Below are 144,179 nucleotides of genomic sequence, written 5' to 3'. Positions count from 1 at the left end.
CACTGTGGGGATAGACATTAACTCCTATTTCTGCAAAGGACATCCACACTGGCTTGCGGGAAGAGTCTCACAGTCACCACTGCAAGGCAAGAGGCTCTAGCCCCACTCTCACAGTCTGCCTGTTTAGCAGCTTTGTGTGCAGGAGGATGTGGTGGGACCATGGCAGATGGTCAAGAGTGCAAGGGATAGGGACTGTCCCCCCAGGGATATAGGTGGTTTCTTCATACACACCAAAGAAGAGACAAGAGATTGAGCCTTCCCTCACTCTCTAAAGAAGACACTGAAACTCATACACAAGGAAAGACTAAAGTAACCCCAACCCAAATTGGGCTGCCCTGGGATAAAACAAAAGGAGGGAGAAAAGAGCATCTAAATTCCTATTGGGCAACACATACAATTGTTAAGATTGCCCTCACCCACTAATAGTGGCATGATTCATCATTGGGCCACTACTGCACCATGACCCAGACCAATTCTCATGGTGGGGGGCTATTTTTTTCAAGAAACAGTTTTTTCTCTAAAAGGATCTGTACTACAGAAACAAATATGTGATTAAAACTGTCTAAGTGGGTACCCCTGTTTTTTTAATATGGGCTCCACTTGGCATGATTAAAATTAAACGGGTATCTATGTCTTTTTTGCCCAATTAATTTGTACCGACATGTTTCAACCAAATCCAACTGCCACTATGGGTCAGATGGCCTTCCTCAGGATAAAGGTCCCTTATGATCAAATCTCTCCTAATCAATCATTCAATGGAAGAAAAAATATGGCAATACTCACCCTCTGTAGGCACACTCTGGGTCATGCCCGAGTTTAGCTATTCATTCTCCAAATACGGGAGCAGAGTTGGGACCTTGCCCTGTAGTCACAGTTTTTTCACGGTGCGATGTTACCTGAATTGGCCTCTCTGCATCTTCTTACGAGGTCTGGGAAAGCATGCAGGAGTAAAGGATATTCACCCTTAGTGCTGTGACATCTCAGAGACTGGCTCTGTTGTAAATCAATCAATCAGTCAATCAGGGAATTGTGTAGCGTGCTAATCACCCGTGAGGATCTCAAGGCGCTGGGGAGGGAGGCGGGTGCAGCTCTGAGTCAACCAAAGAGCCAGGTCTTGAGGCTCTTCCTGAGGGTGTGCAGAGTGGGGGAGCATCTGATGTCGATTGGGAGCTCGTTCCAGGTCATTGCCATGATGTAGAAGGCTCTTTCACCCACTCTGGCTCTGCGTACGCCCAGGCTTTCGGCAAGGATGTGGTCGGCGGAGAGGAGGTTTCTCTTGGGTACATGGAAGGAGACTCTTTTGTTGAGGTATTGGGGTCCTGTGTTGTTGAGGGATTTGTAGGCGTGGGTGAGTACCTTGTAGGTTAATCTCTTCTTGACAGGGAGCCAGAGGAGGTCTCGCAGGTGATGGGTGATGTGTTCATGTAGTGGGATGTCGAGGATGAGTCTGGCCGCTGTGTTCTGGATGGTCAGGAGTTTGCAGAGCAGGGACTTGTTGTTTCAGGCATAGAGGGTGTTTCTGTAGTCCAGTCTGCTTGTTATGAGTGCGAGGGTGACAGTCTTTCTGGATTCAGTGGGGATCCATTTGACGGTCTTGCAAAGGATGTGGAGGGTATTGAAGCAGGTGGAGGCAACGGCATTGATCTGTTGGGTCATGAAGAGGAAGGAGTCGAGTATGATGCCGAGGTTTTGGGCATGGTCTGTGGGATTAGGGGGGTTGCCGAGGGTGTTGGGCCACCAGGTGTTGTCCCATACAGAGGGGGTAAATGCTGCTATAATCATTGCTATTGATTGCATCATTGTAATAGAAGTGTTATTTGGGTGTTTAGTTTGTATGGTTATTAACTATTTTAATAAATGCCTGAAACTGTTTACATTTGATGCTTAAATTTTATAATTGTCATCTTTGTGTGAAATTGTTGATAACGCACAAACCTTTTTACCCATGGCAGAGTAGTGGTGTATTGTCATTGATTTAGGTGAGTTGGATGGGGGCATGGTCCAAACTAGGGGTCTGCCGTCACTAATAAATCAGCCGTAGTTCTGCTTCGGTACAAACAGTCCAGCTGGAACTACCATTCCAGTTCCTCTCCAGACAGGAACACACGTAATGCCAGACCATGCAGTTAATTTGGAAAACAGCACAACAGAATGCTAAATAATTTGTTTGCATGGCAAGTCAGACAAGTAATGCCAGGGGAAAATCTGATAACGATGTTGGATTTCCAGGTTGTCACCTTTGTTCTGGTGACTTACTGAACAGATAACTATGCTACTCTCTCACAGCAGATGGATGTTGCCCAGCCAGCCCTCTACCAGACCAGCCTCACATATGAACACAAGGATCGGAGCACCTAGAGCCACAAACCCACTTTGCCTGTCGCCAGGAAATACATGCACCTGCTGCATGCCATTGTCTCACCACGCTTGCACTGTGACTCTTAAAAGCGTTCAGGGTTTGTGCGTCGAACTTTTGATGTCTGGAGAAGGTAATTTGTTCAGGATCACAAAATAAATTTGGTAACACAGGTGTTGCAGCATAAACCTTTTACTCAACTTCAACCTAGCAATCCCAGTGGGCCCTTACAGGTAGGATTTCACTCATAGTCTATACTTCAACTCAGAGGCGATGGTCCTCTGATGGGTCTTTCTTCGTCGTAGTGAGGGGTGAGAAATCAGGATCTCCCTCTGTCTGCCACCCAATGAAGACCATTAATTGGCAGCCAACTCACAAATACAAACCAATAGCTACACAGAACAAGAGCAAACGAACCTGATGTTCTGGAATTAATCTATGACTCTTTCTATTATACATTTAAAATCAGATAATGGTAGGCACAGTTTCTGTGGAAAAACATTGAAACAAAATAAAAGGTTCAGGCAATTTTAAATAAGTTGGTTATTGTATTTAAGATCTAAAATCAATGCATATAAGAAGCTCAGTCATGAGTTTTACAGCTCAAACTATATTTTACACATTTAGCTAAAGTAAATCTATGTCTAGATACAGGCATCCATAAGAGGATGGTTCCAATCGTTAGAGATTACTACCACCTACACCACCAACAAAATCAGGAGGATGGTTCACATGGGTTCCCTTAGCATGGGCAAAGGGATTAAGTTAAATTCCACTAGGGAAAACTCCATGGGCATGGACAAAAGGAATAAAGTTAAAATACACTAGGATAAAGTCCATGGGCATGGACAAAGGGAATGGAGCATACATCGGAAAAGTTCAAGTCTGGTCTCTCACCAAACTGCTCCGAATTGTCCAACAGGCAAGTTCATCAGCAAGGGCATGATAGAGAAAGTCTGGCAGTCAGTCGACAATCGAGGAAAAGAAATGCAGAAGGGGATGCCTCCCTCCTCTTAGGAAAGTCACTTTTTATAGTCCAAATTGTCCATGGTGACATCAATAGTTACTCTACGATGGCCTGATGATCATGTGACCATTCTTTTCGTTCTCCAGGTACAAATTGATAATCGAGCATACTTTCCCATGCTCATCATGAGAGACAACTGTCCATACCGTCCTCACAGGTTAGTTGATAAAGAGCTTACTTACTTTGATGCTCTCCATGGATATAGTCAAACTTTCAGTTTCCCACCATTCACGCACAAAGAGATGCTGTAAGAAAGTCTCTTGTGGCTTAACGAATGTTGCCTGAACAAGACCAAATAAAGCAACAGTTGGGGAACTGTATCAAAGTCCATTTCACAAGGCTATGAAATAATGCAGCCTAAGAAGAAAATCAATCCAAATGCTATTTAAGGTTAAGATTCCTGATTTAGTCAAATAAACTCCTAATTAAGTGCAAGTATAATGAAATATATACGAGCATTTTGTAAGGTTGTCAGTGATTGTAACACAGAAATGTTCAACTCTCATTGTGGCCTACTACCACAATTTCAAAAAGTAGCAACATGTACACTATTTCTAAAAATCATTAAAATAAAATTCTTTCTATGATGGAAACATCTTTATAAACTTATGCACTTATACTGAAAGTTTCAATCATATAGCACATTATATGCATGAGTTGCACCAGTGTCGAGTTTGTTATGGCGCTCTACAATGAGATCAATAAAATGCTAAATTTCATCATTAATTTTCATGACATCTTTGTTAAGAATATAAAGTAATCGGTTACTAAACATCTCAAATTAACTATTTGATTAATTCTACTGTTTCTACATAGTCAAGCACACTTTTACGGTGCTGGCACTTCAACTTCTCTCAGTTTTGATGTCATTTTTCTAGTCGTGTGCAAAGTGCACATTTGTGTTTTCATTGTCAAGATTGGTTTATGTGTCGTGTAAAGCATAACCAGATTCTTTTGCTGCATCACAGGCAAGGTCTGATTTGAAGCTAGGTATTCTGGTTCAGACGTTTGCAAAATAGTCACTAGAACGCAACTCATACTTAGACCACCAGAATAAGCAGAGACTGGTGACATTCAAGTCTTCTTGGAGGAATAATCATTCTTCATATTCAGAGGTTTCAAACATTGCACAATGTGGTCCATGTTGAAAATATGCCCCGAAATTGGGGCAGGAAGACAGGGAACAGGAAGCTTCAGCTTGCTCTTTTGTTATTTGAACCACATGTGATGTGATGTTTATCATTGATTCAGCCTCTTTCCTGTTTTTTATGCAGGGGAAATTGTATTTTTTTCCACTATATGAGGTCCCAAATTTTTTTGTAAATTCTGCAGGAAATTGCTAAAAAACACACTTATAAAATGTAATTATATTTCTTGGGTGAACAGGCTGGTATTTGCGTGATACACATTTCAAATAAACTATAGATGAAAATGCAAATAAAATCTCGTACTTTTGATGGAATGAAGCTCAAACAGTGCATTGAATTGGCCAAGTTAACTGCTAAAATTGATTGGTAAAATTAAAAATAATTATATTCTGCTTGGAAGTATTACACCCTGGGAACCTCTCCTTGTAGAAATAGCCATGAAAAAACTAAGCACTATGTATATCGCTCAGACAGGATAGTGAAAATTTAGTAGAGAAACTTCCTATTTCTTGTACTTTAAAATCCTTAGGAAAGTAACAAAAATTCTTAAGTACATTGCTTACCAAATTCAAAACTATGATCTGCGGTGCAGGTGGTATGGTTTGGAAAGCAACCAGTATTTGCTATACTCAATCCTTCTCTAAAGGTACAGGCATGAGAAGGAACCTGTAGCTGTTCACTCAGTTTTCCATTCTCTTTTATCAATTGTCTGTACTTTATTTCTGGTTACCTGCAGGAAGCCTTTCATGACAATATGCAATAGATCTTTTAGGTAAAGTGTTTTTAGTTCTCAAGAGCTGTCTGTTTGAGACATTTGGTTTTGTATCAGTGGGCTTAGAAATTGATAATTGCATACCATTGATTGGCTTTATTGTCACTCTCATTTGATTGCTTCTTATTGATCATCTTCTGTAGGCTTTGTCCCTTCCTTTGAGCATGGAAGCATTAGTCGCGTCCTTCCACTGGTCATTTCTTTGGGCCCTACTTTTTTATTATTCTTTAGGCACCCTACCAGAGTGTGTCTATTTTCTGCTCGCTCCTTCCTGTACTTCTCCCCCTCCGTGATCATCTCCTATATTTGTTGCTTTCCCCCACAAGCTCTCTCCTTCCATTGTCCGTATTCCCTTGATTCCACCCTCCCTTCCATTGGCCGTGTTGACTTGACCTAACTCGCCCTCCAGTTGTTTTTGATGGCCCGGTGTACTTCTCCCCCTCCATGATCCTCCCTTGTCCGTGTTGGCTTGCCCCCACAAGCCTCCTTCCTCCAGTTGCCAGAGATGCTTCGCCCTCTCTCCCAATGCCTCACATACTCGTAACCTACTGGCTTTGCCAGTGCTTGTTTAGATGTGATAATTGAGTTAGCTCTGTTCTTAGTAGCTACTAAACATTATTCAGTGTGCGTGTGTTAACTTTTAAAGTGTATATTTCAATGTTTTATGCACTTCAAGACTTAAAGTTTATTTTACCACTGAAAAACTTTGTTTTAAAAAGCCTTAGCCTAAGACTTATGCCAGTGAGCACGATGTTGGAAGGAAATGGACATTATGGGCCAGTTTTTTAATTCTACGTCGCTGTATATTATTTTTCTCGGCGCTTTAAAAAACTCAAAAATAGATCAACAGCTTTATAGATCAAATATGTGCATTTATACTTGTCAGAGTTTCTCTCAACCTTGCATTTATTGCTAGTGCATTTCCATCATGCAACTCACTCCCGGTCGGGTAGGCTCAGTGTTGTCTGTGAGTTTACCAGTGTTGAGAGCTGAACCCGAGGTTGAGAGAGCACTCCTGGGTATCACTCCCTATGAATGAGAATTGACAGCTGCGCCTCCCAAAGTGTTTCCATCTGTCGGGATTCAAGAGACATTTTAAATATTACCATCAAGCAAACACCTCTTCTGCATGTCAATGACAACAGGCAATTAACACATAAAGCATCTGGCAATTAAATGTAAACAATTAACACGGGCCCCGAGTAATTAAAACCATGGTGTGCTGTCCAAATGGAATAAGCAGCAACGCGGGTTATTTATACACAGGTCTCTGCCTCATATGCTGTGGCTAAGTGCTAATTAGTGGAAATAAATAGAGGCGATGATCCTTTGTGGTGAGCGCATGTGCGCAGAACACTTATAAGGAGGTATGGTCTGACTTTTTGTTATGCACGTGTGAGAGAGTGCTATATTATCTATTAACTGGGTCAGGCAGGCAGTGGATTGGGAATGTTGAAGGTAGAATGGGAGGAAACAGGTGAGGTTTTATTTCTTTCCTGAAGAGATGCAATATAAGAGAGATTCTGGGGTCCTGGGGTAGCTTGCTTGCACCAGGAGACGGGAGGAGTCCAGAGGGAAAAGTGGGCTCTGTTCCAGGACCCCAGCCTTTCATAGGGCCCCCTGATAGGCTCTGGCCCAGGGCCACAGACTATCATGGGGCCCCCTGATAGAGCCAGCTCTGTTCTGCAGAGTCTTGTTCTGATAACCTTGAATATTTTTTAAACAGATTGTTTTAAAAACGTTTTCCTTTAAGTATTTTTAATGTGGAGGATGTGTGGGATTCCATTACAGATATTTTGCAGAGAAATGTTGTGTTTGTTTCAAGTAAAATACATTTAAAAAGTTTCTTTTAGATCAAAACAGGGCCAGACATTTAAGAAATGAGAGGGTGTCACAGAGATTATTTTCAGTACTATTAGTGAGCTTCTGCTGTGTTACAATATTGAAAATACACACCACTATCCCTGAATATTACATGTAAACACATATAGAAATTGACCAGTGTTCTATGCCGTAAGTAAGTAATACTTTATTGTACATGGTTATTTAAAACCTTTACAATGTTAATAAAACAAAGTGTTCTATGCACTGTCCGTGACCTGGCCAAAGAGGGCATGAAAGAGCTGAAAGTGGATCATATATTCAAAGCTGTTCTGAAAAAGGGGAGGACGGCGTAATGAGATAAACAATCACTGCCGTGGATGTTAAATTAAGTTTAATGTAAGAGATACACACCTAAGCTTCTAGGCGCTATATAATGAAACTTAATAACTCTTAATTAAAATAAAGACATATGGCAGACAGAAAGTTTATCTGAAAATTACTAATTACAGAGCCATGTTTTCCTAAAACAAGTAAGGCTAGTTTCGGAGAACAAATACAGAAGCATAAACTGTCCAAATCCTGGGTGCAGTGGTGGTAAAAACTCTTTATAGCCACAAGAAGAGACTCTAGATTTGGATATCCATAAGGAAGGGGTCCCTAGATCGCAGCCTTCCGTAGGGTCTGAACTGCCAAAATTTAGAGGCCAACATAGCAAGGATGATCTGCAGTTTGCAAGGTCGAATCTCTGCAATACCACAGGAGCAGCCCGTGCAGGTAAGAGCGATAGGGTGGGGGGGATTGGGGGCGATTCAACAGACGCCAGCAGAGGGGAAATTAAATAAATAATTAATTTTCTCCAGTTGTCTTTTGTCCAATCCCACTACCCTGCCCTACCGCTCTTACCTGCATGGGCTGCTCCTTCAATACCAACACAGTCTTCCATCGTTCCGTAGCTGGTAAATTTAGCATTGTTAAATTGCGTAATACTAACAACTGTTATTTTGTAGTGGTTAGATATGCCAGAAGTAGTGCATAAACCAAAAAAACTAAAAATCCCTAGATTTCAGGTTAAGATAAGCAAGCACTGGGAAAGCTAATAGGTTTCGTCTATGCAAGATTTATTGGCTTTGTCAATGTTTTTTTAGACGTTGCACAGCTGCGTGGGCTGCTGTGCAACATGACTTAAAGTACAGAGACAAAGCGCCATGACGCAGGAAGCATTGGCTGTGTCATAGCACTTTTTACTCTTTAAGCCATATTGCACAGTAGCTCGTGCTGATGTGCAATACGTCTACAAAAGTGCTGGGGGGAGGGAAGGAACAGAAACAACGAATGCAGTTGGGGGGGGTGCAACACCAGGGAGGGTGTTTGGGAGGAGGAAGCGAGTAGCTACGGACAACAGGAGGTGAGTGTGTGGGAAAACAACATGAGATAGTTTCAGGGGAGGAAGAAGGAGAAGCAACAACAGACAGTGGAAGGAGGGAGGTGAGGCTGGGGGTGGTGAGACAGTACAGTGCCGTTTACTGCTGTACAGCACACAGAATTTTTTTTTTTTAAGTATCTGGAGTACTGTGAGGCAAGTGGAAAGACACTAGCCACAAACAGGAAGCTGTCATGGGTCCATGATCAATGGCAGGGACAGAAGCCCTGAGAAGAAAGTAGGAGGAGGTGAGTCACCTGGAAGAGCAGGAGGCATGATAAATAAGAAGCAAGGAAATAATAATAATCCACATTTGTAAAGCGCACAATAACCCGTAAGGGTCTCTAGGCGCTGGGGTCAGTCGGGAAGATTAAGCAAGCTATTGCCCAGAGTCAAATGGTGCTGGGCTAATCTGCCGCCAGTGCCGGGGATCGAACCGTGATCCCCAGATTCCAGAGTCAGTCGCCCACGCGCAGCGCCACACCTCTTCCATGGAGTGGTGTGGTAGCCAACCTTTGATAAGTATTGGTAAGTAGTGGGCGGGTTCTAAACCTGTTTTTTTAATAACAATTGATTTAGCTGATATTGCATGCATTCTGTTCAGGAGAAACCGAAAAAGAGATGTCTGCAGTTAGCAAGAAGTCATGAAGTGCTTGACTCACTGATCCACATGGTCTGCTGTCAATGATTGTATATTAATGAGTTCTTGTGAATGAATTCAAATGCACGTTTGCGGAATGGGATGTGTTTACACATGCCTATGGGAAACACATTTTGGCTCATTAGTCCTTACACTTTACTGATCATTGAACACACCAATTTCAATCAGTGAATCTTTCCAGATTCACAAAGTGATTCACCTGGCTTTCCTTTGATTATATTGTTTCAATAATGTACAGATATGCACATGATTGATTGAACTGTACATATCCATCACTTAAATGACTCACATGTGAGAACATACTATTTTTGTAAGTGCACAGAATAGGTTTAGATCAGGTTTAGATCATCATTGTACCTTCTAACGACTAACCTAGAACATCACATTAAGATTTCTGACCGAAAAGATATCCCTAAAACAGTAAAAGGTAATAGGTTGAAATGCCTGTACCAACATTGTATTTCATAGTGCAATAGCTCATCTGTGTCAATTTTCTGCTATCTCCTCTTTTATGACGATTAATGTGACCGATGTATTAAGCATTTTTACTGTCATGAACAATCCAATTTGCTGTTTGTGATCATTAGAATATGTTTTGTGCTAAAACCATTTTTGGAGTCGGTAAACTTTTAGCAACTCTGATACTGACTTGCAAATTGGAAGGGGCACTTTGTAGGCATCTCTTTTTAAATTGTGAGTCCGTATTGGATGTATCAATGTTTTGCAACTGTGACCCAGTCAAAAAACTTTGAAAAATGATTGTCTCTGAAGTTGGGGAGGTATGCCTGTTCGCAAGACAGAAGGGTCCTCCTGGACACCTCTCCCCTTTATAAAATTCGACAAAAAGTTTGTTGGGGAGTAGGCACTGGCTCAGGGGAACTCTCAAACTAATTGTTTTTGTAGTTTTTAAAAAAAAAAATGCAGTACAATTTCCCCTAAGAAAACGGGGCAATTTTTTTAAACATCTGCTTTATTAAAAGTAGAATATAGACATGATGGTCTGCTAACTTTACCAGGCCATCACCCCTATAATGGCTATCAATTAGACTGAGACACAATTTGTGATCTACCTGTTTTATAATCATGAGGTAGGTCTGATTGCTACCCACTCTGAAATTGAATTTTACGAACTGACATATTAGTACCTAGGTTCATTTGTAAAATTCTTTACTAGTCACAAATTGCCAGATTGGTGCAACCAGAGTGTATAGTACATTTGGATCTAAGAAACCTTTCTTTTGTTCCCAGAAAAGAGCAGGAAGATATATATTAGTAAAAAAGCTAAGTAATTACACATGACTACTTTTCAGTGGAGTGCAGCTGGATTTATTGCTCTTGAGACCTTGCACATCACCTTCTTGTAAGCAGAACTAATCACAAATTTTGTTTTCAAGGGCACGGATGAGATAATACAGTACGTGCTCTCTGTCAGTACGGTTGGTGTTTTCTGGTTCCAAGACATCAGGATCCTGATATTATCTGCTGTGTGAGTTGTTAGATTTCACAGATTTCATAGGAAACCCCAATCTTGTTGTCTTATGTGTATCTTGTCTATCAATACCCCTAGCACTATTCTACAAAACGGACAACTCTCCCATTGCTATCTAGTCCTCTCCAATAACTTCACTAGAAGTTCTTTCTTGTGTACCGCTTTGAAAGAAAGTGCCTCAAACACCATATTGAACGTCTCATTAGGTGAGCTATTCCATTCTTCACCACTCCTCTTGACAGATGTCACTGTGTTTGTGCTCATAGATTTATTCTTTCTCTGGTACAGCAGTTTGTACCTGATATTGGTCAACCAGATCTTAGCCTCATGGTCTAAGAGCAATTGTTTTGTGGAATAGAAAGTGTGTCATATTGAGAAAACCGTATCTGGAAGCATTGTGTGATGGGGTGGGACTGGTTCAGAAACTATTCAGGAATTGGTACAGAGATATTTGCTATTGAGTCCTTTGCTATGATTCAAAGCTTATTAAAATGCTGTTTGACTCTCTCCAGCTCTCCATTCCCCCTGCCACCAATACATTATTATCTTGGGTGTGCTTAAGGATGAGTTATAAAATGCATTAACTGAAAGTTTTCCCTTAACATAGTGGACCGATGTCAATTTACAACTCAGCTGGAGTCCCAGTGTAGCCACCAATTTCTCAGTCTGTTTATGATGGTTACTATGGCTGTGGATGGTAAAAAAGCAGGCTCAGTAGAAGAATCCATCCATTATGTATAGGTCATTTTGAAGAAAACTGAGCCTACTATGACGTTTTGTATTGTTGCATAATGAAGCTGGGCTGTAAATGGCATTTGTTATCCTTCGGTGTGCCAGTCCTGTGGTATGAAATGCAAGAGGAGTTCATTGACACAGCCAGTGTGTATGTTCCATCAAACTATATATTTTCTCTTAGAATGGCTTTTTATTTGACTGTTTGATGGAGGCTGGTTAGGGTATAGTTTACTATCCTGAAAATTATATTGCTTAGAAAATTTTATTCAGCAGCAATCTGTCTTCATATCATGACCGTTTGCAGGCAATTTTTGACAAGAAAGCTCATGGTATTGGGGGTTTCTGTTGTGTGCTATTTTGCTAAATAACAGCTCTCCAGCAGTTACTAAGTAGATCATATATGGCAATTTCTCAGTAGGCATAGACAGAGGAGTCGAACATCAGCTCTGACAGATTAATTTCCCTAGGTTTTGATGACTCACAGAAGAAAACAAATATTTATACCATTCTTTGGAACTGACCTGCATGGTTTTCTTGGGACAGCAAACCTGGGGTACCTTTATTGGACTCCTGCTAGGTTCTCTGAATCCGACCAGGCCACTGCATGGAAGTCAACATCCTGCAATTTCAACATCCATATTTGAAGGCAGGTTCGGGGTGTTGTGCACACTGGAACTTATGAATTTTGGAATGAGTGGTTTGTCATTTGTCCCTGTAGTTAAAGGCTACCTTCCCTTTGTAAGTTAAAAAGGAATCAACTTCATAATATCACAAAGGCTTGCAACTCAATTTGAGAGTACTCTTTTTCAGTCTGCTTTAGAGTCCTGCTAGACTAGTGGCCCTAGAATCACCACCTCAGATACTTGTGCTATCACCACCCCAAGACTGAATACATCTGCATCAATAATAAGGTTGGTGCTTATGACTGGGCCAACACAGACTACCTTAATATCAGCCACAACCGCACCTATTACTTCTTGAAATACCTTCAGCTGAACTTCATTGTCAACCATACTGCCCATCATTGTAAAAGTGTCCTTGATGATTGTGTCTCTGTTGCCTGATTGGAGAGTCAAACGACTATAGAAGGTGGTTATTCCAAAAAAAGCTTCATAGCCCCGGAACTAAGGAAGGCAAAGCAGCATTTGGGAGGTGCTAGAACTTTTGAGTATTGGTTTTAATGTATAAAACAGAAAGTGTGACTGACCGGAGTAAGAGGACCCGAACAAAGTGTTGAATTGTTAACAATGGTTAAAGTTATAACAAAAGTTTTTTTTCTATAAAGGACTTGAGACCCTCACACACACATTGTTTGCTGCTTACCTCAGCACGGCGGTATAGAGCACGGAGGGGCTCCTTTATTAGGGACTGCACCTGCACCCAATCCATGGGAAAAGATCACCTGGAAAGAAACCCCATACAGGTATATTAATTCAAATACTATTTAATGGATTCTCCAACCCAAATCGGTCATACGTTTTGTTTATGCAATACTGATAGGGAGGCTGTATGATTGACATTAAAAAATACCCTCTCTCCCGGTTGGCCAGTATAATATTGTTTTTTTATCCCCAGAGTGCTGAAAACAAACGAAAGAAATGCAGTGTGACATGCAGATATTAACATTTTGTCATGAAGTATCATGCATTTATCCTGTATTCTTTGGAGCACAGGCCTTGAATGAACATCGTGTTTGAAGATGGTCTGTGTCCCCAACAGAATTTACGTCACTGAGATTTAGTAGACTTTGAAATCCTGTTGATAAATGTGTTATGATGTTCTGTAAAAAATCAGCTTCCAAGAATGCCTGGACACTGAGACAGAGAGGCTAACATGATTGGAAAATGTTGCCATGTACTAGGAACTAGGTGCTAGTTCCAGGTGGCCATATCCACATTTATATCTAGCTTAGGGAACAAACAGGCACCCATCAGATTGACTATGATGTTGTCCAGCACCACTTTCAAATAGCATTCTTCCAAACAGATCTGTTCACCACACACATATTATGTGCCTAATCACATGTCTGAGATTTAGGTAAACTATTCTGCTAAAATGGTCCTTGAAGTAATTGTGCAGGTGTTGCACACTGTTTTTCTTCATGTAGAAAGTGATGAAGAATGAGGTAGCTTTTGTGATGTGTTAGTGCTTGTGACATTTTAATGAGGCTATCTTGTCAAAGTGGCATAGAACCTTTAGAAGAACACCCTCTCAAAATGCGTATGCGAACCAGGTTGGGTGTTAGCCTCTAGCTAGAGAATTGTGCTTTTGCCTTAAGCTTGACCCCTCATTTTCATGGATGCGGTCATTTCCATGAGCTCTGGAATAGACATGCTCTGGAGTAGCACCACACATCTAACCTCTCATCTAACATATTGTGGTGTGTAAAGACCTGCGGAGATAATACATATTGGATCTTCAGGTGCCTCTTTGTAGAGAGTGGGATGGACTCAGCCCATGATAATGTGCTGGACAGGAGCCCACACACCTTCTATGCACGGCTTGAATAGGTCAAGTGGAGCAGATGGGGTTTTGTGTGCAACATCCTGACAAAATAGTCCCAGACTTAAAAGTTCAATTGTGAGGCTGTTGGCATCCCCTGAATGTCCCCAATCCAAACAATTGTTGCACCAGCCATCTCTGTGGCTTGGTGCTGCATGAGCAGTGGCTAGTTGTAGTGTTGCATACAACTTCGTATTGCCCTAGCTTGCCATTGATATTTCATATGAGTCAATTGCGTAATACATGTGCTGTCTTTTGGGCCTGGTTGCTTTCTTTATCTCTGCATACGAATATGGAGGCATATGTGCTCAAACCTTGTAAAAGATCTTCTGGGACAGATCAGATATGTGCAAGATCTGGGGCCGTATTACATAAGTTCCACTAGGGTGCAAAGGGCATTTGCACCCGCTTTGCGTGTCCTGGGGAACTTTGATATTACAGGAGGGGCCGCAGATGCTTGTGTGGCCGCTTCTGTAATACCGATATTGCTGGTGCACTTAAAGCACCAGCACTATCTTCAGGGGGTGTGCCCTCATTTGCATGGGGGCGTGCCCCATGCAAATGAGGGAATCTCTTAGCCTCTGTCCCCCGTGCAGTATTATAGACACAGGCCCAGAGGCAAAGACGCTAGAAAAGCAATGTTTCCACAGCGGACCAACCGAAAAAGCACCTCAAACTTCAAGAAGTCGAATGCAATATTAAGTCTCTTGTGCTGTTCAACCTCCGAGACCTGCTGTGGTTAGGTCCCACTTGGTTCCCAGAAGAAAGTTTTAAGACACGTGGAGGCAGCACCAAAGTCAAAGTAATTTGCAGAGGCGAAGAATAATTTATAAAAATATTTTTCATTTTATTCGTTTTTTCTTTTTTCTAGGTGCACAAAACAGCCAACGCGTTTCGCTCCCCAGCCTTGGGAGCTTCCTCAGGGCAGAGAAAAATTGTATAAGTGACTGAATAATCCACGTGTGTGTCCAAATACGTCAGGGGGGCCGTAAGTCACCACAGTCAAAAGATAATAATATGCAGAAACCTGTAGAGGTCACATGTATTAAATATTCATATTGGCCAATGTGGGTGACATCATGATGATAAGCAGTCCTTGATAAGCTGCAGTGTGTATTGAGTCTCACATAAAGATGACAACCGGACAGTCCCCCGTGAAAAACACCAACCAGAGGCAAAGACTCTCTCAGGCGGTGTACTGACATTGTGCCATCTAAAAGGTGGCGCACTGTGAGTGCGCCCCCTGATGGCAGTTCTCTGGAAGGTGGAAAGGGGATCCCATGGACCACCCAGAAATCCCCTGCACTGTGAAAATATGGAGCGGCTCAATGCAGCCGGTCCGTTTTTTATAGGAGTGTGGCCTTTACATATAAGGGTTCCTGATGTACTAAATTAGTTTATTATTACACTTGAACGATCGGATTTTCCTCATCTATGTTGAGATGTTGGAGGTCCATGTGATGACTAGTTGACTCACAAGACCAAAGAACTTGCCCACTGTCTCTAAGCTTAACCCTTTTCATCTGGAAGCGGTCAAAGTCTACATTAACACATCCGACTTGAAGTACTATTTCTTGTGTTCTGGTTTGCTCTGAAATGTCCAGCTGGTCCTCATTGCAGCATGTGGACCAGCTGAGCTTGTAGTTATGAGCTGAAATAGGCACGTTCTCAGGTAGATTATTTCCTTCTCCTTCAAAACTGTTCTTTCCTTCAGTCCTGGGCTTTGTTACTTGTTCAGATGAGAGAGCCAAGTTTCTGGTCTCAGGTTCAATCTTTTTCTGTGTACAAAACATATCACAAACTGTATAGTGAGCTGGCAAACACTCAGCGAAGGCTCCTTGGCTGCTTTCAACTACTGATTGAGGTATTCAGGTATTAAAATGTTATTATTAACGTGAAATGTTTTAACAGGCAGTATTAATGTTTCCACATCATGGACTGGCAATTTACACCTCTATGCTTTTTGAAAAAAATAAAAAGAAATTAAAAGCACCTCAAACGGGATTCTTACTTTTCTTTTTATGGAATGACCCTTACAATAGACATATTTAAAATAAAACACTGTTTTGGCCTTAGTGTGAGGACAGAGTAAATCTGAAACTGAAGATGTGTACTATAACATAATTGGGACACACAGAATAAAATAGGCACACCATTTATTGTATTCTGGGAGTTAAACAGAACAGTGCGGATAGATCGGTGCTCCCATGCAAGTCAAAATCATTATTTGTTAGTGAGTAACATTTTTGACAATACCTGGTAAATGTGTATAGCTATTTCTAAAGAAACGTTTGCATTGCGTTGTAATCCCCTTTATATCAATGTTTATTAAAATGATGAAATAGCCAGATAACATTAAAAGAGAAAGTGGCACATATTGTCACACACTTTGCCTTTTCCTGGGTTCTAATTTAGTCTAGCCCTAGAGGATAACTCTACCCACGGTGGGATATCTGTAGATAATTATGTAAAGACAGGGGAAAATGTGTAAGAAAAACCTCAACTTGTCCAGAAAACCCATGGAATGGAGCAAGGAACCAGGTGAAACATTTTAATAAAGCTTTTATTTTTAATAAATTGCTAAACCAATTGTAATCACTGCAATTTGTATATTACTCAAGAGGACGAAATAATTTAATACGCGTATTAAAAAGAAGGAGAACTAGGTGGAAGTTAGCACAGTCAAAAGATCAGGCAGATAGAACTTGGGTTAACATTACAGGAGCAGTGAAACAACAAGCATTTACAATGCAATGGTCTTGGCAATATTATAGGTAGAGCTATTGGCATTGCTCATTATTTTTTGATTTTTTTTGTATCCCTAAATAAATGGCATTGTCATTTATATTGGCAATAGCTTAATTGCTTCCATATGCGAGACCTATTGCATTAGCAGAGAGAGAGTGAGGTAGTGAGATAGAGAGAGTGAGGTCGTGAGATAGAGAGTGAGGTGGTGAAATAGAGAGAGAGTGAGGTAGTGAGACAGAGAGTGAGGTAGATAGAGAGTGAGGTAGATAGAGAGTGAGGTAGTGAGAGACCGAGAGAGTCAGGTAGTGAAAGAGTGAGGTAGTGAGGGAGAGGGATGTTCTGAGGTAGTGAGATAGAAACAGAGTGAGGTTGTGATGTAGTGAGATAGAGAGAGAGTGAGGTAGTGAAAGGGAGTGAAAGTGAGTTAGAATAGTCGGGGAATAGATGGCGGGGAAGCAATGGACGAAGTTGGGGGGAAAGATGAGGGAGCAACAAGGAGTGCATGGGTGCGGTGTGTGTTTAGAGGAGGGGAGCATTGAAGCAGGACACGAGAGAAAGAAATCACAAGTCTTTCCAGGCTTTCCAGAAACCAATCAAATCTATCCCATTTTGTGTTGAATTTCTAGAAAAGGCGTAAACGATGGTAACCGAGTACTAGGGCACACAGAGATGAATAAACCAATCCTGATTCAGACTGGAAACTCCCAAACCTATCCCTGTAACGTATACTAAGAGTCTGACGAGTACGAACGAGCTACCAGAAGCTGTAGCAGTAAGCAAAATGTGTGAGTGCATACCAGATCCGGAGGGCTATCGCAATGGGACCAACTCTTTGCTAATTCTGAAACTGCGATCGAAAATGCAAATCATAGTAGGGGTTCATTGTGGATGCTAAATAGAACAAACACTGACAGTAATAGGCGGTCTCAATGCACGTCACCCTCGGAGAGCAGTGAGCAGTGCAGCGACTGCACCAGTGTACAATGACACACCATCCTGCTCGGAGCACCGCGCGCCACTGGGTCCCCCCAAGGGGGACATGGCTGCGCCTCTCAGGGCTGCTCACCTTAACGAGCCACACAAAAACAAAATCCAAACCTTTATGAGAGCAATGTTAGAGTCGTGACTCCATTAAAATGCTCATTTTATATTAAAGCAAAATAATTGTGACTATTAGAAACATATATGGATCTGCATTCTATGATTCATTATAGTATGTGAATCTAAGCACACATTATGGTTTCGAGTTTCATAAGCATATTCCCTTATGCGCCATATTGCGCATCACTGCGGACATTTTGTTCACCACCATATCATTAAAGTTGTTGATAGTTAGACATTTGGAGTATAGAACGCTGTACAGGGCATAACTTTTTCGTTTTAACTGCAACGTGAGTTTTTTTAACTTCCGGTGAAGAGGACTACTGCTTAGGACGCAAACTATATCAAACTACTGTAAACTCAGATGGTAAATTATTGTTTTAAGAAGGTGTTGTAATAAATCCGAGCTGTTTATGCTTACCAACACAATCTATTGTTCCCGTATTTTTTCAGCGACTACAGATCAATTGTTCACGATCAGAACTAGAAGAATATATCTACTGTGGATTCTTAAGTACCTCGTCTGTGTTTAAAGTACTCGGAGCTATTGGTGCATGTCATAGGGCACATAGAGATGAATAAACCAATCCTGATTCAGACTGGAAACACCCAAACCTATCCCTGTAACGTATACTAATAGTCTGACGAGTACGAACGAGCTACCAGAAGCTGTAGCAGTAAGCAAAATGTGTGAGTGCATACCAGATCCAGAGAGCAATCGCAATGGGACCAACTCTTTGCTAATTCTGAAACTGCAATCGAAAATGCAAATCATAGTAGGGGTTCATTGCGGATGCTAAATAGAACAAACACTGACAGTAATAGGCGGTCTCAATGCACGTCACCCTCGGAGAGCAGTGAGCAGTGCAGCGACTGCACCAGTGTACAATGACACACCATCCTGCTCGGAGCACCGCGCGCCACTGGGTCCCCCCAAGGGGGGACATGGCTGCGCCTCAGGTCACAACATAATTTTAAGGAGGCGGCAGGGAGAGGTGGGGGCCGGGGAGCGGCAGAGCACGATGGAGGAGGAGAGCTGCGGGGGGGGGGCCGAGAGCGCGACGGAAGAGGGAAGGGGGTATCCGAGCGGAGCAGGGAGGTCATAACTTAATTTTAAGGAGGCGGGAGGGAGTAGTGGGGGCCGGGGAGCGGCAGAGCACGACGGAGGAGAGCTGCAGCAGGGGGGAGGAGGCAAGAGCGCGACGGAAGAGGGAAGGGGGGAGGCAAGCGGAGCAAGGAAGTCACAACATAATTTTAGGGAGGCGGGAGGGAGGAGTGGTGGCCGGGGAGTGGCAGAGCACGACGGAGGAGAGCTGCAGCAGAGGGAGGGGGGGAGGGGGGGGGGGGAGAGGCGAGAGCGCGACGGAGGAGGGCAGAGGGAGGAATACATTTAAAAAAAAAGAAACTTACCCGACTGCCCGTGTCCGCGTCAGAGCAGAGGAAGCGGCTCCAGTGTGGGTGGAAGGCGGCAGCGTCACCATGTATCCTACTAGCGGACAGACACGAACAGCGGGAGGGGGCGGGAACAGCGGGAGGGGGTGGGAGGGAGGACAGCGGGAGCCACGAACAGCGGGAGGGGGGACAGCGGGAGCCACGAACAGCGGGAGGGGGCGGGAGGGGGGACAGCAGGAGCCACGAACAGCGAGACCATCCTCATAGGAAGAGAAACCAAATAATGGCCGACGGAAGGTTCCAAATTTTTTGGATTTGGGGGCGTGTTCGGTGGGCGTGGCTAAAAAGTGGAAAGAAGAACACCGAACACACCTCCAAATGCGAAAAGGACGGAGCCTATTTGGAGTGGCGGCTCTCCCCTCCAATGGCTGGCCTCCATTTAGGAAGCCAGCCAATGGGAGAGAGCCACAATTAGAGGAGGGATGAAGAGCCCCTCTAAGAAACATAAGATCTCGCTACTTCCGGTTCTGACGAACCGGATAGTACCTCGACCTAAAAATGAGGTGCAGGGCAGGTGGTGCTGAAGAGGAAGTGCTGGGCAGTTGGGAAATGTTGAGGATAAGCAGAGGATGAGATGCTAGAAAGGATGTTAGCTGAGGGGAGAAGCCGAGCAGATCTCTCGTGTGTAGAGCCACTCCGTGAAGAGACAGGGTGTGCAGTGCTAGAGGGCAGTGCAGCGGATGAGGTGCTGGGCATTTATGCGGTGTGTACGGTACAGATGTTCGCGGGAGCCAAAAGCATAACCACACACAGTACAGCGACTCAGTTGTGCAGGGCGACCTCTAGGCTCATGAGTGGGCGTTTTTGGCTATGAGGTAAACTACCACCCTCGTCCCCTGTGCTACCCAACACTCTTACAGCCGCTGCCCCTGCGAAGGCGGGTGGTCTGTCCCCAGTCTCGTCCCCTCCAAACAGGGCCGGTGTACCACCCGCCAAATATTAATCGGGTGCAGTACATCTCGAAGAAAAGTTCAGACTGGCTAACATTTCAGTGTCAATCGCAACCTCAGTACAACGACAGAGAAATTAAACCACGATACAGGCTCCACCATTTCCACGCAGCACTCCCACCCCCTCCCCCCAGCTGACGCCAGCACAACAAACATACAGACACTACTTTTTGAGACTATGTACTGCTCCACCACAGAACAATAGAGCATCTACCGCTGTGGACAGAGCCCCTTTCGCTGCATTCCCCGGGCCTGTACCCCGCACCCTACATACATAGGCCCTCTCACATACAACAGTGTTTCTCACACATCGCATACTACCCACACACAAATAGCGCACTGTTCTCGCCATTCACAACAGCTCCCACACAGCTGCCGAGTGCGCCCCATGTCACGTGTGCTACCTTCAGCCGGTCACGTTTATTAGGTCTGGCTTGACAGAGCGGTTGTCTCCGTGTCTTATTGTTAGCAATTCTTTAAAACCCACCTAGAGTCGCATTTGGCTTCTCTCACCTTATGCTATTGGCTCTTTGGTGTATCACCTGGCTTTTTAGTGAGTGTTTCTATTGGAATGTACGAGGGACTATTTTCCAAGTGAAAAGTACACGCTCAAAAATCACACTGTCACATCCAGTTCCTGACCACCCGTACGCATTCTGTACACAAACCAGACGGGCCCTATTGGTATTTCTTACAAATATACAGAAATTGGCCTTTGGCGCTACCCACGTAAATGGCTGTCTCGCTCATACCTCTGTGAATAGTTTGCTGTATCATTCCAGCAGTTTGTAAATATGTTCACTGGAATGCATGGATGTACTTTCAGATGTAAGAATAGTCAATCACCACACTGTCACAGTCAGTTCTCGTTCTCCAAATACATTTTATACAGAAATCAACAGTTCTTTCTACTTTATCCCAGTCTTGGTTAACCCAATAGGCCTGGCTTTAATGTGCCAAATATGTGTTCTTGCAATTCGTGAAAAGCTCAATTCCACATTCTTGTATTTGCATAGATTAGCACATTAACGCCGACTACCGTTGGCAATGCTTTTTTTTTTTACATCTCACAGCACTGTATGTTGAGATTTTAGAACACGTACTTGAAATATTGAAAAATAAACTAGAACTCCGGGAATACAACAATGGTCTAAAACTCCAGGACTGGCTCAAGTAGTCACGACGCCACTCTGCAGCTCAGCGCGCATGCTCACCACACAAACATCCGTTGTTCCTATGCATAGCACAAGCTCTCCTCACACATGCAATACACTCCTAATTTACATATCAAACAGATTCACACCTCTGGTTGCCCCCTCCCCCCCCACAGTTTTTCGCACGCTATTGCCACAGGCACATTGCTCCCACAGAGACAGCACATGGTGCCCCCCACCCCCCTTGGCACACAGAGCACACGCATGAAAACACACACAGATCACAGGGGGCCCATTGCCATGTGAGACACTTCCAAGTGCTGATGGTATAATCCACATGCTGGCGCTCCCTTTATGCTTGTCCTAAACATAAAACTGCAAGTCCCGGCATGCAACCACCGCTCGCTGCAAATCCTATAAAGGTAAAGATAGAGCACGTGACAAGAGGTCACATGGCGGGTATGCACACCAAAACAATGTCCCTCAAAAACAGACTCTCATACCCCCCCACCGCCCCCCACACACAAAGGACGCAACTACCTGGCAACACAGTAAACATCTGGTCGCAGCTCGAGGCAGTATGACTGAACGTCATTATTGTAGATGGAACTTGCTGTACCCTTGTATTCTGCTACTGTTGGAAAGCGCCCTGATGCCTTCGAGCCATGTCCGCGCTATATAAAATTGTAAGAAATAAACAAAACGCCCAATGCACGCGGGACACTCACCCAGAAGATGATGTTGAAAGCGAAGAGGGAGTACTTGACGCAGCAGCTCACTTCGGGCCCCCTGTATGGCTGCTGCTTGCTTGACATAGTGCAGGGTGAGATGCGGGGGGCAGGGGGAGGTGGGCGGACACAGGGGGCAACCAGCGGGCACATACAATGACCAGTGAAGAGATCGGGGGCACACGGTAATGTGGGCAGCAGCAAAGCTCCGTGGAGACTGCAGGGCCCTGGGTGGAGTGCCAGGCTCTGCGGGAAATAGCTGGGCTACAGTAGGAGTGAGAGTGTGCCAAACTATAGAAGCTGAGAGTGTTAGGAGGGGATTTTGCCGGTCAATAGAGGAGGAGAGTGTCAGGCATAGAATTTTAGATTGCGAGAGACGTCCGTGTCAGGCTTCAGGGGTGAGTGTCATTTTCTTGCTGGGATGTGAGGCTTGAGGCGAGAGTGTCGGCCTCTAGAATAGAGTGTTACTCCAAACGGCAAACGCATCAGGGAGTAAGAGAAGGCTTGCCTATAGTATAGTGGTCCAGGCTTGGAGAGAAGGAATGTGAAACTCAAGAGGTGTTGCAGTGGGGAGAACTAATGCCAAAAGAGAGCACCGGATGCGAGGGAGAGGGTGTTGGGTTCGATTAAGGAGGCGGGAGGGAGGGGTGGGGGCCGGGGAGCGGCAGAGCACGACGGAGGAGAGTTGCAGCAGGGGGGGGGAGAGGCGAGAGCGCGACGGAAGGGGGGAGGCGAGCGGAGCAGGGAAGTCACTTGAAACTCAAAGAAACCTTCCTACTGCTGCCGTGCAATGTACCTGGCTGTGCTTTTCACGAAATTCCTGTGCCACTAAGGAAAGTTCAAGAAGCGAGCTGCCGGCTATGAGGGCAGTAGATACACTCGTACTCAAAGCTAGGAATAAATGGGAATGGCAAACTCGTCAAAAAAACGTGTTCATATGCTGATAGAAAAATAGCTGATATAAAAAACTGCGCAAATGGTAAACCAAACACTCACCCGCTCTTGATAAACGGTAGCATGTGCCTATACCAAACATCTAAGTTGCTGCAACCCACACTACTGCCACTTCCAATGTACACGTCTTTAAATGTGCACCAGAGTATCCTGAAATAAAGAAGTAGCTATTACCACGCTGGGGAACTACCATACATGATACGAAGTACGATGCAAAAACTAACGACTATAACAAAAAAGCCAACTCACCCACCTAATATCGAAAGGAATTTCAAGCTCAGTAATTCAAGAACCATAGCGTCGCCACGCCTGGAGTCTCACTTGTGATATCAACCGCAAATCCAATGGTGTTATAAACATAAACGACCACCTCGCGTCAAACAACCATAGGCGCCATCTTAGATCGGTCCAAAACCCCTGAAACTACTCGTAAACAAGCGAAAACAAACTTATAGTGGCTATGATACAGCGAAAAAAATGAGGAAACCACAAGGGGATCGATGGAGCCATCTGCTTGGGAGTAAACAACTCCCAAGCAGTGCAATGAGCATGGAACAAGCTCAGAGACCCAGTGTGAGGCGGACTGCGGTAGAACCAGCAGGCGCTATCTTGGAATGGTGGATTCAACAAAAATGAGTGGTGCCCGTCCCAAAGGCAACAGGAGGATGTAAAATTAACTGCTAGTTTGCTAAATATGCATGGGATAAACTACACCCTGTCTAGCTAATACAAATATCGGCGAGCTACTACACGCTTCCTATGAATTGTGAAACAAATAAAAAATGGAGGGGGGGGGAGATGACGGCGAGACGGCAGAAATGGCATGGCTCCTCACCACACGCCCAGCAGTGTAGAGAGGAGAAGGCAGTTCTTCCCGTGGTGGTCAGGCTGAAATGGCTTCAGCAAAGCTCCAAGATTTTTCGGATTTGGGGGCGTGTTCAGTGTTCTCAGAATGGGCGTGGCCAAAAAGTGGAAAGAAGAACACCGAACACACCCCCAAATCTGAAAAGGACGGAGCATATTTGGAGCAACGGCTCTCTCCTCCAATGGCTGGCCTCCATTTAGGAAGCCAGCCAATGGGAGAGAGCCAAAATTAGAGGCGGGATGAAGAGCCCCTCTAAGAAAGATAAGATCTCGCTACTTCCGGTTCTGATGAACCGGATAGTACCTCGACCTAAAAACATTGTAGACTCTTTAGGACACCACTAAACCTAAAGTTAATAATATTCCTTCTTCAGAAAGGTGCGCCTATATTTCCTCCCTTTATGCTACATATAACCTAAAAAATTATTCCATGGGCACTGCCTCTCCTGATACTGGGCCTGGGTATATAGAAAGTCTTATCACTTTTTGTCCAATGAGGTCACAGGTGAAAGATCTACTTAGTAATGCTAGGAGTACAGGTGCAAGAGGCCCTGACCAATTGCCCATTAGAGTCACAAAGTTAGAGCTTGAATTATGGGCTAGATATATGACAACTAGGTCAAAGGGAAATCCCTGGGTATGCAATATAGCTACTGTTTACTATATTGCTATCTAGTTTCTAACAAATCATGCAGTCATTCATTCCCGCATTTTAACACAGGCAGAAATCTCCAGTACAAGGGAACACTAGGTAAAGAGTTCCACACTAAAAAGTGAACGTTCACAATCTGTTTATTTTTTTTGTATAAAGTAAAAAATAAAATATAAAAAGCTCCTGATGTACACCAAATTACACAAAGTTCCGTTAAAAATCCAAAGACAACTCTTTGAACGGGTACAGTAAAATGTAAACAAATAAATCACAGTTCATTGCACGAAGAAAACAATATCACAGTCAATAAAGTTATACAACACAGGAGAAGAAAAATCATTACTGGTACAATACATAAGCAAATAAATCCTATTCACAAACCCCCTAACACTGTGGCCTTAGGATATTCCTGCCACTTGTCTACATCCACTGGCCCTTTCTTAAATATTGGTGGTAAAGTATACAGTGTTGAAGATACAATAACATCTGCTACTCCCTTGGCCCTGTTTGGATTTTTGGAAACAAGTGCGTCGACGCGTTTCGGTGTTGTACTATTCGATTTTGTACCACCTTCATCAGAACATGCCGTCTTTTTGGGGTCACCGGCTTGTAGATATATATTAAAAATCTCCCTGTTGTCATTGTACCCTGTTCCCTGGTGATAGTGGGGTACTCTCTCTCTTGTTTACTAGATATCTGACAGCCTTATTTAAATACTGCTTTGTAACTAGAGTGATACCTGATTCTTGGAGAGGAAGAATCCTCCTCCCACTACATACAAAAAGGTTCCATCAGTGTCCCTAGTAATTATAGGAAAATTACGTCACCGGATGCCACAGGGAAAAGTGTGTCTTATATAATCTACATTTTTGGGTAGAGGAAAATAAAATGGTGCCTTTGGAACAAGCTTATTTCAGGCCAATTGCTTCACTTTGGATTATATAACTGCGCTCCAGCTAATCCTGGAAAAGTATGTTCAGAGGAGGTGTATGCCTTTCTATGACGCCTAAATTGATTTTTCCACTGCTTTCAAAATTGTCGACAGGCCTCCCCTGTGGAAGAAACTTAGGGCGATTGGGAATCCTGGAGGGTCATCTTAAGCCTATCATTGTCTTACATTCTTTTACATGGTGCCATGTCATGGTTGGAGGCAGCCTGGCGTTACATCAAAAATAGATACTGGAAAAGGCTTAAACCAAGGATGTATTTTGGCTCCTCTTCTTTGTTCGTTATACATTGCTGCCCTGCCGGAATTGGTGGGCCAGGTAGGCAGTGACACTCCTAAATTGGTGTCTCATTCTTTGGGCACATTATTAAATGCGGAAGACATTTTCATACTAGATCTGACACCAAAAGGATTACAGATCTGTCAACATTTTCTGTCCGCCTATGCTGAAACTCATTTTTTAAAGGTGGATATAAGTTAAAGTACGATTGTCATATTTAGTACAAGGGGCTGTCGTGCATCAATCTAGGTAGTATTTTATTTTATTTATTTATTTTTTGATATAGCGCAAACTTTACCCGACGGTGTCAGAGCGCTTTACAATAGAAGCAGTTAAATTACATATGGACTTCAGAGTACACGAATTACATAAAATATATTAAACAGATAAACTCTAAACTCAAAAAGAATGGTAGTCAGTACATATGGCTCCTACAGATACTTGTGGTTATGGTTGCATATATACAAGTTGCAAATTCACTCAAGATTACATTTTAAGAAAAGTTGAAACAATTAGGGTTGGACAAATATATATTACATATTTACAGAGTAAGATCTTCTTGTCATTGCTGGGGTTCTAGCGGTGCTCGTTCAGTCGAAGGCGCCTGTGCGGGATGGGACGGGATGGGACGAGACCCGTACAGGATGTGACGGGACCTGTGGCAGTGGAGTCAAAGTAGCGGGGATCCAGTCCAGACCGGTGAGGAGGATAGGGGGAAGCTTCAATGCCAGGGGTTAGTGGGCTCACCGCAGTGTGCACTAGCAATACCCTCCCTTCACAGTAATCTCTACATTCCATTCCTCACTCACCTGGGCCTAGTCTGCAGGGTATTCGAGAGCGAGGGGGTTTTGGGCTCCATACAGGGAAGGCTGTCACCTCCTTCTTCACACCCACAGCGGTCCCTTAGTCCAACTTGCCACTCAGCACTGGTGCAGCTGGGACTGGTTGAGTAACATCGGCCACGGTTAGTCGGGAGCGAGGAGGCAGCAGGACACCTCTCTACCAGTCAACTCCAGGTTGAGAGTGGGGCTGACCTGGTCACGGTATTCCGTGGGTCTTAGGCACCACTCACTTGTAATGAATCATGGGGTTCTCTGCACTGTAGGTGCTGTGGGTCATTGTTAATATCAGCTCGGACCCAAGACCTTCGTTGCGTCACAACGGCAATATGGGATCTTAAAATCGATTCCCTAGGAACTCGACGGGTGTGGGTCTAAATGGGGGGTGGCCTTTTCCCCAGGATTTACACCATATGGCGGTCCCTAGCCTGGGAGCTCTCATTAAGCAGTTAAATCCTACCCCTACCTAGGGAAAATCTTCCCTTCTAATTTAATTGATAGTGAGCATATAGCACATTTGATAAATAGAGCGACGGCCCATGCAAATGCACCTAAAGCACTTTATAGAGCAACGGGTCGAAGGCATTTTAACCACCTCTTAACTATCTATAAAATGAAAATTCCTATGACTCTGTTATACAGTAGAGAGACAATAAACGTAAACCACTGGCACTTTATGCATAGGCTTGAGTGCAAGACATTGTGTTTTATTTACACCTTAAATAGGATGGCACTAATTGAGGCACTGCGATTAGAAATGGATTTAATTAAGCACATTTGTTAGGGGTTTGGCAGCTGTAATTCGTTTGTTAGGGCTATCGTCTAATACACTCAAATGAGGACACTTTCCGGAAGCTATTACCTACACAACGTTTTACACCTTTAGAAGGTGTATTCAACAACACATTTTAGATACGCACTTAAGCATGTTAGCCTCAATAAGGAAGACGTACGAAATTTAATACCATTACCAACTTTAAAAATATTTGAAAGTATTTATGAAAAATTGCTCGATGGAAAATGATATTAGACTATGTAGTAAGAATCAGAGGTTTAGTGAAGTAGTACAATCTGGTCGAGTTGCAGTACCTCAACCCTACCTAAGCTGGAATTTAAATCACAGAGTTCGTAGATGTATATTATTGTGCATGCTAAACTGTTTTTTCCTCTAATTAGTATGACTGATGCTTAGCGGCATGTAAAATGGGAGGACAGATTATGCACTCTATGTAATGAAGCTGTACAAACATCAGACCATGTTTTATTTATGTGTTCTGCTCTTTAATCACCGAGAGATAACATTCTAAAGACACCCCTTCATAACAACAAGCACTGGCGTTGCCAATAGGTTTCGCATTTTTTAAAGTTGGAGCTATTGGTTTTGTAAATTACATTTTATATTTATATATCGTTATTGGCATTGTCAATAATAATATATAAATATAAAATGTCATTTACAAAACCAATAGCTCCAACTTTCCAAATGCGAAACCTATTGGCAGCGCCAGTGCTTGTTTTTTATACGTGCACAGGCAGCGCTGCACGAACAGCTCTTAGGATTGCCTTGCCTGTGACTATGAATTGGCTGTGCATGCAGGGGCAAGCCTGAGCTGAACCCTAGTATCACATAGTTCAACCCTAATCTAGCCACAATACATACTAGTTGTTAAACCGTATTCCACTGCGGTTCTTTTTACATCTGATCCGACTCATGATACATCTTTTTTTTGGGAGAGGACAAACAACTTTAAACACAGAAAGAACACTTAGGGTGCTGCAGTGGCAAACTGTGTTTGTGGATAATATGGTAGTAGTAACCTGAATCTCTGGCATGGTCATCCTCTATCCTTGGCAGTTGATTTTTGCATCCTTCACGCTGTGCCGGGGTGTGTGCACTTTCGAAAGTGAATTACAGTGACAAGCAACCACTCGAGATAAGATAACACCAGCAAGAAATTTGCCAGGCCTCATTGATGGATGCCAGACGTCGCTCTATAGCTGCCTTCTGCTCGTGGGAGTTAATGTAAATGTAAATGTTTAATCCTTGTAAATACAGCCCGATTAAATCATAGGACAGTTCATCACATGTGTTGATGCTAATTCATCAGGGGGGGGGGGGATTTTCTGGGAAGTAAAACAAATGAAATACGTGTCTGAATCCAAGAAGACAGATTGCGAGCAAGACAAAAATAATCAACTGTAGCAAAATGCAAAGTCTGGGTTGAAGAAAACAAAACTACAGCAGTAAAAGACTCTAGGAGAAGGTGCAGAGTAGGGCGCCCCGTGATGCGCCAAGCGTGTGGGTGAAAATACTAGATCTAAAAAATACCCGCGTGAATTCACGTGTTCAGAGGCATTTATGCGCGGAAAACAGGAGAAAACGTAATGGGCTTAAGACACACGAACGTGAGGGTTAAGAACTTGAATGGATCTGAGACACTAATCAGTGAGTGAGCTCTCGAAACAAAGAGAAGGAATTTTGCTGAAAAAAGCAAACGTCTCTTTAGATGTGTGACACGGACCAAAAAAAAGTGACCTATGGACGTGGAAACAAGCATTATTAAAATGTAACCTAGCCTAACAAGAAACAGCGTGGCAATCAGTGCAAGTGATGCCGCACATTAAACCTGCTGGTTACCGAGTTAAATACGGGTGACCGAAAGTGATCGGTGAAAACACATTGCTCCAAACAAGTGAATATGCAAGAGTTAGCGCAGTTCTCACATTGCCGAAGCCAAGCATGTCGGTGTTTAGTAAACGCCGTTGGGGGTGAAGTTAGCGGTGTGGTGACTACAAGAAGTACTCCAAAACCCAGAATGCAGCCCCGGGGTCACAAGAAGTAGAAAAAAAAACAGCCAACGCGCTGCCGCGGCGTCTAAGAAGAAAGTGAGAGCTGTGGGGAAATGTTAAGAGCATAAACGTGGCGGTGAAATGGGATCCGCAAGGGTGGAAAAAAAATTGACACAAAAGAATGCATGTGCCATGAGCGCTGTGAGGGGGCTGGGCAAGCGTACCAGTATTCACGAGCAGATGGTCCTGTTTACCTATGGACGTGGAAACAAACATTAGTAACATCTAACCTAGCTTAACAAGAAACAGCACGACAATCAGTGCAAGTGATGCCGCACATAAAACATGCCGGTTACAGAGGTAAATACGGGTGAACGTAAGTGATCTGTGAAAACAGTGCTCTGCACAAGTGAATCGGTAAGAGTTAGCGCAGTTAACAATTTTTGAAAAGGACCTAACACCACGCTGTTGCCTTTTTAGTATTGTTGGAACGCAAGACTATTCCGCCATGCTCGGCTCGAAAAAGCAAATGGCCGGATGGGGGCGGGAGAGCCTGGTGGGGGGGCGGGAATGCGTGCGAGGGGAGAAGTGTGATAGACAGATGGGCCGGATGGGGGCGGGAGAGCCTGGTGGCAGATGGGCCGGATGGGGGCGGGAGAGCCTGGTGGGGGGGCGGGAATGCGTGCGAGGGGAGAAGTGTGATAGGCAGATGCGCGGAGGGAAGCCGGATGGGGGCGGGAGAGCCTGGTGGGGGCAGGCGGATTAGGGAGATGCTCGTGCGTGTGTGGTCACGTGACCCGCTTTTGTGGTCACGTGACCTCACATGCACTGTAAAGAAACCGCAGTGGAAACCGCAGTGGTTTGACTATTCGATCGAGCCCATGAATTTTCGCCATTCCATTCGCAAGCGAATGGTAATAGGCGAAACCTAAAAATGGGACATAAATTAGCAAAAGCAGTGATTCAACTGTTGTACTATCCAGTAAATGAAACAACGTGTAATAAAATGTTTTTAAAAGTTACTCTTTCTTAAATATGTATTAAGAGACAAATTGAGTCTTAAAATCAATTTGTGTGTTGTAAAATTTTAAACTTTTGTTCTCCCTTCTTGAACGCATTGAATGAGTCGCTGATGCATACTTTTATCTTCCACTGCTGCATGCCTCTAGTGTCCTTGTGTGTCATTTTGTCCTGTGGCTCAATTATTTCAAAATGTGAACCATGACTCGGTTCTTCTGTAATGGCAGACAGGGGTAGACAAAATATATATTTTTAGCTCTCTCCTACCAGAGAGCGCAAGCTGTCTGGTTGTCAAAGACCTATTGTGGGCTTATCCATTAGTTAGAATTGGCTAGCTTCCACATTAATTTGAATGCTTCTTATTTACTGGGCTTCCTTGTACCATCTTGTCCATCTTGTGTTTGTCCCTCCCGTAGTACATAGTCTCTTTATAATCCTGTTGCTTGGCTGACTAATCAATCCTGCCACTGCTCACTTTAGAGAACTATTATTTTGTTTTTTTTGTTAGGCACTCAATAAGAGTACATGTGGGTGCTCCAAGCTGTTCTCCCACTAGTATGATGCTCTTCTCTCTCTTATGTGCTTCTCCCCTACCCCAGAGCTGCTGTCTCCCTTAATTACTTCTCTCCTGTGTTACTCTCTTCCCCATGTTCTGCTTTGTCCTACCTCATGTGCTTCTCCCCACTGCCCCCACACTGCTCTCTCCCTCGTGTGCTTCTCCCCTGTTACACTCTACCTCATATGCTGTTCCTCCCTTAATTGCCCAGCCCAGCTTGTTTTATTCTCTGTTGCTACCCCTTACCTGCTTCTCCATAACCTGCTTTTTTGCAATCTTGCTGCGGACAGCAGACAGAATTGTATACTATACTCTACAGAGATAATCCTCACTCAAGAGTGGATGGCTTTCTTGTCAATCTCATTTGACTTGCTGTAATTTGTGGCTTTTCTTCCTTTACATTTTTGAACTGCTCTCAAAAGCCTTTATGCTCCACCTCTGGTAGATTCATAATTTGCTTGCTCTGAACGCACCATTGCATCTAAGAAAAAGAGCCCCTTTTAAACACCAGATTCCTGCATTTTAGTGCTAGCAAGAACAATTCCAACAGAAATGTGGAAATAGAACATCAGTCTTGACAAACATTGAAGAATACTATAAACAAACATTGGGCATGTCAACCACTTGCACTTGTTATAAAGGTGAGCAAAACCGATTGGCACTGCTAATCCTTGTTTCAATGTGTGTAAGCAGATATGAAACTGTGGGCGACTCTGCCATTTCTACATCCGCCAGGTCAGTATTGAAAAGCAGGAGGAACTCAACTAAAATGCCATGCAAAACAGGAATGCCCTGTTACATGCATTGAGCAATGCACAAAATGACCCATTCCTGTGCCACCCAGCACTGTCAGAGGCTGGCCACTGTAGTTAACTTAATGGTAATAACATTAAGTTAACTACAATGACATCCCTGGCCTTCACTCTTCAAAGCAAATTTCCCAGTAGGTGAGATTTTGTGCTCCGCTTGCCTGCCAGGCGGACCCTGTAGACAAGCATGGCACTTAGACAAGAGAAGTTGCAATGAAGTGCACTTTCATGGGTCGGGGCAAATGTATTTACCTTAATGAAGTTAGCTTTAGGTAAACAAATTGCCTGCTCCATCACAGTGCTTTTGAATAAAAAAATTGCCAATATTGTTGTATTACATTTGCTATGCGGATATTTCACCCAATGTTAACAGTAGGCATTCCATAATGTTCACTGTGTTTGTGTATCTGATATAGACACTCACACAGCCAGTCAGTTACCATAAGTCAGTCCCTCTTGAGAGAACTAGATAAAGGATGAGTGTAATAGGCTAGTTACCCATTTAAAAGGGTTTGGTGTTTTGCAGTTGCCCTACCATTGGCCACAGTGTTTGGGCCAGGTGTTCTTTTTTCTGAGGATGCAGGCTGACCTGATAGACCTAACATGATCCAGGAAAGGAAGACACAAAGACATCCTTCTGCTCCATTGAGCAAGATGATGCAAAAACAGATATTCAACTTCTGGCCTACGATGACTGTTGTGATGGGAGTGCTGAAAACCAAAATGGCAGGCTAACCAAAGGACACACCATACTTTTTGGCTACTACTACCACTATGAAGCACACTACAGACGTGGGCTAATTAAGACCAGAAAAAAATTCATTCTGGAGTATCTGAATCATTATGTATTCAAACATCCTTTAAATACATATCTTACACTCATAGAGAATTAAGGATTGCAATCATGTTACCCTAACCAGATTTAACCTCAACCTTTGGCACCCCTCCACTACCAATATGCTGCCACCAGTCAATGTTGTCATGACCTGGTGAAGAGGGTAGTAGTCGTCAATGTCAAAGGAGTTCCACTTTGGGTTGAACCCCGCAATGATCAGGTTTATCACCACCCACTTGTGGTCATTGTGTCCGCTGTAAGCGTCCCAATGTACTTCCATAAAATAATAACATTAATAATAATAATCTATGTTAAAATTACAACTAATAATAATGTGTCTTTGGAAAAGCTATTCCTGTTTCGAACGTATTTTAGTGTTACACAATTTAAGGGTAGTGTATTTATCAAAATTGGATTGCAGATTGCAGAATTGGCTCTGCAGTAATTTAAACTTGTGCTCTTCAGGTCGTAAGAGATGTTGCCAATTAACACTTAACTCACTGAGTGATATTGAAATTTTGATGCACTAAAGGATCACTGACATAATATCGATGCATATGATATCTAAACACCAAAATGGCAGGAATTAAACATCACTTACAAAAATATTGACATCCTAAACTTAACTATAAATATATAGAAAACAAAAATATCAGAAACAAAAATATTGTAACCTTTACCTAAAGACATAATATGGATCTATGACAGAATATCGAAAGACAGAAAATCGATCTACAGAAACATCGACGCTGGAATTTCGAAGGCAAAGTACAAAAATATCGATACACAAATATAGATGTTAAAAATATCGTTATTAAAAATATAGTTTTTTATCTGTTAATAATAATGGGTAAAATAAAGTAAATAATACTTAAAAATAAAATAAACATAGTAAAAGATATTTAATTTTGTTTACAATTAATAAATAATACATATATAATAATAATACATTAATTAAACATAAACAAAAAATATATATTATATTTTTACTTAACAATAGGTTTTAATAATAATTTTAATTACTTATAAATTATTTAAAAATACTATAAATTACAAATACATCTACACACATAAAATAATAACATAAAAAAGTAAATGATTATATTTAATACATTAGAAAAATATGTATACTTTCAATATTTTTAAAATTAATTAAATACTACATTATTTAAAATAATATAAAAATATTAAATAGAAAAATAAATAAACTACTATTTAAAGTAAAACAAAAATACAATAATGAAAACATTGGATAGCGTAGGACGTAAAATTACTATTTCCACTCCAGAAAATGCAACAGTAGGGAAAGTATTAAATAGAGTGGGGGTAAAAATTACTATCCACACTCCAGAGAGTGCAACAGTAGGGAAAGCGTTGGACAGCATAGGGGTAAAATTTACTATTTCCACTCCAGAGAGTGCAGCAGTAGGGAAAGCATTGGATAGCGGGTGGGTAAAAATTACTATTCCCACTCCAGAGAGTGCAACAGTAGAGAAAGAGTTGGATAGCGCAGAGGTAAAAATTACTATTCCCAATCCAAAGAGTACAACAGTGGGGAAAGCGTTGGATAGCGTAAGGGCAAAAATTACTATTCCCACTCCAGAGAGTGCAACAGTAAGGAAAGTGTTGGATAGTGGGTGGGTAAAACTTAATATTCCCACTCCAGTGAGTGCAACAGTAGGGAAAGCGTTGGATAGCGGGTGGGTAAAAATTACTATTCCAACTCCAGAGAGTGAAACAGTAGGGAAAGCGTTGGATAGCGTAGGGGTAAAAATTACTGTTCCCACTCCAGAGAGTGCAACAGTAGAGAAAGAGTTGGATAGCGTAGGGGTACAAATTACTATTCCCACTCCAGTGAGTTCAACAGTAGGGAAAGTGTTGGATAGCGTAGGGGTAAAAATTACTATTCCCACTCCAAAGAGTGCAACAGTAGGGAAAGTGTTGGATAGCTGGTGGGTAAACCTTACTATTCCCACTCCAGTGAGTGCAACAGTAGGGAAAGCGTTGGATAGCATAGGGGTAAAAATTAATATTCCAACTCCAGAGGGTGTAACAGTAGGGAAAGCGTTGGAAAGCATAGGGGTAAAAATTACTATTCCAACTCAGGAGGGTGCAACAGTAGGGAAAGCATTGGATAGCGTAGGGGTAAAAATTACTATTCCAAATCCAGAGGGTGCAACAGTAGGGAAAGCGTTGGATAGCGTACAGGTAAAAATTACTATTCCAACTCCAGGGAGTGAAACAGAATCGAAAACGTTGGATAGCCTAGAATTAAATATAACTTACTCATAAAAAAATGTATATTTAAAATAATGAATAATTGAATTTTACATACATCTACATAATTTACAAACAATTAATAATTATTAAAAGTAATTACAATTGAATAATTACTTAACAATAAATTATACCCAAAAATATTAATTAATAAATATTACTCACCAAATAATAAATAATAAACAATCACAATATTTTTCATTACAAAAAATATTAATTATTTAAAATTAATTCACAATGAAATATTATTAAATAATAACATTATTTTTCATACCAAATAATACTTTTTATGAAACATTGATTACCAATTAATTAAAAATAATTTCCAATTAATAAAAAGTAATTACCAATTAAAAATATTAATTGACAGTTAACACAATAATTTATTAATTACAAAATTAATAGTCAACTGAAAAAATTAATTAACAATTAATAACATTCATTACCAATAAAAAAATTAATTATCAATTAAAATAATTAATTGCCAATTAATAACTAATTATAAATAAAATAATTATCCATACCAATAAATAAATATAGACTAGCTTTGAAAGGCAAGATGGCGCCTGCATGTCAGGCGTGTTTGTGAGAGCTCCGTTTGGGCGGCCTGACAAACCCTACCTGAGCTTTGGCGGCGGCGTTTTTCTAGTGATTGCCGAGGGTGTTGCAATGAGTCTTTGATTTCTGACTCCTGATTGCCGTTGTTTCGCTGACTCTCCGGAGTCTTGCTGTGGATTGCCGTGCGGAGGAGCCCCTTGAGAACCTGAGCTGCTGTGTTCCCGGACCACGTTTGTCGGAGTCCTCTGCCCCGTACGGGAAGCACTTGCTGGGCTGGACGGGCGTGGAGGCGTGGAGGTTGCAGCGCAGCGCCTTGGACGAACCAGGGAAGGGAAGGGCTGCACGCTGATTTTGGTGCAGCGGGGCTGCTCGGCTGCTCTGCTGGGAGACGCCTGTCGTGTCGGACGGGAGCGGCGCCTCGGACAGACCGGGGAAGGAAGTTGCACGCTGATTTGGTACAGCGGGGCAGCTCGGCTGCTCTGCTGGGAATCGCCTGTCGTGACGGGCGTGGACGTTGCAGCACCTGGGGAGAAATTACACGCTGATTCTGGTGCAGCAGAGACTGAGCGAAACTCACGGAATAGAGACCTCCCAGGGGGAAGAAAAGAAGAAAAGAACCTCGAATAATCGCCAAGTAAGAACTATCTATAACCTCAATAATCTCAGAGACTGAAAATAAGCAGACTTAAGTTAGTGGAGACAAAAACACCTGAATAACCACTTATTTTTCTTTAAAAAAAAAAAAATTCGGATTCTGAGGGGGCTAAGGGATTCAAGGAAGCCTTAGAAGGTCTTAGGCTCAGAGACTCGACAAGTGGGATTTTTCAATATGCCACCAAAAGCTGCACGTGGTGGGAAAACCAGACCCAGCGGTGACAATCCGATCAGGACTCGTGCTGCACTTGCGGCAAAATCAAGGCAAGATAACAGCAATAATGATCCGCATAACACCCAACTGGGCACCCCAAAAATTCCACAAATGTTCTCCAAGGGAAAAGTAACAACAATAATTATTAATACTGACCCTCAGAATAATGGAGGGAGTCAGGGAAAGGGCGGTGTATCGTCGGTTAACGACCAAGATGAGACGCTAGTAGCTGCATTGGAACAGTTGATTGTTTCTCCAACAACCCCTTTGGCAATCCCATCTACAAGCGCCTCATCACCTGACCCTCCCGTATTATCAGAAATACAAAATGATCCCGCTCTCAATGGTAATGATGGAGGGGTTATAGAATTGGATCCACCCCGATTTGAAGGGGTAGAAGGCGAAGGCGATGGTGACCCCACTGGCAGCAAAGACTGTGAATTTTATTCTCTATCAGAACATTCAGAGGGGTCCGACCTGGAAGAGGATCTGGATGAGGACATTGAAAATGCAAGCAAGGAGAACACATGTAAGGAAGCACATGCTAGTGCTACAGATGAATTGCGAACAACTAGGTCTTGGAGTGAGGAAACCTCAGAAGGAGACCCAACCATTATAGATCAAGAAATAGAGCTGGATCTAGCAGACTCTATTCAACAAACCAGTTCTAGTCCTGGACCTCCTAATCAAATGCCTATTGATATTATACTGAAAGCTATATCGGAGCAACGACTAGAGGCAAAAGCAGAGCACTTGAAAACGCATAATGCGTGCAAAAAACTACAGAACACGGTACGACGCCTACCCAAATCATGCAATGATTTTACAGATAGGATGGCAGAAGCAGAAGGACGTATATCCTCATTGGAGGATCAAGTAACACACATAAAAACCAGCCTTGACGATTCAAAAGGGTTGAAAGAAGATGTGAACTCTAAACTGGTTGATTTAGAGAATAGACTCCGTCGTAATAACCTACGAGTTTTGGGTGTTCCTGAAGGAAGTGAGGGGCATGATGTACGACAGTTTGTTATTGAACTCTTTGAGGAAGCCTTTCCCGATGTCAAAGATTGGGACTGGTTTATGGAGATCCAGAGGGCACACCGCTTCCCTTCTCGCAAACAAACGGCACGGAACACGCAAACAAGGCAATACCCTCGTGCCATCTTGATATCCTTGAATAACTTTTTGGCGAGACAGAAACTGTATGATCTGGCTAGGCCGGACAAGAAGCGCTCTGGGAAGGGTATAGAATTTTTTGTACGCCCTGGTTACTGCCACTCTACGGTAGAAAATCGTTGGAGAATGCGCCAAATGATCGAACCATTCCAGAAAAAGGGAGCACAAGCTTTTCTGCTTCAACCATCCACGCTTAAAATTGTGTATAAAGGTCAAAATAGATTCTTTACCGCTGAAGCTTTAGCAAAGGCTTATCTGAATACACTAGAGTGAGAAGTAAGACTTGAAGATTAGTAGATCAAATGTATAGTACGGTATAGACTCACTCTATCTAATGTTTGGACTTATGGTCACGCCCAAACATCTGTGGCGCTCTCACATACATCACCGGGGCAATAGGCCCCTTTGCCTTAATGTTGGGGAAGGGTCACGGGGTGGGTATCAGTGTTGGGGGTGGGGTTCGGGGTGGGTGAGTTGTTCACGGGGGTGTGCTCAGGGGGAAAAAGGGGGAAAAACTCAGTCAAAGTCATGGAATATTATGTTGAAATGAATAGCTTTTTTGATGTTGCTGGAATGGTACAATGGTATAAATTAATATCTGCAATGAACTTCTATTTTTTTCATGGCAAACTCTAATTTTCGAATATGTTCTTTTAATGTATGTGGTCTCAATAATGTGCAAAAGCGTAAACGTGTGATGCATGAAATTCGGTTAATACAACCTGATATAATATGTATTCAAGAGACGCATATACCATGGGTGAAAAGGCAAGTATTAACAGATCTTGGATTCATTGTGCTGGCTGCCTCACAACAATCAACTACGAATAGAGGGGTGGCTATCTTAGGTCAACGCTCTGTAATCACGACGGGGAAGGTTAAAGTAGATAGTGTAGGACGTTGGGCAATTGTGGAATGTGTAATTGTCAATGTTGTGACAACGATTTGTACAGTATATGGATCCAATGTGGATGACACTGCAGTTATAGAATATTTAAATGTAGAACTAGCCCTATGGAGTACTCCACTATTTGTACTGGGTGATTTCAATATTCATGGGGAACTGAATACATGGGATCCAAACTTTTCTAGATATCTAGGTAGGAAGCCCAAGGTTTTTAAGGCACTACGTCAACTATTATCCCAACATGGGTTGATTGATGGATGGCCTGTGACCCATTTGAAAGATCCTGGATATACTTATTTTTCTTCACCACATAAGAAATTCGTCCGAATAGATTATATTTTCATACCTAGATATATGGCACAAGGATCCAACATGTCTGTTAAACCACGCATCACCTCTGATCATGCCCCAATTGTTATGGAGTTACCTATATCTAATACACATAGAACACAAAGACCCTTCCCTTTTAATAAGAAATTGTTATTAGATGAAACATATGTGAATCAAATTATGGATTGGGCCCAGCAATTTCTCGATCATAACAGAGCCTCTACATCGTATGCAATGGTATGGGATTGCTTTAAGGCAGGGATACGCGGTGAAACTTCTAGTTATAGCTGGAGTATACAAAAGAAAAGGAAAAATATAATGATAGAATTAATACGAGATTTAGCTAATGCAGAGCATGATTTAGTCCGCGATATTAGATTACAACGCAATAGTGAAACATCACAAAATGAAGTCGCGAAACATAAAGCGAAGATAAACGGGCTTTGGAGTCAGGACATAGCATTACAATATAAGGCGTTTTGCGCAGAAAGATATGAATATGGGGAAAATAAGGCAGATGTTTAGCACAGAGAATGCGCGGGAGACAGAATATGCAGCGCATAAATTCTATAGAAAATAATCAGGGAATTCGTGTAGAATCACCAGAGGGGATACTACAAGTGTTTTATAAATACTATACAAATCTTTATACCCAAGAAGATTCCTCTTCTGACTTACTTAATCAATACATAGATAATTGGGAATTGCCCCATTTAAATTCAGTACAGCAGGAACAATTAGAGATGCCTATCACAATTGAAGAACTTGAGACCTCACTGAAAGAATTAGCCCTCGGGAAGGCCTCTGGTCCTGATAAACTACCATTGGAAATTTACAAAATCCTATTCCCTATAATTAAAACAGACATGCTTGCAACCTTTCTAGAAGCTCAAAAGGGCCATCCTCCACCATCATGGGAAGATGCTAGCATAGTTATATTTCATAAAAAAGACAAACCTTCGCATTTACCTGGGTCGTACCGCCCCATCTCCCTTATAAATGCGGACGCAAAAATATATTCTAAAATCTTTGCTAATCGATTGAGCCAAATTGTCCCAACTTTAGTTTCTCAACAACAACACGGCTTTCTTCCAGAACGCGGCACTATTAACCATATACACCGGGTTATTGCAACACTAGACTATGCTACTGCACAACACAAAGACATCGGATTGGTGCTTTTAGATGCTGAAAAAGCATTTGGCCGCGTGTCATAGTCATTTTTGTGGGCAGTTATGGGGAAAATGGGATTTGGTTCACGACTTATATCTTCGCTACAAATTATGTATAGGCACCCGAGGGCCAAGATCTGCATATCTGGACAAGAATCTATGGCAGTTAATATCACGCGGGGCACACGACAGAGTTGTCCCTGTTCACCCTTATTATTTGCTATTTATATAGAACCCTTGTTAAAGGCATTAACGTCATCTGAACAAATTCAATCCATGGCTCTTCCAGGAGGCGATATAAAGGTGTTAGCTTATGCTGACAATATCGCAGTGGTAACTTCTGATCCGGAATCTGCACTAATTGAAATAGAAAATCTGACAGGCGTGTTCGGCAAGGTGTCTGGATACAAACTTAATAGCCAAAAAACTCAGGTTATATGCTCACCAGGCCTATGTACTAATGATAGCAGGGTTACTATAGAGGCTAAATACTTAGGTATTAAAATTAGACTCATGCCACAACAGTTAGTCTCGTCAAATTGGGCAGATATATTAGTGTCCCGGTCTCTATAGTTCAGGAGCTTGGCTATTATGGGCCTTGGGGAGGCTCCTGGGCGCGGTCTGGGGCCCAATGAGCGGTGTTCCCTTTCCACTATGAACATGTTTGAGAATACCCCTTCCCCTAGCAAGGTGGTCAGAAGCTTCTAAACAAATAGCCCCATCTTACCGGTTTGGGTCGTCTCCGGGACCCCCGTAATTCGTATGTTGGATCTCCTGGAGCAGGCTTTCAAATCCTCCGATTTGTCCTGAATCACCTGTAAGAGCTTTGCCATGTGTTTGCGGTCTTTATCGAGTTTCATTTGCCCCTCTTCAACTTCAGTGATCCGCCTTTCAGACATGTCGAGGCGCTCCGCATGTTTATCGACCCTTTCCTACATCCTGTCCATGCGGTAAGTGAGTGCATCGATCTTCGTCCCGATCGACGCCATGCTGTCTTGTAGGCCCTTTTCCATACTGACCAGCAATTCCTTTATACCGGAGTAGATCGAGCTGTCTTGCGCCGCAGGAGGCTGCCCATTGTCCGGTTCTCCTGAGTCCGGGGCCTTGTTGCGCCGCTGTTCGAAGGGCAATTTAGACTGCGTTTTATCCCCTTTCCCCATCTCGCAGCGCTGCTGTTCCGCCAGGCATCTCCGCGCAGCGCAGCTCCGGGGGAGAGATGGTCTCAGTGGCTTTCGTGGTACAGCTCCTGTTATGTCACCCAGGATCCCCAGCACGTCCCTCGGCGCAGCAGCCACTCTTGTCAAGTTGGAGAGGCAGTCGCGATCAGGCCGCCGCGGTGGGGGCACCCCAGGACAGCCCCGGGCAGCTCCTCAGCATGTCTATCACAGCAGGGCCCGTATCGTCCGGTCGAACACTCCCTCTATCCCACCGTGCAGGACTCGCACAGTGTAGGGGTCTATCTCCCCGTCAGGGAGGAGGTTGAAGTAGGCCAAATTGGCACACCGCCAGTAGACTTTTCAGGGCTCTGGGCCGCCTCCGCCTCACTATGGCCGCCACAGTATTTTTCCCCCGGGGCCAATCACTCTCACCCGCCTTGCAGTCTGTTGGATGCAGCAAGCTGCTGCACCGTGGAGGGGGGGATGTACTTCTGCAGTCAGGAGCCGACACTCGGGCAGAGAACGCGCAGGGCCCAGCAAGTCTTAGGCACCGGCCACGCAGTGAGAATGCCCAGCGCGGTCGAGAGCTGATCTCCAGTCCCAGGAGGCGCGCTCAGCTCCCCGAAGTCACCAGGGTCTCACCGCAATCCACCGTCCGCTCGGGCACGGCCCCCGCCCGGATGACGCAACCCGACAAGCGCCAGTGTCAAGCGGACCGCCCGCTCACCTTGTCTATTTGGGGCCTCAGTGTTCAATGTAGGCGACTCCCCGTGCTGGGCGCCGCACACCGCAGCTCCTAGCTCTCACCGCCACTGCCCCCGCGATCCCGATCCCAGCTGCAGGATCCGGGCTTCTGACCTCCGACCTCACCGGGCATGGGTTGTAGCGCGCACCGCACATCGTGCCACGCACTCCGGGGTCAGGTCCACGCGAGGCCGCGGCTTAGAGGGCTTCAGTCCCGACTTGCCAGCTCGCCGCTTTCGCTCTGACTCAGTGTCGTGTGGCTCTCGCTTAAGGCCTCGGGGGTGCCGATGGTATTCAGGGGTGGTGCGCTGTCCTCGCCAGTCAGCTTACGCCGTGTAAACAAGATTATTGCAGGATTATTAGGGTGATGTGGCGGAGGTACGCTTTTAAGCGTACGCCATCGATGCCGGCAAGCTCCGCCCCCGCCCCAATAAAACAAAATTACAAGCAACTTTTACCAATAAAGTCAAACAAATTAAATCAACAATATACATGGCACACTAATTTAAACAAGAAAATGCTTCAAAAACGACAAACGCTGCAAATCGAGGAAACTCTGCCAAATTCTCTCAATGTTATTAAATTAAAAAATGGAAAACAGCACACTCTCCAACGTTTATCTCTTTACATATACTTCCGAAAAGAAAGAACTCAAGACTTGAAAACTGATTAACTGCCAGAAAAAAAACAACTATAACAAACCAGTTAAAATATATAAACAAGCACTGGCGTTGCCAATAGGTCTCGCATTAGGAAAGTTTGAGCTATTGGTCTTGTAAATGAAATTTGTTTTTATTCATGTGTTGGTTTTGAAAATAGCTTAATTAATCGCTTTGCCATTACAATTTACAATGCCAATAGTTATAACTTTCGCAAATGTGACACCTATAGCAAAGCGCACACACACACACACACACACACATACATACTGCAGGCATTAGAGATGTTAAACTGCAATCCCAATGACGGATGTTCTGACAAATTCATTTGTGTGTTAAAAGGTGAATGCAAGAAGAATGTTAAGCCACTTTAGAAACAAATGACAGATGTGACCACCCTACAGACTGGGTAAAAGTTTATTTTAAAAGTTACTTTGCACACAGTCAAACTGATGTTTAGTGGCATTTATCATTTTTTAACTACTTATTAAACAGATGGAATAAAGCTCAAATCCCAAAGCACCATTGTTGAGGTCCGACCTATAAAGACCATCTCTCCGCGTTGCAACCAGAGTTGGGAAGGAGTGGAGGGGGCCGTGATTTGTCCTTCTGGCAACTCCCCCACGACCCCAAGTGCTGTATTTTGCCTATGCAACAGGGTGTGTGGGTCACTAGAGATTACAAGATCATCATAGTACCCAAATGCAAGCTGGAGTACACACGAATGTTACCTCCTCTTGCCCCGCCTTCGCCCCTTGCCCCACATGAGCACATTTTACACGTAATGGAATGAGAAATAGATTATATTGTTAAACCGCGCTAGGTTAGCGCACAATGTACCTTTAGTTTACAATGGTAGTCTGGGGTATGACCTTCCAAAACGTTTCCACCAGTGGAAACGTGCAGTCATGCCGGGGCTTTGCAGAATCAAAACACGATGGGGTCACAGCCAGAACGCAGCACATTTCAGATTTAAAACTGACGCTTGACAGCTGCTCTTAAGTGCCTGCAGAGCAATGGAATATGCATGCAACACGCATTCAAACAAGATTGAGAGCACACCACCTGTAAAAGCATGTCTAAAGTACTGTTTTAGTATTTTAGCATTCATGTTAAAATATTAAGAAATGACGAAGTACCCAGCAGTGTCAGATGCATGTATAATTTAAGAATAGCAATTAGAGAGAAACCACGAGAGAGGAGGGAGATTCTGGAAGCTGAGGGCAAGCAGCAGAGAGCAGTCACCAGGAAGAGGCGTGAGGTGGGCCGAGGGGAGCATGGGTGAGAATACTGGGTAAGTTGAGGGCGAGAGAGGAGGAGCATGGGTCAACGGAGAGGAGTGAATGCGGGAGTCGGCTTGATAGAAGGCAGAAGGGGACTGAAGAGGATGAGAGGAAAACATGGGCAGAATGCAGGAAAAAAGCGAGGTGTAGCAAGAGAGTGAGTTTGTTTAGGGGAAAAAAGGAAATAGGTTTTGCAGGACAGAGGAGAGTAAGACATTAACAAGGCAGAGAAGGGGAGGGGGGAGGAGAAATCCGACACGGCGGGCATGGGAGGGGGCCGAGCGGCAATGAGGGTGTGAAGCAGCAGGGGCCTGGGGGAAGCTGGCTGGGGAGGGGGAGGAGAAGTGAACAGATGTCCGTGAGGTGTGGGAGGAGTGCCTGATGCCGGATGGGTGCGGGAGAGCCTGGGAATGCGAGAGGCTGGGCTTGCATGCGATGCCTGGGGGAAGCTGGCTGGGGAGGGGGAGGAGAAATGAACAGATCGACCCAGCGGTGTAAAAAGCTGTGGAAACAACCTTGAATATGTACTTTGTTTTAGATGTGAATTTCGGCGTACAATGAGAGCTTGGCTAATAATCAAGGGCTGAGAATGTGCTCTCCTGACCCCACCACACGCAGGCCACCAACCCTGATATTAACAGATTGTAAGTGTCCCCTCAATGGAAGTACATCAGCTGTAAACCTTACATGAGGTGCAATGGTTTAATATGCATTGGAATTCAAAGAGTAAAGCGACCCAGGAGCACAAACATAACGCACAATGTGCAGCAAAGAGCTCTATACATTGAAGGAGAGGGACATGCTGTGTTTGGATGGACCTGCCTCCCCTTTGCTATTCATACCGTATCTGCGTGGAATGATCCTGTAGGTCAGTTCTCACGTTAGCTGGGGAGTGCTTTTTCAAGTCTCCTGGTGCAAGGAGCGCGGCTCGGGTGCAGGCAGCAGGCCTTTCTCCTGAGGGGGAAGAAGGAGGCAGCTCGAGCCACGGAGAAAGTGGGCGGGGGTCATGAACATCAAGCATGGCATGCTGCTGCCTAAGAAAGTTTAATTTTCAATAAAGAAATGGTTTGGGGAGCCACAGTAGAAGAAAGGCACGCAGGCGTGATTCTTGCAAATGAAATGCTGGGAGTGCTTTTTCAAGTCTCCTGGTGCAAGGAGCGCGGCTCGGTGCAGGCAGCAGGCCTTTCTCCTGAGGGGGAAGAAGGAGGCAGCTCGAGCCACGGAGAAAGTGGGCGGGGGTCATGAACATCAAGCGGCAGTGCGGCAAGGCTGTGATTGCGTGGAGAGAGAGGGGAGGTGCTGGTGTGGGAGGTGCTGGTGTGGGAGGAGTGCTGCTAGGGAAAGGCTGTGATTGCGTGGAGAGAGAGGGGAGGTGCTGGTGTGGGAGGGGGGAGGTGCTGGTGTGGGAGAGGGCAAGGCTATGTTTGCGGGGAGAGAGAGGGGTGGTGCTGGTGTGGGAGGGGGGAGTTGCTGGTGTGGGAGGAGTGCTGCTAGGGGAGGAGAAGCCTGATGCCGGATGGGGGCGGGAGAGCCTGGGAATGCAAGAGGCTGGGCTTGCGAGAGGCTGGGCTTGCATGCGATGCGCGTGCATGTACACGGGAACTGCATGAAAACCGCGGGGCTGAAAGCCCTTTGGTTTGAAGATGTTTTCGCCACTTGAATTCTCGCTCCGCTCGATGCGCTTGCGCACATCGATAGGTCGCGAGACCTAAAAAGTAAGCATATATACATTGATAAAAACGTATAAACTCCCCCAAATAACAAGCAGAAATAAACCTAATGCCCTCAGCCTCAAAGTACCAATAAATGTACATTTAAAAAATGAAAAACATTTTTTTCATCCAACAGAAAAGAAAACGCTTGCTCCACATTAGAACAACCCCCCAACAGAAAAGATGTAAAACCATGTGAAACGTCTAAATGTAACATACACGTAAGTATACTAAATAGAAGTTGTTGGATTTTTTATATGTTAATAACAAATGTGCAAAAGTTACAATATAATATTTATTCATACCATTGCACTACTTTCACATACAGTGACAGAGGCTGCCAAATTTATCACTTCACAGAAGAAACAAAACTGCTACTAAATCACATGGGCTACACCTAAAGTCAAGAGTCATCATCAGAAAATATAAACTGGAAATGTAGTAAATCTTATTCTAATGCATTCTATTGAAGGGCAACTACAAGATATGATGTTGTAATTCATGTAAGAGAGCACAACCACCACCCAAATGTGAGTACGAGAACTATTGCAGGATATAGGAGAGGCAAGCAATAGGTCCCAGGAAAAATATGCAACTTAAAATCCCCAAACATATCAGGGCAACCACCACCTATACCCACTTTAAAACGTTTAATTGCACAAACTAAAAAAGCCACCAGTGATACTTCACCTGTCCCTAGAAGATAACAAGACATACACGAATGTAAATATTTTACAATAACACATAATGAAGAACCTCTCCTTTTATATGACAATGTAAAAAATTAGAAACAAATCCTAATATCCTTTACAGTAGACACCTTAATAAAACGTGCCCATTGTCAAACCTGGATGATGGATGGAACCTACGCCATTCACTCAGATATACACCACACATGATGAATATCATAACACAAATATTCCTTTTATATATACACCCTACTACCAAATAAACAAAGCTTCACTTACTACAACCTCTTAAACCATATAAAATGTAAAACAAATAACTACTGCCCCCAAAAAATAGTCATAGACTTTGAGCAAGCCATGATCCAAGCCATTCTAAAATGTACCCCCACATAGCCATGCAAGGCCGTTACAATCATTTCAATCAAAGTATATAGAGAAACCTCCAAAAATTGGCACTAACTTTAAGATATGCTGCAACAGCCAAATTGCATTTGAAATTAAAAAAATGACAGCACTAGCCCATGTCCTTGTCACAGAAGTAGCCAACCACTTAAATTTGCTAATAGAAAACCCTTTCTACCAATAAAATGAAGACAAACTTAGGGCCCAATTACGACTTTGGCAGTCTCACCTCCGCCATCAGGACCGAAGTTTCCCGCCGATGGCAAAAACACAGTGGTACTTGTGGTCCGCTAGCAACGGTTCCCCAATGGCGGTAGGCCACTGCTGTACGTTCTCAGAAAAGCACCAGAACAGTGCCCATTGAATGGATACAAAAGCAACACAGCTGATATCCAATGGCCAATAGGACGCACCTGCAAATCACACTATAAAACAAATGCCATCCCAGACAATGATCCTTTGCCGCCCCACTGCATACAAAACAATAGAGAAGCAATTTTGGTCACATAGGGTTTCCCTTTTTTCCCCATCCCATTTAACACTATCCACGCACTATTTTGCATTTTTCACTAATATCCCTTGGTGTCTTTTGTTAGTCATTGTCACCCACTTTAGTTTAGAGTTATGTTATGTAAAAAAAAGTCCTTGTTTATCACAGGCTGAGTTGTCAAGGTGGATGAAATCCTAAGAGTAGAGCCGCAATTGTTTGGAGCCCAAGTCACACATACTCCTCTCAGTAGGAACATTTAAATGTGGTCCAGGATAGTCGTCAAAGTGAATGCTGTAGGTACCACTCTGTGCACAATGGAGGAAATTAGGAAGAGACCTAAGGGTGAAGGTGCATTCTCTGGCTTTCAAGCAACACCTGGAGTCCCAGAAGACTGGTGGTGGCCCCGCCAGCACCCCATTACAACTCTTTCCCTGGGAGGAGAAGGTCTTGGCCACCCTGCATTCTGAGGGCTTGACAGAAATAGTGGAGGGGGAGTGGAGTCTGATAAGTTACACCTCACTAACTGTCACAACACTTCCTGTCCTGTTTCCTTTCATCTCATCTCAGCTTTTGCTATTGTGTTCTCTAACTACTCTCCTAAAATGCAGTGCTCAAAGTATCAGATATGTTTCATTGTCAGACAATGTGTATTGTTGCATATAAGATCACATGTATCAAACTCCATTACATGGCACATGTTAAAATGGTGTCTGAAAGTGTATTACTTCAAAACTATCATTCTGAGACTCATCATATGTGTCAATATGTAAATGAGGCCCGGGTTTCTGTAACCCAAAACAAGATGAATTTGTGATTTCGCCCATTCTCACTTGTCTGACATGTTACAACGTATGTTCATTTCTTATGGACAGAGCAATCTACATACAATGGTCTACTCAGAGACATTTCTGCCTACTTAGCTTGATGTTTCCTGATCTCCTTAAACAAAACTATTGATGCCATGAGTAACACCATAGTGTGTTCCTGAAATATTTGCAAAGAGTTAAGGTAACTCAGCTGTTTAGAAGTGGCATGTGACCCATTGACTCTGCACTGCTCACATGATGACGAATGCTAAATATACAACCAAGTTGGGTGATTGCCTGTTTTGTGCACACCTATGCCTTGGAATGGTAAAATGCACATGTTACATCTCCACTGTGCTGCCTTCAATGTTTGGGGAATGTTATGTTCATTCCTTAATCAAAATGCAACATATCAGCACATCTAATGAGCTGCTCTATTCTAGTGCATGTATATGAATGTATCCAAATGTCTTATTAACAACTTCTATACCACGGAAATATATCACAGTAGTAATCTCTACCTACTTTGTTTTTCCTAGGTCTCTACTTACTGTGACACAAAATATTTGGATCTAGATGCCATACTTTCACCAATAACAATGTTCTCTATTTCTCAACAGGTAGATCTGGCACAGCACCTAAGTGGAGCTTGGCCACCAAACAGATTACCACTCCACCCTCGTATGAAGCCCTCAGTGATGACAACACTCCTGGGCATGTGGAGGTGGATGACCGTCCTGGCACTTCTGGTCAGCCTTGGCAGATGGCAACAGTGAGTCTCACTCTGCTCCCAACAGCTACCACTCCAGATGCAAAACCTCAGGCAACCCTTGTCCCTCCAACCTGTGTTACTAGCAAAGTCAACACCATCTTGTGCCCCCAGTCCTGGATCCTGAGGTGACAATTACCAACGTAGTCACAGGGGAACAAGTGGGAGAGGGTACCCTGGGACAAGGGCACAGGCCTGTGGGGTTAGGGTTCATGGGAGAGTAACTATGGGCCTGCTGAGTGAGGCCACTGGGTTGACTTATACCCAGCCCACCATCGACCAATTCTTGGGACCCTATCTGGGCTCCCAAGACGTGATGAGCCAGGTATTGATGAAAATCCGGGAGATGAAGTAGCTGCAGAGGGACATATACCAGGAGCTGGCCACCAACATGGGCCAACTCATTGGGGTGCTGCAGGGCATCAACACAACCCTCTGCAGAGCTTTTCCACCACCATCTACCTCTTACTGTGGTCTAACTACATCCGGGCCAGCAGAAGACGGATTGGTGTCAGTACAACGCGATGTATTACAACGCGTTCCGTTACAACGCGATTTTTACATTGCAAATACCATTACAATGCATGCCATTACAACGCATGGCATTACATAGCAGATACTTTTACAACGCATGGCATTACATCGTAAGTATAGGTAAGTATATCTTTTTTAAAAAAAAATGTAATAAAGTTAATTAAATTAATTTAAAAAAATAAAAATAATATAACATTTTTAAAACAGTAATTAATTTAATAATAGTAATTTAATTAATATTAAAATTGATATTAATTTAATATATTTAAAATAATATAATTAATGAAATATAATGAAATATAAAAAATTTATAAATAGTAAATAATATAATGTAATTAATTACAATAAAGATAATTATAATTATAATTATAATTTAATTAAATTATAAATAATACATAATATAATTATATTTAATATAATTAAAAGAATTTAATCAATTAAACATTTTTAAATAATATAATTTAATTATAATCGTTTATTAATACAATTAAATTAATAATTGTAAATATAGTTATAAATGTAATTTATTTAAATAAAATTAATTTAATTAATTTAATTTATATAAAGTCGTAATACCCCTGTACCCCCAAAAACAAACCCAGCCCTAAAACATAAAAACACCCCTGTACCCCAAAACCCAAACCCTGCCCTAAAACCTAAAAACACCCCTGTACCCCAAAACCCAAACCCTGCCCTAAAACCTAAAAAAACCCCTGTACCCCAAAACCCAAACCCTGCTCTAAAACCTAAAAACACCCCTGTACCCCAAAACTCAAACCCTGCCCTAAAACCTAAAAACACCCCTGTACCCCAAAACCCAAACCCTGCCCTAAAACCTAAAAACACCCCTGTACCCCAAAACCCAAACCCTGCCCTAAAACCTAAAAACACCCCTGTACCCCAAAACCCAAACACTGCCCTAAAACCTAAAAACACCCCTGTACCCCAAAACCCAAACACTGCCCTAAAACCTAAAAACACCCCTGTACCCCAAAACCCAAACCCTGCCCTAAAACCTAAAAACACCCCTGTACCCCAAAACCAAACCCTGCCCTAAAACCTAAAAACACCCCTGTACCCCAAAACCCAAACACTGCCCTAAAACCTAAAAACACCCCTGTACCCCAAAACTCAAACCCTGCCCTAAAACCAAAAAACACCCCTGTACCCCAAAACCCAAACCCTGCCCTAAAACCTAAAAACACCCCTGTACCCCAAAACCCAAACACTGCCCTAAAACCAAAAAATACCCAAAAACCCCAAAACATATACATCAGTACCCCAAAACATATACTCCTATACTCTTACTTATTTTAAAAAATACTTAAATTAATATATTTAATTTATAATATTTAAAAACGAAATAAATATTTTTTTATAATTAATAATAATTAAATCAATTATAAAATATTAAATAAAAAAAAAAAAAAATTAAATACTTACCAATACTTACGATGTAATGGTATGCGTTGTAATAGCATCTGCTATGTAATGCCATGCGTTGTAATGGCATGAATTGTAATGGTATTTGCGATGTAATAGCTGCGTTGTAACAGCATTACGTTGTAAAAGATGCGTTGTAGCAGTAACACACCGCAGAAGACACATCTGCAGACACCCCTTGTTTCAGCAGCAGCAGATCCCTCCCCCGCAAGAGGCTCCTCAATGCAAAAATCCAGGAGGTGGAAATGGCAAGACACCACCTCCAGTAAGAAACCTCAGCCTTGAATTCATATACATAACAGTTAGCCATCAAAATATGACTAACATTACACAATTTAACATAACATAATGAGACATTACTAGAATAGTGTACAAAAACGCTAAACAACAAACTAGTGAAAAACAGAAATACATCTACATACACAAAAAACCCACGAGCAACACTATAACTAATTTCTAGTCCTCCCTCCTAAATTCCCCCTAAGCTCAAAACCCTTAAAAAAGGGCTTACTGGTTTCAACAAACAGCAGCACTTTACGGCGATCTGGTTCTAGGAAAATAGACTAAAAGTTCACAAATAGATTACAAAATAGAAGGTAGCGGTAAAAAAAATGGCATCGAAATGAAACAAAAAAAGACTATCTCCCTATAGACACAAAGGAAAAATATTGTAAAATGTTCATGAATTGTTTTATAACATGCAAAAAGTTAATACACATATAAAACATATCCAACAATGTTATAAAAAATATGAAAAAATTGTAAAGTATAAATTAAATAATAGTATACAAAATTTACAAATATTTAATATATACTGATAAAACATATGCAAAAAGTATGTATATAACAAGGTTATGAAATACAAAATTGTTAATGGAAAATAAAAGTTGAATATGTACAAATGTATATAAATATAATTTACATGTTTTCTACTAATATAAATAATGATAAAATGTGTTATTTATAAAAAATGTATTTTACTTGAAGTATATATGATTACAAATTTAAATATATACAATAAATAAAAATTAAAAACAAAGATAGAACAATGTGACGTCTTTATTTTCTAAAAAAATTTGATTAATAATTTTATTGCTTACAAGCCTACTAATTAAAAAAAATATTGCTAATCACCAACAATAATAAAAAAAATGACACAAGCATTTCTAATAGAGGCAAATAAAAGCAAAATAAATGTTTTTTGAATGAAACTATAACATTTAATTATTGCTCTCCAAAAAAATCATTAAAAAATGTGTTTGGCACAAAAGGGGTGACATTTTCTATTCCCAGTCCAATTTATCCACATTGGAGGAAGGTGTTGGACTCTAAAGGGGTGATATTTAGTATTCCCACTCCAATCTAAACCAATTTGGCAAAGGGTTTGGACACTACAGGGGAAACATTTACTAATACTACTCCGAAAAAGCCATGTTGGGGAAGGTGTTGGACATTAAAGGAGTGACATTTAATATTCCCACTCCAATCTAACCATATTGAGGGAAGGTGCTGTATACTAAAAAGGTAAAACTTACTGACCTCACTACAATCTAAACTAATTTTGGCAAGGTGTCGGACACTAAAGAGGTGACATTTACTATTCCCACCCCAATCTAACCACATTGGGGGATAGAGTTGGACACGAAAGGGTGACATTTACTATCCCCAATCCAACCTGAACTAATTTGGGTAAGGTGTTGGACACTAAAGGGGTGACAGCTACTATTCCAACTTCAATCTAACTATATTGGGGGAAGGTGTTGGGCACTAAAAGAGGGCCATTCACTATCACAACTCCAACCAAAACCAGTATGGGGAAGGTGTTGGACACTAGAGGGGTATAATTTACTTTTCCCACTCCAATCTAAACCAATTTGTGGAAAGCGTTGGACACTGAAAGGGTGAAATTTACTATTCCCAGGCCAATCTTACCATATTGGGGGAAGGTGTTGGACAGTAAAAGGGTGACATTTACTGTTCCCAGTCCATTCTAAACCAATTAGGGGAAGGTGTTTTTTACACTAAAAGGGTGACATTTACTATTTCCACTGTAATCTAAACCAATTTGGGGAAGGCGTTGGACACTAACAAATGTTTTTTACTATTCCCACTCCAATGTAATCATACTGGGGGAAGAGGTTGGATGACATTTACTATTCCCACTCCAGTCTAAGGCTATTTGAAGAAGGTGTTCGATGCTAAAGAGATGAAATATACAATATGTACTTCAAAATAAAACATTTTATACAAGGTAATACATATTAAAAAGCTCTCATACACACTCAATACTTCATAATCATACATTTCATTTTATATAAAACTAACTAAAATTTCATGCAAAAACACACTAATCTAAACTACAAACTTTATATACATATTTAAAATGTAATAGATAAAATTAATATTTGAATGAATATTGAAAACTAATGTACTGTTGAAAACATTTACTACCATTCATAAACTTTAAAGAATACACTGAAAATAAAATCAAAATACAAAATTAACAGTCATACATTAAAATAATTGAAATATATTTTTTATTTTAAAACATAATTATCACAAAAAAATTAAAATGTGATTCTAAAATGTGATTTATTACACGCTTTTAAATATTTAAAAAAATGCTTTTTAAAATTGCGACATATTTTCTAAAAAGTCTTTAAATTAAAAATATTTTAATAGGTTTTTACATTTTATAATATTATTATAATTCTTTAATACTAATAATATATATTTTAATTGACATCACATTAAAATATGTGTAAACAATTAATATAAAAAATAACATTAAACATTATTAACTTGTATATCTTTATAATTATATACGAAATATTTATTTTTAAAACATATTTTCTTTAAAATCTTGACACCCTTAACCCCTAAAAGCGCAATATTCCGCTACTAAAAAAAGTATTCAGCAATCAAATATATGCATTAATACAACTAAAATCAAATTAAAAAAGTCATAACTAACAAATTATATAACTAAAAACATAAATAAAAAATAATACACATATACAATAAATCACACTACAATAAATTAATACTAATTAACACAAACTATATCATATGCAATGATATTTTGTACACTGATATTTTTTGCAACGATATTACATCATACCCTTTTGTATCGCGTTGTTCGCCCTAAGTTGGCAGGGTATGCTCAGACGTGAGCTTGATTTGCATATGGCCATGTCTGAACTGGGGTGGCGGAGTGAGCTAAAGAATAGTGTTGGATTAAACCCAGATCAGTTGACTGGGGTGAGTGTTTGATTTGCTCAAACGCTCTGTCCACCATCCCCTTTTGTATCGCTTTGTTCGCCCTAAGTTGGCAGGGTATGCTCAGACGTGAGTCCCTTGCTCACTTTGCCACTGGATTCAAGATAGCCTGGCTGATGAGGATTATGAATCCGAAAACAGGCCCAGGATGGTTGTTTCCGGTCCAGGAAAGACATGGCTTGGCAGTTTGGGCTGGACTGTTCCCATGAGGCACAGTGTCAGACTGATTTGCATATGGCCATGTCTGAACTGGGGTGGAGGAGTGAGCTAAAGAATGGTGATGGATTAAACCCAGATCAGTTGACTGGGGGTGAGTGTCTGATTTGCTCAAACGCTCCGTCCATCATCCCCTTTTGTATCGCTACGATATTACAAATAACACTAAAAACGATGGGCCTGATTATGATGGCAGTCAGACTTTACCCCACTGCCATCCTATCGGAGATGGAACAGCCCGACAGGCTGTCCGCGGTCCCGCCATAGACATTAGGATGCCACCCCCACCACAACGGTCGCAATGCCTATATTTTGCATTGCGGTGGGTGCTGCAGGCTGCAGCGCAAGCCGCAGCACAAAAAGGAGACACTACACATATCCCTGCAATACGTGGCAGGCACCATGGGGTGCCTGCCACATGGTGCAGGATATGCGGGCACTATAGGTGCCCCCCAAAACCCACAGGTGAGGGGCAAGGGGGGCCCACTACAGGCCCCCAATATCCCTTTCCACAAGCCTTTTTCATGGTGGGTAAAATGCCATAAAATGGCTGGCGCAGAAGGACATCATAATCCCTACGGTGGTGCCTGGCATGCAGAGCCACCATTGTAGGGATTGGATTTTCCTGGGACAGTCCAACAGGCTCCTTGAGCCTGTCAGATTTGTTGCAGTCTCTCTAACCACTAACCATCCGCACGCCTTCCTAATATGGCGGGCGGGAATCTTACTTACAATGGCGAGCTGTCGGTGGCAGTCCCACCGTCATCGTAATCAGGCCCTATATTTTTAACCTTGATATTCCTGTTGACGATATTACTTATATTTTGATATTCTTTACATTATATTTTTGTATCATAATATATTTTTCCCAATATTTTGGCCATTGTACTTATCTGTTTAACAACTCCCTTATTTCTCGTAATGAAGAGACATTTTGCATGTGAGATTCTCAAATACAAAATGTCTGTCAGCACTCACATCCTTAGGGTACTAACTGATTTGACAGGAGAAAAGTGAGCATTTAAGCGAGGCAGTTGATTATTTTACTTTCATTTTAGAGGCAAACAGGGTCTCTCCATCCATTGTCTAGCTTCACCTGCAACTTTCAACTTAAAAGATATGACTAAATCATGCTTTCAAAAACCCATGCTTCCCAAATAGCAAGGGGCCAACATTGAACCCTGCTCCTGGAAAACGAAAAATGTATTGGATTTGGCTTACTTGTTTTAAGACTTTAAAATCCGATTTTTTTCCAGTCAACTTTGTTTACAAAATTTAGTTGTGTTCCTCCTAACTATGTCAAACATTGAGTGCCACTGTTTGCTCTTTGACCTTCAAACTGTACTCATTACAGAGTCAGTAATAACCTTTTTCCGACTCTGAGGCCAGGGGTTGCAAAGGAAGTGTCACAAATAGCAGGGAGCGAACTAGAATGTGCAGCTGCGACCCCTGAATACCCCTAAATGACTTCCATGCTGGAAGGTCTGCACAAGCCCTACTGGTTGTGTACATTCAAGCATGTGTGATCCGTCTGTGAGCTTCCCTCTCACCCTGAATTTAGGTGCATTCAAAATCCTATGAAAAAGACAAGGAGGCCAACAAATCCTCCCCCTAATTTTACTCCTACTCCTGTGTAATAACATTGGTTGCTACCTTGGCCTAATATATATCTGAATAATAAAAGTGTGCCAAGTTGTGTACCAGGGTTTAGCCCAGGGATTTAGGATCACAGCACCAGGGGTTTCACCTATACATAATTGTTAGAATGTAATCCCACTCTTATCTCAATCAAGTGTGCTCACCATGAAACTGCAGAAAGAATCAGAAAAGGGGGGAATTGTGGGTTCTTTCATTACATCACACTTAGAGGTTGTGGTTTGTTCCCCACTGGGCATGGTTCCTAAAAAAGAGCTCAGGCAATTTAGGCTTATCCATAATCTTTCTGCCCCAATAGGAGCAGCAGTAAATTATGCCATTGATCCACAGCACAGCTCTGTTCAGTCAAGCGTGTATCTGTTGTGCCATGCTATCAGGAGATTGGGCTGGGGCTCTCCTGGCAAAAACTGATATAGAATCCACATTTAGACTTTTACCTTTTGATTCATCATATGATTATCAGTTGCTGGGTTTTTAATTCAGGAATGAATACTGTTTTAACAAGTGCATGCCAATGGGCTGCCCACTCTCCTGCACTTAGTTTGAGCAGTTTAGTTCTGCAATAGAGTGGATATTTATACATAATCCTGGATCCTAGAACATCATTAATTACCTAGGTGATTTCCTGTTCATGGGTACAGTAGATTCCACCAAAGGTCCACCTGCATGATTTGAAGTACACAAAAAAGTGATGGATGGAATGGTTGAATTAAACTCAACCACTGGTAATTAGGCCATCATTAATATGCACACTATGACACTTTAGTTTGCACCCAGTTATTCGCAAATCAGTCTTGACACTTCTCCAATAGGAGCACTCCACCCCGAACTACCAGGCCAATTCCTGCCTGAACCAGAACACAAGCAACCTAAGACAGTTATGAGCATTCCTGTCACTGTGAGGAATATAAAACACTCTTCCACATAATAGTTGTTGGTTCAATGGTTATGAGAATTCACGAAGAGGAGTATCATACTCCAACTGTGTGAATCAAACAAGAAGACATTGAGACTATTAAAACAGCTAGCTGATACTCCTATGCATGATGCTTAATATAATGTTTATAGCTAGACATGTTCTGGAGGTTTACAATAATACTGTTGATGCTGTATGTAGCTCCAAGCGACAGGATTTCCAGATCTTCCTCCAAGAAGCAGAGGAGTGGATGTCAGAGTTCCCAGAAGAGCTGTGGAGGATTGGTGCCCTGCATTACCGTCCTAGGGGCAGCATCTCTCGTTAAGACCACATGAGTGGCTTACAGGAACGTTTTCAAAATTACAGATCTTTCTTACCAGTGTACCAGACCAGCAAAATTTGTTCTGTCAACTTACTATGTCTTTTCCTAGGAGTGCTGCAAAAACAGGGCAGTGTGGTTTCATATTCCAGGGTACAAGTGTCAACAATATGCTTCTTTGCAAAACAATTATGATGAAACAGCTTACTAGTACAGGAAGAATTAGCAGGTTGGGCCAGTTTGATGCCCCTGGGAAAGATTCCAGGAGACCTCTAGACACTCAAAATTGAGAGCAATTTTATCACAACTTCGCAAAGTTCAATATACAATTTGAAGTTGTTTGATTCTGCTTTCTCTATCACCTTTTGGGGGGGGGTTTATATACTGCAAACATTATTCAAAGGTATCAGAGCACCTTACATGAGCACCAGTTGCATTACAGATGAACACATTCATTTTGTTAGGCACTAGGTGATTAAGTGATTTGCCCAGGATCACAGGATTTTGAGTGTCTCTGCCAAGACTCAAACCCAATTCCCCAGCCTCTCACTTTTAAAGCTGGCAAGGTCATGAGAAGGTCTAAGCAGGATGACTTAGGGAGTCCACAGTATCATGACATACATGTTTCATAGAATAAATTGTCATCATGCTATACAGGTCAAAACCAGACCTTTGCGGGAAAGAACCATTCATTGAACCGCAGGCAGCCCCAGCAATCTTAATCTGAACATTGGCACTCAGGAGGGCCTATTTAGATTTCCACCCGAATTTAGGGTGTTCCAGACCAGGGAATGTCACCCTAAAGGCAAGCTAAATTACCCCATCACATTTTTCATCCCATTCCGTTCGAATAGGTGCAGCCAGGGTGACAACTGAAGCAGGGTTTACCCAAGACCCAATGAAATGCATTAGAGAACTGATCTTCTTCTTGCTTCAAATGCTATGTATGCCTTGGACTTGTGTGGTGGCTTCTTTGTCCCCGTGCACACTTCCTTCTCTTTGTTTTCTGAAAGTAGCCATGTGATCAAAAGCCTTTTGGGTGTTACTTTGTGCGGTGGGTGGGATACTGGTTGAACCATCTCCATAAGCCACAGCCAATAGCCTTGAGTAATGTGTTCTTCAGATGTTGTGAAGAGGGAGGCCTGAGGATCACACAACTGTAAGAGATAGTAGAGGATTTAAAGAGTTGTGAGGTACTCTAGTCTACAGACCTCATTGTCGTTCACCTGGATGGTAACAATCTGTAAAACTTGAACGCAAAAATTCGGAGAGAATGTGTCTTAGCAGAGTTTGCATGGTTGGGCCAGGTAATTTCAGAGGTTTGCACAGCCTACTCAAATATTATACCTAGACGAATGAGGTCTGTAGCAAAAGATCTATATGATTTATGTTTCTGGAACAGGCACCTTAAGGTGGCCAAACGTTTGTAAGAGGCCCGATCGCTTGGGTCACATCCCCCATAAGTTAACAAGAGGGGAGCAGTTGTGGTGCAATTGTCCGATATGGTGATTGACGTTTTCAGATGACACCTTGCTGGCAGCATCTGCTTTTTATGGCTCGGGCGCAGGGTGAAGAACCTTGTTGGCATGTTTGCACTAGTGGTGGGATTGGGACACACATCCAAAAATCATTCAGACAGATACATTCTTCACAATTTCTGTTTGAGGCAGCACCAAGGTGACAGGTCAGAATCTTTATTCTGCAGGGATATTCACACTGGGTTGGGAGAATAGCTTATAGTTCAATAGTGTCACCCCTGATTTCTTGGCATTGTGGATTCTCTTTTTTTATCCTTGGTACTGGAGGGGCAGGCCAGGGCGGATACCCAGTGGCTCAAAAATAGCGACATGTACCTTAGAAATGTAGATTGTGTAATCTGTGTGGCCTGTGTAGATGGAAGAGAATGTTAAACTTTGTGCTACAATATCTTTCACAGAACAAAATGTAATATAAATCTATTTACAGTGTGTTTGTGTGACTGTAGACTGCTGGCGTTGACGGTTGTTGAATACTCCAGTAGTTTGGGCCAAAACATCATTGACAAAGTCTCAAGCCATTGGCTGAAATACACTGGTCGAAGAAATCCAATGTTTGAAATGGACAGATCCAAAGCCAACTGTACCTATGTTGTTTATAACAGGTCTGTAAGACAGGTGTGCTGTAATACCCAAACCTAAAAAGATGAATAGGGGGCCTCTGTGTAAGTGAAACAGTGCACAGGGCATGATCATTGGCCCACAATCTACAGGGCATAAGATGTGGCCTTGTCATTTGTGAACTATAGCCTAAGATTCTTCCCACAAAGCATGGATGCATGCCATGGCCTTGTGTGTAGTACCTGCACGGCATGCAGAGAAAACTAGGGAAGCAGCGGCCTCAGCTTGATGAATGTGTGACTACAGGGAGTCGGCCTTGCTCCCATGCCTTTTTAAGCAGCATCGACGGTGAAACTCAAGGCCTCATTCATAAAAGCTGTCACATCGCTGCGACAAAACAGCGATGCAACAGTGTTCGCTGCGCTCTCCTTGCGACACAATGGATGCGCCGTATTAATGTATGGCACTCCATGTCACAAGGATTCACAGATACGTCCGTATTTCTAACATATCTGTAGGCACAAAAGTGACACATTGTTGGAATGTGTCTGAAAACAGACACAACTTCAGCAATGTGTCCATTCACATGCGAAAGGGCCTGCATCAATCTTACGTCGTCTGTGAGGCAGGCATAAGATATAGACGCAGTAGTGTCCTAGAAGTGAGATCAATGCGCCACTTTTACAACCCTTTATTGCGGGGGAATGCCCACTCTGCACACATTATACCTGATACAGGTAAAATGTAGAGCAGGCTTTTACAAAGTGACACATCTGCTTAGATGCGTCACTTTGTTAATATGGCGCAATGTGGCGCATTATTTATGCTGCCACAGCGCCGCAAAAAGTGACGCAATAACAGCATAAAAGTGTTGCAGGCCTTCATAAATAAGGCCCTCAGTACTACTGAAATGTGCATTACAGCCCAATTTCCACATTGGGTCTATCTTCATCCTATCAATTGAAGGTAGGAAATAAGGGGAATCAAGGGGAGCGTAGGTCCTGATGAAAGCTGGAAGACCCGTGTAGGGCTTGAAATATTTGGCTGAAACAGGTTGACCAACATGCAGAGAGGAGGGGTGTGGGGTCATTAATATTCCCTGATACCACAATCCTTTATTTATATATTTTAATCCTGACCAGGTAGTCTAGGAATAAAAGTGTAATTGCACACTCCTGACCCAGTTTAATATTCTCACTTCGGCACTATTATTTCTTCAGATCCCTTTTATTGTTTTATGTTTGTCTTCCCCTCCCTATTTTATTTATTCAAATTTGTAACACGCAACAGCTACCCGCAGTGGGTTTCCCGGCGCCAGGGACAGACTCAAGAAGGGAAAAAGGATAGGCATAGTGAAGCTAGCTGATAACGACATCTCATTGATTGAAAAACAGAGTTTTGAGTCCTTTGCGGAAACAAAACAAGTTTGCTCCACCCCAGGTGTTGGTCTGTGCAGGGGTGTTTTAGCAGGCTCTATGAGGAAGCATGCCACAGATTGTGGATGAGGGCAGTTTTCTAAAACCAAGTGTGTGCCACAAATCATACTAGCTGCAAGTTTTCTAGCACTGTTATTCCTTTTTTGTGTTTGGCCTTTTCCAAGTGACATGGACCCACATTTGTCTAAAACCTGCCGGTGTGTCAGGGTTGCCGTCTATGCCAACAACGCGGTCACTCCAAACAGGCTGTACCTCCCTCATTGGCAAACCCTTATTTAACATAACACCAGATAAGGAGTCTCTATAGGCTACCAGCGTGATAAGATCGCATATTAGTGCTGGGCCCTGTACATCCCCTTTTTCAACCTTATGGCGAAGGTCAGACAGACCTGGGGGTGGACCTGATTCTACAAAATCCTCCCACATTTGGATCAGTATGTCACACATTTCACAAAAAATATAAATCTGTTGAATGCGTGTCTACTGATCCATTGTCATCCATATATCCTGAGCGGTGTACATAGTGTTATTTTCCATCCACATACAAGCTTGTTGACTCATAGCGAGTTGTTCCTGTGTACTACCTATCAGTCTGCGCAAGGTGCGTCGTCTGGGAGTGGGTTGTTCTATGCGGAGTTACATAAGGGATATAATCATGGATCACTGACCAGGCATTCGCTAATAGCCCTGCACTGGGGGAAGGTGTTGGATGACTGTCAACAAGAAATGGGTTGGTTACAACAGAAGTTGAAGGCACATTAGGTTGGACAGGTACAGGATCAGTGGAAGGTGCAACAAGGGGAAGGGAAAGGTGGACTTCCATTGGTACAGTGGCCTGAATGGTCGGAGCGTTGGGAACGAGTGGCTAAGGTATCGGATGGACCAGGGCATGGGCAACAACTGAAGCAGTAGCGGGGGTCAAATGTGTAGGGTCAAGGACCGGATACATGGCAGGGGTATAGGGTGGAGGGGTGCTTAACATGGAGGACATGAGGGGGTCATCCTCCTTGTCCCGGGCCTTTTCGGGGACCTTCTTTGTAATGTAACATCCATCTACCTGCATTCTATTTAATCTATCCTGTATTACTATACCCTCTTCTATTCTCTGATTATCATGATTCTGGGCTTTCTGAATCACACTCATACGCATTATTTTAGCTTCATTTTTTTTTTTGCATGATTTCTTTCTGTTTAGACTCCTTGCGCCAAACCCGAAAGGAATCAAACATCGCAGGTCTAGCTTTTCTTTGAAACAACTTTTCCTCTAAATTATCTAATACAGGAGGTTCAAAACTACCGTACATTGGCCATTGTAATTCAGCACTACCTTTTGTATATTTGTGCCAAAGTGAGGAAAACATAATCGGGCCAACACCATGTTTAGCATAGACTTCATGATTATGGGGTCCTCAAAGAAGGAATCGGACAAGATTCTTCCAATGCGGAGTCCTGTGTAAAATAACAACAACACCATTTCCGAAACTTATCCACGCATCTCTAGACGTGTATTCTGGCTCCAAACATCAAAGGGTAAAATCTAATATTTACAGCATACAACTGTACTTACCCTCTGGCCTCGGCTTTTGCAAAAGTCGAACAATACCCAAAACCAAAATACAATTCACCAAAGAAGTGGGCCACTCCCACTCTTACCTGACTGTTAATCTTCCATCACACGGCAAGTGTCACAAAGGTCTCGATCTCCAAAAACTAGGAACGAGAACTGGGGCGTCAGTTGGGGCCGCAGTCGGGTAGCCCACTGGAGGGAGGAATCACGCAATCGGAGACCTCGGGCCCACAAAGACAATTTTCAGCCCATGTAGTGGCGCGCCTCCCTTGGAATTCGATCACGGACCCCTCACGACCACCAGGCTCGATGACGACCACCGAAGACGCCCCATGTTGGGTGCCAAATTGTAGAACCGGCTTTTTGGAAACCCCTCCCCCACTAGGAGAGTCAAAGCCAGCGGTGCAGGGGACACCTAGAATCTACGGGTTCTTCTTGCTTAAATCATACATTACCAAAGAGACCAGGACAACCAGCCGTGGAGGGAAGTAAGTTATTTATTAGCTCAAGCTGAGGACAGGGTCCCAGAATGGTACAAAGACAATTCTACGGAGACTGCTGCTTCAATCCGTAGCGCACACATAATTATAGCGCTAGCCACGCCCATTTGCACAATACATAGTTCCACTTTTTGATAAGTTCCTCATCTGACAAGTTCTTCATCAGTCTTGTGGTGCAATCGTGGCCAGGGGACATCTGTCTCTGATTGTACAATGTACACAGCCTCGTGCTTCCTTGCCCAATTGTGTGGTCATAGGGCGCAGCCTCGTGCTTCCTTGATCAGATGTTGTGGTCACGGGGCACAGCCTTGTGCTTCCTTGACCAGTCGGTGTGGTCACGGGGCACAGTAGTTGGTCGTGACAGGCTGAGTTACCAACCGTGGGCAGGATGTGGCTAAGTCTCTGACACAACTGTGGGGTGAGGTACACAGGCAGCTTCTAGGAGATAGGCTTGACCACAAGGAGGAAGGAGGGTTGTGCAAGTTTGACAAAAACATGGAAAGCAATTATTCACCAGGTTGCCGAGAGCATGGCAACCCAAAATGGAGTCTCGTGGGTCATTTTAATTACAGTTCAACAGTGGGGAGGTTGGAGTAGGAGTGTAGCCTCTTCCCCCTCTTTTAAGTGTGATTTGTTGTAGCACATGTCGGTCATGGCCTGAAGCTATACTTTACAGATACTGTGGGAAAAGGCAAAGTACTCTATACATGGTTTTCAGCAAGGCCCTTTATGCAGTGCCCACAATCTATGCAGCAGGATGCTGAAGGTAGGTTGTTAGCGTACTGAGAAAGCCTTCAGCTCATCGAGTTTCCTGGATGGCCACAGGCTGTTCTCATTGGTAATGTGACTGGGTACGGTGGCAAGTAATGTACCTTCTCACATGCCAGGTCATGGACTATTCCGATGTGTGCTTCCATCAGTTATACTGCACAAAGAATAACAATACTGGCCATAACCTATGCACAGATCCAACAAGTCGTAGCATTTATCTTTGTACACTCTTAGACCAAGAGATGTGCAAATAGCATAGAGGGGCATCCATTATCTTCTTCAAAATGCATATCATTGTATATCTTAGGGATCCTGGCTCGCGTCAATGGCTTAGGGAGCTCAATAATTTCAGAATGCCTAGGGTGAGTGTGTCAAAGTGTTTTTTTAAGTAAGTCTGTGCTACCCTTAATAAGTTGAAAGATTTTGTTTTCTCAGTTGCACTGAAAATTTGTGATAGGGTTTATGGCTCTGAAGCATCTAGCAAAGTTTAACTTCTTTGACGCTCATGACGAGCTGAGCTCGTCATGAGGCTCAGTGGAGCTGTGCTCATGACGAGCTGAGCTCGTCATGACGGCCGTGGACGGCCCACGCGGGGCTAATTCCCCTCCTGTGTGGGGCGTTCCATTGAGTGGGTGGAGTTGTGACGAGCTCAGCTTGTCATGAGCACAGCTCCGCTGTGCAGCATGACGAGCTCAGCTCATCACGAGCACCATGGCGCAGCGCGCGGCCCCCCTCCCCCCAGACACAGGAGGGGAATTAGCCCTGAGGCGAAGGAGTTAAAGTGATGTAGGATGCCAGTGAAGGTGGAGTCCACTCCATTTTTTTGAAGACATAAGTTGTTTGAAACTGGGTATCCAACAAAGGAAACAAACATTTATTATTATTGAGTGCTAGATCTGTCATTTTTCTGTAAATTCTAAATTACTCCTTTTTTTGGTTGGTAGCCTCGAAAATGCGAGAAGCATAGCAGTCTGTTTTTAAAACTTTGTTTATCATTGTGTTGAAACCCTTTATTCATATCATCCATTGGGTTTCCTGTCTTGTAACGTTTGTTTTTTACAATTGCCTTACATTTTTCACCCAGTTTTTAGGTCTCGCCTACGCAGCGCGCATGTGCTACTTAGGAAAAAGACCTTTACCCATCGATTCAGTTTGGCTGCCAAAAACGTGCACACATTTCATTGCCTTCAATGGCAACGCGTGCACGTTTGGCGATTCCCTTGCGGGAGCGAGATTTGACATATGATTCCTTCTCGCCCCTGCAGGGGAATCCGGCGCAGGCCCCCTCCTCTCTTCCCCTCCCCCTGCTGCCTCTACCTCTCCTCTTCAGCGCGAGGCGCACACTTGTCTTTTTTGGATCCATCTCACAGGGAAGCAACTAAATGAAAAAAAGGAAATAGAGATTGTGAACCTTTTCTTCAAGTCACGGTTTTCAGTAAGTGGGGAGAAAGACAGAAAGAGAGGGAATAATAGGCAACCCTCCCAGGATGTGGAACGTTCTCCCTGGAGTCCTCAGATGCAACCCCCCTTTTTTTTATTTTTAGTTTTATATAGCGCTAGCTAGACCCGGAGGTACCAGAATGCTTTACATAAGGTTCCACAAGGTTAGAAAATTACATAAGTTACAAGTTACATCAGTTACTAGAAAACAGTTCACGAACGTAGAAGACGAGACAAGTGGAACTTAGGAGGGAAAGGCTGTAGGGTAACGGGTAGGAGGGAAATAGGATGAGGAGACGAAGAAGAGTCAGCCCAAAGTCCGGCTGGGTAGGTGACGGCCGAGGGGGAAGTCCACAGCCCATCTCCTCTATAGCTATCAGGTAGCTCCACCGGTCATCGGTCAAATAGCTAGGTCTCAATGGGAAAACATTTAGAGAGCAAAGGGGACAAGATAAAGGGAGCATATGGGGGGAAAGGGGGCAGGTTAAAGAGGTAGGAGGGAGAGTGGCCCGTCACACTCCCTGCTGTGGCTTTTATACCCAACTGAAGGGTGAGCTGGGAAGGCGCCTCGTGAACTGTTCTAAGATGCTGTGTGAGGCAGGGACCTTTTACTGCTGTGGGAATCCCTTTAACCGCTTACAAGGCCATCTCATCATTGCCTATTCCATTCCATTCTATTCATAAGGATTTCTTAAGCACCTAAAAACCCATGAGGGCTTCCCCGCACTGAGAAACACACAGGTAAACTGCAACTGAGAAATCTCTGAGCATTTTCCTAAAGGATGATTCCGAGTTGGTCTGCCTTGGGTTCAGCGGCGCCCAATACAGCATCTAGGCACTAGGAAGGCCAAAGATCTGCAGTTGCTCCTGGTTCTACTTGTCCTGGGTACTGCGAACAAATGTTGATTAGTAGAATGCAATATTCTTACAGTAGTATATGGAGAAAGCTGATTTTGGATCATTTTAGCACCTCCATCATGCCTCACTTTGTGGACATACACAATAATTTAAAATGTATCCTCTTGGGTACAGGCAGCCAATGTAGGCTTACCAGGGCAGTGGCAACTGCATGATGCCTGGGAATTCATGCCGCGACATGGACCTCGAGCTACCCAAATGCAAAGAGTTCTCATAGTCAAGGTTAGACATAGCGAGACCTTGTATTACCTTTCTGCAAGAGGTCTCTGGTAGACACCTAGGCAGTTTTCCTAAAGCGCCTAATATGCCGATGCAGGCAGCTGTAAGTTTTTTAGCTTGCGTTGCCGTTGCAATTTTTCCATCCATCCATCCATACACCAAGGCTTTTACTTCTTATTTTGGAGTGGGTGAGTCCCCAGAGAGTCAGGCCGGTTCATTTCCATCCCTCTCGAAGGGTTCTTCCCTACCACCAACACCTTGTTGATTTCCCCATTAAGCTTAAGACTACTTCCTGCCATCCACTCCACAACATGTTTAAGGCAAGCATTAAGAGGGGCTGAGATGTTAATACACATTGCATGCATATATTGCATATAGCTCCTGGCAAAGCATCATACAGAAAGACCCAAGCTAATTGCATTAAACTGTAAAGTACACCTACATGGGGGCTATTCTGCAACACTACGGGTGTTGAGAATTATTATTTTTCAGTGTTAGGTTTGTGGAACCCTGATCTGTGGGCAGTACGATGGTGTAAAGTGTGCAAGCATTGATGATATTCTGTTGTTCTTAGCGAGGGGTGCGGAGTAGACATGGTCTCCTGTCCACCTCATCGGACGAGCCAAGCCCCTCCTTCTCCTGTATCAAAAGGGACCTGAAACTCCATCTCCTTAACAAATACTTTCCTGACCAACGTCAACTAACCTAGACTTCAATATCCGAGTTGACTCCTTTCTCTCTTGACATTCAAGGATAGTTGGTGACCGAACTATGTTATTCACCTTTTTCTTTTTATTGTTCTCTCCCCCTTCGTATCACTGTTTATTTATTTTTCATGCTGTTTTTTTTTTTTACCTCTGGTTTGCTTCCTTTCTGCTGGCCTACTATGTAATGTAATGTCCTTCTTTTTTTTACAGTGTGTATGTAAAGCGCTCTGATACCTACGGGTCAAGCTAGCGCTATATAAATCTTACATTGGCTGCCTGTACCCAAGAGCATACATTTTAAATTAATCCTTGCTGGGTTTAAAAACAAGCATTTGCAATGCAATAGGTCTCGCAATTACGCAAGTTTGAGCTATTGACATTGCAAATAACAATGTCTTTTATTTTTGTTTTCGTTTTTAAAACATAAATGAAAGGCATTATCATTTACAATGCCAATAGCTTAAACTTGGGTAAATGCGAGACCTATTGCAATGTTTTTTATTACAATACTGATGTTATTTCGAAGGCAAAACATTTGTTGGCCAGAATGTTTAAGCATTTTGCTATTTCTAGGCCTGCTCCTTCCTTTTTCAGCTCCTGCGTGGGATTTGTCGCTGGGTTTTAAAGACTTTAAACCTTTAACCACAGTGGATTTAATATTTCTATAATATAAGGTTCTGTTCTTGGTGGCTATCACCTCTACTTGAATGTTTGGGAAACTGTCTCCTTTACTATGTCATCATCCTTTCTATACTTTCTTGGATGGTGCGTTGGTACATAAATTGGAACCTGCATTTCTTCCTAAAATGAATTTTAAGTTTCACTCTTCATAGGAAATGGTTCTTCTCACATTCTTTCTTTCTCCTTCCACGGAACAGCAGATGTTGAGTTTATTAAGCGTGCTCTTTCTGTTTATCTTACCGGATCCAGCAGATTCAGAGAGACAGACTCTTTGTCACTTTTGGTCTGCCAGGAAGAGGTACCAAGCATTGGCATAGCCAATAGGTCTCGCTGTTGGGACCGTATTTAGTTATGCAGCACAATATCCTTACTGCAACAACATCAACTGTTGCATGGCGAAACACTTATAAGGTCCCAAAAGCGAGACCTATTGGCTATGCTAATGCTTGTTTTCAAGGTTATCAAATCTGATAATGCTGATGAGAGCCGCCAAACGTTAACGTCCTGATGTTAAAGTTTGAAAAAAATGAACAAAGTTATATTGGTTATATACAAAGTTATTTGGTTATATACAAAGTTATATACAATTGATTTTGCATTGTTGGCCATGCAACGGTCAAAATATGTATTGGCTGAAGCTTCTGCTTCAGAGGTTGTGGACAAATTAAAGCTGCAAACCTTTCATCCCCGAGACAAAATGTTCGTGTCTGCCCTAAACTGTAATGCAGACAGAGATTAACATCACTGAGCCACAAAGGACAAACACATGATCCTTTTTATTTTAAGACTGTCTGAAACTTCCTAGAAGAGCGAGTCATCTTTTATAAAATCGACATGACTCCAAAGAAGAAAGCCTGTTTAAAAACTCTAAATCACCCATCGTAGAACTTGAACCCCCGCAGATCACACGCAGAGCCTACCCATAAAATCCTTGAAATGTGATTTATGGGGCTCTGCCTGGCCTTTCCATACCCAACAAATCTCCAGGGAGGCGCTTCCTGCTGACCACGCGGCCATATGTTACAGAAGCCACCCCGCAGTTGTTTCGGTTATTTAAAGCAGAACTGTGGCAGTTCTAAGTGTAAAACCCACTGCTAATTCTTAATTAGCCCTGACAGATGCCTGCCCTGGTATCCCGTTTCCCAGTGTGCCTGGCTGCCTTTTGTTTGGTGGTGGAAGATGTATGGCGACACTGCAGTGACCTTTCACTGGTTCTCCTGGAACGTTTATTGGCATTCCGGTGATTTATTGCTGCCTGCACTTGATTACAGGCCCATCCGTCAACATTTTATTCCCCTCTCCATAAACCTGTCTCGCGCTCCGGTAGACATTCAAAGATCTGAAATGTAAACAAATACAGTTTCTGATCTGACTTCTGTTTGGCCAGAGGGCGGCTGAGCAAACCCTTTTCTCATCTCACTCTGTCCTTAACACGCAAAGTAAACCTTCTGCCCCCTCAGCCAAGAGAAACAAAGCAGGCTAGTCTTTTTTTCTGAGGCAAGATCAGACAGAACGTGGGAAAACAATTTCTCTAAGTTAGTTTGTGTTAATGAATTTGAATAGTGAAGGAGGTGCCTCTGTCTTTGTGGGAAAGTGTCTATTTGCTCGTGGTTCGGGCTCAGGGCATAGCTTCTGTGAGAAAAGTGACACTCTGTGTCTCAACACTCTGGATAAAAACATCAAATTGTTTCTTAATGTTTTTCTCAAAACTTTTCATGCTTTTTTCATTGGTAAATTATTGTTCAACTTACTCTAAAAAAGAAAAGTGCAACTTCATCATTCTGCTGACGTGGATTTACATGTTGGCGGGTGCACACACCTGCAGAATGATGCAACAGTGCTTGCCTTTCTTTCTATTTTTTGGGGCTGATGCATATTGCGTTTTGCCGGTGACGCACAGCATTGGCTAAGCCAAAAGTTCCAAGAGGCGAGACCTTCTTGCCAATGGTTCTCGCTTTGAAAGATGGATCAAGTGTTTCAGGCCTAAAAGGCCAGCCCCTGAGGTCAGGGTACAAATCAAAGATGCACTCAGGTAGCTAGCATCTACCCACTCTTTTCACAGACTGATCGCCGTCCACACTTCCAAGAAGTTGGGCTCCACAGGAATATGCTGAACTCATCCCGGTGTAATTTTCAGACACCTGGACACATTCAGCAGTGCCTGCACCTTGTCTGCTTCGTACCCAGCAGCAACGTGCAGTGGAGGGGGCTTTGGTAATTTAAATTCCAGCTGGGCTCCAACCAAAGAGCAGAAGTTAAGGGGCTATTAGGCCTCCCTTTGATGAGTATCCTGGCTGGGAGCTAGCTGGAGCTACACACCTAGCTGCACATGCAATAAAGGCCTAGTTAAGAGTGGAATGCTTTTGACTTTATTCAGTTCCTGTATATATTAGATATGCATGCACTGTAAGAATGTTAGATGTGTTGGTCAGTCCCAGTATTAACACAAATAAACTATTTAAATCTTATTATTTTGTTCTTTTTCTTTTATAGAGCTACTCATCCCAGTCTAGGGTGATGGAGCACTTTGCCTCACATGTACACATTGTACATTGACAACAAACCATATGTGTGTAAATCAATATACAGGATGCGTTACATAAGACAGTGAGGGTCACAAGCTGTAGGAGTTACATGTCCTTATTTCATCAAGAGAGGGAAGGAGAGCTATATATTTTAAACGGCCCTAGACTCATGCTCCTCCTAGAATACTGTTTGCTAAAATCTTAAGGGGGAGTAGTTCCTCGTTAGTAGGAAATGTCAAACCACAGTCCGGTGGAATCACAAAGCCGACCAACGGGGTCACACCTGGTACGGTTTATTTATTTTATATTTATTTTAAAAGTTGTATATAGCATTAGCTTGACCCGTGGGTATCAGAGCGCTTCACTTATACACATGAGAAAAAGGTTGCATTACATAGCAAGATCTAAGGAAGCAAAAAATATATTAGCAAAAGCAAAATAATTAGGCAAACCCAGTGAGAGATAAAGGTTGCATTACATAGCATGAACTAAGGAAGCAAGAGAAATATAAGCAAAAACATAACAAAAACACAATATTTAGGCAAACGGTGGGGGGGGAGGGAGACAAAATAAAGTAGGTGGTTGGGACTGTCCAGTAACCACCTATCCTTGATGGTCAACTGAGGGGGGAGTCAACTAGGTTATTAGAGTCTAGGTTAGTTGACCTTGGTCGGTAAAGAATTTGTTGAGGAGATGGAGTTTCAAGTCCCTTTTGAAGCAGGAGAACGAGGGATTGCATCTGAGGTCTCTAGGGAGTGAGTGCCACATCCTCGGTACATTACCAGCGAAGGAGCGACGCTGAGTGGTTTTCCTTTTCACTTTCAGAGGGATGAGAAGAAGTGAGTTGAAGCTTGTCAGAGTTCTGGATTTCCCTGCTTTTACTAGTTTGCTGTTAAGGTAGCTGGTGGAAGGTGAGTCAAGGGTTTTGCGTGTGATGCAGGCCAGTTTGTAAATACGTCTACCTTCCATGGGAAGTCATTTGAGAGCTGGTGTGATGTGATCAAATCTTTTTACAGCAGTAATGAGTGGGGCTGCCATGTTGAGGACTGACCTTAGTGGGGCTAGGTTAACTTTCAGTGGCCCTGTTAGAATGGCGTTCCCATAGTCCAGTACGATATCATGCTTCATCATAGGGTGCTGTTCATCAAGTCAGTGCTGCAATGCCTGACGGGCCTGGGGGCTCCTTATCTGAGATCATTTTATCATTGCCACTGTTAGATGATTGCATGAAAGGGTATGGTGTGGTAAATAGGGTGGTAATAGGGGTGTGTATAAAATAGTCTAAGGTAACCAAAGGGGTGTTTATGGGGTAAAGGTCCCTTGACTAAGTAAAAACAGAGGTGCTATCCTTAAGTCATAATGTACCTTGATAGCTACAAATATGAGTAATAACGTGGGGTCGACATGTTTCATGCCTACGTTGCCAAGAGGGTCAATCTGCATTTTATCAGGACCGAAACTAATTGCTCCTGCCTGCACCTCTCTGCCCTCATGCTAGGGATCAGATCCCCTCTGGTGCAGTGTAGTTGCCATGGGAGGCAAACGGGTTTTCATCTGCTTTAGTAGCAATGCAGTAGTGGCCAACTGCCACATGGGGGGGTGCACACTGAGCATGTCTCGGTTTGATTTCAGCTGGCCTGCGGCCCTGAGTATGAACGGCACCGCTCTCACCCTCTGCAATCCGGTATGTGGAGCAATGCAAGAGCTTGTGATGGAGGGCGGCTTGTCATGATTTAGATCTTAACCCCGTGAGGCTGCTTCACATGTCCCAGTGGTCCGTGCAGTGAGTTTATTCACTGGTAGGTGGCGCTGCAGCTACCTCCTTCCTTGCTTGCCAACACATGGGCTCACTTCTCACTCTGCTCAAGTCTGCTACGACTTCAATCAAGCAGTCGAGGCAAGATATTGGGTGTCTGATGTCTCGGTATAGCACCCCTGGCACCACAGCTCATGCAGTTTGCTTCACTCTCGAGCAGCCTCTCTTCGTCTTGCAGGCGTGTGATGGCGAGGTTGTCAGCCAGGCTGCTGCAGGATGCAACCGGTCTCCTCTTACTGGTGGTGACTGCAATCAGCAGCTGGCACTTCAGTACGCAGTAGGTACAGACCTGCAAGGGGATATATGGCGGGTGGTAGCCACTCTGACCTGGGAGTTTGCCTAAGCATTTTGTGAGGGGTTCCTCTCCTCTCGCTGTAACAGATGGTGACAGGCGGGGTCAGTTTACGAGTGCTTCAGCTGATATGGAGCATGGCGTGTTGTGGGCCCTGGCATACCTTGTAGGGCCATGCCGCGTCCATCATCCGCGTTCAGCCAATATCGCTGCCTTTGATTCTCCGCCCTAACTTCCCTGCATCACAGTTTGGCACCTGTTGAGGGGGCGAATAGTCTCTGTGTCCTGCTTCTTGCAAGGACAGTGTTCACCCTTTTCCTTTGTGCTAATGTTTAGGGCGAGGTTGCTGGGCACTATAGACTCTTGATGCTGGGCTTTTGTATTCCGGAGGAGGTTGATTTTGGTAGGTCCGCTTCACTAGAGTCACTTACACAGCCCTGGTGCGGTGCCGCACCGCCTCTCTAACATTGTGCTCTTCTCCCTTGCGGGCCGGGGTTGCAGTACCCAGTTCTTTGGCCTGCTCTGGGGTAGCAGTCCACTGGCTCTCTTGTCACTCTGTGTGAAGGTGGGGGCAGTGACCGCTTCAGGCTCTGTGATGCAGTAAGGCTTGTGCAGGTGATTTCCTTGACACCCGTTGCAGCGGTGCGACTGGCGGGTGCTTGCAGTGAGCTCAGCAGGGTCTACATGTGCCACTATGGCACTGAGGCGTGTGCCTGGCTGTATGTTAGACTGCCTGTCTCACTGTGTTGGTAGGGTGCTGCTCTCACTTCCTGTGCTCACATCGGATGACAGCAACCAAGGCCAAGCAGTCTGTTCCCTCTCACCCTTCACGGGGAGGAGAAGTGACCCCTCCTCTGGGCAGGTAATCTCAACCACATCAATACGCTCCTCACCAGGTATGGTGGATGACTGGAGGTAGCACAGTATGGGGGCTTAGAACCTTTGCCGCCATGTACAGTCATGAGCCCCAGGCCCACATTCTTAATACATGAAATATACAGACATAATGTGTATAGTAGTAGAACTGGCCACAAGCACATGCACCCGGGCCCTTTTATCAACAGGCTCACTTCACCTGTGAGGGATGGGTGTTGGGTGCAAATGTGTCCAGCCCTCTAGGGAGTGGCTTGTAAACTCAGTGTCTGCTGAGACAGTAGAACGTGTCCAGCAGGACACTACACCAGTGGCATAAAGAAATTTGAGGTGCCCCCTGCAAAGTACATGGAGGAGGCCCCACCACCAAAAACTGAACAGTGCACTGAGCTGAGAGGGCCCCCTGGAGCTCGTCTCCCTCTGCACTGTGGGGGCCGCAGGGGCTAATATTATGCAACTGCAATGACCGCATTACACTAACTGTAACCAATCACACTCAACTGGTGCACGATGGCTTGGATTGTTATTCTTATCTCCGCAGAAGTAAAAACACTATTAGAAGTCTGCCACGGAACTCCACTGACATCTTTCTTACAATCATTTTAAACAAAATGGTTGTTTAAAGCATATTAACAAATTGCACAATGGTATGTGATGCTCACTATGGCACACATACACCAACTGAAACTTATGGGCACAATATGGCAACATATGCTAAGAAAGTGGAACAAAAATAAGGACTTCAAAATCCAGGGTTTGTTTTCCTGCATTCCAGTTTTTCATGATCATGATTTGCTACGTGACTGGAAATAAAACAAGTGTCGCTACTAACCGCTGAAAGTGCTGATACTCTTCCCTTAAAGTACTCCACCCGTGGAAGGACAGTACACACCCTTAAGAATTACAGACCAGTAGACAGGTGCTAAGTGTCTCCAGTATCTGCTCATTTAAAACACTGATTGGCTGGAATGTCATTATGTTATAGAACGAAGATAGACTTTCTGCACAAGAATAATTGTAGCACAGCTTTAATTTTTTTTAAAGATTTTACTTGACATGAGGTCGCCTATACTCCTGGAATCCAGATCATGGGCCATTTTGTGTTTACTACTTCTGCACATTGCATCAGCCAGACTGTTTGACCAGGTGAAGGGATGTAAGGGGCTATTTGCATTGCTTAATTTGTGTCAATGGGTTCCAGTGCCTGACTCCAGCACTAAAATGTAGGGCTCGTTCTTATTTTTCATCTTCAGAATTTGCCCCAAAGCAAAAGACAAAGGCGGAAAAGGGCGAAGAAGGAGGAAGGGAAAGTTAGGAATAAAATGACAAAGAGAGAAAGCAGGGATGGAAAAGAACCTTTAAGAGTGAGATAAAGAGACGGGAAGTATAGGAAAGAGAAAGGAGGTGGAGCCAAGGTTAGGTGGCCTAGATATTCCTCAGTCCTGACAGTCAACAGCCCCAGCGGTGGGTGGCTAAGGAATCCTTTGGGTCCCTGCATTTCTTATTTTTGTTCATAAGAATTAAGCACTGACTGTAGGGTGTTACTAGTCTGAAAACCGGATTAGACTGTTCACTGATTTGTAATGTAGGTGAGAGAAGGGCTGTATAAACATGTATCACAACACCATTAATCCCAAAAATGCTGTCACAACAGTCATTAAACATATTTATGGTCCATTAGATAGTATCTAAAATAGAAGTTTCACAACACACAGAGACAGAATAACCAGTGCATTCCAAATGATAACAGTCAAACAGTGCACTGACGACAGATTTAAAAGGCGGTACAGTACTCACTGGCGTTTCACCTGCACACGCCAGCATCAGGCAAACTACAAAAAAATTTAAACACACAAGAGAGGATCTTCTTCCCCTTCTTTTTTCCCAAAGGAAATGTGAACATGCGTTTTAAAAAAAATCCCGCCTCATAAATACACATCATTTTCATCCCAGTTTCCATGTAAAGAGCAACATGTTTTTTGAAGATTTAGTGGGTTGACAATTGGACAATCTCCATTTCACTAACCTTTTATGAAGGAAATTGATCGCAATGCAGTTGAAAATAGCACTTAAATTCAGCACTACCCCACATTTATGCTTTTTCTTAAAGACTGCTTGCTTGTGCGACGCTTTCTCGGTTTCCCTTTAAAGGGAGTATCTGCTGCAGATATGTGCCAAGGTAAAGGATGAAGGAATTTCTGGGCTAGCGAAAATTAACCACCAAAAATACGAATGAAGGTATCAACCTGGCCTGATAGCTTGTTGTTATTTTGAGTTTTTTAAACACAAGGGCTCAGATTTATCAACTGATTGCGTTGCCCTTGTAAGCGTTGAAAGGCAATGCAAGCCCTTGTTTGCGATGAAAGGCAATGAAAGCCCTTAAGTGAGATTTACTGTGCTATGTAGAGCCACCTTGTGTGGCTCTCTGTGGTATAGTAAATCTAGACGTCAAGAGAGAAGGGGTGGGACCGGGAGCCTTTGTTTAAACAGGTCCTGCACACAGGACTCCTAGTGAACTGTGCTACAAGGGGTGTGCAGTTCCTAAGAGGGCCAGGGGACCCACAGGTCTTTCACACACCCTGAAGGTTGTCATGCTTCATAACAGGGCGTTGCTCCTCGTCGGGCTGGCGCTGCAAAGCTCAGCGTGCTCACCGTAAATGGAGCTCTTTGCCGGAGATCTTTTAGAAGAATCTGTGGGGTGCGTGCGGGTAAGAGGGCAAGGATAGTGTAGTGCACAGGAAGTGAATATTAAAATACGTCTGGATCAGTCCTATTCAAAAGTAATTTTAATGGTTCAGATAGATCCAGCTTAATTAAAAGGTGTATGGATGCCCTATGTGGATGCAATGTTCCTAGAGGGTATCGCTGTGTGGTGCGTCAACATGTTTCGTGCCCTTGTTGCTCCAAATGAGTCGTATGGCACTTCATCGGCATCTAAGTGGATAACTAGTGCAATACTAGAGGTCTGTTTCCTGGGGTGTAGGGAGGTGACCAGACACAATAGAGTGCTTCTTCTAAAAGATCTCCGGCAAAGAGTCCCATTTACGGTTTGCCCATCTGGCATTCCAGGGCCAGCCTGACGAGGAGCAACGCCCTATGATGAAGCATGACATCCTTCGGGGTGTGTGAGGGCATCACGAAAAAAGACCTGTCTCCCCCCTGGCCCCTTAGGAACTACACATCCCTTGAAGCATAGTAAATCTGGAGTAACATAAAACAGCGCAAGACACTGCTTTGCATTACTTTACATGGGGAAAGTGCTCCATAGTTGGAGCGTGGTTGTTCCCTTACATCCACGCTTTTAGGCGCATTCCCAGATGTACTAAGATTAACACCTGGGAAGGCATCAAAATGCTAAGCCTTCCCCGGCGAGGAGCAACAAGGAGAAATATGTTCATTTCTTCTTGTTATTCCCTCTTTCTATGTGTACTCCATTGTGCAGCACACATAGAAAGAGGAAAATACCTCTGGGGATTGTTTTTTTGCAGGAAGGTGTCCCTTCCTGCACAAAAACAGTCCTGACTGTAATGCAGGCATCCTTGCACCAAGATGCAGGGATACCTGCTTGACGCTTGGCAGACACAAGTATGCCTGGGCAGAGAGAGAGCAGGAAGGCGTCATATCTTATTAGACCAGTTTCCTTTCAAACAGTGTCCATAAAATGCAAACCTGTTATTGTTTCTCACAATAATTACATTGGTTGGTAATTGATTAATTGGGCGTACAAAGAGTTTTTTCCTGCTAAAATGTATACACTGTTTGTACATTGCCCTGATTAGAAGGTTGAAACCTTGTAAATAGAAACTCACCTGTCTGGGTCTGTGTCCGTTGTGTGTCTTAAATGTTTTATGTATTGTTGAAAAACAGTCTGTGCTTATTAATGTTTTTCACTGTATGCCATTTATGTGTGTATAATTGTAATGGATTTTTTCTGTGTATATTGTGTATATTGTAATATTGAAAATAATTATTTATAATGTTTAAAAAAAGTAATCAAAAGTAAAACCTATAGTCTAAAAAATTAAAAAGATAAGGATGAATAACTTTTGGGCCGCATTGAATGGTTTCTTGTATCCCAGTGAAAATAATACAGTGAAGGAAGATCAGTATTGGCGTTTCTTATGTTGTTTATTGGGCAGAGAGAGAGCAGGAATGCGCCATATCTTAGTAGATATGGCGCATTCCTGCTCTCTCCTTTTGACGCAGCACAGCAAGTTGTCTTGCTGGTTTGCTCTGCTTCAAAGGTTAGGAAATCTTGGCCAAGGTATTTCTATTTCCCCATTCTTGGGCAAGATTATATCAATGGGACAAAAAGACCCTGAAATATTTGTTGGGAGTCTTCACAGGCTCAATAGCTGGATGAGCTCTTGGTGATTAAATCCCTACAGAGAAACAAGCATGGCGTATCTCTTTTATGAGAAAGGAAATGATAACAAAGGCAGTTTTAGAAGCCCATAGGTGGGTTGCACCTCTTACACCCTTTATTGTCTAGTTGTTTTGGCAACAGTAGTGCCCTTTATTTTTGGGACAAACAGTATATCATGAACTGTTTTAGATAGCCAGTGTATGAAAAAGATTGGACAGCGCTCCAGGTAAGTCTGGATATTATCACCGGAGCCACGAAGGGATCGATCGAGAGGTATTTCCTCGTAGAAATCGTGCTAGTTAGCACACCAGATCCTGACGTACTGGCTCATGAGGTTTATCTGCAACTGCAAAATAGTTGATCAATAGACAACGTTCTTTTTTTGCTAGGTACATAACCTGCACTGTAATGATTTTTTCCTCACTTTTATTAGAAATTTCTAGTATTAGTTAGAGAAACGTGAGTAAGGTGGGGATTTGTGCACCCCGTCCTGAAGAAGGTGCTTCTGGCACCGAAACATGTTGACGCACACAAAAAGGAGGTAACCCACATTGTCAGCGTAGAGACCTCCTATCCTCATTTTTAACAGCACCAGCCCGGGGGCTTATTAAATAATTTTTAGTCACCCCACGAGCCAGGTTCTTTTTAACTTTCACTATTTTCCAAACCCCACTATACACTCACACTTATTTAAATAAACCCCTCACCAACACCACACATAGTCTAAACAAGTGCTCCCACGTCTCCGTAGGTCGCAGCACGCCGTACCCCGTAGAGGGGTACGATGACCCCGATGATGAAGCATGACACCAAGGGGCCTGTTCATGTGTGAGGGGACCTAAAAACACAAAGGTGTTCCCCACTGCGGAGGAGACACCCTCAATTCCAAGAAGTGGATTCTAACTGTTTATTTATGTATGCCGAGGGAGAATGAATCCATTCTGATCTCTCTCTCTCCCCCCTCTGTTTGTTAATTATTAATGTGGGTGTGGTCCTGGAAAATTACAACCACTATGTGCAGTATACCTTGAAAAGGTATATAAGAGATTTGTCCCCCATTTTGAGAATACACAGACATCATTTTCAATGGCTAAAGTCAGCGCAGTGTGATGAACGAACAAACGGGTGACAAACTAATGAGAGTAAATCTCACGTTCTGGAAATAATGTATTGCAACTAAACACAAACACTTGCACGTGTATTCAAAGTTCAGGAAAGGGACAACATATTTATCCTTGTTGATGTTACAAAACATCTGGGTACTATTGCAAGGGAGACATTAAACACATCAAATCCAGTGCTCATGATCTCACCCTTAATGAAACAGATGCAATTACAAATGTTGTTAATCATCTTACAGGTGAGATGACATATCACATTTCCCATACCACGGTGACATAGAGGAGCATGAATGTAGTATCATTAATTTGCTTGATTATGTATTTGAGTTTAATAACATTTTGCTTTTAGAAGTTGTTACTTATTAGTAGAAATATAGTGAGGTCATGAGCATAGCATTTAGTGTGAGAGGTCTGGATTTCGATCTGAATCATAACTTGTGAATTTCAGATTTATTTTGTAGCCTTACCTGTCCTGTAACTATGGTTTATTTTGTGAATTTCAGTTTTTTTAAGCTACGGTAAGTTGTTATAACAAAGACAAACATAACTGCACCTTGTTTTTTTGTTAATATCTGGATTTTTTTTATCATATTCCAAAAGCAAGAGTTCCCCGCTACCAGTCCTCGCCAGACCTCCACTGTATAGGCCTTCAGCCGTGTGAAATGGAGTTGGGTGTAGTGCATGGCCTCCTGCACCCATCCCACCACAGGTGTGCGATCCCTGCTGCGTATGGCCTTTAACTGTGCACAGTGTAGGAGGGTGCAGGGCCTAGCTCCTGGCCAGGGGCTGCACCTCACCCTCTGTGGACAGCCAACCCCCAATGTGCAGGGCCTTCAGCCATGTACACCAGGAGTTGGCAGTTTTGCCTGGCCAGAGTCCAGGCCCTACACCTATCCATGTGGGAATGGCAACTCACAGCGCGCAAGGCTTTTGTCTATGCGCACTGGGAGTTGACCACAGGGCCTGTGGCTAAGCCATGTCCCAACCCTCCACCTGCAGAAAACCCCCTATGCGCAAGCCTTCACTGCTGTGCATGGCCTTTGACTATGTACAGCGAGCCACTCGCAATTTGCGACCCCATTGGGAATGGCTGGCCCACCCAGGGATGTGTCTCGGACTGGTTTTCAATGAAGCATTTGTTTTTTTAAATGCAGCCTGTTTTCCTACATGAAAACGGGGTGCATTTACAAAAAGAAAAAATGAAACCTTTGTGTTTAATTTTTTTAGGGCAGGTAGTGGTCCCTGGGACCACTGCCTACCGTTAAAAAATATTTTTGGAGCCAGACACAAAGGGGAATGGGTCCCCTGGAGACCCCTTCCCATTTGTGACTCTATTACCACCCTCTTGAAGAGGGCGGTAGTCTGCTAGTGTTTATCAATTGCGGTTGCAAAACATTCTTACATAGGGTAGAGACTTGCTATTAGGAAGGGACACCCTTGGCACGCCCCTCCCTAATAGCGACTCACAATTCCTAATTAGCGAGTCAAAAATTAATTGCAACTTGCTAATTAGGAATTGTACATGGCCCTGTAACATTTTGCATGCTCAAACCGATCGCAAAACCGTTTACGCATGCAATTTAGGGTCGGACATCTGGCCCATTGTCGTTACTAGAAGAGCTGTACCCTTGTGTAAAGTAATTATTACAATAAATTTGTGAGGCAGTAAAAAGTATTTTCTCATTTCACTTTTCCGGTACTGTTTTAATAAACTCATATTTGACATTTGACATTTCCGAACATTGTTTACAGAATCAAGACTTTGGTAATAACGAAGGAGCTACAAAACTGAAAGACCAGATATTTGTGCTTAATGAAACTTCTGATGACTTACCTTTGAATCCCTGCGCATAATCCGGGACTCTTCTGTCACCACAATCACAAATCTGAGCATAAAAAGAAAACACAAGAGGAGAAAAATAACTTTATTGAGAGCATATTAAGACTCAGTGAACATTGTGAATACGATTTGTATGTTTTTGGGAAGTTATTATTTAGTAAGCTAGTGCGAAGGTCATACTATAGTGTACTGGAATAATAGTGCAGGTCAGTGATTGTTGTCATTTTATTTCCACAAATTTAAAGATAAGGATAATAGCATTTTGTCATAAAAACACCTTATGGTGAATCAGAATCATGTTTTATACAAAGGTATCTTCTTGACTAATGTTATAAACATATAGAGAAAAAGACAAGACATGGTTTTTATAAGGGAAGTGTGATAACATATTTGCTTATGTTTTAGATGTACTTTTCAACTCCCAGAAGTAAGATTTGCTGAAGGCTTTTAAGCTAGAAAGGAGTGACGTCTAATCAACGTGAGCCGTAACCAGAGGAGTGTTTCTTTTTTGTTTATTATTTTGTCCCATTTCTCCCTCTTCCCCTGGGAATCTATTCTTGCCAAATTGAGTTGTACATCCAGTTGAGCTAGTATAGGTTTTTAGGGGCGAGAGAGAATTAGCATCTCATCTCTCAAGTTGAACAACCTGGATTTCAGGTGAATGAAGGTTAACAGAGCCACTACTCCTGAAGCACCGTCAAGACCACGGACCCAGTACAACCCTCCTGCAACAATGCAACTGCACCAAAGACCCTGCAATGCATCCTCCTCAACGTCAGAGCCCTCCACAAACACGCCACCGAAATCTGGGACCTCCTCACAACACCACCCGACGTCACGTTCCTCACTGAAACCTGGACCAACACCACCCTGGGATCTGAGACCACCATTGCCATTCCTCAAGGATACAAGATCTCCCAGAAGGACTGCCCCACTCACCCTGGGGGGGAATCACCATTGTCCATAAATCCATCCTCCGACTGAGCACACCTTCCAACGAGCCCACAGACCTGATGGAACACATACACTACAAGATACAGGCCAGCCCTGCCACCACCCTCATCTACCAACCCCACAGACCCTGCAGACCATTTACCAATGCCATCACAGACAGCATCACCCCGCAGGCCATCTCGTCCACCAACTACACCTAACTGGGAGACCTCAACTTCCACCTTGACAACCATTAGGACCCCAACACCACATCCCTCCTAGACAACCTCCACAACATTGGACTCTGCCAGATCGTAACTGAACCCACACACTCAGCAGGATACACCCTCGACCCTATCTTCACAACAGGAAACTCCATCACTTTCAACCACATCACCAAACTCCTGTGGAGATACCAATGCCGCATCCGTTTCACTTTCAGTACACCCACCATCCACAAAACTCAGCACCTCCTCCCACAAAGAAATTGGACCAAAATCAACAACAACCAGCTCACCTCCACCCCCAACCATCACGGACAACGACGTCCGGCGACACTGCAGCTCAAAACCTGCACAGATGGTTCTCTGACTGCGCCAACACCTTAGCCCCCACAAGAAGAACAAGAACAAACACGTCAGGAAAGCCAGCTGGTTCACCACCGAACTCTGAGAGTCCAGATGCACATGACGCCGCCTCGAAAAGGCCAGGAGAAACTCCAAATCTACAGAAGGCCACAACAACCTCAGAGCTGCCACCAACGTCCACCACCAACTCATCAGGAATACAAGAAATAAAGCGATCGAAGATAACATTTCCACGCACATGCGCACACGCACACAGCAGTAAAGAACTCTTCAGTATCATCAAGGAGTTCTCCCAGCCCATCAGCGAGTCTACAGACATCCCTCCCTCACAAGACCTCTCGACAGACTTGGCACCTCCTTCCACCACAAAATCAAGAACATTTACGACAATTTTGACAAAGATAGCCAACACACAGAACACACACCTACCACCCGACATCTTGAAGCCAACGATTGACAGCTGGACAACCCTCACCACCGAAGACACACTGAAGATGATGAAGTCAATCCACTCCAGTGCCCCCACGGACACCTGCCCCCACTACATCTTCAACAGAGCCACCAACACCATAGCCCCCATGCTTCACCACACCATCAACCACTCCATCGCAAATGTCTCCTTCCCCTATGACTGGAATCATGCCGAATTCAACCCCCTCCCTAAGAAACCCTCGGCGGACTCCACCGACATCAAAAACTACAGACCCATCTCCCTGCTCCCGTTCCCAGTGAAAGTCATTGAGAAAGCTATCAACAGCCAACTCGCCACCTTCATCGAAGAGCACAGCATCCTTGACTCCTCCCAATCTGGCTTCAGAAAGAGCCACAGCACGGAAACCGCCCTTATCGCCGCAACAGATGACACCTGCTCCCTCCTGGACAGAGGAGAGACAGTCCCTTCATCCTCCACAACCTTTCAGCGGCCTTTGACACAGTCTCTCACCGCATCCTAACACACAGACTACGTGACGCAGGGATCTGGGACAAATCACTTGACTGGATCCGTTAATTCCTCTCCGGCAGAACTCAGTGGGTCAGACTCCCTCCCTTCCTCTCGCACCCCACACTGACCACCTGCGGAGTCCCCCAAGGATCCTCCCTCAGACCCACATTGTTCAACATCTACATGGCTCCACTCACACCCATCGTCAGAACCCACAGACTCAACATTGTTTCATACGCAGATGACACCCAGCTCATACTCTCCCTATCCAACGAACCCAACACAGCCAAACACAACTTTCAAGAAGGCATGGAAGCAGTCGCCAAATGGATGAAGAGCTGCTGTCTACAACTCAACAAGGACAAAATGCAAGTACTCATCATGGGCCCACACCCCGATGCATGGAACAACATTTGGTGGCCCCCCGCCCTAGGAAGCCCACCCAACCCCACAGAACACGCACGCAACCTCGGAATCATCCTGGACTCCGAACTCAAACTGGACGGCCAGATCAACTCCGTCGCATCCTACTGCTTCCACATCCTATGCAAGACCTTCAAATGGATCCCCTCGAACACAGAAAGACCGTCACACACATCCTTGTCACCAGCAGACTCAATTATGGCAATGCACTCTATGCTGGAATCAACATGAATCTCAACCCACAAACTTGAAAACATCCAGAACGCCACCACCAGACTAGTCCTCAACCTGCCATGACTCTGTTACATCACCCAGCACTTGCGCACACTCCACTGGCTCCCCATCAAGGCAAGAATCACCTTCAAGATCCTCACCCAGGCACACAAAGCCCTCCACAACACTGGTCCAGCATACCTGAATAGCCGACTCACATTCCACGCACCCCTAAGGACCCTACAATCAGCCCAGCTCTCCTACGCCGTGGTCCCACGCACCAGGAAGTCCAGATCAGGAGGCTGCTCTTTCTCCTTCCTCACGGCCAGAGCCTGGAATGCCGTCCCGCTCCACCTCAGACAGATGACCTCACACCCCAACTGCACGAGGGACCTCAAAACATGGCTCTTCAATAGACCGCCTCCTTGATGCACTGAACCGTGCCCCCCTCCCTCCCCCCAGCGCCTTGAGACCCTTACAGGTGAGTAGTCGCACTCAACAAACCCATGAATGATTAATTGATGGGTAAAAGGCGATTATGCCTCCTGAGGTCACATTCTATTGTTTTCTCCAAGATTTATAAAGCCAATGGCTACCCAAGATCGGGCTTCCTAGCGCTGTTGGACTGGTTGGAGTGAATGATTCAAAATTTGAAAAAAGTTTAGAATGTGGGGAAAAGATAGGTTTTACGTTTTTTTTCTAAAACTTACAAAGTTGTCATCCCTTCTAATACCAGTAGGCAAGGTGTTCCAAAGCTTTGATGCATGACACCTAAATGACCTATCCCCAGTTTTAGCTCTCTAGATTCTGAGGACAGAAAGCAATTCAAGATTCATTGATCTCAGTTCCCTAAATACCTGATGTGGAACGGCCAGTTGCTGTAGGACAGAAGGGCCTGTGTTGTACTTTGCTTGGGGTAAAATGCATAATGCCTTAAATTGTACTCTGGAAGATATGGGCAGCCAATGAAGATACTTAAGCGCTGTGCCAGCTGACTGAGGTATCTGAATACCTAACAAAATCCAGGTGGCAGCATTTTGATTATTCTGGAGTTGTTTTAGTAAAAATGTTGGCCTGCCTAAATACAGTGAGTTGGGGTACAAAAGGGGGTGGTGATGGACGGAGCATCTGAATCAATCAAACACTTACACCCAGTCAAAAGATCTGGGTTTAATCCATCACCGTTCTTTAGCCCACTCTGCCACCCAGTTCAGACATGGCTATATGCAAATCAGTCTGACACTGTGCCTCATGGGAACAGTCCAGCCCGAACTGCCAAGCCATGTCTTCCCTGGACCGGAAACAAGCTTCCGAGGACCGGTTTCTGGCATTCCAGCCATCTTCAGCCCGGCTTGCTTGAATCCAGTGGCAAAGTGAGCAAGGGACTCACGTCTGAGCATACCCTGCCGCACTTATGGCGGCCAAAAGCGGTACAAAAGGGGGTGGTGATGGACGGAGTGAGTTGCCATAGTCAAGGCATGATAAGATTAGACCTTGAATCATGATTCTCCGTGATTCTACTGTTGTGTAGTTCCTAGGACCCCCCAGGACCTGCGCGTTTGAGATGACCTAAACTGAGGGCTTGGTGTGCAGACAGACTCTGGACACCCCCACAGGATGAGTCAGCCGTTAGACCAGCTTGCTCTACAGTGTCACTATTACCCCCTGCATTCTACAGATGTGTAGGTAGTTTCTGGCAACCACTGAACATGACAACCCTGATTCCTCAGGTATCATGGAAAACAATCCAGTATTTTTCACTTAGTCACTCGTGCTTACTTTTCTCAGAATACACATAGAATGACAATTGGAACAGTTTCAATTTTTTTTTATTGATCAAGCATCAGTGTAGAATGAAACATATTCGCTGCAACAATCAAAAGACAGGAGCAGACAAATGTGATCACCAGCACCAATATCGTGAATAGCAGATACATTTCTACCATAGTGATAATAAGATGAATACAAATAAATTATATAAATCAATCACATTGGCTTACTCCTACAATGCTTAGCCTACCTAAATGTACGTAGCCTAGATATGTAGATAACCATGTGTATGTAAGTGCTAGGATATATCCTTATGGAGCCAAGAATCCCCCGGGGAAGTGCTAACCACTCACCTGATGGTTCTGAACAAAGGACCCCGTCGCTGTGTCGAGAATGGCACCCCACAAGGGATGTCAGGTCTCTGTCTGTCGAAGGAACAGCCTGCAGAATCTCGATCCAGCCTTGAAAGAATTCTCCTCTCTGTCTGTAAGGGGGGAGTGAGGGTCTTTTATACTAAAGTGGTCACTCCAGGGTTTCTTCTAGAATCGATATGTTTAGAAAACATTCACTTATCCTTTGATAATCCTTTTCTAAACAAAAATACTCATGCACAGCTGGCTGTAGGCCATGGATGAAAAAAGTGGTGACCCATATACAGACTAAATCTGCCGTGCCTGGGGACATGTTTATGTACATCAGGTACAGGGATTAAGATAGGGTACCCAGAGCCTGGTGTCGAAGAGACAGGAGTAAGCTACTATGTAAAAGGTCACCTGTGTAGGACCGCTATGTCGTGTGGATGGGACAAAATGTATATTATGGGTATGCACATGATGGGACTATCCTAAAGAACATGACACTACCAGGAGTCATTTTAGAACTTTTCTCAGGGCTCTGAAAAGACCGAAACAGCTGTCAGCCACCATTTTTTGCCTGGGAGGCCATGGTTAAATGGTTGGCCAAGGACATCCCTAGACTCTTTATTTCTGCATAGGGGAAGGATGTTTGCCTAGGGAAGATGGCCACATTACCTACTCCCATTGAGATGGAATGTTTCCAAAAACGAAGACCTCTGTTTTTCTACCATTCAATTTCAAAGAATTAGCGGCCATCCACTTAAACACTTTTACTAGGCAGTTGTTGAGTTACGTCGAGACAGAGTCCATATCCGGTGCCAGCATAATGATCAGCTGGGCATCGCCTGCGTAAGATACCATCTTGAAACCAAAGGAACATATAATATCTGATAAAGGGAAGACATACATGTTAAAAAGTACAGGGCTCAAAGAAGAGACCTGCGGGACACCACAAAACAGCTGATGACTGGAAGAGAGGAAAGCCTTTCCCCCAACCTGGAAACATCCCTTGATCAAGAATGTGGCCGGCCCCTTCAAGGCCTGTAATGCCACTTCCTCCAGTCATCGATGAGGGATGGGGTGGGCTAGACCACTAAGCAGAGGCCGCAAGAGGGGTTGAGACACCTATCAGCTCTTATTCATTTTGAAGATCAAGCCTTTACTATCATCAATTGACTTTGTTCCACTGTGAGGGTACATGTGTTAAAGATTTTGTGCATTTATATTTTTGTGCATCATTAACAATGTGCAGGATGTATTTTCACACACAAGTGCGAAAATACATCCTGTACATTGTTGCAGTACTGTTGCTGTGCTTAGATTTTTAATGGAATGATGCATTTGCTCACACAACAGTAAGTCTGCAGTACTATTAATTTCATATGTGAAAATATTATATAAAAACTCTTAATTCTTGGGGTGAGAGGGAGACTTTCCTATTCTACTAGGTATGCTGTCCATTTCATTACATATTTTTCGCCCACTTGGGACTTAGACTAATTTTTTATTTTGCATTCCTCTACATTCCCTATTTAGTGAGAACCTTTATGGGGTAACAACGACAGATGGAATCTTTACTATGTGCGAGGGCAATTCCAAGGAGGATGATCTCTATATCCTTTTTTTCTGCACAGCCTATGTGTTGGCCAGAAGGAAATGGATTAAACCCATATGTAACCTTTTGGGTCTAAGGTCATGCGAAATGGCACTAAGAATATTTAAGACAGACACAACTCAAACTATAGTATTTAGCATCAGCAGATTTCTGCTCTCTATTTACTTTGTGCGTAGAAAAAAGGGCTTAAAGCTGTAATGTCAAAGGGTTAATTGGTGTGTTTTAGATGCGCCTTTCGATTAATGATAAATAGGTCAATGTGATGATGTTCTGTCTAAACACATTTTTAATTGTATCAATTTTATCAGATTATAACAGTGATAGTTGTTTTTATGAAATGATAATTGTGACTCGTATGTGCTTTTATATGAAATTGTTTTGTGATTCTTTTATGGCAATTCAAGCCGAAATAAAGAAATGAATGAGAACCTTTATGGCACTGATTCTATATCGCATTACTATTGAATTTTGTAATAAAACTATTCCATTAATATAGAACTCAGTTACTGAGTGGGTTCTTATATTCTATTGACTGTATTGTCTGATAATTTTGATGTGCTTGGAGGTGCCTTACCTCAAGGACACATTGGCTCATGAAATTGAGGTTTAACACTGTCTACAATTCATCGAAATGGTGTGCATTCTGTTTAGGAAAGTGTTGGTGTGCCTGAATTGCAGGGTCCAAAGAGCCCAGAAATTGTTGAAGCAGAGGATGGTTGCAAGTTAAGACCACCTTCTTTCTGCTGTAGACATTTCCCTTTTTTGTCAACTCCTTAGTTTTATTGGATTTGCCACTGTGGATTCTTAGTGGATATTGTCAAGTACCTGACTTCCAGTGCTGTTTCTGAATGATTTGGATCAATAGGGCAGAATGATTCTTGAGTCTGAGAGTTTTCTAGTATGCTACTGAAGTGCCAAGTCTTGTATTGGGTTATGGTTTGTTACGATGTGTGTGAGGCGTTTGATTATGCGATGTTTATTTTAGGTTCAATTGGTGGTTTGATTACGGTGATATTGATGAGCTATTCTTATTTGTGATTTATGTCCAAAGATTTTTAGTTTTTATTATTGATTGGTTTAGTTATCAAATTTGTCAAAGACCAAGATATTTTTATTTAGCTCAACTGTACAAAGGTAGTGTGCTTTGTGAGAGATCTCATGCACCACGATAGGGTCGCCTAAATGAAATCATTTTCATTTTAAGGGTTTGCAAGTTTAATCTAGGTTGGTGTTTATTTCTCCTTGGTGCACTGGAGTAAATACATTAGATAAATGTGTATTGCCACTGTACAGGACTCTGCTTGGTGTGAATTAAGATTGACAAGTGTTGTGAAGGTGTTTGATTACAATTTATTCTTAACATAATCTGCTGATTTTCCTCCTATTTAGGTTGAGCATACAAGATTTATTTTGGTTTATTTAGATTGTATTGAGAAAAGCTGTGCAATTGTTTTCTTATTCACAGAGAAGTCAAGCTGTGATTAGTTAGTCAGCCGAGGAGTCACACTGGGATTGGTGAGACTTCCCCATTGGTTGGTTGCTGACAAAGCCATGCTGTGATTGGTTAATGTTTGAATAGTTGGGATAGGATTGGCTGTTGTTGTTCGGTCTTTTGGTTTGTCTGGTTCTCAGATTATTTTGAGTGAAAATAATAGATGCTGTGTTGAAAAAGCCTAAAGTTCCAAATAAACCTGCGGCAGAGGATAAGCCTGCATATGAAATCATGATGGACAATGGGTTTTATATGTGTTCCCGGATTTCTGAATGGCATGAAAATACCTCTTCTGAATAGGACTTGCAGTTTCTTTTAGAGGGTACCTTTAACATTAGAAAGCTACATTCCCTGAGACAAACCATGAATGACAGAAAGCCGTTATCTAGACCGTTACTTAGACGTACAGAGTCTGAGGCATTGAACAAATGAGATCGGATGGCTACAGGGAAGGGGAGAAAAAAAATGAAGAAGAAGGTGAAGAGTTCATTTAAACAATGGTTGGAAGGCAAATTAGATAATCAAGAGAAATGTTGGGGGAAGGATACGATAGAGGGAGTGAGAGTTTTCCCTGCAATGGTCAAAGTGATGACAGACAAAACAAAAAACAGATGTGGAAGACAGAGAGAAACAAAATCAAGAACGAGATTCAGAGGAGTAAGATCATTTTTTTGATGATCTTTTGAAATCCAGACCCCTTCCATATACAGATGGAATCCAGAGACTGGGGTAAGGTTCTATAGTACATGTAGATACTTGGTCAAAGAAGCAGCAAGGTGTGCAAATGAGGGACGTAATAAGCTTCAGGAATTGACTGGTGAATGTGAAGTTGACATCAGTAAAATAAGAAATATGAGGAGAAATGACAAAATGAATTTTGGTTGAAAAGACTAGGGACTTGAAGGATCTGTAGAAATTCAGAGAAAGTTGAAAGAAAAGAATTATTAATAAAAAAGAAAGCTTCAGGGGCAGGGAAGAAAGCAAAGGGTGTCTCGTACATATCAAAGGTGTACATCGTGAAGGATGGATCTTGTTTCTTGGGTTGGCTGCAACAGAAGGAGTTACAGATAAAATTGGATACTAATCATCCAGATCAAGTAATTGGGGTAGAATCCAGTTTAAGACCCTGTGTCAATGGGGTACCGCAGAACAGTTGGAAAGAATATGTCCTGACGTTTTCAGTGACAGACTAGGATTTTCAAAGGGTTCATGAATAGAATAAGACTGTAAGACAAATCCGAAGTACACAAGTTGCGTCCTGTGCCATTTGTTACGAGAGAGCCTATGAGCAAGGAGTTGCGCAGGTTGTGTGAGGAGAATGTTATCAAGGAGATAGAGGTGTCAGAGTAGCTGATTCCAGTTGTGATGGCAAAGAAAGCCAATGGGAATCTGAGAATGTGTGTGGATCTCCGGGATCTCAATGCGGTGATATGGGTGGACAGACATCCTTTGCCCAACATTGGTGATATGCTGATGTTGGTAAAAGGGGCTACCATGTTTTCCCCATTAGACTTAGCATTCGTGTGCCACCAGATCTAATCTCCTCCTGAGTCGAGACATCCAACCTCATTTGTCACACCAGAGGGAGCATACAGGTTTGTGAGCCTGTGATGGCTTTCTGATATTCGGCAAAAACAAGGAAATACATGACAAAAGCTTGCACAGTGTGTTGTCAAAATAGCGGGATAGTGGATTGACAACAAAGTTGGACAAATGTAAGATCGAAAAGGATGTAGTAGGGAATCTGAGATATTGCTTGGATGAGCATGGTGTGTCACCTATGTTGAAGTTAGTAAAAGTCATACAACATGCCACATCTCCTAAAGACAAGGACCAATTATGTTCATTCTTGGGGTTAGCCAAATATTATTCAATCGTTATACCAAATTTTGAAGACAGGACAGTGAATATGAGGAAACGTATGACAACGACTGCTAAGTGTGTGTGGTGTGGGGCTTATGAACATGAATTTGTGCAATGAAACATAGCGTCTGCCACAATGTCCTTGAATGAGGGAGGCTTAGCACGGTGATGAGGTAAGTGTAGTTTATTTGTAACTAAGAGGAAGCTGTTCTGCACCTCCCAGCCTGCTCCCAACTGACTTCTCGAATGCCACCCTTCCAAGCCCCTCTAACATTTCATGAATATGAATGCCTCACACCCCCCTGCCCCCAAACCTTACATAGATAACAGAAATGCGATAATACAAATAATCTATATTAAATTAAAGGAAGCATAACAACTTAGTGTAAAATTTTGAATGACAAAGTGTGGAGAAAACATATGCTATATCTACCACAATGGACGTACCAAACAGTAAAAACAGGGAAAATTGCGGAAATAAGCTTCAGTGCACTTCGTAGTCCATAACCCATTCAAGTGCTCTCCGGAACCTTCCTTGCCTGACTGGCCTCGGAAACACATTGGGCTGCACATCATATTTCTTGCTACCGCAAGCACATTGGTAATGCAATGAGCTAGGTTAACAACGTTTTTCATATTCCATAACGTTCCGTCACTCAGGTGAACAGTATGGACATTCGTCTTTTTCACTTGTAACGGACCAGAGAACTTAGACATTCCCTTCTTTCCTTTTCATCCACAAAGTACATGCACCCAATCACCAACCACCAAGCTTAGGGAATTTGTGCCTCCTTTGCCATCTACTCCAACAACACGCTTCCGCTCTTTCCTCCTCTGCACTCCAACAGACAAAAACATCCTTGCTTTTCTTCCTCTCATTAATTTAAAAGGTGATTTCCCAGTGGTGCTATTGGGTGTGGTACAATACACCCTTATCAACTTCCACACAGCCTTCTTCCATGAACCACCCTGATCCAAAGCCAGTTCCAATCCTTCCTTTAATGTTTTGTTCCACGGCTTAACCAATTCATTCCCTTGGGAATAATAGACCGATAAGCAGAACTGCTCCAAAACATATTTTTCCCAAAAATCTTTCATGTCACATACAACAAACTGCACATTATTATTGGTCTCTACCACCTCCAGGACCCCTTCTCTGTTCCAGAGCTTCTTCAGAAACACAATCACCTTTCGCCTATTGACCTGATTTGTAAACTTCACTTTTTACCACCTGGAGTGGTAATCCATGGACACCAAAGCCAACACAGTTCTAGCACCTAAAACTCCATAAGGTCCAGAAACGTCCCACCCAATTGTCTTCCATGAAGCATCCATCTTATCGGTTACCACGGGTAGGTATGTCACCATATTCTGTGACTTATCACTCCATGCACATGCCAATCAGTTCTGAATACTGTGTTCTACCTCACAATCCATGCCAGGCCACCAGTATGCAGATCTCAACCTCTGCTTCATTCCTGAATGTCCCTCTGTGCCAGACCCAAGACATGACTTCTTAGCTCCCCCTGCACCAACAATACCTCATTCCTAAGCAGTATCCCTTCAATCAACAATAGTTTGTCACCCACTTGCCAATATTCATCAGACTGAAAAGAACCTTGCCCTCTCTTCGGCCACCCATCTCTAACATATCTCAAAACTTATTTCAACACAGCATCCCTTATCAAGGCTTGCACCCATTCCTCATGCAAAATGCAAACAGTGGCGTAGCAAGGTCAGGTGGTACCCAGTGCGGACAATTTCTTGTTTAAAACACATATTTTTGTCATTATGTCACCCCCCCTAGTGATAACACCTGGGGCCCTCACCACCCCCCCTTCCCACGCCACTGAATGCAACATCCTTCCACCACACTCACTCTACCCACCATCCAATCTTTTTCGGACAAATCTTGTTCATCCAAACAATTGACCAGAAACCTCGACAAACAGTCAGCCACCACATTTCTATTTCCTTGAGTTTTAATAGAGTGGGTCTTTTTATTTTATTGAGTGTATTTTTTATATTTGTGATGTGCTGGGAAGTGCCTTATCAACACATTAGGGATACATTGCAGCATGAAATTGAGGTTTAACACTGCTTCCGATTCATCTATAGAAAGAGAAATCGGAAACAGGAAATAGAAATTTAGCCCGAACACTGGCCAACACCTCAATTCTCAACACACTATGCTCAACACAAAGTTTGAGAATAGGTTCAGATCTTTTTGGCCCCAAGACCTCTAATCATTCGCTTTACCAGATAAAACTGAGGGTTCCAGGGCACCAGCTATCCTGAGGGAAACTTCGGAGGAACCAGCTACTAGATGGTTCCATTAGTCTTTCGCCCCTGCAGAGTAAGAATATAAATTTCGCCCGAGACATTGGCCAATACCTTCCCTGAGGTAAGTACCCAGCAGAGTAAGAATAGAAATTTAGCCTCCAGTCACTGGTCAACACATTCCCTAAGGTAAGTACCCTGCAGAGTAAGAATAGAAACTTAGCCCCCAGTCACTTGTCAACACCTTCCCTGAGGTAAGTACACGGCAGAGTAAGAATATAAATGTAGCCCCACACACAGGCCAACACCTTCCTTGAGGTAAGTTTTTGCCAGAGATGGTATAGATATTTAGCCCCAGACACTAGCCAACACATTCCCTGAGGTAAGTACCCAGCGGAGTATGATTAGAGATTTAGCACCCAGACGCTGCCCAACACCTTCACTGAGGTAAGTACTAGGCAGAGTAAGAATAGAAATTTAGCACCAGACACTGGCCATCACCTTCCCTGAGGTAACTACCCAGCAGAGTAGGAATAGAAATTTAGCCCCAGACACTGGCCAACACCTTCCCTGAGGTAGTACCCGGCACAGTAAGAATAGAAATTTAGCACCCAGGCGCTGGCCAACACCTTCCCTGAGGTAAGTACCCGGCGGAGTAGAAATAGAAATTTAGCACCCAGACACTGATGTATCTATCTATGATAGTAGGGTCTAAAATCAAGGACCAGCATTGAACCCTATGGTATTTTCTTTGTATTTATGTAACAATGTCACCTACCCTGTAAAGCGCTCTGATACCCGCAAGGGTCTGGTTCGCGCTATTCAAAACTTTAAAATAAATAATATATATTGTGGATGTTCTGTTGAGGTAAAGTATGTGGTGTCTGAATTGTGGGGTCCCTCACACTCACATGCTGTCTATTTTAGAAGGAGGCATAACCATGGTTTCACAACTCCAGGTATCATTTCTCCCTCACATTAAAGCCTGTGTTAAACTCTGCAAATAGCCATATATTTGATTACATCCCACACATTCACCTCTAACCTCACTAGCTGCCACTGTAGTGTATCATTGTCTTTAAAATGCCTTGGGGAACATGAAAGCACTTGTTCTTTGGCAGTCATTGTATTTGATAAACAGCCTGTATGGTTCTGGTGGGTCCAGACTGAACAGGACCAATGTGGCACTGCACTTAGACATTCTCAAATTCAAAGTGATATACCCTCTGACCAGACTTTCTCTGCTGCCTCAGTTCACATATGGAGCTCTCTATTTCGTTTCATACCATCATACTGCATATGTTTACTATTCCTTAAAGCCATAACAATCTATTTTCTTAAACAAGGATTTTGCTGGCCTATGCTGATATTGCTCCTCTGCCTCAGCTGGGCTCCTGTACTTCTGCATGTCTTTCATTATTTCATAAAAGCAGGGGTCCCTCAGGGCTCTATAATCTAATCCATGATTTTCGATATATACATGAAGTCATTATTGCCAAAGATAAAGGATTTTCAGCTGGAAAGCCCTAAAGAGATTGAAAACTCAAAAATCTTCAGTTGCTTCAGAGTCATTGATCAGTGGACAACGTGGAGCCACCTCAAATTGAATGCTTCCAAAACTGGAATAATCACATGTGGCGATTGGAAACCTTATGATCCACTCTGTGCCTGGCCTGACGACATGGAACTACCTTCTAAAGTGTCTAAGGAAGTAAGAAACCTGGTAATTACTATGGACTCCAAATTATCAATGAATGCCCAAGGGAACAAGTCAGCAAGTTCAAGCTTTTTTACCATGAAAATTCTGCGACGCATCTTTCCACACCTACGGTTTTTACACAAGGTCCAGACTATTATCTCTCATCGTACTGTCAAAGCTTGATTATGCTTTTGGCCTCTGACACAGATCATCCTATCAACTATGAAAAATCTACAACAAATTCAGAACTTTGCAGCAAGACCACTCCTACATGTAAAGTCACAAACTCACATCTTCCCTGTCTTGAGGTCCATACGTTGGTTACCAGTTGCCAGAAGGTCCACATTCAAGCTGTTTTATATCACCCATAAAGCAATACATGGAACAGAACCACTTCTTCTCAGGAATAAAATCACCAAATACTTATAACAAAGAAACCTCCTTTGAAGATTGTCCCCTAACCTCAAAACCCCAGCATACAAGTAAAAAGCATTGGGTGGTACATCTTTCTCTGTTCGACAGCCAGCAATGGAATTCATTACCCCAAACATAAGAGTCACAAATACGTATCTCAACTTCAGAAGACTACTCCAGAGACTGCACCACACTCAAACACAAATGTACAGCATATGCCTGTGCACGTAAATATGTATAACATGATTAGATGTATGTATTTAGATATGTCCATTTCTTTGTATAAAAATGTATACTACTTATGGTTTGAAAAAAATATAGATATTGATATATAGATATTCTTTAGGTCTGCGTAACGAATGTGTATGTTACTTATGGTTAAAAATATAGCTAAATAAATATGCATTTATGCATTATGGATATAGGTTACTGCATAGTTTTGATACAAGTTATTTGATTATATACTAATGGGTCTCTGTCTATTTTATTTATGTATCACAATATGTAAATATGATCTTAGCAATTGTATCTGTACATTCTTCACTATTAAAACATTGAGGAACACATGACATTTTTTTTAATAAAAATAAACAAATAAATGAGCTTTTACGTTCAACAACACCTGATAGTCTGAATTTCTAACTATCCATACTTGCACAAATTTAAATGTATGAAATATGATTTTACATCTCTTTATTATTTTCCTTTGTACATCTATACCCTTTCTATGTAGTTATGTATCTAAACCATACTGTAGAAAGAAAGAAACTCTATCAATTGCGCTACTCTATGTCTTACCTTATACCTCTCTCAATATATCCTCTACCTCCACTCTCTGACTCGTCCCAAACCTACCCTAGGTCTCATCCTATACCTCTCTCAATATATCCTCCGCTTCCACTATCTGACTCCTCCCAAACTTCATATTACTACTATGATCTCCCTAAGATCCTTTCTAAATTCTTCCCTCCTCTATCCCTCCTTGACCCAGTCCAAACCTAATTTTACTACTATGATCTTCAAAATAACACTTCCTAAACTCTTCCCTCCTGTATCCCTCCCTTGACTCATCCCAAACCGCTTTACTACTATGATATCCAAAACAACCCTTTCTAGACTCTTACCTCCTCTATCCCTCCTTTGACTCATCCCAAACCTCATATAACTAATATGATCTCCCAGATAATCTAAACTATTCCCTTTTATGTCCCTCCGTTACCGTATTGAATCAGACTTACAGACTCACATGTTCAACTTTCAAATTAGCAACTTATATTTCCATATACTAATCCAGTACTAATCCTTTGGGTTCTAGAGTATCGTGCTATTCACAGTAAAATGATTCAAAACCTTGTTTGGGGTAGTAAGCGCTATATTAATACAATTACAATTAATTGACTATTCACTGTTTCCTTTTGCTGTAACTTAGCAGTCCTGCTTACCTCTGAGTTTTAATCTATATTTATATTATTTATTATTTTTTGTAATATTAATATGTTTACTAACTTTATGATTTACCTGACACCTATATAGTGCCCTGCACGTTCTGAGCTAGCCGCAGATAATTAAATTTGCATGGTTTGGATTAGAATGGAAGTTAATTTTCTTAATGGCATGCATGCAACAACAAAATGAAGGTTAGAAAATTTGCTTGTGTAAAAAATAAAAACAAAGGTGGTTCAGAGCCCAAAATCGAATTAGTCCTAGTCATATTATAAGGGTCAGGTCACGGGATAAGTTGGAGAAACAAATGTTATTTAAGGATACTAGGAAGTAGACTTTGGTGAGAAGAGTTCAGATGTAAGGTGGATAAAGAATGCAGCAAGAAAGTCTAAAAAAATATCCCTGCCATTGTATTAAACAAGTGTGGAAATTCTTCAAGGGGAAGGGCTAAATTACTTTTAGAAATGAGTGAAGGAAGGCCCAGAGGAAGTTGAGGTGGAAGCATACTTCAGATTCAGTGAATTCACAAATTAAAAGTGGTTCAGACTGTGCTGCTTTTTGGAGCTTGGAGTTTCTAGGCATGGGTTTAATCTGTGAGTCAACTAAGTTAGGAGAACTTATTTGCCATATTTATTCTATTTATATGAATGACTTTTAATGCACTGACTTGTTGCTTAATGACCAGTTAATGGTGCTGAATGCCTCTTGGTTATCTTGCCCAAATGCATGTAGTTGAGTGGTAACAGCAATCTTGCTCTCTGGGTCAGATGTCAGTAAAACGTTTTCCATAAATGGAAGGGGCATTTTCCAGTGATGTCAGAATAACTCTCAGAGATCTTCTCAAAAAACAAAATCAGGAATGTATTGAATAATGTTTTACTTGTTAAAGCTCCAGATGAGAGCAATCTATTTCTCATTGGTGTCTTCGGTCAATATGATTAATTTAACCATAAAGATTATATTAGAGTATAGGAGTTTGTGGACATTAACATTGCAAGGACACTGTTTCCCCATGTGTTCTTGTATTTTACCCTGGGTGACTTTGCAATTTGTGCATAGTGTTTTCAGTTTGATTTGTTGCCACATTAGGAGCTATAGGAGTTATTTCAGACATCTATAATGCATGTAACTTCGACAAGTTTACAGAAAGACTAACCACTTGAGTTAATTTCCACTAAAATAATTGTGTTTGTGTTGTTCAGTACCCAACTGGAGACTGTTAGAAGACTGTTAAAGAAACAAATGTCAATTTCTGGTATTTTCTTTTTAGATACAATTCATTTGTTTTGATGTGTTATTTTCTATTAGTGTGGAATTTGTAGAGGACTTCATACGTCTGACGGAGTCACAAGTGAATATGGGATGAGGAATGATCAACATGGTCGGTCCTAGCTTGTTGAGGTGCTTGGGAGTGGCTCAAAGCATTGTGTGGTGAGATGCAATTAAGCATGAATTATTGAGGAACAGCATGAGAATAGATGCTTTGTGAAATCAAAAGCCAACCTATTTATTGGTTTAATTATCATATAGTGTTATAAACCTGTCAAGAGGAAGTTTAGAGATTGCTCCAGAATTCAAGATGGATGTTAATACCTTTTATTTTTGTTTGACTGAGATAACCCACTGCTTTTAGAAAAGCCAAATAATGTTAACTACCATAGTAATATTTGCTCTTCGGTTCAGAACAAAATGGCTGAACAGAATTGCACCAAACCTGGCATGTAAGTACAACTTAACTAAAGGAAGTGCCTTTGCTTGGTTTGATGCAAATCTAATCAGTAGTTTTCGAAAAATTTGTGTTTAAAAATGGTCCAGTGTGGTCATGAAGAGGTTAAATTATAGAAATATTAGGACAGTTAATCCAGAAAGGCAGCAAACCTGGGTTTGCCTACCTCCTGCATGCCCAAAATTCAAAAATTATTCAAACCTGATTGGACAAAAGATATTTTTATTGAGACGCCATTTAAGTTCCCTAAAATCTAAAGCTGTGGTCACAAATCTGGAGCTCTCTGATTGGTACGCCTCATAGAGAAAGATTGTTGCTGGCCCTGTCCCCTAGTCCTAAAAAAATAGATCTAAAAAAAAAAGACAAAGGTGGGGACGTTGTCAGGCTCTCATGAACCTTAGATGAGTATTCCTCAGAATCCGAGTAAGGCACAAATATGTCCAACTTTTGACATCCCCAACTCTGACATGATCCCATAGAGTAATAGGGCAGTCAAGCGAGGGAAGGGAATAAGACAGGAACAGGTGAGAATAGGATACCTGTAGAGAGAGAACACAACCCAGTTAATCAATTCTTCAATAAAGCACTAAACTCATATTGTCTCACTAAACTGAGCTATACCTTAACCAGGCAGTCATCTCTTCAATCAAATCTCTGATTCTCAAGTGCGTTACCATGTCCCAAATACAACCACCTATAGAATTAAACCACAAGATCCTTGCATCTTCATCTCCTCCAAAAGCATGAATACATTGATCTCCCAGTACAGAAATAGGTGGTCACAGTGGTAATTTTTTTTGCAATCTAGTTATGTCACCCAGTAAAACCACATAGATCACTTAGATTTAAAATTTGAAGTAGTATTTTATCAACATTGTAAGTAATCAATACACTTTAGCATACAAGGTGCTCTAATGGAAAGTTAGAATCAGAGGGAAAGATAGGAAAACATGTACAATATTTACAAACTATATACAAAGACCTGTCTGGCCATCTCAGTAATCAAAATTAAGTCACGGTACACAGTTTATAGAGATACAGGGCCAGATGTAGGACGGCTATTACCGGTTGGTAACGGCCGAAATTAACGAATTTCGGCCGGTACCGACCGGTAATAGGCTTTTGTTATGTAGGGGGCCAATTTAGACATTCGGTAAATACCGAATCGGTATTTACCGTTTCGGTATTTACCGAATCATCATTTACAGATTCAGTATTTAACGAATCGGTAAATGACATGTAGGAAGCACTTTAAACAGTGCTCATGTGCTTTAAGGATTCGTTATGTACCACCAACTATTAGTTGGTGGTAAATAAGGAATACCTTATACAATGAAAATCAATGCATTTTCAACTGTGCCATGTGGCAGACATACATGCCCTTGGGCATGTATGTGTGCCACATATGCACACAAGCACTAATCAGGGGTGCAACAGGGTGTCAAAGTGACACCCTGCCACCCTTGACTCTTTCCCTATTTTACCGAGTCGGTATTTACCGATTCGGTAATTGACATTCATTCCTATGGGCCTCCAGGCCCATAGGAATGAATAGCAATTACCGAATCGGTAAATACAGATTCTGTAATTACCGAACCTTAACGATTCGGTAATTTTTACTGATTTTTTATCTACCTATCAATTACCGATTCGAAAATACTGAATCGGTAAAATTCGGTATTTTTGAATTGGTAATTTACAATTAACTACATCTAGCCCACAGTTACTAAATCACTGTTCGGGAGGAGCCACCTAAGGTGAAGTTAAAACTAGATTTGCAAAATCACCAAGGGCGACATGAACTGTTCGATATGTTTGGTAAAAATGTCATTAATTGTTCACCTTAAATCCACTGCAATTGTGTCAGTGTAAGGAATCAGAAAGATGGGCACATAGGCTCCTCAGTCAAAATAATGAGTTGTTTCAATGGTATCCGTAATTTGGGAAATGTGCTGCAAACAATGGAAGGCACGTCAGCAATGTGAGGGAAAAGCGAACCTTAATGTTAATGAAAACAGTTAAACCGAGAGTGACACTTACTCGATGTCAGAGTCAAACAGTTAATAGATGATCTGGTTTATAACGGCACGTCTCTTGAAAAGTAGTACGTATAAAAATTAGAAAAATCAGGCATAATCGAAACACAGGGGGACAATGAAAATATATATCTGCAGCCCAACGGGCTCGAGCGAGCCTAAAAAAGGGAAATTAACAAAGACTGGTAGAGCAGGGCGACGCCAGCTTGCGTGTAACCACTTACCTGAGTTTTAGCAGAGTCAAATCGTTGAAAGTGCAACATTGATCTCTTCACGTCTGTTTATTGACATTGGGAAAGTCAGCGTGTACACGAGCCGGGCCACGTCGGGAGCACAGTAGCTAAGTGCTAACCCTGACGGTCCCATGTGAAAAAAGGTTGTGATTAAAAGGAAAACCTCGATGGGATCGTTCATACTAGTGAACCATGAGAAATTGAAGGCAACAGTTACGTTTACTGTGTGTCTGACAAACCTCAAAGAAGACTTTGTACAGAAGAGCCACATAAGTGTGAGCAATATAAAGTTTATTATGAAACTGACCATGGTGATTGAAAACCATAATACTTTTGGAGTCCCAGAATATTGTTTTCTGGAGTATATTGGTTGCGAACAAAAATGCATTTACAAAACATTTTCAAGAAGACACAGAGAATATCATATGCCTGACCATGGTAAATTTAGGCAATAATGGACGTGTGTCCGAACACATTTAAAAGCATGAATAATGATTGAGAGCTAACACACCTGTGGGAATTTTTTTTAAACATGATGTTATACAGAACAGCATTACATACAGACTATAAATGAGTGTTGATTTCTCCTCTTAATAAATAATTAAGGATAGAATATTTATGCAGTCCTATGATTACATGATGGGGTTCAATCACTCTGAAGGCAGGGCAACTGCCTAGTTGTTTCATTTGATTCATTCAACCCATTGTGGATAGTGTCAAATGAGTGCATCCATTTACATTCCCTCACTTTAAGGATAGCATTGATGGCTCCCCCTTCAGGACCCAGCTTGACCTTCCCAAGGACTATCCATTTTAGGCTATCCAGAAGGTGGTTATTTGCTTGAATGTGTTCCACTAGTGGGGCACCTGGAAATTTGCATCTCACCCTGCTGTAGTGTTGCAAGCCACAAGCCTTAACTTTCTGTTGTGTCTGCCCAATGTACATTAGATCACATCGACAGATAATGGCATAAATCATGTATGTGGTATTAGAACAAGAAAAAAAGGTCAAGTCACTCAGAGCCTACACAAGTCAGTCTAGTATACGGTAGTTACAGCAAATATGTGGTGCAAGGAGCTGGGATCCCTTCCTTCTTTTGTACCCACTAATTGGAGGCCCGAAAACACAAGAAACAAACTGGCTCAGCACACAACTATGTTCAGATATAGTTTTCAAATTTACAATGATATATATAAGTCATTGATTAGACATCAGCACAGTGTCTCCCAAGTGAATCAAATGAAGCTTCAAATCATTAGAGATATATACTTCCTTTATTCTTTTGTTCAAAGTTCAGAATCTGATGAACCCTTCCAGATCTTGACTTTGGTCAGCGTCGCCATGTGACATTTTACGAACCCAGGGTTACTAAATACCCTTCTGTACCTTTGCATCCACAACATATAGTAGTTGTGTGGTCTTTGATTTTTTTGTGACACTAAGAAATTCTTCGCTAAGATACTTCCTTTTGACTTGAAGTCTCATTGTGCACCCTCTGCACAGACTACATAAAAACATAACAGCCTTGAAGAAGTCCTGTTAGGGCAAAACGCGCCGCGTTGGCTATGAATTTTGTGTTGTGTTTTTAACAAGAGACCTTTGAACAAAAGAATAAAAGAATAAAGGAAGGATAGATCTCTGATGATTTGACAGTTTTATTTGATTCACTTGGGAGACACTGTGCTGATGTCTAATCAATGACTTATAAATATCATTGTAAATTTGAAAACTGTATCTGAACATAGTTGTGTGCTGAGCCAGTTTGTTTCTTATGTCTGTGGTATTGCAGTTTATGTGGGACTTTAGGTCAAGGGTGTGTTATTTGTACTGGAATTGTTTGGACCCAATGAGGATCTTACAAGCCTCAAAGTGGCTGCATTTATAGTGACCTACAATTTCTGGTAAATGCCATAATGCACTGATGGAAGGCTGTGTGGGGGGGTGTCCAGGAAGGAATGGACTACATGGTCCCTAATACTCTTGATCTTCTTAATTGAGTGGATGGGAGGATCCCTGAGATTCTGGTAATCTGAGATCAGCTGCCAATGTTTATTCACTATCTGTCTGATGTCATTACTGCAAGTGCAGAATGTGGTCACACGTATCATTTTGTTTATTTTGTCATCATCAGTGTGTGATTTGGGTGTCAGTTAGGTTTCTCTTCGGTTGAACTAAGCTCTTTTATGGACTCGCTTCAAAAGTCTTTTTGGATAACCCCTCTCCAGTCCTAAAGTTAGTAGTCCTAACTTCTGTGAATACCGAAATGAGTAAGTTCATTCTGTGAATACCAAAAGTAGTAAGTGCATTCTGTGAATGCCAAAAGTAGTAAGTTCATTCTGTGAATACCAAAAGTAGTAAGTGCAATCTGTGAATACCAAAACAGTAGTAAGTTTAGGATTGAGTCTTAAGTTCATTCTGTGAATCGGGCCCATAGTGAATATCAGTATGATTTAACCGGATCACTCACATACAAATATTAAAAGAGGAAAACTAATGCCCTCATTAAGATGCCATTTGGACGAGTGTCCAACCAACATTGTTTTGGGATCAGGATCGGCCGACAAGTATGTGGCGGTCCTACCACCAAATTACGATCAGACCACCGTGTAGGCAATCGGAAACATGCCTTTTTGCATTGAAGCTTGTTCTGCGGCCCAGAAAAGGGCAGCAGCACAAGCCACAATGCAAAAAGACATGTTTGGAAACATCCCTGCACCACGTGCCCGGCATCTTAAGGTGCCTGGCACAAGGAGCATGGATGTTTCGGGGAGCACAGTGGATGACCCCTGGCCCCATTGCAGAGGCCCTGGGGGGGGGACCAGGTTCCTATTAGGCACCCTCAAAGTCCCTTTCTGAAAGCCTTTATATGGCAGTCAGACTACCATGGAAAGGCTGTTGGAAAGGGACATTGTCATCCCTACGGCGGTGCCTGAGCAGACAATGCCCCTATTGTAAGGTATTATGCTCCGACCGATGACCCAAAAGGCTCCTTAATCCTGTTGAAAGCATCAGTCGGTCCCCCCACCTCCCACTGCCGGCATCATAATGCAGCGGTGACCGCGGCACCAGATGTCGGCTGGACCACCACTGACAGGCCGCCAGTGGTGGTCCGCCTGACATCGCAATCGGACCCTATATATGTTTAGCAGTGTAAATTGTATCTATGTGCTATGTAACTGACTTATTCCAGAATTGCAGCGCCTCAAGCAGTGACTCAATCTGCTCTTGAGGGGTTTAGGGATATATTGTATAAGATGCATGATTTCCTTTACAAATCTTAATATCCCATTTGTATGGCATGCTGTAAAATATTCTCTTGACAATTTGATGTTATTATTGTGTTAGACAGATTCTCTGTTGGGTATAAATTCTAACGGGTAGCTCATGGTTTTGTGAAAATGCAAAGGTAACCTGTCGTTGCTCCCTCAAACACTATCTCCTTTTCAATGACCCATAAACTTCAACTGCTATCCAGCATCTACCAATACCCTCACCCAAATTCACGCTGTGCATTTTCTTAAATCTTTAGGGAGTACAATCATAGTGCTGGTAAAAATTATTTTAGTCTGAGTACAGAGAATTTATCAGATACACTCTCGGGCACTTATGTGAAGAGAATAAGGAAAAATATATGGACTATCGTTAAAATTAAAAGGTAATAGAATGTTGAAAGGTCTCTCTTTAAATCGTAATTGATGTTGTAAGAGATGATCATTTTTAACTTAACATGGAATTTCATAAAATAGAATGAAATGTTACCTGGGGGATTATATATCAGCTTCTGTGATGATTCGGTCTGGGTAGCGGAAGGCATTTGCAATGGTGAACATTTAAAAGACTTGCTGCCACAGACTCTTACAGACTAGATAAAGGTCTTCCGATTTAGAGCTTTGCATTTGATGCCGGTGGAATGGGGATGTGTTCGGGCCATAGATAGGGTGGGTGTCTTTTCGAGAACTGCTCATCCCCCCACAACCCCCACACCTCCTAAACAAAAGATTGCTGAGGCTTCCACCAATGTCCTGGGCTGGTTTTGAAGCCAATAGTAGATATCAATTGTTTAATGCATCCAAAAATGAGCTGGAAACACACAAAGAGCAGGCCTTTTCAACTTGCCTTCCCTTCTACCAGTTCAGCTTTCTCACTGTGTGATTATGTTAAAGAAAATAATTTTTCAAAATACACAGTGGCATTGTGTGAGTTGGCAGGTCTGGCTAATATTTGAACAAGCATTGGCAATGCCAATAGGTCTGGCTTATGAATGCACCGTCAAGCCAGACCTAAAAATCCATGTACGTTAATGACTGCCTCATTCCAACTGTGCAGCTGCCGGAGAAAAATACCATAAATTGTCTAGTTATCTAAGGCAGTTTAGTAGCATTACAGTTGCATGTGTGTGCCCCTGATAGTTCATACTCGGTAGGGGGATAAATAAACAAAAATGATCATAGTTGTGTGGAGGGCAAGCACTTTGTTGTGGAAACACAAAAACCTCTGCTCAATCAAAACATGTACTCCTGACTCTCAACATGTAGGTGGAGCCGAAGTGCCTCTCTAGAGATGCTCACATAATTGTCTGGCGACAACTGCGCTGTTACGCAATAACATAAAAAGACCCAAAGTCTCACTCCTTTAAGAAATTGGCAGATTCTGAACAATTTCCTTGCACCAAACTGGTGGCTAATGAAATAGGAGCTCTAGCTTTAAAACTTTGGGCCTCATCTGTCTTGTCCTGAATTTGAGGACTTAACCATAGCCAGCAAATAACTAATGGCACTGGGTGTGGAACCTCTCCAGTGCAATATTACTTTCTCTATGAGTACTGCATTTGTTGCCCCCACAATTTCACTAGATATTATGTGTGAAACATGCCAAATTGTGTAATTTCACTTTGGACACAAATTTCAATTTATGCAGGGGTCGAGACTAAAAAATCTCTCAGAATGAGTCTAACTTTTGTATATAAATTACCTCGTTGTAATTTCCAGAATAGCTTCGAGATTGGAAAACTATCCTAGATCACAGTAGCTATTGACTTCAGAGTGCTCTCTACTATTAATGACATTCACAGGAAGGACAAATGTATTTACATTTTTTCCTTTCATCTTTGTACTCAACAAAACATAGGTTGTGTGGCAGAAGCAAACGAATTAGCTAATTTCAGAGCCAATAGTTTTGCCTTATTTTTGACTGAAATGTTTTGATATTGCCTTATGTCTGACTTAGAAACTTTAGAGCTGTGCTAAAACCGATCAAAGAATCAGCACTCATTCAGTCAAAGTTGTGAGAATCCATTAATAAAGAAATGGGCATCCGAATCGAACTTTCCATTTAATTACTCGGGCTAGCTGTACTTTTTATTTTTTTAGTACAGACTTGATCAGTTTTGTGAGTTAAAGGTGTGGGTAACATTATATCAGACTCTTATTGGGGGTTGCTGCGGTCATCCTCACTGTCTGGTTGTCTCCTGGAAGGTTGTCTCTTGCCCTGTCACGTGGGCTGGGGGCGGCAGAGGCAATGCCAGAGTTCTGCAATGCCCTCTGACATCATCCATTGTCCTTGCCGTTACTCAGAAAGGTAACAGATACCAAGAGCAATCCCCTAGCAGGTAGGTGTCAGGGGAATGACACAGTGGCCTCAGGGCAGAAGACTGTGTTAGGAGAATTACAAAGCATGGGTTTGAGGTAATAGAGGAATATGTCTTGGCCGTGAGATTTAAAGATAGGGAAAGAGAGAATAGGAAAACAGGAGAGAGAAGCAGGACAAGGAGGTGGAGTTAGAATCTTGGAGTATGGACATCATTCAAGAGGAAAGGCTAGAGGAAGATAGGGAAATAGAATGATGGATTAAAAGGATTAGTAGGAGTGGGGAGTGTAGATAATCTAGACTGGTAAGAAAGCTCAGAAAAAAGAAAAATGCAAGAGAGGAGCAAGAGAGGGAGTTTAAATGCTAATTCGCAGAACGGAAAAAGTGGAAAATGTTAAAGAGAGAAAACGAATTTAAGAATAGAATGAAGAAAATAGTGAAAGGTGAGGAAAAGATGGGAAACAGCAATAGGTAAATGAAAAAGAGGGGATGGGTGGAAAGGGCTAAAACAGAAATTAATGTATAAATATGGGGATCGAAAAAGAGGATAAAGAAAGAACAGGGATGTAGAGTTAAAAAGAAGGGAGATGTGCATGAGTGTAAAGGAGAAAGAGGGAAATGCTCTCTCTGTCACTCTTCCTCTCCTTTGCGTCTCTTTCCACCTCTTTTTCCGATCTTTTTCACCAACTACATCTCCCATCACTTGCATCTGGCTCCGATCAAGGTTGAGGATCTGCTACCCTCCCTCCCTTTCTTAATGACAGTCGCTGCATGGTCCTTCCATTGAAAAGATGTTGCCTGACCCTGCCTGTTATCCTTACCTGTCTGCCTTTGCCATCCGGCCAGGCTTGGCCATCCTGAACCCCATATCTATGCTGCTGTACAAGTGAGGTCTTGCCGCACTCTGCCTGCTTGCTCTCTCCCTCCCGCTGGAACTGGTGATGGATCACAGCCTATGCACACGCCATGGTCTTCCTCAATACTGAGACTTCTGCCAGGACCTGGCCAGGGCCTGGCCAGGGCCTGGCCATATGCCAGCTGATATAACAGCAACCTTTGATGCTCTAGGCACCACTATAAGCAGCACAAGCATTGTTCGAGATTCACCAACATTAACAGTGTCAAAATGACCAACAAATCTGATCTCTGACATTACCACAGTCAACTGAAAGCCACCAAGCATGCAGCCCTAACAGAACGGTTAGAGAAAAGCATCAACAGAGCCAAGGAGCTCTTCTGCATCATAAAATAATTCACCCCACCAGCATCCAACTCCACCACCATTGCCCCCTCTCAGGAACTTTGCACAGCTTGCGCTTTTCTTCCATGGCAAGATTAATGAAATCTACTAGCACTTTGAACCCCAAGCAAGCCCATCCATCCCAATAGCCCTCCTCAGGAACAGCAGCTTCCAAGGAAACACCCTGATCTGTTGGCCCACCATCACCTTCGAGGAAATGCCACCGTCATGAGAGCGAGCCACTCGGGTACCCTTGCCTGCATTTTGCTTTCGCTAGAAGACTCTGGCCTATCTGCACCGCACTGACCCTGATCCTCAATGACTCCCTCGATGAGAAGCATCCAACCTTAATGCAATTGACTGATCGATCCAGCTGAGTCTGTTGCAGTGGACGAGTGCTCTGCTTCTGCCAAAGGGGCGGATTCTGTATCTCAGGCTCAACATTGTCTCGCATCAACTTTTAAATAGTTGGCAGATGCACAACTTAAGTGCAATGAAGGGAAATCGGAGATTCTGTTGTTTGGTACATTTCCCTCAAACTTCAGAGAGCAACTTTGGCCTCCCGAGTACCCCTGCCCGACCTCCATTGGGAAACCAGCTAAAAATCTGGGTGTCTGGTTTAACGGAGATCTCTCCTTTGCAGTACATATTAAGAATTTGGCCAGCGGCTGCTTTGGCCAGCTTAAATCATTCAGAAGATTCTTTCCCCTTCTCCCAGCTGCGGCTAGACAAACCATCATATGTGCGCTGATTTTGTCACGATTGAATTATGTTAACGCCCTTTTTGCTGGCATCCCAGGCTACCTGTTAAAGAAGTTACAGGTTACCCAGACCACTGCAGCCAGACTGCTATCAGGACTATCTGGCAGAGACAGTGTTCCTAACCAGCTGCGTTTATATCACTGGCTGATTGTAGACGCCAGAGTGAAATTTAAAATATTGATCATGTAGGTGCATGTAGCTGCATGTAGGTGACCCACTCTATCTGCAGAGGCGTATTGTCTCTTATGTTCCTGCATGTCCTTTGCGCTCCTTGTCCCTCCACCTTGCTCAAGTACCTCGCTTTAAGCGTCAGAGGATGGGGGGCAGCTCTTTCTCAGCTAAAGCAACAGCTGCATGGAATGCCCTGCCTTTGGTCCTGCATTCCATCCAGGATCTAGTGGCTTTAAAAAAAATAATTAAAAACATACTTATTCATCTGATTCAAACTGCTATACCCCAATGGTTCCGCGCCGGGACACTCATGAGTAGCCGTGCGCGTAATACATTCATATAACATAACATAACATCACATAACATAACATAACATAACATAACATAACATAATATAACATAACATGCCATAACATTGAGGCTTGGGTAAGCACATCTAGAATGTCTGGGCATGGTGAAATTCGGGGCAGCACCTAGGGGGTCTAGTGACAATTTAACTGGCTGCTCTTCTGCCATAGCAGTACAATCTCCTGCAGTCCAAACTTAAGGTGCGATGCTAAATCTCAATAAAGTTTTTCTATGTTCTCATGGAATTAGGCTGGTATTAAGCTCAGACTAATAGATTGGGAATGATTATCCTACATTGATAATTATGATGTCTGTATGTTTCAGGAGACTTGGGCTACAAGCAGGGTGTGTATTCATTTTTTATCGACCTATAGCATAGAAGCTCAACCCTCAGAGAACTATGGACGAGCTAGTGGAGGGTTGCTTACCCCGATGAAGAATGATTTTTACTATATCCATTCAGCCCTGACGATTGATTCCCCTGATATAATGGGGATTTCACTCACATTTCCTTCAGGACTGCAACTGGTATTAATAAATGTCTATGTTAGATCAATTTCTGCTGGCAGTGAGTCCAGTGTTCTAATTCTCTTAGATTAGTTAATCAAAACTGATCAATAGTACGCTAAGGTACTAGTGGCAGCTGATTTTAACACTTCCTTCAAACCATCACCTTACGTTAGTGAGCTCACAGGATCAGAACATGAACAGTGGAATATTTCCCAGTTAGATAGGAAACAACAGCATAATTTCTCCTGCACTGCTCTCCAATTGACTTCTATCACTGTAGGCCGTGGTATCAGGGCTTGTAAAGGCCCAACATAATCAGATTCCCTTAGGATGCCCACTACCAAGCAACGTTTTTTATACGAGTGTTTTTTATTATGTTTTCTAGATGTCAGGCTGTGGCTGCTGTCGGATGACACGAAAGTTGATATTCCCTTTGACAGTGATCATAACAGTTTGCTTTTATCTCTCTCTGGTGAAACGCTGAGGAGAGCCGCTAACTTCTGCTAGCTGCACTGTTGTACCTGAACCACTGTTGGCTAATAACCATAGAAGAGTTACATGGCCACATGTAATGTCCAACAAAAAATTGCATGCAGATATATATGACCTTTTTGTGGCTTTTTAATCGATTTTGAAAATGTCTCCAGGATTGTTATCCTGATTCTTAAAATTCATAAGTTGTTTTTCCCAAAGCTGCAAGACATTTTCTACAAGAAAACCAACTACAGACAGCTTGCACCAGCCAATGAGGTCAAATGGTTCAATCTTGAATGTAAAACAGCTAAAACAAGATTAAGAACAGTTATCGAAAGCTGTGCACGGGTAGAGCTGAAAGAGGCTGGGAGGAAATACAAATCCGGCCTCGCAAATACCAAGAAAAAACTGGGATGACAAAATCTGGCAAGATTTGCTTCTTGCTGTTAACTTTAAGGACAATAGATCCTTCTGGTGAATACTGTTAAAAGGCAGCAGTGATAATACTAGAATGAATCACAATCACATTCAACCTGAGAGCTGGATCACCCCAGAGGGTTCTGACCTTGATGGTTATTCTTTCCCAAGCCCCGGGTCGATAATCTCTAGTAGAGACGGGACAACAGCAGAGGCTAAGGCAACAGACCCAGTGTATTTCACTCAAGATGACACCGCTAATGCTATGTGTCGCCTTAAGTCAGCAAAAGCACCTGGGCCTGATACAATTCCTGATGACTTGTTTAAATCAGAACATCAGATCTGGACAAGTTATGTTAATCTTGTATTAAATGCTATATTGGCTGGGGGGGATTGGCTTGGTGGGAGTCCCAATTCCTGGAGGTTAGATGAGATAATGCATGTCTACTAAAAAGGGCGTCCCTTGTAGTCCATCCAACTACTGGCTTATAAGCCTTATTGACAACTTGAAAAAAAGTTTACTAGGCAAACCCTTAAAAACTATTAAAATGGTTGAAGAATATCATGTCCTGTCCCCGCTTCAAGACGGTTTCCGAACAAAGACCAGCACTTCTGAGCAGGTCTTTAGACTGGCTCTCCTTTACTGGAAATACACACTGCTGATGAAGCAAAAATTGTATTTGGCTTTTGTGGATCTTTGGGTTGCATTTGATCTTGTTCCCAGAGAGAATTTGTGGAGAGTTCTGCTCAAGATGAGTGCTCCTGGGAACATGGTGAAACTCATAGCCAATGTGTGCATGTGGGGAATTATGCAGAGGTCTGTTCTGGCAGTAAGTGGGAACTGACACATCACTACCCAATTCTGTGAGGAGTATGACAGGGGTGCATCCTCGCTCTCATCTTGTTCACCTTGTACATAAATGATGTGGTACAGACACTCTTGGACTGTCAGAATGATTCACCTGTCTTAAATAATAAGAAGATGCCCATTCTTCTTTTTGAGGTCGATCCTGGGGCCATCATAAACTGTGAAGTGAGAATTGGAAATGAACCTCTAGAAACAGTTCACAGTATCTAAGTATTAGGATATCAGATAAATTCAGGTTGGAACCCCAACTCAATGAAAGCTCACTCCTTATCCAGCACAGATCCAAGGCCATTCTATGGCTACACAAGAAAACATGTTCTCATTTGGTGTCTCCTGCATTGGAAGTACACTGCACAAAAACCCAGAGTGCTGCGATTTTTGGTGAGGAGGTTTGGGGGTTCGTTTGACACCAAGCAACTAGCCACTGTAGAGAATACCTTTGCGAGATTGCTTCTTGCATACTCAGTCAGTACCCCTTTAACTCTGCTTTTTTTTGCGGACCCGGAAGCTTTGCGCACTGAGGACGACTGGCAGAGACAACGGAATCCTGCTCCGTATTGACGTTACCTTCTCGAGAAACACTTCAACGCTTACGGCAACCTCGGCCATCAAGACTCATTCACTGGTGTGAGATACTCGGCGCTCGCCAAACAGCCCCCATTGTCAACCGCGGAGCTCGGACCCGCCCCATGACTATATGGTTTTGTTTCCCGGAATCCCTACACGTTATTCTGGTCTCCAAGTGACTGGGAGACCTTGGTCCTGACGAGAACTCAATTACTTGTTTAAGTTCGAAACGCGTAGACTTTTCAAGCCTAAAAATAAAACTGTGATATAAACTCCTAAATGGTTTTTGATTAAACATGAATGTGTTTGGCTTCTTTGTAAATCTAAGTGATTACATTGTTGAAATAACTCATATGTTTTCTTACTGTTGTGTTTGTATATATAATGTAAATAGCGTGGTTTGTGAGTTGTATGACTGATTGTGTGTTATTTATGTTGTCTAAATGGTCCAAATCTTTCCACTTGAAAAAATTGTTTATTTTTGAATATATGTTGTTTGGTGTTGTACATAAGGTCTTAAATAATGCACTTGAAAAAAAATCTTAATTTCTGTAGAGATCTAAATAAAATAATTCTCTTTCAAAATAAAATAAATAAATGACACACTGTGGTCAATATAAACATTTGTTTCATTGTCAGATGTTTAAACTGAAAATAAAATAGCGAAGTTGTTAGCAGCACATGCAATTTCTGTTGTTGGTTATTAGCTTGTGGCAAGCGGTGCTGTTGGGAGCCCAAACCCAGTAGTTTTTGTTGAATGTTTTTTTAAATTTGGGCATCAATCAAATCTCAAATCTGATATCACTGAAACCTTTGGTGTACTGGGACTGTCCTTGAGCCACGCCGCATCTAAAGGAATACAAGGAGTTCCTTAGGGAATTAGCAGACATGAACAATGCCATGCAGGTTCCCTGGTTTAAATTTCTACTCAATCGGTCTCAGAAGCTTGGTCTCAAAAGACTATGGCATGAACCTGGCACTATTCGTTTCAAATCTTATTACTGGGCCTATATCTGTGAACAATATGCTGTGTGTGGGCCCAATGGGCACTTAACAAATCAGTTTCTTGATCTTAAAATCACCCCATCTTTCAAGTTTTTTCTGGTCATCATCAGACCGCCATTAGCCAAGAGTTTGTTTATATGTGCGCTTCCGACTTAGCAGCTTACCACGGAAATCCTTCCCAAGCTGGTGTAAAAAGAACTCAGTTTCTAATCTGTGCCCAGTTTGTGAGTTGGCTCCCGAGATCGAAGAGCACATCTTGGTCTTCTGCCCGGAATATCTTTGCCCTCAGCGTGATGTTTGAATTGTGCAGTGTTTTGGACTTTCGAGTGTTGCACTGCTGGAATTTAAAAATCTGATGTATTTTAATGAACTGATCAATACGAGATTAGCTACTCCCCTGGATGACAGCCGCCTCTTTGACCAATCCCAATCAGGCTCAAGACCACACCACAGCACAGAAACTGCCCTCAACGCTGGGACCAACAACATCTGGATCATCATGGGCTAAGCTGACACCATGATCTCTCTGTGGCATTTGACACTGTCTTCCATCATATCCTCATTCAATGCCTCTCTCTACGGAATGGTCCTCCAGTGGATTAACTCATTCCTCACTAACATACACAGAAAGTCAGACTTCCTCCCTACATCTCATAGCTCACCGAGTTGGCCTATGGAGTGCCACAGAGATCATCACTCCGCCACATACTCTTCAATATCTACATGACTTCAAACATCAATATTGTAAAAACCTTTGGAATGTATCTCTTTTGCAGACAACACTCATATCATCCTCTCAGTCTCCAAAGACACTGCCAGCACCAAAGCCAAGTTCTCAGAGTGAATGTCAGAAGTTGTTCTCTGGATGAATTCTAACTGCGTCAAAGTCAACTCTGACAAGATGGAGGTAATATTTTTGGGAAAAGACCCAGTGCTTTGGTTCTCAGCTTGCTGGCCATCAGAACATGGCCCCACCCTTACATTCCCCAGTGTGACCCACTTTCAACCTTCTTCCACTCACCCACATCTCCCCTCACCTCAGGACCCTCCAGTTTCTCTCCATACACAAACACCACAGTTAAATCTACTCACCCACACATACAAAGAACTACACAAATTAGGCCCTATCTACTACCTGAACAACTGCATCAGCTTCCACACACTCACCAGACACTGCCGCTCTGTAAACCTCCTGCTCGCCCATGTGCCTACCGTCCCTCGAGCCAGGGCCAGTGGCTACGCATTCTTGTGCTCTTAAAGCCTTGAGCAAATTAACTTTTACCATTATCGCCACTGGCTCTTTCCCTCAATCTTCTGGGGGTATTATTCTGTTACTATACACTAGCACACACAATGCAGATACATGTGAGTATTGCATCATAAAAGACTGAGCTGATATATATTTTCAACTGTATAATCTACTTGTTTATATATTATTATTACTAGAAAACATTTATGATCATAGTGATTAGGTAAATATTTTGGACGGTGCGATTGCTTATATACAGTTCCATTGGAATTATGCAGCAATGGAGGTGCATCAAAAAGCAGCATGGTTGCCTGAATTATGTAGCAAGAAAATGCAAATTATGTGGAATTATGTGGCCCAGTAAGTGGAAGTATGATTTCTCAGATTTGTCATTGTAACTGTTACTATTGTATGATCAAACATTTTTCCTCAGTAGTACCAGTTTAATATCTGAATAAGGCAATCAGCAACTGATATGTGTCCAGTTTACCTTGACAAAGGGTCTGCTACAGCTTTTCTTGAGAAAACGTTCAACCCATTTGAGCTTGAAACTAACTTTTTGCTGAAATTTGCTAATTATACATAAGGTCTGTTATGTGACAAGTGGGCTTATGTCATAATTATGTAGAAAATGCTGCAGTCGCAGAATCACATAATTTCAGTGACCTTGGTTATATGTTGAATGCTGAGAGGTGATCATGATTAAGGCCTACATGGTTACAAAATAAATATGGCTCCTCATCTAAACAGGGATCATGGGGGCAAAGCACTTCTTCTGGCCCTTTGGAAAGCTTGCAGGGATATGTGCCACTGGGGCAAACAACAGCTCCTTCTGTGAAAATTAAGTGTTCCCACTTCTTCTCAAGGCCAAAAGGGGAGGTGGGAATCTAGTGGTGGGCTGGACGAACATTATCCTCAAACACACAAAATGAGATAGGAGAAATGCTTACAATAAGTCTAACCACTAGCAGTCGTTTGGGGTAGCATTCCCATGAATCATTCTTTGCCCGCAATGCCACCTCAGTTTTGACCCATTTATATGGAAATCAACTTGAGCCTGCTCCAATAGGAATAATCCAGCACAAACTGCCATGCCAGGTCCTTCCTGAACTGGAACAAAAGCCCCCCAAGACTAGTTTCACCCTGATCAGGGCTCATCAGTTGAGTGTAGCTTAGTTCCAATGGCATAGTGGCCATAGGACCCAAGTCTGGGTATACCCTTGCCACTTGAGATGGAATATAAAACACACAAAATCTGATGGGAGGAATGTTTACAATAAGGCTAGCACATCACAATCACACAGGGTAGCATTCCAGGCCATTGTCCTTTTGCCCAGCATACCACCTCAGTTTGGGCCCAGCCATATGTAAATGAGTCCTCACCCTGCTCCAGTAGGAAGAGCCGAGCCTGTACTGCCAGGCCTGGTCCTACCTGAACAGGAATATAAGCAAACCAAGACCGGTTTCACCCTCATTAGGGCTGTTGCTTTGGTTGTAGTTTTCTCTGCTTTGCATTGTGGACATGTTAATTTGTGCAATCTCCTGTGTTGGAAGAGGGATCCTGCCGCCCGGATATGTTTCAGAGTAATTTCAGTAAATCCATTTTATGTTTTAACCAGTGTCCGATGTCATTACCTCTGTAAAAGCATTGGCATAGTTAACAAGTTCTGAGGTACGCCTAAGGCGTGCCCAGTACTAGGTCTGGGCGGTAAACTCCGTTCCGCTCACGGAATTTGCTGAATTTGTGTAATTTTGCGTTCTGCGTAGAACGCGAAATAGCCCAAAATTCTGTGTCCCGCACTTCGCGAAATTTTTTGCTTGTTCACGTTCTCAAATGCGTGTTCGCAAGATATTTTACCCCAAACACGCAACCAGCAATTGCGAACAGTAAAAAAGCATCGCAAACAAGCAATTCCACGTGTTCGCAGAATTTTTGCATGTTTGCAAAGATTTTTTACCGTGTTGCGTAGATTTGCATAACGTGATTATGAAAATTACACCCACCCCTACACAGTACAACAGGGTGTAGGAGAGTAGGGTCTGCTTCCTATGGTTACCCCCACTTTTTGCTGTGATTCTCTGATTTTTCGACTTTAGTGTGGCTGTGGGCCTGCCAATCAGACCCACAGCCCAGCTGTTCTCTCTCTAAATTGATACCATGTACTTTAGGTACATACCAGATTGGTTACTGGATCTCCCTTGTGAGCCCCTGTATAGTGTACCATAGGTACCCAGGGCATAGGTGCACCTTAGGTCTACCAGGGGCTGCAGCATGTATTGTGCCCTCCCTGGTTTGCCTTCCAAACTGACACCACAGGTCTGTTCACACAGCCTGGGTAAGGTGGTGTAATCACCCCTTACTTAGATATAGTAAACCTATATCTATATACACATACAGACACATATACACCTATAAGTCTATAAGTCACTCCTTTGGCAGACCTTAACAATCCTGGAGGCAGAGTGCTTGGTTTTATGTGAGAGGGTGCCCTAGCATGAGCTGAGCCCCTCTGCATCTTTCAGAACCATCTCCTTATAGCTGCTCTATGATATAGCCATACCATATACTCGTAAGTGCATTATAATCCTCGTGGTTAATGCTAACTTTAGTTTGGCTTTATCAAAACATGTTGTGTAAGGTGTCAAACACTTTGAAATACTACCCCCCCACCCGTCCTGGCGGCGGGGGTAGCATTCCACCCTTCTAGAGGGAGAAGACATGTAGTTACTGGTTTACCCGGTTAAAGTTAAACAGAGCCTCAGCATCACAAAAAGGATGCTGATGCCACAGACACAAGTCTGACCTCCTGTTGCTGGAAGAATCTCTGGCAGGGGAGGCCTGGACAATAGGTTTCCTGTCCAGGAAGGTGCCAGCACCTCCCCAGACAGGCTTTTGTATACTGGGGCAGGGAGGGCTGCTTTCAGTGAATGCTTTCCAGTCACTGCCTGGAGCACACAAGGTGCTCAATACATTTCCCAGTTCAAACTGGTTGCTGGGGCACTCTGCCCCAGCTCTGGCGCGAAACTGGGCAAAGGGAAAGGGGTGTAACCACCCCCTTCCCAGGTCCACCCATAGGAGGGACCTTAAGGGTAGTCCAGCCCATAAACTCAGTATAAGTATAGGAGCTGTTTCTCTAGGACTTTAGATTACCCTGGACAAAACTTTGATACAGAAATCCTGGACCATTTTACATTCCATTTTGACTGGAAGATGGAAGACATCTCCCTTGTGGTCAAAGAGTGACCACCCTGTTCAAACAGGCACCAACAGCAACTTTGCTGATCTGCATTTTTTAAGCTCCTGCCGGATCCCGAAGAATCTGTGACACAGGACACAGACTTCCAAACATCTGTGACCCCGACCTTCGATCGCAGCAAAGCTGAGACCCGTGGCGAACACGAGAGATGTGGGACCGGAACTCCTGGACATCCTGCATTTTGCTAACTGCATCAACTCCCGAGGTGTGCATTGGGGTACGAGAAGCCCCAGACCCGAGCACCATTTGCACTGAAGCTCAGGCCTCCACACTTCACGAGTGTCCCGTGGGGCCCGCTCTTGCATTTCAGCTTGATGTGTATTCCCAGTTCCTAGTCGGTTGGCTAGTGAACCCCCATGAAGACTTCCTTTTACATCTGACTTGCGTTCCTGGTTGCTCCAGGCTTGCTACAACTTCCCTTCAAAGGAGAAGTACCTTAGACCTTGCTGGTCTGCACCAAAGTCATTCTTGAGATCCTGCGCGGGTTGCGTTTGACAAGGCTTGTTGGGTCCAGTCTGGATACCGACACCGCAGTCAACTAGATCCTTTGTGGGACAGCCTGAATCCAGATCCTGGTTGTCATGGACGCCTCCTTGTCCTCGTGGCTGAAGAGACAAACTTCACATCTTCACCTGAAATCACCCGACATCTGGTGCCATCTTCCTATCGCCGCCCTGGTCACTGGCAAGTGACCCAGACTCTGTCCCTTCTGCTTTCAGGTTCTACAGATCTTCGATTCACCCTTGGATCCACCTGGACACTTTTCCTCTGGTCGCCTGCAGCACTTCTTTGCAGCTCTCCATTGAAAACGACGACGAAACCCGACACGAAAAGACACCAATGCACCCGGCTTCCCTTGGTGAGGTAACATGAGTACTCCGGTGCTCCCATGGCTCTTGACTCTCGAGGTGTCCTAGTTTAAAAGGGTTCCATCGTAGTCCATCCGGAAGTGTCCTTAAATTGTATATTTGTAACTTCTACGTTTCCCATTAAAAGTCAATGGTAATCCGCATCTGTGTTTAGACACTGCACGCGTCTCCTGTGGGCCCCAGAGCAGCTCGAGTTTTCGGCTCCCCTGGGGGCAGTGAATTCAATCTAATATGGTGCTCTCTCCTTGATAGTGCAGAGCACACCTATTAAAAAATGCACTGAGCGCTAATAAGGAAAATGTGTTGCATTATATAATACGGCCCCAGGTGCTTAACTACAACACAAAGGTCAAAAGATTGTAGTGAGGAAACTGATCACAGTAAGTTGTTGCAAAGAGGGTTGTGCTTGTGTGTCTGAGTCATCACCCTTTCAACTACACTTATTGGGGTCAATCCCCCCTTCAGCATGTCTCCATAGCTAGTGTGAGAGGCGCAGATGATGTTCTCTTACATCAGTGTCTGTTGAGGCTGACGCTTTGGCAGCCCGCCATCCCCTTATCGCAATGGGTTCAACTGGACCAGGCTCTATCCTGGTACAAGAATCCTTTAGGGAGGCTGGGGACTTTTTGCTAAGCAACAGAAGTGGCAAAGGAAAAAATCAGAATTTCAGTAAGTTCTTAGATATTCGCAACCAGGAGGAAAAGGGTAGCACACTGGCGCCACACTCAGTATAGAGTTCAGCAACACAGACTCCATGCAGGTGCAATTCAAGAATACCCAATAGTCTGATTTCCAACTCATATTCACAATTGTGGCCAGCATAAGTTACATGGAATCCCTCTGACTACCTAAGGTAAAGGGAGAGCAGGAAGAGGAAGTGGGGGATGGAGATGTCATCTATTGGTAGCATACATTAACGTAAGGGAACTAGGAGGAAGACTTCTCCTCTCACAGGAATCACGATAGGTACCATTTAGGGCATAGAGGTTCACTATGATGTGTCTTGAGGGTGATTTGAGGCACCAGTTGTAACCCAATAAGAGTTCTATACCTGTGGACTGCTAATGTAAATTATTCCTTGTACTATTAGAAACAGAAAGGTGCAAGTCCTGATAAACATCACCTCATTATTTAGAGTACTATGTGAGAGGTGCAGGTCCTGATTCACATTGCCTCAATACTGATAGTACTAAAGCAGGTAGAAACAGGTTGACCACTCCTTTCAGTGGAACTACTCTCTATCTTTAAGGTTTTACCGACTGGAGGCAAAAATAAAATTAGGGTACAGCAGAAGGAAGTTTGTTTCCTTTTTTTTGACCAACATTTCTTTACCTCTGCACTTACCAAAATCTATACACTAGTACCAACACGTATAGAAGTTCACCTATTTGATACACCTCAAGAAACTCCCCTTTATTGAGGTTTGCAGTCCACGCTGCCCCCTCTCGAGTGTAAGGAGGAGCCCTAAGAGGGAGCATGCCACCCTTTGGGTGGGTGACTGCTTTCATCTTCAAATATACTCTTTTTCACAGCTTGCATCACCGTTGTTTGTCGCATATTACCTTGAATATCTAGTGTATTAATTCTATTGACAGCACCCAATCTCCAACCTACAAATGTCTACTTAGGGCAACCTTAAAAGCGGGTGCACAACATGTTGTGCCGGTGATGACATATAGGCAAAGGACCCCCTTTGACTATAAGCCTCTGGACTTCATTTTTTAAAGGTATGTCAGTAGCCACCCCCTCTGGATGCACCCGTGAACTCCAAAAATTAGTAAACAGCTGCCATCCACTGTGACTTTGTGCTGCAGAGTTGACTCAGGGGGCGGGGGGTGGGTGACCAATAGTGACTCATAGGGATAACACCCCCTTAAACATTTGCCAAAAAAGTTAACACAAGAGGAAATATGTGGAACGAAAATGAAAAATGGTGGGGATCCTAGGTGCACATGATGACCGGGGCTTTTTTCCTTGCATTCAAAAATACTGTTACATCCAGTTTCATAATAATTTTTGTTTGTTAGTTGTAGAAAATCTACTTTTTCTGCACATTTTTCACCTTTTTTCTAATCTTTATATTTTTGCTGGCTTTAGAACTTGCTGCCTTTTAACCCTGCTAACCAGTGGCAAAGTGCCTGCGTTCCTCTATTCAACCACAGCTAGAATTTTATCACGTTTGGAGCACGATATCTACAGTAACAACCAGTATCAATACTAAGTGTTTGTTCTGTCCTACTTGTGTGTCTCTGTCCTTTTACTTCCTAGGTGCAGAAACAGATAAGTAGAAGCCTCCTAAACTAGGAGTAATTAGGAAGAGTTTGTTCCTTCCTAATTTTTTTGCACTTTTTCACTTTTATTTAATTTTCACTCTCACGCCCCTAGGTAAGGGTGGGCCTTAGCGTGCCCATACCGCCAGGGTTTATCACACACAGTCCTGATGAATTGCCGGGTAAATTAACACCGTTTCGATGGCAAGAAACATGTTGACAAACTTATAGGAACCCACCACTCCATTACAGTGGACTGTTTCCTCACATATTTTAATATCTCTGTCTTTAGTGATCATAGAATAAAAGTATTACCTCAGATACACTACTGACTATTTTAATACCTCCACCACTCACTATTCTAAGTTGCACTCAACACGCCCTGAACTCACCATCCTGCTCCGCAGTAATCCTGGCGTTGCAGCACACTAAAGAGACATTCGGTCTCTTTGGTGGGGCCCGATGATGAAGCATGTCATCACTAGGTGGTGAGTGAGGGCTTTCTTCAACATCCCAGTGTGGTTGTTTTTGTGCTTCCTATAAGGGTCTAGCTTTTCCTGAAGACACTCTTTCTTTGATTACTGATGTTTATGCGGTTGTCAGAAATGAATCCCTTCCTGTGTATTCGAGAAAGTTTCTACTGACCTCTGAGCTAGCTGGCACTCACAATTAAGTCTAATATATTCAATAGAGACCTAGTAGACCTCAGTCTTATGTCACATCTATAGGATATGTTATTCCAATGCGCAGAGCCTATTGGGAATATAGGAACTACACTACATGGCGCCCAACGTTTGGTAAAGATATAAGCTAAATGTCCAGGTAGGAATCATTAACATCAACAACTTTGCATGTATATATGTCACGTTAGTGATCACACAAATCAATATGGTAACCAAAGGGCTTATATCAAAAATATGTAATTTATTTATTTTTGATTTTCAATTTTCATTTTAAATGCATGAAAAGAATTACAGAACTGGCAACAGACAGACTACCAAGCCCTTTGGTTACCATATTGATTTGTGTGATCACTAACGTGACATATATAAATGCAAAGTTGTTGATGTTAATGATTCCTACCTGGACATTTAGCTTATATCTTTGATATTACCCAGTCCCGGTGGGATTATTGGGTGGCTCTATTCTAAAACTGTTACAACGTTTGGTAAGGCACTTATTTAACGCTAGATACTAGAGTAACTCAGTCGTGCTTTTCACAGAGATCCCTTTATCCCATAAATACTCCAATAGATGTCTGGAGTGGGTTAAAGGATAAAATATCCGCCATAAACTGAGTAGTATCAAAAATCCTATGTGTTAGTTTTGGTTTTGTTCAACGTTGAAGGATACAGTGTTTAAATATATTTTGCACCTTATCTTTATTCCTTGAAACTTTCTCTGCAAAACTTGCAACAAAATGCAAGATAGCGACAAAGAGAACTGTGGACCTGCGAGCACTATTACCCGACCTGGTTTAGACGAGACAGGTCTCCAACAAAATTACCCGAATGCTATAAACATCCCGGAAAATGTGCGGAAAGCCATAGCTATAAAGCTTATAGAAAATGGCCTATCACCAAGAGGTGGTATAGTCATATTTGTCATGAATATCGGCAGACAGAGGTATTCTATTCATGGATTATCTTTCCACAAGCAAATCCAACAACACATGTGTTCCACTTGAAGGACCCTCCAGTGGAATACGCTCCTTTCGAGGACGTTAAAATTCCACTAACTTACCAAGAGCATCAGCTCTGGTTTAAAGGCGCCCTACAACATCAAAATCACATTACCAGGCTCGGTCCACTAGGTAGACCAGGAGCAACATGGCCGGTACTAGCCAGCTATACACCACATCCTGCCATAGAACAAATGACATGTCCAGAACTGTTAGCTCAGCTAAAACAATTAATTAAAATACATAGACAATTGGTGAATATGTCATGCAGATTTTAACAGTCCAACCTGCTATAAGAATTCCACAGCACACCCCTCATCAGGGGAACACAAACAAAATCACACCACAGACTATACAGCCAGCAAAAAGGGAACAAATTCCATTCTGGTTAGCTCAGAAAATTACTCAAATAGAAGCAGTATTTCCCCATAGTACCCTTCATGAGAAACACAGGATTCTAACAATCTGTTTACCAATGGGGATTGCACCACACGTAGAGGACTGTGACACTTGGGGTACAGTCTTTGCTTCAATCTACACAAAAACACATGTTGTCCCGGCTATGGAAGTTATACCAGATGTTCTGAGACAGATTCAAAATGAATACGGTCCAGAATCAGCTTTGAAGCTTGGTATGAAATTACTGAAAGATTTCAAACAGGTCTCGGCTATTTTATTAGCTAACATTAAAGGTGAAGCAGCATCGGTGGCAATCCGCCAAAAATGAAAAGAACTGGATATTACTGAGCAACCGTATGAACTTGCCAGAATTATTAAAAAATCCTATGAAGAACTAGGAAGAGATAGTTTGGGAGGGAAACCTGTAAAGCCCGAATTAACAGAAAATCCTGAAAAAGTTTTTATCGAAAACAATCTAACTACTCCTAAAAAGAAATGGGAAAATAGTAGACAGTCACTTTCTAAAGAGAAGCATTCTCATTCCAGAGGTAGATCTCCTCAAAAAGAGCACTCTGAAAGGAGGTATAACCTTAGAAATAGGGATAATTTAAGAAAACCTGATAGATATCAAGATACTGATACACGATCCTCTCGTACCTTTCAGACTTCCTCGCCGAAGTCCGAAAGAAGAGGATGATCAGAACACAAAGAAGTAAGCGTGAAGTCCAAAGACGATCAACATGTTGCAAAAAATAAGAAAACTCAATTCTCCAAAAAGAAGGTAGCAAGTATTAAAATCAGACATGCCGAGGATCTTGAGGACACAACTCAAGAACGGGGAGTGGGCCCAGACAATGCTGGACAGCACAGCAGAGGTCACCATAGCTCGCAGGATCCTGAAAGATCATCTGGAGACAGTGGGTCTGAATGAATGCATTCAGGTTGAGACTGCAGACACCAGGGTTAGTGTACCACATAAGTTATATGAAGTAACACTCCGGATAGAGGGGGACATAACTAGAAAAATAAAAGCACTCTTTTGGGAAAAACTAAATAAGGGTTATGTCATCCTTCTGGCTGAAAAAGACTGGCCACCTGAATTTGTCAGGGAGTGCCCACATGGCGAAGAGATCATTATGCCAGCCTTCTCAAATCATCGTCCGATTCATAAAAAATACACATATGCCAGAAAATGGGCTGTGGCCAAGGCTCCAGCATTATATAAAAATCATGTGGGATGGGATGAGGACTCTCCTCACCATAACATCCAGTTAAAAACTCAACCTACTGCTCAGAGGCAGTATCCAGTAAAGCAGGAAGCTAAAAAACAAGTCAGGGAGATCTTAGATCAACTTGAATACCAGGGGGTAATTGAAACATGCACCTCGTCCATGAACAATCCTTTGTTTCCTGTCTCTAAACCAGACGAATCATATTGTCTAGTTTTGGATTACAGACATTTAAACTCTTGTGGCAAAACCTTTGTAGTACAAAATGCACATAGTGCAGCACTGATGAATAACATCATGCGCAAAAAATACAAAACGACATTAGACATTTCAAACGGTTTCTTCTGTCAAAATATCGCACCAGAAAGCAGGTATTTAACCGCTTTCTCAATAATGGTGACACAGCGTCAATTTTGCTGTCTCCTCAAGGCTTTAAGAATAGTCCAGGGTTATTTTCAGCCAGAGGAACAGAGTTACTACAAACGTATGATGATGAGGCATTATCTTATGTCGATGACATCTATCTTACAGACGATGATTTGGACAGCCACTTAAACAGGATGAACACCATAATACTTGGATTCGCCTCTGAAGGGTATAAATTCAACTTTAAAAAATCAAGAATTGCCCACCTCAATGTCCTATTCTTGGGATACGAACTTTCAAGTGAAGGCAAAAGCCTAGAAGCCAACTTTTTAGAAAAATGTGCGCTGCTCCAACCTCCAAAAACGCTGAAAAACTTGCAGTCAATTCTAGGATTCCTAAACTTCGGAAGAAGTTACATTCTGAATTAGGCAGAAAGGGTTAAACCTCTCTACGAACTATTTATTTATTTATTTATTTTATGATTTCTAGAGCGCCTGGTGACCCGTAGGCATCCCTGCGCTGTAAATCTGTTCAGACCAAAAAGGGGGAGGAAAGAGGGAAAGGATTATTTGGGAAACAGAAGGGTCTTGAGTTTCTTACGAAACAGGGTGTGCGAGGGTTCCAGACGAAGGCTGTGAGGGAGTGCATTCCAGCCTTTGGAAGCTTTGACCGCAAAGCGACGGCCGCCGGTTCTGGCCTTCCTGAATTTTGGTAATCAAACCTGATTTCAAACATACAAGTTGGACTCAAAAACACACAGAAATTTAGCGTTCAGTACAAGCAGACATGTTGGCAACAACACACTTACAAACATGCGACGATGTACGCAACCCTGTAATCCGAATCATCCCAGGGAGATGCTGATTCACCTACTTAACCTTTAATGAAGGTGAAAAAGTACCAATAGCTTACAAATCACACTTGTACACACAAGCTGAAATGAAATTCACTTCAACAGAAAAAAATCTGACAGCGGTTCAAACTGCAGTAGCAAAGGAGAGAGCCCTCGCACAGGGTAAACACATTAAAGTCGTTATACTTGTACCTACCTCAGAGGCAGTGACAAAGGCAAGCATTCCAAATGCAAAAGCTCTACATCCGAGATGGATACAATGGGTTAATTCTCTTGCTGCAACAGACGTTGAATACTTTTTGACCCTTACTTAAAAACACAAGAATTTCTCCAATACGAACAAGAATGTCCTCTGCCTACTGAAATTCTGCCTCTAGAACATTACGACTGTATAATATATATAAACGGATCAGCACAGCCCGCAATTGGGGCTAAACAAGCTTATAGTGCAGCGTGCGCGATTGTTAGAGGTCGCTGGCACGATGGTAAATTCAGACCTATGGTCACAAAAACCCAATCTCTAGGAGACTGTACAGGTCAGCGAGCTGAACTACAGGCTTTCAAGATGGCGCTTGAAAACACTGATTGCGAATTCCCCATACTTATAGTGTGCGATTCGTATTACTGCGTCCAGTCTTACAATGAATATCTGCAGAACTGGGTTCAAAATGGTTTTAAAGACGGAAAAGGTGGCACAATCAAGCATAAAATGCTTTGGGAACAAGTAGTTCTTTTGCAGAAAGAACTACAAAAGACTCACGTGATCCATACACTGAGTCATCAGCGTGATGGCATTCACGTTGAAGGGAATTCATTGGCTGATGAAGCTGTGAAGTCAGCTGTGCAAACGGCTTCCGTTGCTGCAATTACTAGTTCGAAAACGAAAATAGACAGCGAAATAATGCAAGCAGTCACTGCTTCAATAAAAGATAGTAGTAAAACACTACCAAAGGCTATAAACTCAAGTACTCCTATATAACTGATGCAAATAAGGTTCAGTTTGCTCAAATCCCTGGAGTGTGGGATAGAGCAATCCCAAACATGGAGCACAGGTTAGGACTAATCTTAGCAGCACATGAAGGGCTTGTCTCTGCACACGCAGGTGTTTCCCCCACAATTTCATTATTAAAACAGCGATACTGGTGGCCACACATGAGGAAACAAACCAGAAACTATGTTTTGGAATGTGAAATCTGCCAGAAAATGAAAGTTTCAACAGTGAAACGCCCGGCGCAGACACCCCTTCTGATTTCAGATAAACCACTAGAGTGTGTTTACCTGGACCACTGTGGTCCCTTACAAAGGGATGGCAACTATAAATATATCATGGTCGCAGTTCAAGTTCAAGTTCAGAAATTTGTATAGCGCACTACTCACCCAGAGGGTCTCAAGGCGCTTGAGGAAGGGGGGGTGCATTACTTATTGAATATCCAAGTTTTTAGTTGCTTTCTGAAGGAGAGGTGGTTCTATGTAAGGCGGAGGTGGGTGGGGAGAGAATTCCAGGTTTTTGCCGCTAAGTAGGAGAAGGATCTACCCCCCATGGTGGATTTATGGATGCGCGGAATATCAGCGAGGGCTTGATTGGACGATCGTAGATGGCGGGTGGGGGTGTAGAAGGACAGTCCTGTGTTGAGGCATTCGGGTACTAGGTTGTAAAGGGCTTTGTGTGCGTGGGTGAGGAGACGAAACGTTATTCTCTTGTTGACGGGAAGCCAGTGGAGGTCTTTCAGGTGATCGGAAATGTGAGCCTGGCGGGAGATGTCTAGGATGAGTCTGGCTGAGGCGTTTTGGATGCGTTGGAGTTTTTTCTGTAGTTTGGCTGTGGTTCCGGCGTAAAGGGTATTTCTGTAATCCAGCGGCTTGTGACCAGTGCGTGGGTGACCGTCTTTCTTGTTTCGGTGGGGATCCAGCGGAAGATTTGTTTGACCATGCGTAGGATGTTGAAGCATGATGATGAGACGGCGTCGACTTGTCTGGTCATCGAGAGGGAGGAGTCCAGGATGAAGCTCAAGATTCATTTGGATGTGGCCTCAGCGCTCGGCAGATGCCTGAACTGTTTTAAAGGATTCGTGAGTCTTTATCGGCACATGCGCAATCGGCACGCTACATTCTGACCAGGGTCCTGCTTTTAGCTCTAGGGCTTACAAGGAGGCCATGGCCAGCTTGGGCGTTGCATTGCGATTTTCGAGTCCATTCCATCCTGAGGGAAATTCGGTTGTGGAGAGAAAAAACCGTGACCTAAAGCAATCTATAACAGCTAAGGTATTAGGTTTGGGTGATGATTGGGTCAAACATCTAATAAATGTCCAACGTAGTCTTAATAACCTGCCAAGAAATTCTCTGGGTGGAATCACTCCATATGAACTCCTTTTGGTACTAGAATGTTGGTTGAAGACCTTGATCATCACACTTCAGTGGTGGAACAAAAACCATTTGATATCAAAGATCGTTTGGCTGTTTTGCAGGACTTAAATGAAACAAAAAGTCTAAGCAACACCAGTGAAAAGCCAACGACCAATGAAGAAAAACCACCTGTCCCAGCAAGACCTGTCTGGATTCCAAAGATTGGGGATCTGGTCAGGGAGAAAATAGCAGACAAGAAGAAATTTGGGCCTTCTTACAGAAAACCACTACCTGTAATAGCAATCCACAGATCAAGAACAGTGCTACTGCCTCCCATTGCTGGAAGAAAGGCGAACCGGTCTGTATCAATTGACCTGGTAAAACTACACCATGTGGCCGATAATAAGTAGTAGGCCCAGTGGGCTCCCAAGATGTAGCAGACGACCAAATCTTGCTACTATCCAAGAGGTTCAAACTGAAAGACTCATCACCTTTGAAGATTCTAAAGTAAGAAAAGAAGAACTATGCAACAAAGGCATGGAACTGGTGCCTCTTGAAACCCAAACAGTTCGTCAAGACACTCCCGTCTACAATGATGTTGCATCTGACTGTACAAACACGTCAAGGGAACAAGCAACTCTAGCTATTTCAAAGAATCCAGATGCAATACCAACTATTGACAGAACTGCCTCTGGCTATTTTATCAACTTTAATAACTTTTCTGAGGATCCCAGTGAACCTGAAACTACACCAGCAAATAAAACTTTCAAGGAAAAATTAACAGAACTTGGTCAAGAGCTTGCCAAAACATATATAGTTTCACCATGGGTTGAATTTTAGATTGGATTAGATGTATTTTATCTCCTGCTATGGCTCATTCTTGTTTTAAGTTTGGGAAAGCTGATAGATGGAAAACACATTAAAATGGACACAGCAAGTAAGAACATCAACTTGCTTCTGAAGCCACACAAATCATCTCATCCTGAACAACGAGACCTGTCATCGTTAAACATCACAGCGGTTCCTCTACCTGGTGGAATAGCTTTGGATACAACTGATTATGACATTTATGGCCCTGTCGAGCTGCTGAACATTCCACACCAATTTAAGGTTTCCTTGAGAGATTTCGTTTCACCCAGCACATTCTCTGATTATTGGGACTTTGAAACTGTTAATAACATGATGGCAGACTTAGAAATGTCAGGGAAATTTGCAAAACATGAATACTTAGAAGGTTCATCAAATTATGAAGAAATGTATTGTTTTAATCATTTTGGTCATCATTATTTGTATAAATCTGCAAACCCTAGAAATGTTTTAACTTATAATCAATGGGAACATTGCCCAACACCTCCAAAGGGTAGTTCTAAAACATTTATTGGAAAATGTCCATATTTTACAGGTTTTAATGTTACAAACACAGAAAGTTTTTACTTCAAAAATGTCAATAAGACAGGTATGAAAAGTATGTTGACAAATACTAAACAAATTTATTCTGTTGCCTTTTATGCACAATTGTCCACCTTAGGCTTTAACTTTTGGAAAGACAGCATTGAGAGAAAAACTGTTTGGGGCACAAAAGACTGGCAGGTACAAGGTTTAGAAGCATTGTTCAGAGCCTGCATCATCCCAGAACAAATACTGTTCTTAAATCAAACTGTTCAACAGATATCTTGTCTTGGCCTGGCTAAGATAAAAGATTTAAACAAACCGTCCATACCTAAGCCCACACCTGATAGTAATTTAACTGCAGGTGAGGAGGTAGACGTAAATGATATTTTTCTACAAAACAGAACACATCCTGAATGGAAAAAAATGTTAATCTGGCCCACTGACATGAATAACTGCCAAGAATGATTCCTGAACAAGACACAAGGGTTCACAGTAACTCGGCCAGATCTAAGATATATCCAAAGACAACATCCAGGGATAATAACAACTCATAGTGTAGGAAAACTATGCCTTGAGTGGCTACAGAGATCCACACTTCCAGAAATAAAACACTTATCTTCGCTTAAAGATAGCGTTGATTTACAAGAATTCTTACTGGGACCTCGTAATCCACGTCATACATGTTTCATATACGCCGGTATATACGCTGCATACAATGAAGCATGGAAAGTCACGCAAATGGAAACAGCTGAAAGAATACAATAAATTGATTGTATTAATTTAGAGAAAGAACTCTCCGTAGTTGACAATAGATTAACAACTCGGTCGTCCAGAAAATATTCTTTGGACAGCATTTTATAGTCTGCCATTGACACAATGGAACAGGACTTGCTAATGTTACAACATGGCCAGTCTCAATTACGTTCTATAATGCTGTTAGGCTGGACGTTGCAAAACCTTTGTTCTGGCTATGTGCCTTGGCGTTTAATCAACACTACGTCATTGTTTACTGTGTGTAACCTTACGGATAAACAAATCTTGTTGGCACAGAGGGGAGCAGACTATACGGTGCTGAGCATATAAAAACTGGAGAGATTACCTTTGACCGTTACTGAGAAACCATTGGTTGAATGGATAATACATGGCACCATCACGATACCAGTGATGACTTTCCAGTTACAGTGTTGCTTAAAACACATACCAGCAGGCATGTATGAAAGGTTGGGTAAAGAATATATTAAGTCGACCTGGGATTTACCATACACACACAAATGTGGGGGAAAGGAGGTATTTCTTAGTGGTAAAAATTGTAAAAACTCACTAAGCAGTACACTGTTATGTCAAGGTATTAATTTACACGGAACCTGCGAGGGTTCTTCAAATAACCTTCCTTGCCACCTGCAAGGTTCACCCACAGCGGTGATAGATCCAATTTTTAGGCAGCTTTCCAATGGTAGCTACATTATGTTGAATGATCACAGCTATTGTGGAATGATGTCAGGAATAGACTATCTCGTTAGTGTGTCAGCCAGGGTCACTTGTTGTATGCAAGTATTGTTTCCTAAAACCAAGACAGACGGGGAGTCGCCACTATGGCCTTCACTGAACATCTCTTCTATACGAATTGATACTTTAAGCAGAATGAAAGCGATTCTTTTCCAAAAAACTATGCTACTGACCTCGTCCAGAGAGACGCATGATCTGCAAGTTGCAAGGTCCTCTGCAGAGATACATGCATTATTATCAACAAACTGCCCAATACATTTCGCAGAAATGTTAGATCGTATCTTTAACATGTCTGATACCAGCGGTATTGCACATGTATTTAAGACGATTTTTTCGGGACTGTTAGCACCCTTTGAAGCAGTCCTGGGCATTTTTCCTAACTTCGTACACTCTGTGTTCGGCGGCCTGCCTCTCATTTTGGGACTCGTATCAGGGATACTATTTTTATTCCTCCTGCTCCTTTATGGCAAATCCAGCCACCAGCGATACCCAAGTCAGTGGGAGAATGTGCTCAAGGCCATGAGGTATCATGACAGAATAGCACAGAACCTTGGCTTGGCTCGTTTGAGAGAACTGAATACCACATGGTTCCTGTCATTCAGACCAATCTGACAAGATTGCATCTTACCTGTTCTACGATGCCTGCTTTGTGGAGAGGAATGCGTGTTAGATATCTGTCTAACACTACCATTGGCTATGCCAACGGATGGTGACGCATTACTGGGTCCGGTAACGGCTCATGTGTTGTGTTGCCCCCAATGGCTACCAATCCTGATGACAGCATTCATTGAGATCTCACCGGCAAATCCAACTGGAGGTGAGATACGCGGACCGACAGGCACACAGGTACCATCTGCTATGAACATTTCTAATGCGGCTGACGCTGACGGTGATGCTTCACATCTGTGTACAATTGACCTTAATGAAGTAGTTGAACTTTCATCTACTGTGGTCGACGATTTCTTTGCCAGCCTTGACGACTTAATGTTTTCTCCTGACACCGAGAATAACTTTTGAAATTAGCACACAGTGTTCTTTCGAACTCTGAAATTCGACCTTCACTTTTTTCAAAACAAAAACTTCCAAGTTTGGAACTCTATTTCACTACAATTTAATTTGACTTTTTTTACAAAACAGACTGAACTTTGGCTCAAAGCAATCTGCTTAAAGTAAAACTATTCTTAGAGAACAAGAATTCTTTGACTACTTCCTAGAAATAATATGGACCTAATGCACAAATAGAACTAACTTAAATTTTCTGCTATGAGATGGTCTCGACCTTTTTTCTGTATCTAGAGCCATTTCAAAAATGTAAATTTCGTGATTCATTTGGTTAGCATTGCTAATATCATATCATATGCTTAAAATGAAATAATTGCTTTTAGATGCACATTGTACAAATACTCATTTTGTGTACAACCATTTTTAATACATTTCATGTATTTTTAGGGTTCGATTGTAAAAACACATACTCTAGCTTTTTATGTTTAGTACTTAATCTTAGATTAACATGATAACGTGGAGTGGGTGTTGTGAACCATTTTAGGACTCTTGTAAATTTCCCGATTCCCGATTCATGCCCTTATGTAGGTATAAATCACTATGTCCTTATATAGGCATAAAAATCATAACCATATTTAGTCATAGCTCATGCAGTCCAAACACGGCAGGGCTACTTACACTAGTTCTGAAAATCTACAACAATTTCTTGGAAAATTCGGCTTCAGCAACTAGGGATTTTCCCTTGCTCGAGAATGAATTGTCCAAGAACTCATGGAGTTTTCAAAGAACTGAGAGTGTTTAATGAAGTTATTATGTCAAACTCAGCAACTTCAAGGTATAAATATGCCCACACTTGCCTTAGCAAACACACGGTGGTTTGGAGCAGTTCGACTATCTACTTGCCCGACCCGCCCTGCTACTGCAAGTGCCGAAGGAAGCCTACCCTCCAGCAGACGCACTGAGAGAGATGCTGTCTTTTCTCCTGCCGAGAAATCCAGCTCCAGTCTTTTCAAGCTACCCTTGGGGGTTGTTGGGAAATCGAGTCCTGAGCCTGACCTTCTTCGTTCCAAACTAAGGTACGGAGCAGATTAGACTCTAAGAGAAATCTTGGACAGATTCTTGGCAAAAAGAATGCTACATTTATGCTACAGCTCACTTACTTCTTCCCTCATACCAAGCTTAGGTTAGGTACATCGGGGTAGGCGTATTTTAGAAGCACAAGTTGAGTACTTTTAGTCTCTGTTATTTATGTATGTATTTATCTATGGTTTCGGCACCATACAATGCTCTTACAGTATTATTTTATTCTACTCTTTATGCTATATGCATTATATTTTGCAAACAGTTTTACAATTGTAGCAGTTCATTTCTTATGCTTGAGAAAGAAGACTGTTTAATAAAACCTTTTAATTGAAAACGCCCGTCTATCTATTTCTCTGCACCTCTGGTGAAACAAAGCATGCACGATTGACTGAGTGAAATATCTATCTATTGTTTTCACTACTCTGATGATTATCTTGGGGAAACAAAGTTGTCATGTTTATGCGGTTGTCAGAAACGAATCCCTTCTTGTGAATTCAAGAAAGTTTCTAGTGACCTCTGAGCTAGCTGGCACTCATAATTAAGTCTAATATATTCGATACAGACCTAGTAGACCTCAGTCCTACGTCACATCTATAGGATATGTTATTCCAATGCGCAGAGCCTATTGGGAATATAGGAACTAAACTACAGTGGGAGTTGCCGAAGCTTATCACAAAGTTGATTCTTTTAGCACAAAGAGTCCTGCTGTTGGCGCTTCATGTCGAAATTGCAGGGCGAGCAGCGAGGGACGCATTTGGGAGCACAAAGCGCCCAAAAGCTTGATTTCAGTCCATTGAGCCACACCAAGAGTCCAGGACTCGAGCAGCGCCACATGGGGGGGGGGTCAGTTACTCACTTCAGCTGGGTTCAAGGGCTGGTGCATGACGTTGAGGAGCATTTTATGTCCCTGAAGCTCAGATTAAGAAGCCTGCCGACTAGCCCTTGGAGTCTTTTTGAAAGCACTGGGTTCAAGATCAAGATGCAGGTCCAGCTCTTCCTCCTCAGGGAAAAGGACAGCAGGTCAGCACAGCAGGGCAACTTTTCCTTCAGAGCAGCAGTCCAGCAGTGTTGCAGTAATTTCAGCATCACTGCAAGCCTTCTTCTTGCCAGAGTATCCATAGTTCCAGAAGAGTACTGAAGAGTTTATGTCTGATTTTTCCTTTTTATACACTGACGCCCTGAACCTGGAAGGTGAGAGAAGCTTCTAGACAGTGACTTTGAAGTGCATGGATTTTCCTGCCTCCACTTCCCTGGCTCCAAGCTGGCTGACGTGACAATGCAGGGTCATTAGGCCATTTGTGTGAGGGCAGAGCACATGCTATTCAGTTGTAAATGGGGCTGTGCTCTGGTCCGCCCCCCCCCCATCATGCCAGTTGAAGGCTCATTGAGGCACACCTAACCCCTCTACTGTGTGACTATCTGGGAGACATACACAAGGTCTAACTGTCCAGTCCTGAGACCCAGGCCACCCAGTCATGTGACCCAGGCCAGGGTATAGGCACAAAAAGTGCTAAGTGCAGAAAAATGCCAATTTTCTAAATGTGTAATTTTTATAATTGTGATAAAAAAACAGAGTTTACCATATAATAGGGTTATTTACCGCAATTCCAAAGACCCCAAACATGACATATCTACCAGCTCCCAATTGAAAATGACAGCTTATAAATGTAATAAGGAATTCCCAATATTATCCTAAGGGAGGGATAGGCCTCACAGTAGTGAATAATAAATTGAAACATTTTTCACTATCAGGACATGTAAAACTTAAAAATACATATCCAACCTTTTAATTACACAACACCCTGCCCTATGGGCTACCAAGGGCCCACCTTAGGGGTGACATATGTAATAAAAGGGGAGATTAGGACTTGGCAAGGTGGATTAAATGCCAAGGCGACATGACAATTTTAAACTGCGTTCAGGCTGCAGTCACAGTTTTTATGTGTGCTACTTAACTAGATGGCACAAGAAGTGCTGCAGGCCCACTAGTAGCATTTAATTTACCAGCCCTGGGTATGTGGTATACTGCTCTACAAGGGACGTACAAGTAAACTAAATATGCCAATTGGGCATAAGCCAAAGTAGCCATGTTTTGGGGAGAGAGCACGGGCACTTTAGCAATAGCAGTGGTAAAGTGCATAGAGGGCTAAGGCCAACTAAAACGAATTCAGCAAAAAAATGGAGTGTATAAAGAGTAAGGTTTGGGGTGACCCTGCAGAGCTGGCCAGGTCCAACAAAAGACAATTAGAATAGTGCACAATTACATCAGTTTATGGAGGTCAAAGGACCTGTGTTAACCAATGTCATCCTTTCTGACTTCTTTTTGTGATATGTGCCATTTTTCAGTGGCTGTGAGGAGGAAAGTAGCAGAAATGCTGCACAAAGCCATCTCTGTATGCAGGCAGGGACTGAAACATTAATCCATTAGCCCTTTCTCATAGAGCAGGATGGCTCATGAGCTTTTAGAATGGACCCATACTGAAGCACTGGGGATCTGCTACATCTGGGAGCTCTGGAAGGAAGCAGGAGTGACTGTGTTCCACACTTGCTGCAACCAGGAGCAGGATGAAAGCCTGGAGATGAGTGGATCGACTACCTTCAGCGATTGTCCAAAAATAAGGACTCCCTCGCTGTGTGCTGGTGAACCCAGTTTAATGATCTGGCTTGTGACTTATGGTTTATGCCCTGTGGCTGAAAGAATGCTGTGATTACCAAGAATTCTCGATAAGGTACATTGTATATAAGTGTCACCACCCATTCAACAGCTAGCACTTCCTCTGTTTACTTACCATATGGCTGTGTGGTTAGGGCCCTATGGAATGTAATTGGAAAATGTCTAATATTTGATTGAAATGATTCTTAATGTATTCTGAGTATCACACTGGAAGCTGTTCTGTCTTATAATGATTGTTACACTTGGTCCTGTAAAGAGGTTTACAAGACCCTCAGACATGGTCAGTGTCAATCAACCTTACTCCAGTTGAGCCAGCAAGTAGTGGACTGAGGGACATATTCCTTAAAGCCTTGGGAACTCATAGACAGCTGTATTCTTAATGCTATGTATAGTAAAAGCAGTACTCCAGTTTGGAACTTCCCACTGTCGTTCATCAATTCCTGTTTAACAAGTACAGATTATCTGTAAAAAGTACCCCACAACCTATACTTACTCTACAAAAATCAGGATTCAGAAATTGCGCAGACGCAAAAGTAATTCTAGTGGAAATCAGCACAGTTGTGGATTGTTGTCAAAATAAAGTTTATCCTTTCAGTGATATATGCTTGTTATTCTCCTGATTATTGATCCCAAATTGTAATCCAGGTTTCTTCCTGTCCTTCACTTGCCTAATGATTTATCTGTATGACAGGACAGGAGAAACACAATATTGTCTTTTGAATCTTTTTTGCCAAATATTTTTCAATCTTGTGTCTGGCTGGATAGGGTCCCTGCCCCTGCCATCACCTTCAGGCACCAAGAAAATTAGAGCCCACAAAGTAGGGTAAGTATGGGTTGTGAGGTACTTTTTACAGATAGTCTGTGCTTGCTAAACGGGAATGGATGAACGAAAGTGGGAAGTTCCAAACTGGAGTACTGCTTTTACTACACATAACATTAAGGATACAGCTGTTTCTGAGTTCCCAGTTCTTTTCAGTACCAATACCGACGCCAACCCTTTCAATCTCAAAAACTTGAGAGAGCGGTAGGGGGGAGCTTGAACTGCTGCTGCACATACTGGGCATATTTCAAGTGCGCAGCGGAGCATGCACTATGGCGGCTTGTGCTGTTCTTGATCTGTGTTTGTGATGGACCCTTGAATTGCTGCTGCACAGAATGCATCTGTTGTCTGAGTAAGGAAGCATGCACTGCTGCAATATGTTTGGGCTCACATGGCTAGTTGATAGCCCAGAGACTCCAACCTGTCTGGGTTCTCATGGCTAGTGGACAGCCTAGAGATTCTGAGGACCTCAGTGATTAATTACACTTTTCTCCTCAGACTTTATCAGAATGAGTTTTAAACAATTTTAGTCAGACCTGCCAGCTGTGGATGCTAGTGAAGTGAGACCCTTAGCTATTTGCTCCTCTCTATATATCTATTGGCCTACTTTCATTCCGAGTGCTGGATGAGGAATTGGCAGGGACCAAGTGTGACAGGAGCAGAGAAGGTCAACTGTCCTTGATCTCGGACTGCATCACTGCCTTTCCCAGACCGATGAGTCTAGGCAAAGAACATTTTGGAGCAAGGCACAAACTGGCTCTTGCTCCATCAGTACAACCCAAGTTTCTATCATGGAATGATTCAACTTAAGTGTGTCTGTGGAATTAGAGTGGTGTGGAATTTGGAATACTGTAATTTTGGCTTCACCCTTTCATGTTTAACTGGGCCACATATATGTTTAGGTATTGCCTTATGTACTTGTGTGATGTAACCTCAATCATGTAATGCAGTGCACATGAACATCTACTGTGTAATCTCAACACTTATATGTGTGTATATTAGCGTTTTCTTTACAGTAACAACAAACTGCAGTTCTCACATATATTTACTTTTGTGTGGTTTGAATAACATTGTATTTCGTGTATGTTCACATATTTGTTTAATAATGCCATCCATTTATTTTATAACTGAAATTTTTCCATTTGAATAGTGCTCTACACTTATATTGTTTCTGTATATGTAGCTGCAATCATGCATTTAAAAGTGTGTTGAAATGCTTGACTTACTAAAGTTGACCAAAGGCCTTACGCTTTAGGATTTAGCAATGTTTAATTCTTAAGGTAAATGCTTGCTTCGGATGCAATGTTTTCCTTTCCTGTGCAGGTGCAGATGGATGATCGCTTGGTTAAAGAAAGGCACACTGTGTGAAAGAGATAGTGAGGCTCGAAGGAGTATCTCTTGGAAAAGATAAGAAGATTAACAACGAAAGGGAGAACTATTATCTGAGCGGAGTATGGAGATGGGAGGAATCCAAGTATGTTTTAATGTAAAGATCAAAGATAAAAAATCTCGAGAACAGCTGCAAAGTTAGTTGTTTGAAAGCAGGAGTTAGTTGGGCATGTGACCTAGGATTCTGGGAGAGTCTTTTGGTGGGTGTAATTGGGCATTGCACTTTGGCTTTGTTCAAATCCCCTTTAGACTCTAAGAGGTACAGACCTCCTTGCAATCTCTCTGTTGTATGACTTTATGCTATACAAAATACTTTACTTTTGAGAACTTCTAAAGAAGTTTTGTTATGCTGGCACCTTTCTCTGCTTCCCCAAATTAATAGAGTTTCCCTGATCCCAAGTTAGAATAGGGGTTGGTAGGTTTTCTTAGACAAGAGGATCGAAACTTCCAACCTACATAGCATACCAGACTGTATTTCTCATTCTTTGCATAGTGGCTACTGAATTCCTCATCTGATGTCTGTTATTTAGGATCAATTTTATACGCCACTTTGGCTATCCTCTAGTGATTCTGTATTTTTATACTATGTTCCTGAGATTGATTTATATCAGCTTGGCTTTGAATTTATAAAAAATCCATACTTAATCCCATCAATCGACTCTGAGCTTTACTGTGTGACCAAAAGGATTACACTGTAATTGGTAAATTGTAGTTGATCCTACTTCCTTTCCTTCCGCAGGCACCTAGAAATTGTATTGCAGGGGGCCAGAAAGAAGGCGTTCACATTCTATGCATTATCACATTTTCCCCCTATCAAGAGGAGCTATACTGGTCTTTGCCTTCAAGGTTGGTGATTGCCTGTGTATTTAAAGGGGAGAGGCATATTTAAGAGAAAACTATTAGAGGCACATTTATCACTTTTTCAAGGGAAAGTGCAGAAATGCAAAAATGCATTATATTTAACAACATGTAGCGTATTCCTGTCCTTTCCCCATGCTGGCACACTCTTGGCTGCATAGCATCAATACAGGCACCTTTGCACCATTGTGCAAGGGTGACTGCATTGTAAACAGGATCGTTTTTGTGCAGTAAGTGACACATTCCTGCATGAAAACAATCCTCTGAGACATTTTACTCTATCAAGGTGGCCTTGCTTGGCTTGATCAATCTTACTTTACTCTTGGGTCGCCCTTGCACCCCCCTTGCGTGGTACAAGGGCGACGCGACACATTGGCAAGTATGCCCCACAATTTATACAATGCATTATGATATTTTAGCCAAAGTCTGCTTGAATTTAATCATTATAAATGTATATGTTGTGTATTATTCATTCATTTGGTCTTTATTTCGATCATTATAGATCATAAAAGTATACAACAATTTGGCACAATTAAAAGAAATGTACAGGATAAGCGAATATAAAAACAATACAGTTGATCTATTGCAAAACAGTTAAAATACAATAAATTTTAAAATCATCAGAAGCAGTTCATTATCCTATAACTGGCTAAATGTAGCGTTTGCGGGTGTGCCACATTGCTGTTAAAAATGTTGCCACTGCAAACACAATTGGGGGAGAAAGTTCTACCTTTAGTATTCTATAGGCTGGGAGATAATGCCTGAAGCCAAGGTTTTTGAGGAGTGGGTCAAGCCAGTATTTCCTAGATCTTTGATAGGCTGTACAGAAAAATATGATGTGCAGGTCATTTTCTCGGGGATAGGAGCATGCTGGGCACTGTGTTGTGTACTGGGGTTTTGCCCAGCGGCGTGACTACCCCGAGAGGGAGTGTTCCATATCGCCACTGCATAAATAATTTCCTAGTGAGGACAGGGCTAATGCCATCGAGAACAAGCTCAGGGTGGTATGAGTCTTTGGTTTTAATAAACAGATCAGTTAAAGACCCCTCACGTGTACTCTCAATTGAGACAGATAGTTTGTGCTCGTAGAAAACCCTGGTAAGACTTTTATGTGGGATCCTACAACATGCCTCTCCAGGATCGGACCACAATTCCGATCCACCCAATGTCTCACAAGTTTGTCTGATATATCTCAACCATGGAATTTGTGCAGCATTGGGTAGACATAAGATCTCTTCAAGCTCAGCCCTATAATTAGATAGTTCTGGCTGGGTCCAGATTTTACGCCAAAACATTAAAGGTTTGAGACCCAGCTCTTCTGTGATAGGTCTGAGACCCAGGTCTAATCTCAGTGGGAGTAGTGGAGTACTAGATGGTAGGGATGCCAATTGCCTGATAAAGTTGTTCTCACTAATCTGCAAATTCAGGATGGTAGTATGACCCCATAATTCTCCACCGTAGGTGACTGCCCCTTTTGCCTGCATTTTATAAATTTGGAGGAGGGGGCCAAGGGGCTTGTAGGTCGACCCTCGTGCCATCCTGCAGATACCACCCGTTAGCTGGACCAGTTTCATGTTCGCCTTGGTTCTGTGCGAGTCCCATGTCATGTTCTGGTTGATGGTTACCCCCAGGTATTCAAAGGTGAGGACCCTCTCAAGTCTTGAGGGCCCTATGGTGGGATTCGGACGAGTTGTGGATGGCGGGTTGAGGATCATGTATTTGGTTTTTAGGGCGTTGATCTCCAACCAGCGTTCAACACAAAAGGTCGAAAACCCGTCCAGGACCCGTTGAATACCCATAGGGGACTTGGACAGCAGCAGGGTATCATCCGCAAACATGATAGCGGGCACCCGATTGCCATTGAGCTTAGGAGCATCAATGTCATTGATCTTATTCAGATGGTCAATTACCCCGTTGACAAAGAGGCAGAACAGGGTTGGCGCAAGCACACAACCCTGTCTTACCCCTCTGCCAACGGGGAATCCTCCCGATAGTGCCCCCCCTCTGCCGCACCTGACCCTGGCAAAGTTCCCCTGGTGTATTCTTATCAAAATTGACAAGATGTCAACCGGGATCCCTAGCTCCGCTAAGACGGACCATAGTTTGTCTCTAGGGATTAGATCGAAGGCTGATCGCAGGTCCACGAAAACCGTGTACAAGCTTCCGCCCTCGATTCTCACAGTCTTCCAGAATAGCATATTCGAACGGAAGATCTGATCCGTAGTTGACACCCCCTTTCTGAAACCAGCCTGATAGTGACTCAAGATGGCAAATTCCTCAATCCAATTTTGGAGGCGATCGAGTATCAGTCTGCCGAATAACTTCTGAGAGACATCGATGAGACTGATAGGTCTGTAGTTGGCTGGGAGCAGAGGCGATCCCTTCTTGTATATTGGGACAATCTCTGCGCCCAGCCAAGTACTTGGCACCTCCATGCCCCTCAGGATTGCGTTAAATATCGTCATTAAATATGGTGCCCATACATCAGGTTCCTGCCTGAATAAGTCGCCCGGTAGACCATCCAGGCCGGGTGCCTTGCCTGATGCCAGCCCTGCAATCGCTACTCTTACCTCCAAATCTGTAAAGGGATCCACTTCAGAAAAAGTGCTGGGAGACAAAGGGGAATTAAATGCGGCCCGTCAACTGCCCTATACAGGGACTGGAAATGGTCTTGCCAAGCCTTAGGAGCGATGTTGGGTTCTATTGCCGGGCTAACTCCTCAGACCCTGTATTCACAATTCGCCAGAATTTGCGGGAATCCCTGGCAGATAAGGAAGTGGTGAGATTTTCCCATTTTTCCAGCTCCCATTCCCTCTTGGCATGGGCAATCAGACACTTGTAAGCCTTTCTCCTAGCCCTGATCTCCTCTCTATCCTTGCTTTCCTTGATCGAGATTAACAAATCAGATTTTGCCTTGCGGCATGCTGCGTTATACCAGGAGAGACGAATAGGACGACCATTACTACTTTTAACAGCCGAAAAAAGAACTTCGGAGACAGACTTAATTAGGTCCTCATGCAACAACCGCAGCTTAATGTTTGCACCCTGAATGCTGGGTTGTTCCGTAATTGCACAAGCCTTTTCAAGTACGAGAACAACCCGGGCATATAGCTCTCCTAACTTCTCTGGGCTAGTAGCCAGTTTCTTCCACCTTACTCTACGTCTGTTGTTGCTTAATACAAGTCCTTGCGCAGTGGCCTCTGCCTCTGGCCCCCTGACATCTAGGCCAGGGTGGGAGTATTCCAGTTCCAGTACATTGTGGTCGCTATCCTCCCTAGCGATCACCCGGAAGTCAATAATGTGCGACCACAGAGCAAGTAGGACTAGGATATAATCGAGACTCCCTACCCACCCTATTATATGTGCATTTGGGGGGTATGTCAGAATTTGTGCGTCCATTGCAGGCCCGCACGCCATATTTCAGGGTTAATGATGTAATCTGGACAGCCAGGGGGGTCCATGCTCTAGGGGCGGGCGCTGCCGATGGAGGTACTAGCCATAGTGCATCCTCCTCCTGGGACAGTCCATCCAATAAACCTGAAAGCGGTTCAAAATGACAGTTCAGGTCCCCTCCTATCAGGAAGGGAATACCTTCAGGAATTTCATTTAGGGCGGCAGAGAGCTCCTCAATGGTGCGTGAGTCTTGTGTTATGGCCATCGGCCTAGAGTAAACATTTAGTTTGGCCACTCCAGCAAGACTCCCAGGATGTCCTCTGTGGGTAGGGGAAATGAGGTTGCCCTGCATCCCAAGTCAGTGGCCACCCACGTTGCTAGTCCGCCCGAAGGGTGCCCCCTGCCCCCCCACTTAGGTGGTTTAGAAAATGCTGCAAATCCTATGTGGGAGACATCCTCTCTCGCCCATGTTTCTTGAAACATGCATATGTCTTTACTCTCAACGAATGAACTCCATTCTGGACAGTTCAATTTATTCCCCAGACCTGCCACATTCCAAGATATTATCTTTAGGAAGGGACGGTTTGGGCTCAGGATTGGTGAAGGAGAAGAGTCAATATTGGGTTGGGTCATCACTGGTGTGTTGTTGTCGAGAATTTTCCTCTGAGCAACTATGGCACCGTTCGCAGTGGGTGGACTCCCGACGAGGGTTTTGTAAGCTTCTCCACTAGTATGTGGCTCCTTGTGGAGGGCCTTCCCCCTGGAATTAAGGGTGCATTGTATGGGAGGAGAGGCCCTATGTTCACTTGTGGCCTCCCCCTCCCATATCCACTCTGTCAATCTACCATGTCCAGGGTGCCGAACCTGTTATAAGTTGGAAAATAAGCAGGTTGCTGAGGTCTAGAAAGGAAAAGGTCTCCTCTTTGTCTTTCACCCCATCTTCCCTCCCTCCTATGAACTGTTTCCCATCCCTCCTCTACATGCATGTGTCTTGTTGGTGGGTAGAAGAATGATAGGGGGAGGGGCTGGATGGAAGTCCCTTGGTCGGGATATGACCAGCCACATATATGTGAGACTGTCATAGGGTCCCTAAAGTTGATTAGGACACAATCTCCATTGATTGATTTCCTGGTGTTGCCTAACCATGGGATTCTCCTTACCATGAGGACCTCACTAGATATTCCTTTCGGGAGAGGTCTATTAATTGAAAGCCAGTTCACCACATTGTTTTTTAGGGCTGCAACAGGTTCTTTGGTGAATGATTTTAGCTCAGGGACGCCAGCCAAAATGACTGTATATGGACTCGCCTCCGGCGGTAGATTCACTGGCCTGTGTTTTTTGGTATTCCCCTGCACGCCCCTTTGCAACTACAGCTGTGCTCTCAGGAGGACTAGGATTTGCGGCACGATTAGTTTCTTGTGGGTTTTGAGTGAATGATATAGGCTGTTGGGTTTGTCTAGGCTTAGTGGCTGGACCAGCTTCCTTTGCTACAGGCGCTGGTGTAGCCTTCTTGTTTCTAATCTCCGCCCCACCTCTAGAAGCTTTAGTGTCTTTATTAAGGGTGTCAGCTAAGAGCACTGTTGCCTTTTCGATTGCCGCTAAACTAGCTTCAATCTTAGATAGGCGTAGTTCGAGTGGGTTTAACATTGACCTCAGAAGAACGCCTATGTCAGCGAGTGTAATGTCCTCATCCCCTACAGTGGGACTGTGGCGGGAGGGGGTCGGTTCAAGCGTATGAGTAGGTAATAACGTGTTTATGTGCGTGATGGTGGGTCCCTTGCTAGTTAATCTTGGTTTATTACCCTCCGCCGTAGGATTATGCTTCGCAGCCTTAGCCTTTCGCCCCCCAATGTTATGTGCACCTCTTTTTCTTTTTGAAATAGCTCCTTCCCTTTCCCCCTGGGTTGGATGGCTAGTTCCATCAGAAGTACCATCCATATGGGCCATGGTGGCTATAGCAGTAGTTGATGGTAGAGAGGGCTGGGGTAGGGGTAAGAGGCTTAGCTCTTCTGGGGCACTAATATCAATATCGGTGTTGTAAACAATAGAGTTTGTTAGATCAGGTAAGTCAAGCATGCCACATGCCCCCTGAGTCCCATTGTCTGTCAATTCACAATCCAGTCTCTTTTCTGGGGTGATTGCATGCACAAGGGGACCCATGGAGGATCTCCTTACCCAATCTATTTCTTGTGATATGCGCCTCTCGAGGATGGTAATTTCATCGATGAGAAGAGAGCCCGCTTTTGCAAAGTAAGTGTCAAGAGTACCTTTTGCCGCTCCTGCGGCTAGCGTGGTCTTACTCCTTGTTTCTCTTGCAGCCATCGTCAGTGGGTCAGGAAACGTGAGAGATGAAAATAGGCTAAAATCCTAATACAAACTCCAAGGGGGGTGGCCCAGTCCCGGTCTCTGCCGGTCTCGAACGGCCCGCCCTTTGCCCGGGCTTCGCCCCGTGCTCCGTCCCGCGTCACGGAGTAAGTAGGCTAATTTTAAACCTCCAAGGCAAGAGGGTGTAGCCGCTGCGGGAAGAGGCTGCAGGTGTGTCCAGTCCTCGCCTCGCAGTCCCGCAGCGGTGTGGGTGGGATCAGCGGCACGCCCGTGGAGCGGGGGCCGCGAATGCCGAAGTCCGGTGAAAATGCCCCAGCAGCGATAGTAGACAGCAGACAGCCCGGTGAGCAAACAGGCGATGAGTGGCACCCGCGAAGCGGGTGCCGCGAAAAGTAATTCGGAAGCCAGGCAAGAGGGCGTAGCCGCTGCGGGAAGAGGCTGCAGGTGTGTCCAGTCCTTGCCTCGCAGTCCCGCAGCGGTGTGGGTGGGATTAGCGGCACGCCCGTGGAGCGGGGGCCGCGATTGCCGAAGTTCGGTGAAAATGCCCCAGCAGCGATAGCAGACAGCAGACAGCCCGGTGAGCAAACAGGCGATGAGTAATTAAAAAATGGGTTCAGCTCCAGTATCCATCGATTGACTCTCCAAAGTTGCCGCAAAGCTTCTGGCTTTTGTGGTTTCTTTAGATTGTAGGACTTTCTTCTCCCAGTGTTTCGGGCAGGCTGAGACATACTTATGATGAAATTCCGATTACTTGCTCCATGGTGCTCTGGTCTCTCAGCTACATTTCAATAGTGCTTCTTCGGTGGCAGACTGCTCCTGTGTGCCCTTAGCCTCCAAACACGAACATTGAGGCGCCAATTCATGTGAGGTTGCAGGCACCCCTGCAAGTCACCCCCTCGTAGCGGTCCCGGGCGGCTCCAAAGAGAACTACAGGAGATAGGAAGAGCCTGGAGGTGGGAGCTGCAGAGGCGAGGACACTGGCACAAGCACCGAGCACGCCCAGCTGCTGCACTACTGGGGCGCAGGTTGGGGCATGCCACCCCTGCGCGGTGCCACAGTTGTGTATTATGTTTTGTTTGTTGTTTTGTACTCTCTGCATAT

Source organism: Lissotriton vulgaris, chromosome 11 (genome assembly GCF_964263255.1).
Source record: "Lissotriton vulgaris chromosome 11, aLisVul1.2, whole genome shotgun sequence".
NCBI lineage: Eukaryota > Metazoa > Chordata > Amphibia > Caudata > Salamandridae > Lissotriton > Lissotriton vulgaris.
The sequence above is the reverse complement of the archived record's forward strand: the minus strand, read 5'-3'. Positions refer to the sequence as shown.